This window comes from Giraffa tippelskirchi, chromosome 10, assembly GCF_054371585.1.
Source record: "Giraffa tippelskirchi isolate mGirTip1 chromosome 10, T2T-mGirTip1v1.2.pri, whole genome shotgun sequence".
In the NCBI taxonomy this organism is placed as follows: domain Eukaryota; kingdom Metazoa; phylum Chordata; class Mammalia; order Artiodactyla; family Giraffidae; genus Giraffa; species Giraffa tippelskirchi.
In genome coordinates this window covers 110989950-111090952 of record NC_137284.1, presented here as the reverse complement: position 1 = coordinate 111090952, position 101003 = coordinate 110989950, and the positions used below count along the sequence as shown (strand labels likewise).

Here is a 101003-nt window from a genome sequence, read left to right as displayed (position 1 = left end):
TCTTCCAAATGCCACCTTTTAATCTAGTGGACTTTAAGTTTTTGATTGTATCATTAAGACTTTTGAGCACATATACTATAATATATATACTATAATATAATTTAATATTATATATTATAATATATAATATAATTATTATAATATATTATATAATATTATATTAATTAAATATATTAAATAAATTAAATATATTTAATTATATTAATTAAATATATTAATATAATATAATTATATTATATTAATATATATAATTATTTAATATAATATAATATATATAATATAATGATATATATAAAGCTATATATATGATGGGCTTCCCTGGTGGCTCAGATGGTAAAGAATCTGCCTGCAATGTGGGAGAGCTGGGTTTGATCCCTGGGTCGGGAAGATCCCATAGAGGAGGGCATGGCAACCCACTCCAGTATTCTTGCCTGGAGAATCCCCATAGACAAAGGTGCCTGGTGGGTTACAGTCCGTGGGGTCGCAAAGAGTCAGACATGACTGAGCAACTAAGCATATATACATAATATCTACAAAATATAAAATTTAAAAATAACTATTTTAACTCTCATATCAATGTAAAACATACATGCAGGACAAAGTTAATTATAGATAGTGGATAAAAATCCATATTTGAAATAGGAAATATTTTTTCCTATTTCCTAAATTTTCCTCCTGAAAATTCCCATTTTCTAGCTAATTTTGTGAGATCTTATTAGATCATTATTTTTATACCATTAGGTCCAGAATGAAGAGCTTGTACCAGAAGTTAGAAATGTCAGCTCTGTGTCTTTCTTTATTCTTTTCTTGTGCTTGCAATTTTAGTTAGAGCTTCAGTCTAGTTCTAGGCAGAAATTTTCTTTGTGATAATTAATTAGCTCTCTGGAAATCCACTTAGCCAAGCAAATTACAGTAAATCACCAGACACAGAAAGTGAATGAAGGAGAGCTAGGGCCACTGTCAACCCCTCCTCAGGAAAGCACTCCCGCCCCTCCCCCAGGGCACCTCACATCTCATAAGACAGATGATGACTGTCTGACTGGCTGTGGGGTCTAGTGTTAAAGCAAAATTCTTGTATTTTGTAATATTTACTAAATACAATAAAGGTAAAGCATATTTTTAAAAATCTAATATTTTAGATTAAAAACAAAAATAGAATTGTTTTCCCACCTCACTGGCTCAAAAGTAAAAAAAAAATCTCCCCTATGACCACCAAATCATCTGAACTTTGAGCGCAAATCCAAGGCCCTCTCAACTGTAATAGTCTCCTTCCAGACTTGTCTCCCATTTCCTGCTATAAATCCATTGCTCTCTTAAAACTGAACTACTCACCACTCCCCAAACCCACTTCTATGCTGTCCTCATGTGATTCTCACCGTTACCCCATCCCCCCTCCCAGAAAAGCAGAGTCCGGGAAACCAGCCAGGAAGCTGTTCCAAGTGATTCAGGTGTGTGACGATGCAACAGGGCGAGGCTGGGGAGAGTGGGAATGCAGAGGAAGACAGAAACAAAGGCAGTAGTAACAGATCCTACTGACTGATTCGATATAGGTTTCGAGGGAGAGCCGAGATCAGTCAAAGGGAACTCATTGGGTTTTAGGCAGTGAATAGAATTCTTTCCCCATAACTGCTAATTCCACATCCTTGTAGTTGTTGGAGGTTCATGTTTATTTTATACTTCCGGTGTAACCTAGGACCACATATAATTAATAATAATTTCTTAAAGTTATTTAGTTTTCCTGGGCTTCTTCCTTGTATACATGTTATTAAACTTTTGTTTGATTTTCCTCTGTTTAAAAAAATAATGATTTCTCTATACTTCAGCTCAGTAATACATATTTATTTAAAATAATACCGGCAGAGCAAAATACTTTAAGGTCTCCAAGGAGATAGAAGTCTTCAAGATACACTCCAAAATATCATTGTGGAATTAAATATGCTGCTTTCCATATAAACTATATGCATTTAATAAGAATTGTTTACTTCATTACCAGACTGGTTTGGAGAACAAGGAAGATGAGATTACCTGAGACCCACTCAGGAATGTTACAATCTACAGCCTTGGCACCCACAGAGTAACCTAGCCATTTCAGACTCAAGTTCAAATCCTCAGGGTAGAAAACTGGAATTAGCAGGAAAACCAGATCCCTGGTTCCCAGATCAGTACTTCTTTCTCCAGAAAGAAAATCTACTAAAAAGACAAATTTCAACTGGAAAGCTGTTTGGTGGGCATGGAATCACACCTCTAATCCCTCAGCACTCTAGTCTTCTCTGCCATAAAAAAACAAAAAACAGAAAACACCCAAATCAGTCCTTTCTACCTTTACCACCACTACCCTAGTCCAAAGCCACCATCTGCTCTTGTCAAACTTCTGGAATATTGTCCTTACTTGTCCCTTAATGGTCATTTTTATCCTTTTGGAATTGATTCTTCACTCAGCATCCAGAATTATCCTATCAAAAAGTAAGTCATATCATACGCCTGCCTAAAACACCCCAGTGGCTTTTGACTTCTTAGAATAAAATCCAGACCCCTTATCATGGTCTTCAAGGTGCTACACGAGCTGACCCCTGCCTACCTCTCGATCTCATATTCTACCACTCCTCCTCTTGATCTTCCCACTCTAACCAGCTGACCCTCGTGATGTTCCTCAAACATGCTAAACTCACACTTGAAGCCTTCTCGTGTGGCTTTTATTTTCCTAGTGGAAGAAAATGCTTGATCAATGAACACAGATATCTCGTTTATCTGTTACTGTTCTCATTGTATGTCAACAAATTGGCTTTCTGATGTGTACATCCATCTCTCTTGAGTCTGGTGGTGAGAATCTTCTCCCTGAGCCAAGACAGAATTTCTCAGCCCACAGAGCTAAGAGACAACTTCATGAGACCCAGCCCCTCTTGTCTGTCCCACTGAAGTTCTACTGGCCTGAATGGTCTTGCCTGACACAACTTAGGGACTGAACTGAAGCATCCAGCTGCCCTTCCTCAGCAGACACTCTGCCTTTTTAATGCATACCTCTTCAAACTTGCCACAATGTGCAAATGTTTTGCCTTGAAGTGTTTTTTAAAAAATAATAACACTAAAACTGATTACCAGGATGGTATTCAGAGTGGATGAGCAAGTTGAGCCAGTGAGACTATTCTGCATCTTTGGAAACTCAATCTTGTAGCTATGTGTAGGATGAATTGGGAGGGAATAGGATGGGGAGATGGTTGAGTGCTGGATGTAAGTTCACTGCAATAGCCAAAGTCATGAAAACATGAATGGGGGCAGTAATTATGGAAGGGAAATGAAGGCACGCAAGGGACTGAAGACACAGTCTTTTAATTTTTTTAATTGTATCACTCTTTTGTGTAGACTTCAGAGGCTGCCTGCTGTTTATTCGTTTATCAAGTTCAAGTTCTTGTGCAAGCCTTTATTATCTGATTCCATTCTGTCTGTCTGGTCTGATTTCTCAGGTGATAGTAAACCCACTAGAGGCAGGGACCACACTTTATATTTCTGTATACCTACAGGGCTTACCACAGCAGAAATGAAGAGTGAATACTTGCTGGTTAATTGAACCAGAGTCAAAATCTCCTCTACGCTTTGCACAGGCTCCCCAATCTTTTTTTCTTTATGACTGTTTCCAGCTTTCCTTGATTTACTGAGAGGCACTTCAGCTCTGAGTTAAGATTTTAAAATGTATACTAATGCTTTAACATATAAGATCCTATGTAAATTTTATTAACTATGATGGTATTTATGTCTCCTAGCAGCTTATGAACTGGCACAAGACCAAGAAGTATGTCAGACTATGTTAACTCCAAAATGTTTTTGGAGTGGAAAGGACCATAAAACCCAAGCAGGCAGTAATTTCTCAATAATCTGATAATCTGTATTCTTATTTTGAGATTAATCCTGAAAAGTACTTATAATAAAGTTTATTATTTAGTGCTTGGGAAAATGGTCTCTTTTGATTTCTATGTCTATTTTTATCTATAAGTATATGCTTTGGAAAGGCATTCACCAAACTCTTAACAGTGGTTGCCTGTGGGAAGAAAAACGGCATTGGGAGGGGAGCAAGTTGAACAAAAAACTTTCATCTTTTCATTCTGTATTCTTTTATATTTTTTGCATGTTTGAGCATGTATTTCTTTTATTATTTAAAATTACATATATTATTAAATTCACTTCTTATGGAATTTTAGGTCAGTATCTCAAGGTCTCATGCCACACAGATAAAAAGAGGGCGAGGACTAAATAAATTGCCTAAAGAGAAAATTGATGCAGCAAATACATATCCAAGTAGGTTTGCCTCTCAACACATCAATCAGATAATCAGGTCAGATCAAATCAGCCTCACTCTGTGGAAGGATATGATCTCATTCTTCAGGCCTCAAAGCTGCAGAATCTCATGTGCCTATCTGGATATTCCCTCTTTGTTCTTTCAGATGTTGGTGGACACAAGAACCAGAATATTTCCAAAATCTGGGTCTGAAAAGGTCACATGTATGTTCTAGGACAATGATGTGTAAGATATTACTGCCAACTTTAAATCACTTTCAGAAGGTCATGGAAATACAGTAGTATCTGGAAATACTGGAAATATAGCAGTATCTCCATGTCATTTACCATAAGTGTATTAGATCCAGAGGAACCGTTCTCAAGATTGACTACTGTTAAAGTTTGACAAACTGCATCATGATATATTCATTTTCTTGGCTTACATGTTCCTGTTTTTGTAATACCTTAAATTAATCTGAAATTGAAATGTAAAAAAAAATTGCTGCATGTTTTTAGTGTTAATAATAGGAGTAATATAGTAATAACATTTTAGAATGTAGATTAATTTAAATGAAAATTCCAATATTTCCCTTGGTAATACACCTCATTCTTTTCTTCCTAAAAAGTAATTTAAACTCAGCAAATTCTTAATATCATGCATAGTAATTAGGTGAGAGCGAATATTTTTTTAACATCCCCATAAGAAGATTGACTTTGTAATGAGGCCTAGTTTATGCGTTTGGAAACATTTTTGGAAAATGACAACTATGCTTGGGTTCTCTGCTCAATTAATGTTCTTGGATTTCATGTTTTCGGTCTATTCAACAATATTTAATTGATAATTAACTTTTCTCCGAGACCTATATGCAAGTGAAGCTGGTTTACTTGACTATAATACAAGTCTGGATATTTCAAAATCTTTCCAGAAGAGCTGATCTAGTGCTGGTGTCAACCTTTTTTCTTCTTTATTATTTCTGCTCTCACATGAGTACAACACATCCCAATAATAGAGCTACCAAAAGGCATCTCTACTTATTGTCTTTGTTAAACGCTTATTGGCTGAGAAGACAACAGATGCTCTATACAGCTGAGTAACAGAAACTCGAATGGCTCACTGGAAACAAACGGTATTCATGGGAGAAATAGGTATGTTTTGTGTATAGAGAAGAAACTTGCTTCAGCAAGTCATTCTCTAAGCTTCCTGTGGGTAGTGCATTTTATATACATCTTTTCCCAATGCATTAAAAACTATGTCTCAAGCTAGCTAAATCATATGAACTGTTTGATTTGCCTTAGGGTGCCACAAAACTGGAGTGGCGAAATTTTGTTTCCATGACCCAACAATTCCACTCCAATGTACATACCCAAATGAATTGAAAACAGGCCCTCAAATACTTCTACATGAATGTTCATAGCAGTACTATTTACAATAATCAAAAGGTAGAAACAACCCCAAGTCCATCAAGGATAAGTACATGGTGGTATATCCCTACTATAGGAAATCCTTCAGATAGAAAAAGGAATGATGTAAATACTACATCTGCATGACATAATGTGAGTAAACTTTAAAAAAGATTATGTTAATTGAAAGAAGCCAGACATAAAATGTCACATATTATATGATCTCATTTATGTGAAATAGCCAGGTGAAAGTGAAAGTCGCTCAGCCGTGTCCAGTCCTTTGCAACCCCATGGACTATACAGTCCATGGAATTCTCTAGGCCAGAATACTGCGGTGGGTAGCCTTTCCCTTCTCCAGGGGATCTTCCCAACCCAGGGATCGTACCCAGGTCTCTCACACTTCAGGCAGATTCTTTACCAGCTGAGCCATAAGAGAAGCCCAAGAATACTGGAGTGGGTAGCCTATCCCTTCTCCAGCAGATCTTCCTGACCCAGGAATCGAACTGCATTGCAGGTGGATTCTTTATCAACTGAGCTATCAGGGAAGCCCTCAATCAGAAACAGAAAGCTGATTGGTGATTACTGAGTGAGGCTGGGGGGGCGGGGGGTGGGAATGGGGAATAACTTAATGGGTATGAGGTTTTATTTTAGAACCGTCTTGGAACTAGAAAGAGGTGATAGTTGCACAACATTATAGATGTATTACATGTCACTGAAATGTTCATTTTGAAATGGTTAATTTTATGTTATGTGAATTTCACATCAATAGAAAAAAGCAGAAAAACAAACAAACAAAAAACCCTTTATTTCCAAGGATTTCTGATTAGAGGTTGTGAGAGGTACTGCAGAATGTTGGTAGGTAATTTGGACATCAGGTTCCTTTGATTTAAAGTAGGGATAAGGAGTTTAAAGGATTTGATGTGTCTCCCTAACACGTCACTCCCATTCCCACAGGTACTGCACCCAAGGAATACGTGACACTTCCTCGTCTGAAAGGGCTGGTGCCAAAACCTTTGTCCCTAATTGGTAGTCAGTGGATGCTGTGGAAAGGGAAAGTTTGTCATTACTAATATGCTGCCCCTTCCCTGGAGTATCCTTCTTAGTATGTCCAGTGCTCTATTAATAATGTGGAGTGTTCAAGAATAAGAATCATACTTGAACAGGAACACTTCCCAAAGTATTGCTCTGTTAGACATTGACACCATAAGATGGTCTTCCATTCAAAAACAGCATCTGTGGTCAAATGAGCTGGAAACCACTATATTCTATATTTCTTCCTAGATGTCCATGATGTCTGCTACCACACAGAAAAATGTGAGGACACCTGTAGTAAAGAAACCTTGTGAGCTCCTGACTCTCCCAAACCATCTCGGTCACAGAACCCTTTTGAAATGGAAAGCATAGTACTGAGCGTGGGAAATGCAGTTCTGTGTTAGTAGTCTGACTTTGATTTGTTTAGGATGATTGTTCAATTCTTGAAAAGTCATATTAAATAAAATCATAGATTATCCAGAAGATTAAAGTAGTGATATTGAAACAGCAGGACGCTATGATCGTTGCAGTCCCCCATCCCCTCTACCTGCCTTTTGTCTGCGGAAAAACTTTAGCCAAAGAATAAGTTTAACCAGAAAAGTGAGAAAATGCAGATACAGACAGAAAATAGTCAAAGGAGACCAATTAATAATAATGTCATTAAGCATAGTCAAGGACCTTTAGTTCCCTCTCAAGGACTGTAGATAATAATCTGAGCCATTATCCCGTGCGTTGGTCTTATAGATACTGAAACCCCCACCAGGTCGAAGAAGTTAACATGATGACCAGACTAAAGCCATGTCATAAGCTGCCACAATTCTGAGAACTGGCCTCAAGGAAATGGGCACAAACTGACCCTGGAGCTGAAGATGAACTGTACCTGAAACAATCAAGATGATGCTGGTCAGACCACTGATGACCAGCTTCAAGATGACTATCAGAACTGACTCTGCTGATTTTGCATAGAGCCTTCTCCCTTGTCTATAAAAGTTCTTGCCCCCTGATTGTCAATGGGAGGGGGTGGGAGAGTCGGCCTTTGGACAAGCATCTGCCCTCCCACCCCCCCAACCTTGGTTGCCAGCTTCCAATATAAAGCAAACTTTCCTTTCCACAAACCTGGCCTCTTTAATGGCTTTTGAGTGGCAAGCTGCTGGACCTGGGTTTGGTAACAGTATGTTAGCTAGAAAGGGAAGACTCAAAATCTTCGTACTGGTCTGGTTTACTCCTGCCTGGCTCCGCAGGTGATAAACTTTTCTCATGGGACTGACTCATCAAAATGTTGCATGGCTTTGTTGATTAAACACCTAAGAATCAGCATGAAACTGAAGTTATGTATAAAAATACTTATCAAAAAAAATACTTATCAACCACCAACCTCTATTAAATGCAGTAATGGCTGCAAGCTGTTGAAAATAAGAATTTCATTGCAAGGCTGAGTGCAAGCGTGATAGAATCCAAAATTTTCAGTTAAAAGTAGAAAAAGATTGGGCTCTTTCTATTTCCCACCCAACTGACTTTGCTCCTTCTTCATCCCTTTAAGATTGTCAAAGCAGTTTATAGGCTTGATAGAACAGGTTAGACAACTTCATGGAAATTAATTAGCATTGGTAACAGTGGCAGGTGCTGTTAGGCCAGTAGCTTCTTGAAACAAAATGCTTGTGCTTAGTCATTAAAATGTTTTACTAAGTGTCAGTATTGATTCATGTTTTTGGCCGCAGATTAAGGGTTCTTTCTAAATTCCAATTTGGAAGGAATCTGTTGGCTTAGCAAGTTCTCCTCCCTGGTGTACTATGATTTTCCTTGCTGTCAGGTAAACAAAAATTTTCTCAATATACATAATCACTAATGAATGGATGATGACATTCGATTATTATATTTGGCGGTTCCAAGTCCTTCTGCTAATCTGGTGTACATTATCTGATGGACTCTTGAGGGGCTCCAAAGTGAGCAAATAGCAGTAACCACTGGTTTGGCACAGAACAAGGTGTGTTTTCTGGGTTCTCAGCCAGGTGTCAGAGAGAAAGGTTTAAAGGTAATAGTGAGACCATTTTTAGAAAGACTGTCTTCCATCTATCTTAGAAATTATAAGAAATTAAGATTTCTCCAAGGAAGAAACTTAAAATATATATATTTCCCATTAATTCATTTCATCCACTTTCTCAAAAATAATCTCCTTTGTACAATTATTTTGCATCTAATTTTGCCAACCTATCACTGCCTAGGGAACAAAATAAAAAATAAACTCAAAAGACTGAAACCCAGCAAAGTATTGGTTGATATTTATATTAGCAAATTAGGCTTAGATTAGAGTGAAAAGATTCCTACTAAAAATAAGACCTGTGAGTTTGTGGATGCCTGAAAAAGACTTTTCCTACTTTTCTTTCCTGGAAAACTCTTATTTGTTCTTCAAAATCAAACGAATATTACTTGCTTTATCAAACCATCCCTAACCTCCAGGTAGATACAGCCCTCTATAATTCTGGTTTTATTTCTTTACTGTTGCACTAAAACCATTTTAATTATTTGTTAACATACTTCCTCCCTTACTAGCCTAGGATGCCCACAGAGGGTAGGAACTATAATTCATTCAACACAAATTTATTGAGTGATACTCTGTGCCAGCAGGCTCAATTAAGTTTCCCAATTTACAGGCAGAATCAGTACAGAGAGAGGTTAACTTCCTAAGGAGAGCAGGAACTGTCATTCTGCTAGGAGACACAGTGGTTCTATTCCTGGTGGGCCTTTAGGGTTTAAAGAGACCAGAGCTATAAGGTGGTATAACTGGGAGATGGTAGTCCTAGCCTGGTCTCTTCTATGTACTGGAGCTCCACCCTCTTCTGAGATAAAGATAGCTAGCTAAATCAGGAGAGTTCCCAGGGCTCCCATGCTAATAACCAGAGAGGATAGGGTGAAGGGAAAATGGACCAGGGACTAAAAAACAATACAAATGAGATATTTAAAAGACTGTAGGGTTTTCCTGTTACTGTGATATGCTTTTCGCAGAATCCCTATGTCCTGTTGTTTTTTTCTCTTATAGTGTTTCCCTCTGATATTCTGTCTCTCTTCATAAATAATGTGCCAGATTCCATATAGTTGTTGCAAATCATTTTGGACAGTAGGGAGTATGTTTCCAAGGTAAACCTGAGCCATCCTCAGCCCTGAACTCATTCATCAGCAGTTTGCCCAGGCAGACAGTCTCCTGGGCTGGTTCAGACAGGCTGCGATGCCTTGGAATTTCACACTTGAGGTGAAGGCTTGGTGTATGGAGACTGATCTAGTCCTAAGAGCAAGTGTGATTTCTGTGGTCAGTTTTGGCATGAAGGAAGAGAGACAAGAAAGGTATTAATCTTGAGTTCCTGGTCATTTCCCTTGCCTATTTTCTGCCTGGTTCTTCCAATCCCTTACCAGTCTCCTGAGGCTAACTTATGGTCAGCAAATGACATACTTCGTATTTTAATCTTAAGAGAAAATAGAGACCATCAGACATCTACATTTTCTCCTTTCCATATTATGCAAGTCCTCACCTATCATTCTCCGCTTTCCTTCTGTCTCAGAGGAAGAGGGTGTGTTCATTTGCTGTAGAACAAATTATCCCCAGATTTAATAGTTTAAAAGAATGTTTATTATCTCACAGTTCCCATGAATCAGGAATTTTGAACTAGCTTAACTGGGAGAGCCCGGCTCAGGATCTTTCATGAGGTTGCAGGCAAGATGTCAGCTAGGGCTTTACTCATGTGAAAGCTTGACTGGGGCTAGAAGACCAATTTCCAAGATGGATCATTCACCTGGCTCTTGGCAGAAGGCCAGAATCCCTTACAACACGGGTCTCTATACTGAAATGCTTTCATGTTCTCATGAAATAGCAGCTGACATTCCCCAGATTGAGTAATCCAAAGAACAAGTATGGAAATCACATCACGTCTTACAATTTACTCTCAAAGTTTCACGTCATCACTCCCACTACATTCTATTAGAGGTGATACACCAAGTACCACCTACACTCAAGAGAAGGCTAATTAGGCTCCATTTTCTGAAGGAAGGGGAATCAAAGAATTTATGAGCATCTTTTAGAACCTCCACATAGAGATCCCTCTTCCTTTTCAGGACTAATTCCTCCACCCATGAACTTGATTCCATACTTTCCCACCTGCATTTTGCTAACTGATCGTGTTCTTTTCTTTTTTTGAAAAAAAATTTTTGTTTTATTTTGGCTATGCTGGGTCTTAGTTGCGGCATGCAGGATAGTTTCCCAACTAGGGACTTGAACCTGGGCCCTCTGCACTGAGAGCACAGAGTCTTAACCACTGAACCACCAGGGAAGTCCCTCGACTATGTTCTTTATTAACTTTTTAATAGTAGATCCTGTTTATTGAGCATTTAATATGTCTAGGCCACAGTGTCAAACACTTCGTTAAATGAATAATCTCATTATTCTCATTTAATAATCTCATTTAATAATCTTCATTAAATGAATATAATAGATACAACTCCATGAAGAAGGGGAATGATTACCCTGCTTTTACAAACAAGTAGACCAGGGTTCAGAAGGCTTAATTGAGATGTCCAGTGTCAGATCACTAGTAGGTAGGAAACTGACTACTTAAACCCAGCCCTGACTGACTGCATAGTTGTGCTGTTCTCCACTAATCTACTTTATACTGCGCTCCGTGTGGACTTTTGATCTCTGCGTCTCCATCAGCTGCTTCTTAGTTCTCAAAGAGGCTCAATTCTTCCTCATATAAAAATTACCTTCCTTTCTGTCCTGCCTCATTCAAACTTTATCACATATTCCCATTTGTAAAGTAGTGGTCAGCAAACACTTCCACACTCCCATTTTCTCCAACTCACAATTATCCAGGCCGACACAACTGAGCGACTTCACTTTCACTTTTCACTTTCATGCGTTGGAGAAGGAAATGGCAACCCACTCCAGTATTCTTGCCTGGAGAATCCCAGGGACGGCGGAGCCTGGTGGGCTGCCATCTGTGGGGTCGCACAGAGTCGGACACGACTGAAGTGAGTTAGCAGCAGCAGCAGCACACTTACTTAGTAAAATGGAGTCATCAATGCCTTCCTAATTTCCAAATCCAGTGCTTCCTCTTCAGCCCGCGTTTTGCTTTATTTCATCAATTCTAAGATGCACAATTTTTAATCTTTCTGAAATCAAGATGTCTTAAAGGCAATGGCATGTAATATGTGATAGAATAAATTTCCTTGCTCCTCTTTAATTTCATTGCCTTATCCTGGAAACTCCGCACTCTCAAGTCAGACATCCCTGTGAACAAGCTCTCCTCTTTCCCTTCCAATAGCTCTACTTTACTGTCATCAGCTCCTCTTCCTCAGACGCCCCTCAAATAGTGGTGTAGATAATTTGGTGGTATAGGACCCCAAAATATCTTTGGCATGTTTTCAACTGAAAACAGACAAGGTCCAAAAGATTCATGAAGAACCTTTGAGAAGATCCCTAACTTCCTGAAGAATGTAGACAGAGGACCTATTCCAGGAAAGGAACTGTCATCACAGATAACTATAGTATGAAGTAGGTGAACTATAGTATGAACTAGGTGTATAGAGAGGGAGGAACCTAGCAAAATCTGCTTGTTAAAGTCTCTCTGTGTCCCACTGTCTCTGTGTGGCCCAGCAAACATTTGTTTACCAAACACTTGCTTTTCTGTCTTCAGGTGGACTGCCTTCTTCTCCTTTCAGGGCAGAAACCACAACCCCAACATCCTCTTTTGCCTTTAGCTAAAGGTGGTATTTACTGTGAGGGTTTTGGTCATTTAAGGAAGTTATTCAGTTTTCCTGAGCTCTCCCATGTATACATGTTAAACTTTCATTTTATTTTCTCCTTAATCTGTCTCATGTCAATTTAATTCTTAAACCAACCAGAGGAACCTAGAAGAATAGAAGAAAATTTCCTCTCAGACAGTGGTGACTCATCATTTTTATGTTAGGCACTGTTGGGTAATCTATTACAAAATCTTCCATACCACACCTATGGTAATAACCCCAAATTTCAGCTTCATGGGCTTCCCAGGTGGCTCTGTGGTAAAGAATCTGCCTACCAATGCAAGAGACACAGGAGATGTGGGTTTGATCCCTGGATTGGATCCTCCTCTCTTGGAGTAGGAAATGGCAAACTGCTCCGGTATTCTTGCCTGGAAAATTTCATGGACAGAGGAGCCTGGTGGGTTGCAGTCCATGGGGTCACAAAGGGTCGGACATGACTGAGCAACTAAGCATGCATGTGCACACGCAATTTCTGCTTCCACCTCCATATTTCTTTTTAATCAATTACTTACACTTGTATGTCAGGCAAGAACACTGGAGTGGTTTGCCATTTCTTCTCCAGGGTATGTCCTTTATAACAAACTTGGCAAACATTAACCACTTTCCAGAGTAACTTTCCTGCTTTTATTCCCTATCTTGCTTGTTTTATATTCTCTTACTTTTGAGTTTTGCTCTGCCAAGAAATTGGGCATCCAAAGATTATTTATTCATCAACTCAACTAGTCCAAGTTCTCAAAGTCAGTTTAGGCTCTCAATATTATGATTTAGGTTGATGGTATAGAATAATTCAGTCACTGCTAATATCAAAAAGATTGTCAGATAGATGATATTATGAAATTGATATAGTCAGTGGAAGTGGAGTAACTAATTCTAAGTAGTCTTTAACATCTTCTGAAATTCTTTAACGCAAATATTTTTAAAAGATATAATTGTAACTCAGTGTAGTTGGACATACAAATTTCTTATACTTTTATATTATTAAATGATTACAGGACTTCCCTGGTGGCACAGTGGATAAGAATTCACCTGCTAATGCAGAGGACATGGATTCAATCCCTGGTCTGGGAAGATTCCACATGCCACACAGCAACTAATCCCATGTGCCACATTTATTGAGCTTGTACTCTAGAACCCGAGAGCTGCAACTACTGAGCTTGTGTGCTGCAGCTACTGAAGTCAGTGTACCCTAGAGCCTGTGCTCTGCAACAAGCGAAGCCACCAGAATAAGAAGCTGGTGCACTGCAACTAGAGAGTAGACCTCGCTCGCTGCAACTAGAGAAAGCCCCCACACACAGCAACGAAGACCTGGTTCAAATAAAAATAAATTATTTTAAAAATTATTACTAATGTAAACTTATCTAAGGAACAAGACTAGTAAAAGATATAGAGAGTCCAGATTAATAAGGATTTCTATAAATAAATCCAGGTCTTGCAAAAGCTAGAATATTCGCTAGCATTATTTTTTACCCTCTTAAAAACAGAGAAAACATTATTGCTTTCAAATCAAAATTGTCAAACTCATTGATTCAAAGTGTATGGAATTAAATGTTTTACTTTTCATGAATTCTCTTCTATTAATATTAAAGAGTATTAGCTTCTCTAAGTCAAAACAAAGCTCGTTTACTTTTAAAGTGCTTTATAATGCAATTTATAAATTCTCTCTGGAGGTGGGCAAAGATATACCAATCTATTTGTTTAGAAGCTACTTATGCCTTAGATTTGTCAGCATTCTCCAGAGAAACAGAACCAATAGGATGTGGACATATGCCGACATTTATTATAAGGAATTGGCTCTCACAGGTGTGGAGGTTGCAAGTACAAACTTCCGGCGTGGGACAGTGCCTGGAGACCCAGGAGAGTTGCTGGTACAGATGAAGTCCGAAGACAGTTTACTGGCAAACTCCCTTATGCATAGGGAGGCCAGTCTTTCGGTCTGTTAGGGTCTTCAACTGACTGAATGGGGCCCACCCATGCCATGGTGGGCAATCCAGACTTTATTTTTTTAATTGGAGTATAGTTGTCCTACAATGCTGTGCACAGCAAAGTGCACCAGCCACTTGTATACATATATCCACTCTTCCTTGGATTTCCTTCCCATTTAGGTCACGACAGAGTGTTGAGTAGAGGTCCCTGTGCTACACAGTTGATTCTCATTAGTTATCTGTTTTATACACAATAGTGTATATATGCCAATTCCAATCTCAGTCCATTCTACCCCCCTTTCACTCTTGGTAGCCGTACATTTGTTTTCTACAAATCCACCTAAATATTAATCTCATTCCAAAACACCCTCCAAGTCAACACAAAATTGACCTTGACATACTCATACAACGAAAAAAATCTTATCAAACTTTCAGGAAAGCTAGATACTTATAGTGGGATATAGAGCTGAATTTCTACTTTATGAGATGCTATTTTCCCATACTGTTCAGTCCATTTGTAAGTTGAGATAGGGGCTCAGCTTTCAAGTTTATTTGACACCTTGTTGTTGGGTCACAAAGCTTTCCCTCAAGTCTTGATGTTGCTCACTGTATTTGTATATTATTCTATGGAACTTCCCTATGTCTTTTACTAGAGAATGGAGGACGAGTCTTGTACTTAGAACTCTTTCAATTTCTTGGGATGTCATGAAGCTAAAAGATAAGCCAGAAGCAATCATTGTTATTCCATCTGCATTCCCTAAACACATGATTAGACACATTTACACAATTGCTATACAACTAGTTTGTTAAGTCATTTAAAAAGTTTCAATTTTTTCTTTGCCAACATTTCCCTCCCATTTGATAGCAGATGTGTCTTTTGAGTTAGATATAACCTATGGTGTTCACAAATAACAAATTCCTGCGGCTACTTAATCTCTAGTAATTAACAAATCCTAAAAAAGCTGCCTGATGGGACTTCTGGGATGCTGGTGTGAGGACCTAAAGTAAATTTGAAAGAGAACACAATCTTCTGATTTCAGAACTTACTACAAAGCAGCAAGACAGTGTGGTCCTGGCATAAAGAAAAACATACAGGTCAATAAACTGAGAGTAAAAACAAACCCTTGTATTTATAGTCAACTGATTTTCAGCAAAGGTAATTCAGTGGGGGAAAGAACAGGCTTTTCAACAAATGGTGCTGGGACAACTAGGTATCGACAGGCGAAACAGTGAAGTTGAACTCTTCTCATATCATATTAAAAGAATTACCTCGAAATAGTCATAGACCAAAGTGTAAGAGTTAACACAATGCAATTCTTAGAAACACAGCGGTGAGTTCATTACCTTGGGTTAGACAATACCTACAGACGTGTGACTTCAAAAGCATATGTGAAAAAGAAAAAAACAGATAAACTGAACTTAATCAAAATTTAAAACTTTTGTGCTTCAAAGGGCATCATCAAGAAAGTTCAAAGAAAACCCGCAGAGTAGGAGAAAGCAAAAATCACACAGTACAAGAAACAGTGAGCCTTGGATTCTGCCTTTGGGCAAGTTAATTGCCTAAAAAGTACCAAGGAGAACGCTTCCCAGGTAGTGCTAGCAGTAAAGAACCTGCCTGCCAATGCAGGAGACGTAAAAGACAAGGGTTCAATCCCTGAGCAGGGACAATCCTCTGGAGAAGAGAATGGCAACCCACTCGTTATTCTTGCCTAGAGAATCCCATGGACAGAGGAGGCTAGTGGGCTACAGTCCATAGGGTCACAAAGAGTCGGACACAACTGAAACAACTTAACACACACACCAAAGAGAACAGTTTGCCCAGAAGAGCAGAAGGGATTTTATTTATTTCTTATTTATTTCTTATTCTAGCTCAGGTCCTTATCATCTGCAGCCTCTTAACTGGGTGCCCCCATCCATCTGCTACTCGATGCCAAAATTATCATAATAAAACACAGATGTTTGCCATCTCTCTGTTTAACAACCTGGATGAACCCCATGTTATCAGTAGAATTAAATCCAAATGCCTTTAAAAATGGCATGCAAGGCCCGTCATGATCTGGCCCCTATGAAGCCACATCTCCACCAGTACTCCAGCCCCACCTGCCCTTCCCTGGATACCCTCACCTGAGTTCCTCCTCTTTCTATGACAGCTCCCTCTACTTGGATGCTCTCTTCTGCAAGGAAAACCTCCACTCAGCCTTCAGATGTCAGCTCTTCCTTGAAGCCTCCCCTGATTTGCTCATCAAAGCAAATCATTTCCTTGTGTTCCAAACCACTTCATATTTACTTTTCAGTTCCATTACTCAGCATTTACCACACTGTATGGTAATTATCTGGCTTTTTTGCTCCCACCCTGAGGCCAGTGGCAGTTTTTGCTTTGTCTTCCTTCGTACCCTCTGGTGTCTGTCTTCTGCTTTGGCTTCAGGAACCTTCTCAACAAGTATTTGGTGAATCAATATGTCATCCAGCACTAGGACACTGATTAGTGAGTATTCTTTCAGCGCCTATACTAACATGGCAGGTTATATAAAAACACAACAAAACAGTTTATAGTCTGGCAGGGGTTAAGAGAAGTAAACATGAATATCATAAACTGTAGGGCAAGCCAAAATCTGTAGGAGAATTATGAACCAAATATTATGGTGGTCAGGTGAGAGAAAATTAGTCCCAGAGACAACTCTAAAGATTTCCACAGTTAGCGATGGAGGCCAGGTTATAGTAGGAAAGGGGAAGTGGAGGAGCTGTTTACAAATTCAATGCAAGCAAATGTCGACAGATCTCAATACCTTTCAGTGGCAAACTCTGTTTCTAAAGTAAAAAGTCAGGGGTATGAGGGATTTTATAAATAGGGATTCACTCTCTGGGAACTCCCTCCACTTATACAGACAATGGAACTGGAGTGCTTTGTTCTGCTGTCAAGGTGACCTTCCACTTATGTATCTGGGGAAGGGCAGTTCTCACTATTCCCGAGTCTGTCCACACTGCAGCAGAAGCTTCCGCTTTGTCCCCAAAGCTTTCAGCTTTGGTAGTGGTCAATCCTGGGACCTCTGGACCGCTGTCCCTGCCTTGATCTGATATTGCTATAACTACATTGGCCTGAGGAGAGGGAGAAACAAAGAAAGCTTCACTTCTGCGCCCACCCCACCACGACTACTAGATTATCAGTCTGAGACACCCTAAAGTTTTGTTGACTGAAGAAGCCACGGCATTAAAGTTCCATGTGAAGTTTTATTTGGGAACCTTACTGAGCTCTGAGGAACCTCTCTGAAGAAGGAGGAACTAGGCTATATATGAATTTGGAGGGGCTGGGAAAAACATATGTATGTGTCCTCAGTTGTGTCCAACTCTTTGTGACCCCAAGGACTGCAGTCTGCCAGGCTAGTCTGTCCATGGAATTTTCCAGGCAAGAATACTGGGGTGTATTGTCATTTCCTCTTCCAGGGTATCTTCCCTACCCAGAGATCGAACCAGCCTTTCCTGTGTCTCCTACAAGGGGCCAGTATATCCAAAGCACAGAATGCTTCTTGTTTTCATCTATCCTGAATTCCCCTCAGGTGCACTGTCAGTGGGCAGCTGCAGTGGCAGATGGCTTGATTCTGTTAGGAATGAAATGGCAGGCAGTATTTTTTTTCTTTACAGTTTGGTAGTGAGAGATTGCGGAGAAGGCAATGGCACCCCACTCCAATACTCTTGCCTGGAAAATCCCATGGACGGAGGAGCCTGGTAGGCTACAGTCCATGGGGTCGCTAAGAGTCGGACACAACTGAGCGACTTCACTTTCACTTTTCCCTTTCATGCACTGGAGAAGGAAATGGCAACCCACTCCAGTATTCTTTCCTGGAGAATCCCAGGGATGGCGGAGCCTGGTGGGCTGCCGTCTATGGGGTCGCACAGAGTCGGACACGACTGAAGTGACTTAGCAGCAGCAGTAAGAGATTGAATATATAAATGGACCATAGCCAGACCAAATATAAAAACAGAATTCTGACCCACAGTCCTCAACAACCAGTTCAGGAAGCCAACCTATTACCTTCAAGTCAGACTTATTTGAAGGCAGACTTCTATCTCTAACAGCTAGTCCAAGAAATGCAACAATAGCTCCTATAATAATTGGACTCAAATGACCAGAACTTGACTCTCATCTGATAGCTTCTCTAATTTTTGCTACCACTTCCAACTTGGGGCCAACTGGAGAAAGCAAATATGCTCCCCTGACCGATGGAGTAGGAGGCTGTGCTTGTGGTTAGCCTGCCTGTGGCTTCCATGCCAACAGTCTCCAATTAGGGCGCACCTGGAGCCTTCCTCTGTGTCCACTACAGAGCTTTCCCACTCTTCTGCCTGACTGTAAGTGTCTGCTAAGCCCCAGAGATGTTGGCGGACTCCTTTGCTGTTGCAATCCCTAAATAAATAGCCTTTGCTTGATCTCAGTTGGTTGGACTCTATTTCCATAGTAGAAAAAGGTTTTCATAAGCCAGATGCTCAATATTGTTCTCAGAATCAAAGTGGAAAGTGAAAGTGGCTCAGTCGTATCGGCTCTTTGCGACTCCATGGACTGTAGCCTGCTAGGCTCCTCTGTCCAGGGAATTCTCTAGGCAAGAATACTGGAGTGGGTTGCCATTCCCTCCTCCAGGGGATCTTCCTGACCCAGGGATTGAACCCAGGTCTCCAGCATTGCAGGTAGATTCTTTACCATCTGAGACACAAGGAAAGCCCAAAGTGGGCTTTGTAAGTGTTCTCCCATGCTTAGCCTCACTTTGGGTTTCTCAAATGTAACCATCCTCATCAACTCCCTAAGCTGTATAGGCAAGCACACATAGACTGGTCTTGCCCTGGTATCTGTTCCATCACCCTGAACAGCGCAGTGGAGCATGATAATCCACAGGACTCCCTTTCCCCAGGTGTAAGTTTGGTTTAGAATTATATTACCAAGGAGTTCCAACAGAGGAGCCCGGGGTTGGCATTGGCCCCCCACCCAGATCAAGATGAGGTCACAGCTCCCCCCTCCCTTCTCTATGATCTCCCAGCCCCTGAGGGTGACTCTTGGGTGGGAAACCCACGGCTTTGCATGATAAACAATGCTCAGAGACAGTACACTGGGGACTCACGTCAAGGAAAAAGAACATTTTCCTAAAGCAGCAGGATTGGAAAAGAATGTCCTCTTCTATCTCACCTCGCAGAGAAGTTTTCTGTCCACTCGGCCCTCCCCCACAGTCCAGCCTGCCCCTGGTCTTATCCACAATGGTGTCCTGCTGGCTTCCTTCCCAGAAGCCAAGCCCCTTGCTCTGGGCATCCTGACTAAAGAAACGCAGAATCAGCAGGAGCTTGCGCAGTTGTTTTTCATTTCTAGTTTGTATCCTTAGGCTCAGCTGTGTCTTCCTATCAGTCTGGATTGTGAAGAAAGAGAGTTGATGAAATTTTCTCTCCCTGCGTCCAGAACAATCCACAGGGGTGGGCATGTGAGAAAGAGGAGGGGGAATTTTGCTTGTCAAACTTGTGTATGAACATGAACATACAGCTTAAATCAACTAAGTATTTCTGCTTTACATTTATTTTAAATGTGGTAAAATATACATAAAATTTCCATTTTCTCCATATTGAGTATACAGTTCAGTGGTGTTAAATACATCCACGTTGCTGGGCAACCAATGCCTAGAACTCTTTTTATCTTGCAAAACTGAAACCCTGTATCCCAGGGTTAAATAACCCCCCATCCCCCTTCCCCCAGCTCCTGGCAACCACCTTTCTTTTTTTTAAAATTTGTTTTATTGAAGTATAGTCAATACTCTTCTACTTTCTGTCCCTGTGATTTTGACTACCCTAAGTATTGCATATAAGTGGAGTCATACAGTATGTCTTTTTTGAGCCTGGCTTATTTCAGACAGCATAACTGAACCACTCCTCAAGGTTCATCCAGGTTGTAGCATGTGTCAGAATTCCTTAAGGAATTCTAAAAAAGGAACTCCTTCCTTTTTTAAGGCTGAAAAAATAGTTGATTCTAAGTATTTTGTTTCTCCATTCCTTTGTCAGTGGACACTTGGGTCGTTTCATCTTTTTGGCTGTTGTGAATAATGCTATTATGAATATGGATGCTATTTTCTTTATTCCCTTGTTCTTGACTCTGGCCAGGGATACCAATAGTACCTCAAGTAGTGTTATTAGGGTGAAAATAAGCAATCTTAAGTTTTTTAATTTATTAAATTGTTTTACTTATGAAATAACACCTTAATGGAAAACAGAGGAGAACAGATCTCCAAGTTTATACCAAACAATAGATTTTGAAAGAGAACAGAGCTTCTTGGCTCTGGCTGCATTGGGGAAATTTGATAAAGCACCTGTGCCCAGCTCCTACGCCCCTGAGAGTCTGAAATAATTGATCTGGGCCTGTTAGAGTCACCTGAGAGCTTTTAAATGGCACAATGCCCAGGCCCTACCCAAGACCCATTAAATTAGAACTTCTGAGGGCAGAGCCCAGGCATTGAAGTACTTGAAAGCTTCCCCAGGTGAGTTTATTGCTAGCTGGGACTGAGAACCACTGGCAGAGCTGACACCTCCACCCCCAGAAGGACTAAAGTTGGGCCACCTGGACTGGGATGGAGCAGGGAGAGGGCTGGGGCAAGAGCTTCGAGAAAAGGGGACACCTGGTTGGGATCCAGATGGAGGGGGAGCCATCCCTGAACCTGGTCACATCTGTATAAGTGGTCCTTCCATTAAACTCTCCTCCATTACCTTGTCTGAGTGAATCACCCTTCCTGCTAGATCCCAGCTGATACAGTTGTCCTCATTTAGACAAGGTTGCAAAAATCACTGAAGGCCAGGTTGCCATGAGTAGATGCTCTAAGACTACAACTGCTAGACGTGGATCAGGAAAACTGCCAAGAGCCAAGCATGTTGTGAGACACCGACTCCAGCCCACCCTCTCCCCTGACCTCTCTTCATCTCTGGGGCTTGTTCTCTCCTTGCTGCCCCCAAATCTGCAGTCCCAAGGTCAGTCAGCAGAGGGCACCTGGTCGGTCTCCATCTCGGCTCCTGGCCCCTGGCTGGCCTGCTGCAGTGGCCGCTACACCCGCCTCCACCCAGAGCAGCGCCTGGGGGTCCCCTGGGCAGAGGACCACAGGCAAGGCAGAGTACGGAGTCATCACTACTTGATGGCTCGATGGATTTCAGACGTGATTTTCTTTTTACTTTTTTGCGGATTAATAAACTACACAAAGTGCATAAAACTTTATGAAGGTGGATACACTTTTACATATGTATACACCTGTGTAGCCACTGCTCAGAAGATACCAAAATTTCCAGCACCTCAAGATGCTCTCTTGTACCCCGCCCAGTCAACTCTCCTCACCCCCACAAGGGCAACTACTATTTTTTTTTCTTTCACTAGGGATTAATTTTGCTTATTCTTGAACTCCATGTCAATGAAATCACACCCTATGTACTCTTTTGGGTCTGGCCTCTCATGCTGTATATTACATCTGTGAGTCAGCCATGTTAGTGAATGAAGAAGGAGTTTGTATTATTCACTGCTGTGTGGAATTTCATTTACAAATACATCACAATTTATCCATCCTTCTCTTAATAGACATTTGGGGTGTTAACCGACTGGGGGCTATTATGTATAAAGCTGCTATGAACATTTTCCAATGCAATTTTTGGTGAACATGACACTCATTTCTTTCAGGAAGATACACAGGAATGGAACTGCTGGGTCATAGGGTAGACATAAAAGATGCTGCCGATTTTCAAAAATGATTGTATCAACTTACACTCCCACCAGCAATATCTGCTTATTCTAGTTGCTCCACACTCTCATTAATACTTTATATTATCAGCTCTCCTAATTTTCACCATTCTGGGAAGTGTATAGTTATATATCACTGTGGTTTTAATTTGCATATTTAGTATATTATTAAAGAAATCAATGAACTTACAAGGCAGAGGAATCAAGGAGTTCTTTGTGCTGCTGTCCTTGTCAGGGAAGAAAAAACTGTCCTCTATTCTATTCTTCTAGGTTTTTCTGGATGGTCTAAGAATTAAATTGACATGTGACATTAGCAGGAGAAAATCAAGCAAAAGCTTAGTAGCATCTGTATGTTGGGGCCCAGAGAAGGTTAGCCCAACATGTGCAGCAATAGCATACTGATTATTTTGAATTAAAGTTTCTTAAGAGACAGCCATTGCAAGAGGGACACTGACACTCCTTTCTGTCTCCCTGAAAGCAGGAAATCAATATCCCTGTGAAAGGTGCCCTCCCTGCATCTGGAGGTAGTGTGTTCTCAGATGCTCAGTCGTGTCCGACTCTTTGCGACCTCAGGGACTGTAGCCCGCCAGGCTCCTTTGTCCATGGGATTCTCCAGGCAAGAATACTGGAGTGGGTTTCCATTTCCTCCTCCAAGGGATCTTCCTGACCCCGCATCTCCTGCATTGGCAGGCAGGTTCTTTACCACTTCACCACCAGGGAAGCCTCTGCAGGTAGAAGGATGCCCTTATCCCCAGAGATGGGGAATTCAGGGCCAAGAAGCCTCTGTAAACAAACCGTGTTCCTTCTTTCATTTACTCCCTCAAGCCCACATTCTCTTTCTTCACTAATCGGGCACCCAAAACCCGTTTCTTTTTCTGCTATTTCCTGACAAGCTTATGGTTCCTTTTTCTAAGAAGTATAAAAGCTGCCTGCTTTGGCTACTTCTTAGGTCCCATTTCCATGAACCTCTGTGTGAATGAATTTAACTTTGTTTCTCCTGTTAATCTGTCTTGGATCAATTTTATTCCAGCCACAAGAACTCAACAGGGGTAAGTAGGAAATTTCCCCCTCCCCAACATACACATGGGAGAGACTCAGGAAAACTAACTCTCCAAAACAGCTAAAATATTCACCTTAAATACCACCTTTGGTTAAAGACATAAGAAGACGCTGGGGGAATGGTTCAGCACTTCAGAAAGAAGGAAGGAACTTCATATGAAGATGCAAAAGAAAATGTTTGGTAAATAAATGTTTGTTGGGCCATGTAGGGACAATGGGACACAGAATGGACTCTCTTCTTTCAGTTCAGTTCAGTTCAGTTCAGTTGCTCAGTCGTGTCCGACTCTTTGCGACCCCATGAATCGCAGCACGTCAGGCCTCCCTGTCCATCACCAACTCCCGGAGTTTACCCAAGCCCATGCCCATCAAGTCAGTGATGCCATCCAGCCATCTCATCCTCTGTCGTCCCCTTTTCCTCCTGCCCCCAATCCTTCCCAGCATTAGGGTCTTTTCCAATGAGTCAACTCTTCGCATGAGGAGGCCAAAGTGTTGGAGTTTCAGCTTCAACATCAGACCTTCCAATGAACACCCAGGACTGATCTCCTTTAGGATGGACTGGTTGGATCTTCTTGCAGTCCAAGGGACTCTCAAGAGTCTTCTCCAACACCACAGTTCAAAAGCATCAATTCTTCGGCACTCAGCTTTCTTCACTGTCCAACTCTCACATCCATACATGACCACTGGAAAAACCACAGCCTTGACTAGACGGGCCTTTGTTGGCAAAGTAATGTCTCTGCTTTTAAATATGTTATCTAGGTTGGTCATAACTTTCCTTCCAAGGAGTCTTTTCCAATTCAAGTTAAAAAAAAAAAAGAGGGTCAGGGGAATTAAGCACCTAAAGACACCAAGCTTTTCTGAGCAGAGTCGGGCTCAGAATGTGGGGACTCCTTACTGATGCCCTGGGCCCTCTCACACAGCCTCAGATGACCTTCAGGTATGCCTGCAGGTCTCAAGGTGGAAAAGACTTAAAAGTCTGGCTGACACGTGTCTGGGCTGATCCTTCATCACTAGTGGGATTCCTCGGGCAAAGTCGTGTAAATCAAAACCTTTATTTAAAGGGACTTCTTTGGCGATTCAGTGGTTGAGACTCTGAGCTTCCAATGTAGGGGGCACGGGTTCAGTCCCTGGTTGTGGAACTAAGATCCCACGTGCCAGAGCTAAGAGTTCACATGCTGCAAGGAAGATCGAAGCTCCTGAGTGCTGCAACACTCCTGGCACAGCCAAATAAATAAATATAAATAAATATTTTTTAAAAAGACTTCCCACTTCATGCAAATTTGTCTCTAAATATTAAATATTTCTTCCCCATCCCAGGAAGTGTCTGTCTCTCAGGGCTGGTTTTGTTGAACGCAGTGTCCTACACCATCTTCTCCACCAGGAGGCAGCACTAGAGCCCCAGGCACAGCCGTCAATTCCCAGAGCCTTCCTCTGATTACCCCGAAGAATTCTTTTCTCCCCTTTGTATTACTTTTAAAGAACTCCTCCAAAGGACAAGCTTTTTGTTTTGTTTTTGTTTTTAGAGGATATAAGTTTCTCAGCCCCTGTCTTTCCATAGGAATCAGCCCTTTAGTCCCCCAAAGCCAAATCTGAGTCACAGCCACAGGGCTTGACCCTCTCATGATGAAGTCTTTGCTGCTGGGTCTTTCCAATCCCTGGACTGGCTGAAAGCTTGGGAATAAGACAGATCTCGAATGACTTCTACCTCTTCCCATCCCTAAGGATGAAATTTTGAGCAGGTTGATCTTGAAACCTCCATTCCCTCATCTGTAAGATGGGCACGATGATGATACTCACTTCATCGGGTTGATGTGCAGATTAAATGAGGGTCTAGCATAGTCCCTGGCACATGGAATGGACTGATCAATGTTAGCGCTTATAACCATAGTGAAGGAAAGTGAAACTGTCACTCAGTCAGTCACTCAGTCATGTCTGACTCTTGCGACCCCTGCCAGGCTTCTCTGCACATGGAAGTCTCCAAGCAACAATACTGGGTTGCCATTCCCTTCCCCGGGGGATCTTCCTGACCCAGGGATCAAACCCTGGTCTCCTGCATTGTAGGCAGATTACTCACTGTGTGAGCCACCAGCGAAGCCCTGTTATAACCATATATATCTACAAAAAAAGATACAAATTGTTAAGGATTATTTCTAGTGGCAAGATCAGAGCAATTTTCATCTGTTTTCTGAATACTTTTCACTAGGCATGCATTGCTTTTATGATCAGGAAGAAGACAATTAGAATATAATAGATTGTTGACACAAGTTGCTGGTGATTCCATTGAAATATTGAAGTATTTTCTCCACTGCTCAATCAGCTCTGGAGGGCTAGGCCTATATCTTATCTATTTTGATATCTTTAATATTAAATATATCATTTGAAACCCAGTAGGTAGTCAATATGGACTTCCCAGGTGGCTCAGTGGTAAAGAACCAGCCTGTCAATGCAGGAGATGAGGGTTTGATCCCTGCATTGGGAAGATCCTCTGGAGAATGAAATGGCACCCACTCCAGTATCCTTGCCTGAAGAAACTCTTGGACAGAGGAGCCTGGTGGGCTACAGACCATGGGGTCGCAAAAGAGTTGGACATGACTTAGCGACTAAACAAGAACAACAGCCGGTAGTTAACATTCATTTCTTGAACAAAATCTCAGTGATAATTGCTTCTGATTTTAGTTTCTCTGTGTGACTGAACATCTTTTCTTTTTCTATGATTTTTTTTCCTTGCTTGGGTCCAATTTAGAATCCGTTTACGAATTTAATTGAATCTTCTTCAAATCCTTCCCATGAGAATTCCTCTTAGACTGTTGAGCTGGTTTCAGGTGAGTTTTCAGAAAGCCTTTCACCTGAGCTCCTCACAACTCTGACCAGGAGGAGATATGAATGGGGTTTGAGTTGAGATCAATCTTTTTAGTAGCTAAACAAAGACACAAGTGCCGAGGTAACCTAGATTTCACAGAAAGATTTTAAAAGGAAATAGACTTTTCGAGAAATGTATCTTATTTTTAACTTGGAACCCATGGTGAAGAGGGTGGTTTGCTTTTATCTGGAGTAGAGGGTGTAGGGCTATGGAGGATAAAGCTTGGCTGTTGCTATCCTTTGCTTCCTTTGATCTTCTCTTTGCATGAATGGAACTGTGGGGCTCTCTCTAGAAAGGACAGGCTTGGGCACAATACTGCTCTGGCACTTCTTTTACAGAAGCAAAAGCAAAATAGATGACATCAGCCCTTGGCAGCTGATACATTTTAGTTCTTTCCTCACATTATCGATAAACCTTGGATTCTTTCTTTCCAGGGAATCTGAATCTGATGAGAAGCCCCAAAATAATTACTTCTAAGCCACCTGAGGCAGGGACCCTGTGAGACATGGAAAATCTACAGCATCCCCCATTTCTGCAGAGTCTCGATATTCAATCCCTCCTTTGACCCCTCCATCTACACTAGATGCTCCTTTGATTAAGATGTCCAAACATTGAGACTCCTAACTGGGTCTTAAAATATTCTAAGTCAGACTTGGGCCCAGGGCCCAGGTGGAGGTGGCGAGGGGTGGTGAGATGTGGCCAGATGTGGCAATGGTGGTCCTGTCATTGATGGCTGCATCAGGACTGCGTGGAAGATGGAGAAAGGAAATCTGGGTGCTCGCACCCATTGGTCAAGATGGTTACTGTCCCTTGCAACCTAAGATTTCAGTTGATGTGACGCCAAAGCCTGGCTGTGTTCTCTTTGGCCCCTGCACCTGAGCTCCTGATCCTGGCAGAAATGGGGAGAAGCTCTTGCCCTCTCTGCCTTCACACCTGGGCATCTGGCCCCTGAAGCAGAAGAGCCCTGTCTTCTGCTACCCGCAGCTCCTCTCTGCAGATGGCTCAGGCCTGGTACTTGTGAGGTTGAGCTGCAGACATTGTCTTTCCGTCCCTCTGTCTCTGCCCCCAGGCACTAGGACATAAACATCCTCTCTGGAAGAAAAGTTATGACCAACCTAGACAGCATATTAAAAAGCAGAGACATTACTTTGCCAACAAAAGTCCCTCTAGTCAAAGCTATGGTTTTTCCAGTGGCCATGTATGGATGTGAGTTGGACTATAAAGAAAGCTGAGCACCAAAGAATTGATGCTTTTGAACTGTGGTGTTAGAGAAGACTCTTGAGAGTCCCTTGGACTGCAAGGAGATCCAACTAATCCATCCTAAATGAAATCAGTCCTGAATATTCATTAGAAGGACTGATGCTGAAGCTGAAACTCCAATAATTTGGCCACCTGATGCGAAGAGCTGACTCATTTGAAAAGACACTGATGCTGGTAAAGATTGAGGGCAGAAGGAGAAGGGGATAACAGAGGATGAGATGGTTGGATGGCATCACCGACTCAATGGGCATGAGTTTGAGTAAACTCCGGGAGTTGGTGATGGACAGGGAGGCCTGCCGTGCTGCGATTCATGGGGTCGCAGAGTCAGACACGACTGAGCGACTGAACTAACTAAATTGGTATGAGGACAACTAAAGAATAAATAAGTGAAAGAAAGTCAAATCATGCATGTCTCCTTGGCAGAGGCCAAGCATCTCTGGATTGTCAAACTTGCCCTGACGTGTCTGAGCTGAGAAGTAAAGGCCGATCAAGCTCACATCTAAAACCCTGGGTCCTAAGGGTTTCCTGTTCTAGCTCACAGGAAACACTGCCCTGACCCTTCCCCTCCAATGATTTAGTAAAGAGCTGGGAAAAACTCCACTTGTTCAAAGATGAGTCATCAGAAAGGAAGCTGCAAAGAGTCTCTCCCGGCAGAGGAAAGGGAGAGGAAAAGCAAGTAACAAATGCAGGCTCCTCAACAGAAACACTGCCTTAGAGCAGACAAGGGCTGGAACCAAACAACTGCCAGGCATTTTAAACAACAATGAGATGGTTGCCTCTAAGAAGACAGAGTACGGGGGAAAGACGGTGAAGCATCTGGAGGTGAAACATGAGCTCAGAAAATAAGTGAAAATAGAAAACAGAAATTAGCCCAAGGAAGAAAAAGCACTGCTGAGAATATCGTTAAGGACACAGAGGGCAGGAATAACAAAAAAGTCAGCAAAATGAAATGGAAATAAATGAGTTTAAGAGAATTAGACAAAAACACCTGATGTTTGTTTATTAATTTATTAAGCGCCTATGATGTACTAGGCACTATTCTGGGCACCAGTGTAGGGCAGCAAACTTGTCTCTCCAAAATCTCTCTTGGGCACACTTATTATTTTGAGCTGAAAACAATCAAGGCCCAAAAGACTCAGGAAGAGACTTTGATCTTCTGCTTAACTGCCTGAAAGAATTTAGATAGAGGCTCTGTTCCTGGAATAGAGCCTTCATCAGGGACACCTGCAAAGAATGTGGGCCAGGTGTGCTGGGGGAACTCACCAGAGAGCCTAGTCCACTCTGCGAGTCCACTCTGCGTCCCATTGTCTCTCTGTCAGCCCAGCAAACATTCCTTTACCAAATAGTTGGTTTTTCATCTCCATGTGAATTGCCTTCCTCCCCTTTGAGGTCCCAAACCAATACCCCCAACATCATCTTTTGTCTTCAGCTAAAAATAGTATTTAAGGTGAGGGTTTTATTCACTTTGGACAGTTAGTTTTCCTGGGCCTCTCCCATGTATGCGTGCATGCGTGCTTATTCGCTTCAGTTGTTTGATTCTTTGCGACCCTCTGAACTGTAGCCTGCCAGGCTCCTCTGTCCGTGGGGATTCTCCAGGCAAGAATACTGAAGTGGGTTCCCATTCCCTCCTCCAGGGGATCTTCCCAACCCAGGGATTGAACCCTCGTCTCTTATGTCTCCTGCATTGGCAGGTGGGTTCTTTACCACTAGCACCACCTGGGAAGCCCTCTCCCATGTATACATGTTATTAAAATTTTGTTTGATTTTCTCCTGATAATCAGTCTCATGTCAGTTTGACTCCTACACCAGTCAGAAGAACCTAGGAAGGCAGAGGAACATTTCTTCCTCCCCAACTCTAGGAATACAGCAGCTGCATAGCTGACATTGGTTGGGCCCTTACGGTCCCCAAAACAAAGTCGTGTCTCATATTCAGCTTTCCAGACCATCTAAAGTCGAAAATGCAAAGACCACTGTTGAAGGACCAAGGGAATGAAAAGTGCCCATTGAACTGAGAAGCATCTTGAGACAAAACAATGCGACAGGCAGCTCTATATGGTCAATGGATCAGTTTATTACAGGGTCACTTACCCACAGGGTGGGATCCATATCAGGTGGTCAGCAATCCAGAAGCATTTGCAGCTGCATTCCACACCACTGAGGGGCCACAGGGACAGTTTTATAGCTAGCCTAAGATCTAAAGGTATGTGCCTGGAAGCAGGAAATGCATTCCTAAGTCAAGATTTCTGAATGCTAACTGGGCTCGTGGGTGCTGGGAAAACGTCAGTGAAGTTTTCATCATTGTTTGGGGACTAACAGTTTAGAGGCCACCTGATCCCAATGATTATTAAATAATATCTCTGAACTACAAAGCCCTTATGACAGAGAAGTGATTTACTGCACAGCACAGCCCTGGGTAGGGTCAGCAGAAGTACAGGAGAAATGGTAAGTTCCCTAGATGGGGTCTGATATTCTAACAGCCATACAATCACCCAACAAAGGCGCAGAGTCAAGGTATTCCATGGACTGCTCCTGCTCCCTCCCATTGACAGGCATCTGGTAGTACCCAGCATTGGAAAAGCCGCCTCAAAATGAATTTTCCCGAAATTCCCAACTTTACCCCTGTCTTCTCCATACCTTGGTCACTGTTATGGGCTGACCTAACCATAATCTCCCCAATGGGACAGTCTCTGGAAATATGCGGAGAAGGAAACGGCAACCCACTCCAGTACTCTTGCCTGGAAAATCCCATGGATGGAGGAGCATGGTAGGCTACAGTCCATGGGGTCACAAATAGTCGGACACGACTGAGAGACTTCACTTCACTCACTTCACTCACTTCATACTTTATCACTGGAGAAGGAAATGGCAACCCACTCCAGTATTCTTGCCTGGAGAATCCCATGGACAGAGGAGCCTGGCAGGCTGTGGTCCATGGGGTCGCAGAGAGTCGGAGACAACTGAAGTGACTGAGCACTGGAAATATGGCCCTTAGGGAGGGAATTAAATAAAGTCATAAGGGTGGGCCCCTGATCCAACAGGATTGGTGACTTTATAAGAAGAGGGGGATGCAGGAGTGAGTACGCACACAGAGGATGCCAGGTAAGGATGCAGTGAGGAGGAAGCTGGCTATAAGCCAGGAAGAGGGCTCTCATATGAGACCAAATTTGTGTTACCTTGATCATGAATCTCCAGCCTGCAGAACTGTGAGAAAGTAAATGTTTGCAGTTTAAGTCATCCAGCCTGTATCAGAATTTCCTCCCTTTCTTTGGCAGAATCATATTCCATTGTAAGTATATGCCACATTGTGTTTATCCATTTATCTCCTTCTATATGCTTTAGAGTTCTTTACCCTTTAGGGTAACTCTCTGTTATCAGTTAATAATTATATTAAACTTTCTTTGTTCATATTATGTAGTTCCTATCTCCTGACTGTGACCCTGACCAACACACCTGCCTTTGGGAACTGCCTTTCTCTCAGTATGAATTTGATGGGGCCAATCATGGCCCCTCATTTCTCCCATCATAAATCATATTGCCCTCATTGCGCTAGTAACAGTGATGAGCTCCGGGGCAATAACATGCCCCAACCACCGCCAGTCAGAATCCTCCTGCAGGATGGATGGGTGAATGTGGGAATCCCCATGGATTGCTTCTCTGGAGTTCTTGCCCACATTTCCAGACACTACAGGGGGCTTATCTTGTGGTAGGAGGAACTGAGACCAATATGCAAAGAGAACTAGAGATGGAAATGAGAAAGCAGAAGGTTTCTGATTCACCTAGAGGTGGGACAGCTGGATAAGGAAGTTAGAATTTAAGGAAATGAGGAAGTCAATAAGGATAGTGAGTTAGGGCAGCCAGACAGTGGAGGAAACCTCAGGAGCTGGTGGCATCCTGCTGTTGTGATCATCATGATATCAAGACAGGATCTTTTCCGGGAGGGGGGGCAGGGTGGGACTTCCTTGGCAGTCCAGTGGTTAGGACTCAGGGCTTTCACTGCCATGGGCCCGGGTTCAATCCTTGGTTGGGGAACTAAGATACTGCAAGCCAAGCGGCATGGCCAAAGAATAACTAAACACATTTTTTAAAAAAGAGAAAAGGGAGGGGCTCAAAACTAGGCTGGAAAAAGGCCCCTGGATGGGGCACGGGTTGGTGGTGGACCCCGGTGAGAACAGCGTGGGTACAGAGCTCTGGACTAATACTGTGGGTCTCTCCCTGTCCAAGACCCTCGAGGGCCCTGGGCTCAGGCCACGCTTGTGTGCTTAGTTGCTCAGTCATGTCCGACTCTTTGCAACCCCCCAGACTGCAGCCTGCCAGGCTCCTCTGTCCATGCGGATTCTCCAGGCAAGAATACTGGAGTGGGTTGCCATGCCCTCCGTCAGGGGATCTTCCCAACCCAGAGATCGAACCCAGGTCTCCCACATTGCAGGTGGATTCTTTATTGACTGAACTACCAGGGAAGTCTCTGGGCCATGCTTGCTGTTCCTCAAAGGTGCTGTGGCTCTCAAGTTTCACCAGCTCATCCTTTTGACCAAGTCTGACTAATTCTCTCCAACTCAGCCCAAGCAAGGCTCTTCAGAGAAGCACGGCAAGTCAGCTTCTTGATCACAAAGAGGAGGTACTTGGTGTGTTCTTTCCTCGGTCAACCACTTACCGTCACTCTGCTGACTCCTCAGGTTTGTCTCCTTCTCCAGCCTGTGGACTCCTTGAAAACAGGGACTCGGGTTTATCCATTTTTGTGTTCCAAGGCCAGGGCCTGGCCTTGAAAGGAGCTCAGGGCACACAAATGGATCAGGGTCTGCAGGGGTGCGCTCGTGATCCTCCTGTGACAGGAGAATGTGATCTGGTTGCCTTGGAGCTGAGAGAGCCATTTGTCCACCTGCTGTTTTCAAAGGGAACAAATCACGGTGAGCTGACTGCATTTGGGCATCCGGCCAGCAGGATCTGCAGACTCCAGGAGCATGGATGCCGTGCTAACCCTGAGATGGCCGAGACATACTTCCAGCTACGTAGAAACCTTTCTGCCCTTTTCTCCCAGGCAGGTAAACTGTGGAGGAATATTGAAGAATTGCCTTCTTTCTGTCCTTGGCAGATTTAAAGGGCTCACCTTTTTCCAGTGTTCCCTTAGTTCTCATGCCAGTTTTTTCTCTCCCCCTACAATGTCCTTTCTACCTCCTTGCCTGCTGCTACCCTAAGACAGGGGTTCCAGACTCTAGCCTGTGGGCTGGATCCTGGGAGGACCTCAGTCTTTTCCTAAGGGCCTTCTTCTGTTTGGATGAGGCCCACCCACATGATGGAGATTTACTTTACTCAAAGTCTACTGATTTAAATGTTAATCTCATCTAAAAATTCCCTCCAGGAACATTTGTGTTTGCCCAGATATCTGGTCGCTGTGGCTTAGCCAGGTGACACATAAAGTTAAACATCACACTGTATGTCCCAGTGCTGGTCAATGGGATGTTAGCAAAAGTGATTGAGTACCCAGGGCTTCCTAAAGAGGGAGACAGCTACGCTGGCCCATGTCATGTTACCTCTTCTTCATCCTTCCTGTCCAAGAGGTGAGCCTATTGATTGGCACTTCACTAGCCATCTTGAACCAGCCCCGGGAAAGCCAACAGAAACTCAAAGAACTCAGCTGCAACATCCTTAAGCCTTGCACCTGCCCTGGGCTTCTTACCTTTGGGCTTCTTTTCAGATGAGAGAAAAACAGCACTGTGTTGTTATGCCTGTTTTTCATGTCTCTGTTACTTGCAGCCAGAAGCAATTTCTAGCTAATATTCTCTGCTTCTTGGCCATTCAGACCTCTCTCAAGTCTGTACATTCTTGAACCTGGCTCCCAGGTTCCCACTGACTCCCTGTTGTACCTCAAGTAGATGTCCAGTCATTTGGGTTAGCCTGAATGGTATCTTCCCCATATCCAAGAACCCTCCTGGTATAAGGCATAAGCCATGTGGGAAGGACTAAGGAGATGAGGGGGCGTGATGGAGGAGATGGAAGAATCTGAAAAAAGAATATAACTGAATCACTTTGCTGTATACCTGAAACTAACATATTAATAGTATTGTAAATCAACTACACTTCAATTAAAAAAAGAATTCTGCTATCCAGATGGATACCACCTTTTTTCCTCCAGCAGGCAGTTTATCATCCTCACACCAAACTCTTGTACCTGCGGAAGTGTTCTCAGTGACCAAAGAACTCACCATCTCTCACCTCTCCCCTGGAGTTGCCATGGTCACAGCTATTCAGGTGGTCTCAGGTTGCATCATCAAAGACATTGAGTTCAGAACGAGGGAGGTGATTCTCCTGACCTCTTGACTCTGTTAGAACATACACCAGGTATATCGTGCCTTGTCTTGGCCCCTAACCACAAAGAGAACTGGAGCTAGTCCAGGTAAGGTGACTGTCAGGAAAACACAGCAATGAGGACATTCTGAGAGACTTGGGACCAGACAGCTCTTAAGGGGATAAGGCTCCTGTGCATAAATGTCTAAGGGCAGAGGGTTCTTGGTGGCCCTAATACAGAGCAAGGATAGGTGGGCAGAAGCTGTAGGTCGGCAGACTTTTGCAACGTAAAAACGTTATCTGGGTCAGAGTTGCCCTGTGTGGACAGGAAGCCTGAGGAGGGAAAGAACAGCCCCTGTTGAGAGGAGTTTGGGGGGCAGCTGAGGGGTTCCTCCTCCTATGCACCAGGGATGTGTGGAACAGGGACCAAAGCTCAAATGCCCACAGGTGCCAGGTGAGTCACCTCTAGGCGCAGTCCAGCCAATGGCACACAAAATCAAAGTTAAAACCAATGGCAGCAAAAACAAGCACTATGCATACAGAACAAAGTCTGCTGCAGAGGTGGAACTGAGTGGATGCAGAGTTTCTGCCCAGGAAGGTGGGGGTGGGACGGGTGCTAGAGGTATTAGTTTGCTGGGACTGCCATAATAAAGTACCCCAAACTAGGTGGCTTCACAGAAATTCATCATCTCACAGTTCTGGAGGTTGGAAGTCCAAGATCAAAGTACCAGCAGGGCCGTGCTCCCTCTGAAGCTTCCGAGAAAGGATCCTTCCAGCTTCTAGCAGCCTCAGGTGTTCCTCGGCTTCTGGCAGCACAACTCTAATCTCTGCCTCTGTCTCCTATGGCCACGTTTCCCCTGTATTACCCTCTACTTACAAGGACACCAGTCACATTGGATTAAGGGCTGCCATACCTCAGGACAAACTCAATTTATAAGTTATAATAATAACTTAGTTATATCTTCACTGATCCTATTTCCAAATGAGGTCACAGATAAGGTGACCTTATCTTTTTTGAGAGACACAACTCAAACCATAACTGGGAGTCTGATGTCCTGTCCATCTGGAGACGTGTCAACCTAGGGGTACAGCTAGCTTGGGTGAGCCTGGTGTTTATCTGTCTGATTTTGCTGTCCTGTCTTCTCAGCTTGCATAAGCTTCATCCTCCCCACCTAACTGGCAAAGCCAGAGTTCCACTGATATGTACTGACTGACCAACTCTCTACAGGACAGGTATGGAAGGTCAGACTGCCTTAGGGAAGACCTGAGAAGGGGCTTGAGAGCTTCCCTATGGTCACGTTCTGGGGGCATGGTCCCTGGTGCTCAGAACCCTGCTCAGAGGCTACTTCCTGCATTAATGCCCCAGAAGGCCCGGCCTCCACACGCCTGTCACAGCCCTCGCTCTGCGGAGCTGTTGGTTTGTGGGGAGATGCTCCCCTCTGCTGGACAGAGGGAAGTCTGCTCTCCTTCCATTTCTTGGCATGTGTTTCCCTAAGTCACAGGTTCACAGACCCACAGTCAAAACAGTCAGGGGCTAGAGGTTAGCAGGGCCAGTTCCCCCGTTATTCAATGGGGGAGACTGAGGCCAAAGAGGGGAAAGGCCTTGTCTCAGGTCACACAGAGATCAGACATGTACTGCCTTACTCTTACACTAAGGTCTGGGAAGCATCTCTTAGGATCCTGGGGGTGTGGGCTGGAAGAAAGCCAGGGTGGGGCTCCTGGGAAGTCTGCACATGGCTGAGCTTGGAGGACAAATGGCCAGAGAAGGAGAAGGTAAAGAAGTAGAGGCATCAGAAAGCTAGACAGACCCTGACCCAGGGAAGACAGCCAGGACCACCGGTCAGTCCACTGACTCGGGATGATTCCCCACCAGCCTGTGTGTAGTCTAACTAACTCCACACTCCTAAGAAGTCATGGACAGACAGAACTTTTGTAAATGAAATGCTCTTCTTAGCCTCCCTCTCCTTCTCCTGTGTCCCAGATAATCTGACCATCTTTCCCACTTGTGACCCAGTGGTAGTACAGTAGTTAGGGTGAGTTTGTTGTTGTTGTTCAGTCATCCAGTCATGTCCAACTCTTTTTGACCCCATGGACTGCAGCATGCCAGGCCTCCCTGTCCCTCACTATCTCCTGAAGTTTGCCCAAGTCTGCTCCTCTAGCAAATAACAGAATGTATCATAGCTCAAATGCAATGGAAACTCACTTTTTGCTGGTGTCAACAGATCACAGAGCTTATCAGAAAGGAGTCAGGGAGGGGCTCTGTTCCCCATAGTCACGAAGGGACCAGGCTCTGCCATCCTTAACATATGGACATTGAGACCCAACTGGCAGAAAAGGAAAAGGCATAGAGGATGGGAAGACATAGGCTGGGAAGTGATGTACAACAAATTTTAGTCATGTTCAATTAGCTAGAACTCAAAGGATCTGGAAAGGACGAGAAAAAAATAGTCCAGACCTGGATTAGATGGTGATCTGATGGGAGGCGTGGCGATACAAGAATACACCTGGCAGGCCTCCTACCACAGCTGCTGCTCTTTGAAATCCTTGAGTCTGTGCCAAAGCACGCCCCCTACAAGTTGTTCCCTGCCACTGACTGAGGGCAGCTGATGCACTAAGGTGGCTGGTTCCTTTGAATACAGGGGACTCCTGTACTATCAACTTTGTTCCTGAACTCCCAGTGGCTTTGCTGAACCTGCCTTAGACTACAGGGCAGGCTAGGATGCTTCACTCGGCTGTCTCTCCCTCTCTCCACCCCATGGGGTCAGACTTCCCTGTGGTCTGGTGGTTCTCCCGGCCTCCCTCGCTTCCTCCCTCTTACCTTTCACATAGGCGCTCCCCCCAATAAAATCCTTGCGCACTTCATCCTGTCTTGACGTCTACATCCTGGAGGAATGAGTCTAGCACGGTAGACTACTCCCTGGTATTCTGACGACCCCAGCTCTCTTTGGGGTCATTTAACCCAGGTGGTGAAGACAGACAAGACTTGTCTGAACAAAAGATGCTCTGGGTAATCCCAGAACCTTCAGATTTCATATAGAGGTACCAGGGATTAGTATTTCAACATATTTGGGGGTGCATGTGGTGTGTGCTTGCAAGCTAAGTCACTTTAGTCAAGTCTGACTCTTGTAGCCCGTCAGGCTCCTCTGTCCAAGGGATTTCCCAGGCAAGAATACTGGAGTGGGTTGCCGTGCCCTCCTCCAGGGGATCTTCCTGACCCAGAGATCGAACCTGTGCCTTCTGCGCCAGCTGCATTGCAGGCGGATTCTTTACCGCGGAGCCACTAGGGAAGCCCCTGCCTGCCCCAACAGGGTTACTCTACTGTTCTTCGCAAGGGCTTTTACAGACCTTCTCCACCCTCCTGGTTACAGCCCTGCAACCCTCCTCTTCACATTCAACAAATGACTTTACCTACTCCTTCACAGAAAAAACAACAGAAGGGGAGTCCCTTACCCCTAAGCTTTGTCTGCCTCTCACTTTCTCCACAGAGAAGGCAATGGCACCCCACTCCAGTACTCTTGCCTGGAAAATCCCATGGACGGAGGAGCCTGGTGGGCTGCAGTCCATGGGGTGGGGAAGAGTCGGAAACACTGAGCGACTTCACTTTCACTTTTCCCTTTCATACACTGGAGAAGGAAATGCGAACCCACTCCAGTGCCCTTGCTTGGAGAATCCCAGGGACGGTGGAGCCTGGTGGGCTGCCGTCTGTGGGGTTGCACAGAGTCGGACACGACTGAAGTGACTTAGCAACAGCAGCAGCACTTTCTCCACCTCCTTCTCCTGTCCTTAATCACCATATTCATCCTTAGGTCTAATCTATGGCCTCTGTTTTACATCCCTGTCCTCGGATGCAGGAACGCTGCACCTCTCCCATTTTTTTTTTCCACACCAGGAAATCTACCTACTGGCTTACAAGTCCATCTTTATTATTTGCTTTTCCTGATTCTCCTTTGTCCTCCAACATAACTGTCTATAGCATGTCTGATTTGCTCTACCTTTAGAATATTTCCTAAATCCAATCCCTTTCTCCAAAAAAGAGAGGCTATACGTTTATATATGACTGATTCACTTTGCTGTACACCTGAAACTAACACTGTAAATTAATTATACTCCAATAAAAACTTAAAAAGCCCCATCCTCTTTCAATATCACCACTATTACTATTCTGATCCAGGCAATCGAACAGGCAACTGCAGGTAACTACCTCTAACTGGTCTCTCCACCTCCACTCTTGTCTCATTCTAGCTCAATCTCCACACACAGCCAGACATATTAAAAGACACATCAGACCATTTACTCCTCTGCTTCAAATGTTTCAATGACTTCCCACTGCACTGAAAATAAATAATTTATTTTTACATGGCCAACAAGATCTATATGATCTGGTCTCTGTTTACCTCTCTGATATTATTTCCTACTTCTCTCTTCACTCACAACATTCCAGACACATGAGTTTTCTTACTGTTCTTTACACAGGCCAAGTAGGTTCCTACCTCAGGGCCTTTGCACATGCTATTACCCCAGGTCTTCTCATGGCTAATTCCTTGTCATCTTTATATCCTTCAAATGTCACCTCCTCAGAGAGGCCTGACCACCTATCTAAACACCACCCTTACCCCAAGTCATATTTCATATAATTTCTCCACTTTATTATTTTTAGAGTTTTTATCACTGTCTGAAACTATTTACTAGTCAGCTCATTTTTATCTTGCCAGTCTGCTCCCAAAGAACATAAGCTCCTTGTAAACAGGAAGTCTGTCTGTTCATTGCTGTCCATCCAGTGTCTAGAACAATGTCTGGCGCCTAGTAGGCACTTTGTAAATGTCACTGACTGACTATGTGACAGATGCCAGGGCTTTTAAGCAGCATGCAAGATTTGGGGAGGGGGGGTGACCTCTTTCTGCTGTGACATTCACTGAGCAAGTCTTCAGAAGTCCCTTGAAGGCCAGCAGTTTGGGTCAGTTGCATGCCAAGCTGGAACACAGGAATCGTTTCAAAGACTAGGAGTCCCAGAGCTTGCATCCAGCCTCCCTAGGGGTGCTGCATAAGCGTGTCTCATCAAGATCCTGACACTGTGACCAGGACGGTGTTTGGGAACAGTTGCTGGTCTCCATTTCTTGAGACTTACAGACCTTGGTTCTCTGTCTCAGAGAAAATTCTGCCACTCTAGCCACTTCTGCTCCTCATGTTCCAAGCCCCTGGGTAGGCATCTTCCCCCATCACCCCTAAGTTAACAGTGTTGGAAGATAAAATCTTCCCTTAACTATGCCAAGGACTCAAGGAGGGAAGGAAAGGGCAGCGGTTCTCTTTCCTCCTGATGCTTCCACACCAATAAACTCAAAACAGAAATTAATCTGGTGATAAATGACTCTGAAGCAGCCAAAGATATTATCACTCAGGACCTTGCCTCCTAGTTTTTGGAGGACAGAGGCTGAAACAAATCTCTGCTTGGGCAGGCTGGAGGTTGAGACAAAACTTGATTAATGACTCAGAAGCCAGAAAGGGCTTCCCAGGTGGTGCTAGTGGTAAAGAATTCACCTGCAATACAGGAGATGCAGAAGTGGGTTTGATCCCTGGGTCGGGAAGATCCTCTGGAGGAGGGCAAGGCAACCCAACCCACTCCAGTATTCTTGCCTGGAGAATCCCATGGACAGAGGAGCCTGGTAAGCTACAGTCCATGGGGTCACAAAGAGTTGTATACAACTGAGGAGACTTAGCACACACACATGCACATAGGAGCCAGAAAAGAGCCAGTGAGAGAGAATCAAGGGAGCCAGCCCAGCTGGATCATAGCCTGTGTTCACTCCTCCTACATTTAGAATCTTTTTCAGGGCACCTCCCTGCTTTAGTTCCCACTATTGCTGCTGGCACCTAAGTGCAGAAGAGCCATAAAAATCAAGCCTTGGAGTCCTCTGCTTCTCAGGGGTTAAATGTTTACTGAAGGACTATTTGATAAGTGCCTGGCTCTTCTATGAAATGGCAACCCACTCCAGTACTCTTGCCTAGAAAATTCCATGGATGGAGGAGCCTGGTGGGCTACAGTCCATGGGGTCGCAAAGAGTCAGACAGGAATGAGTGACTTCACTTTGGCTCTTCTATAGTAAGGAGATTCAGGGAGGACACTATAGTCACTGCTGTGACACTCTCACTGTCAAAGCTTCGCAAGGTTCTTTAAAAGTCAACCGATTGGCCACTCACTTCTCAAGACAACAGATTGTATGGTCAATTCAGGGAAGAACCCTGTATTAGTTATCTGTTTTTGTGTAACAAATGACCCTAAAATCTATCACCTTAAAAAACAACATTTATTACCTCACAGTTTCTGTAGGTGAGAAATTTGAGAGCTATTTAGCTGGGTGGTTCTGGATTAGGGTCTTCCATTAGGTTGGAGTCAAGACATTGGTTGGGGCTGCAGTCAGCTGAAGGCTGGAGTGGGGCTGGAGGACGTGCTTCGTAGGTGGCTCATTTACTTGGCTTATGGTAGTAGGACTCAGCTCTTCATTGGCCACTGGTACTAGTCATCAAAAAGCTGGAGAGGAGACTTCCCTGGTGGTCCAGAGGTTAAGATGCCTAAGGAAAACCACTTAGGAAATTCTGCTCAGGTCCTGGACCTATTGAAGTATCCTGAGCAGAGGTGCATGAAGCACAGATTTGCCTTTTAGAAATAATCACTGAGGCAGAAGTAGAGACGATGAACTGGAGGGAGGAAAGGACAGATTTGGAGAACAGTGATAAGACTATCCTCACAAGAACATGGATGTGACATTACTGATCTAAAGAATTTTAAAAATGTATAATTGTATTCAAAGTGTACAGAGTTTAAACATGGTTTAATAAAAATGTAAATAAGAGTATATTTAAAATTTTTAATTTCTTTTCATATTTAAAATTTCTAAGATAAATTCAAAATTACCTACTAAAATAAAGCCAAAAACTATGCTTAATAAATATCAAAACTTGAAATAAAAGTTTTAAAAATACATATAACTCTAAAATTTACATGGAAACACAAAAGACCCCAAATAACCCAAATGATTTTGAGAGAAATGAACAGAGCTGGAGGAATCACCCTCCCTTACTCTAGACTACACTATAAAGCTAATTAAAACAGCATGGTACTGGCACAAAAACAGACAGATAGCTCAATGCAACAGAATAGAGAGCACAGATATAAACCCACATGCTGTGGTCAATTAATCCATGACAATGGAAGCAAGAATATACAACAGAGAAAAGACAACCTCTTCAATAAGTGGTTTTGGGAAAAGTGGACAGCTACATGTATTAATAAAAGAATGAAATTAGAACATTCTCCCACACCCTATACAAAACTAAATTAAAATGTATTGAAGACCTAAATGTAAGACCAGAAACCACAAAACTCCTTGAGGAAAATACAGGCAGAACACTCTGACATAATTCATAGCAATATTTTTTTTGGATCTGTTTCCTAATAAAAGCAAAAATAAACAAATGGGACATAAGTAAACTTTTTGCATAACAAATGAAACCACTGACCAAAAAAAGGCAACCTACTGAATGGGAGAAAATATTTGCAAATGATATGACTGATAAAGTGTACATATACAAAATATGTAAACAACTCATACAAATCAACATCAAAAAAAAAACCTGATTAAAAAATGGGCAGAATAACTGAACAGAAATTTTTTCAAAGAGGAAATGCAGATGGTCAGCAGGCACATGAAAAGATGCTCAACACTGCTAATCATCAGAGAAATGCAATCAAAACCTATCAATGAGATATCATCTCACACCTGTCAAAACAGCTATCATCAAAAAGAATACAAATAACAAATGTTGGCTAGGATGTGAAGAAAACAGAACCCTCATACATTGTTGGTAGGAATGTAAATTGATGCAGCCACTGTGAAAAACAGTATGGAGTTTTCTCAGAAAAAACTAAGACCAGAACTACAATATGATTCCACTCCTGCATATATACCTGCTGCTGCTGCTAAGTCACTTCAGTCATGTCCGACTCTGTGTGACCCCATAGATGGCAGCCCACCAGGCTCCCCCGTCCCTGGGATTCTCCAGGCAAGAACACTGGAGTGGGTTGCCATTTCCTTCTTCAATGCATGAAAGTGAAAAGTGAAAGTGAAATCACTCAGTCGTGTCCGACTCTTAGCGACCCCATGGACTGCAGCCTACGAGGTTCCTCTGTCCAGGGAATTTTCGAGGCAAGAGTACTGAAGTGGGTTGCCATTGCCTTCTCCAGACATATATACCTGAAGAAAAACCAAAAAGACAAACTTGAAAAAAATACCTGCACCCCAATGTTCACGGAAGCATTATCTATAATTGCCAAAATACTGAAGCAACCCAAGTGTCCATCAACAGATGAATGGATAAAGAAGATGGGGTACATTGGGATACTACTCAGCCATAAAAAGGAATGAAACTTTGCATTTGCAGCAACATGGATGGACTTGGAGGATATTATGCTAAGTGAAATAAGTCAAAGAGAAATACTGTATTATACCACTTATATGTGGTATCTAAAAAATAAAACAAACTAGTGACTATAACAAAAAAGAAACAGGCTCATGTACAGATGTGAGAGTTGGACCATAAAGAAAGCTGAGTGTCAAAGAATTGATGCTTTTGAATTGTAGTGCTGGAGGACTCTTCAGAGTCCCTTAGGTTGCAACGAGATCAAACCAGTCAATCCTAAAGGAAATTGACATGAATATTCACTGGAAGGACTGATGGGCTAAAGCTGAAGCTCCAATACTTTGCCCACCTTATGCAAAAAGCTGACCCACTGGCAAAGACCGTGATGTTGGGAAAGATTGAAGGCAAAAGGAGAAGGAGGAGGCAGAGGATGAGATGGTTAGACAGCATCACTGACTCAATGAACATGAATTTGAGCAAAGTCTGGGAGACAATGAAGGACAGGGAAGCCACAATGAATTGGATGAGACTTAGTGAATGAACAACAACAAATAAAATACAAACTAGTGGTTACCTGTAGGGAGAGAGAAGGGTAAAGAGGCAATATAAGGGCAAGGGATTAAGAGTATGAAGTATTATGTATAAAATAAGCTACAAGGATATATTGTACAACACAGAGAATATAACCAATATTTTATAAAAGCTATAAGTGGAGTGCTGTTGCTGTTGTTCAGTTGCTCAGTCATGTCCGACTCTTTGCAACTCCATGGACTGCAGCATGCCAGGCTCCCCTGTCCTTCACTATTTCCTGGAATTTGCTCAAACTCACATCCATTGAGTTGATGATGCCATCCAACCAGCTCATCCTCTCTCACTACCTTAAAAATTGTGAATCACTATCTTGCACACCTGTAACTTATACACTATTGTATATCAACTATACTTCAATTAAAAATATAAAATTACCTATTAAAATAAAGCCAAATAAAAATTATGATTAATAAATACCAAAGCTTGTACTAAATGAAGTCTCATCAAGCAGGTGCCCAATATTTAAGTTTCATGTCAGGTTAACAAACTTAAATATATTCTCTGTGTATAAAACAGTTATACTACAAAGACCTACTGTGTAGCCCAGGCAACTATACTCAGTATCTTGTAATAACCAGTAACAGAAAAGAATCTGAAAAAAAAAAATAGATATATATATGTATGTATGTATAACTGAATCACTTTGCTATAAACTTGAAACTAACACAACATTGTAAATTAGTTATACTTCAATAAAAGTATATATTCTATCCAAAAAAGTTAAATCTTGAAATAAAAGTTTTAGGAATACAAATTGTTTACCATTCTGTACCTGCTCTGCTTATGCTAAGTTCTGTGTACTTCTCTAGAGCCACAAACTGAAAGAGGAGAAGTAATATGAAGTTTTCACAGTTCTGGGAAAGGTGACTTCAGTCTGTTGAGCCTGTGTACTCTTGTACACTCCTGGGCACGGGTCCTCTTTGCCCATGACCCCTTTCATTCTCTGGAAGACTTGATATCCAGGCATCTTCCTCGCCTCCTCCACTTTGGACTAAGGTGTGTACCGTTGGTTTCAGGAGATACTGTCAAAACCCTCCTCCACTTTGGACTAAGGTGTGTACCGTTGGTTTCAGGAGATACTGTCAAAACCCTCCTCCAAAGTCTGTACCAATCCACATTCCCCTCAGCTATGTGGGAGTGTCCCTGAGCATCTCCTAGCATTTTCCATCATTTCCATTTTAGGCATTCTGGTGGGTGTGTGTAATGCTATTTCTAAAATTAACACATTCCTTATTTTTCTATTCTCTCTGCAGAAACAGTATCCAGCTTTTTCAGCCAACCTGCCCTTGGGGCAGAAGGGAGAGAAGAAGCCACTTCCAGAGGATCCATCATCTGGGGCCTAACCATGAGTCAGGTCAGCTGAGGCAGGGCCAAGCAGAGGGAAGCCGGGGCAGCTGGATGCTCCTCTCCACTCCCTGGCACAGTATCGCTTTTCAGCCTTTCTCATGTCCTTGCCTCTTGCCTTTCCTCATCTTTGCTGATTCAAATCTTGTTCGCCCAGCAAAGGGAGGTCAGCACTGATCTCCAAATAAGTCCATCATTTCTCTTCTCCCTTTCTTCAGCTTTTGTCTTGACATTGGGAAGGCATGGATGGGTGAGGATGAACAGATCATTCACTTCTCTTGATCTGTTTCCTTATCTGAGAATCATCTGAGCTTGGGCAACACTAAGTCTAAGTCTCTATCTGTTTTGACGTCTACCCAGATAGTAGACGTGGTAAAGAATCCGCCTGTCAATGCAGGAGACTTGGGTTCCATGCCTGGGTGGGGAAGATCTCCTGGAGGAGGAAATGGCAACCCACTCAAGAATTCTTGCCTGAATAATCCCATGGGCAGAGAAGCCTGGCGGGCTACAGTCCATAGGGTCGCAGAGTGGGACACGACCCTTTAAGAACTAGGGGGCGAAAGAACAGAAACAGAAGTGTGTACTCCTGTGGGTCGGCCAGAGCGTCAGTGCCCCTGTACAAGCCTGTGCTCTGAAGGTCCTCGTGAGTTTCAGTCCGCGTGTCTCGGACGGGGCTGAGTCCTTGAATGTCCACTAACGCACTGTGCAAATCTGTTCGCCGGGGGTCTGCCTGGGACCCCACAGCCCTCTTGTGCGCCCAAGGCGGCTCAAGCCCTTTCGGGGCTCCGAATGATTCCGGGTCCTTCCGGGGTTTTGTGTCGAATCGGCCGGTGGCGACCCGGCGCCGCGTCGCGGGGTGGGGAGTGTGCGGCTGCGCGCGCCGCGGCGTTTACGCGGCGATTTCATCATGCTCCCGGCCCGGCCGCGCGCGCCGCTTCCGCCGCCGCCCCCTCCCGACCTCCCAGCGCCGCCGGCTCATGCCCTCTCTGCGTCAGGCGCTGCTTAGAGCTGCCCGCGCCGCTCTGCTGCTGTCGCCGCCACCCGGTCTCCCGGCCCGGCCTCCGCTTCTGCCCTGCCGGCCCATCAGCAAGCCCGCCCGCGCCCCGACCTCGTTCCCCGCCGCCGCCTCCCGGAGCAGCATGGACGGCGCCGGGGCTGAGGAGGTGCTGGCACCTCTCAGACTAGCCGTGCGCCAGCAGGTACCGGCATTCTGCGCTTTGCACTCAGCCCCGGCTCTCCTCCCCACTGGTCCCCTCCTTCTCATCTCTCTCTCTCTTTTTTCCGGGCACCGGTCCACCTCATCGATTACCCGTCTCTTTCATTCTCTGGAAGCCCTTGATTTCCAGGCATCTTCCTCGCCTCCCTCACTTTGGACTCAAGTCCCCGCGTGCGCCGGCCACCTTCCCTCCCGTGGACCCCTCTCCTCCCCTCTCCTTGGGTAACTCCCGCGGATCCCTCGACATCCTGCGTCCCTTCTCTCGCGATCTGTTCTCCTTTCCCAGTCCTTGTTACTGCCGTGCCTCTTCCCTCTCCGTTGACGCTGGGATCTGTAACCCTTAGCTTCTCCACCCTGTCCTAGCTCAATAACCTCAATTTTAGATTTCCTGTCCCTGCTGTGTTCTTTGTGCTTCCTGGGTGGCGAGATTCCTAATTCCTCCCTGGTCAGTTACGAGCCGAAGAAGCTGCGGGTTCTCTTTTCTTACCGCCTGACTCGCTTTTTTAATCTTTAAGATGCTTTAAATAGTGTTTCCTCCTTGACATCTTCATTCGGTGCTTAGTTAGCCGAGTGGTCCGCTGAGAAAGTAAAATAGTTGAAACCTGGATAAGGGGAGGTTTTGAACTTTCTGTCTTCTAATAATATGAGTTCATCATCCTTCGCTCCTGTCATTTTCTGGGTTTCTTAAAGACCACTTGAAACGAGTGAGCTTTCAGATCGTAAAAGTCTGAAGCTGTAAATGTTCCTGAGTTACTCGGTGAAGGCAGCCATCCTTCGTATGGAACATTTTGAAATTTGATTTTGCGGAAGGGAGGGAGGTTTCATGAGCTGGAGAGCTTGGTGGTTTAATCCAGGCCTCCTTTTCCTAGGGCACTGCATGGACATCAGAATTTAGAGAGGACAGGGTAGTCTCACATCCAGTCAGGTAGAGCCAGAAGCTCGCAATAGAACCCCAAGAGTAGAGACCTAGTAGGAAGCACCGAACGGGTTTCTCCGGCACCGGCGCCTGATGCAATAACTTGCCTTGGCTACGGAGGGTGGATCCCTCTCTCGGAAATAATTCATTGGGGGAGCGTTGCAGAAAATTCGGCAAATTCTGCCACTTTATCTACTTCTCTCTAGTTTGAGCCTGATTGATTCTATCCTGTTTAATTTTGAAGTTTTACTGTGGGCTTAATTAATTTATTCTTTTTTCTTGGTATCAGAGCTTTATGAATGCTTATTCTCCATCTTCCTCCACACAACTTCCCCAAATAAAATTAAGTGTGATTCCTTTGTCTTTTCTCTCTCAACTTTTTTTTTTCTCTTTCTTCATATCCTTCACTTTAGAAGGGAGAATACATCTGATTTGGAAAAACTCACACCCAGACCCCTCCCTCTGCCACGTTAGCCTGGAACTGCAGTGCACATTATCCATCTGTAGTAAGACTTTGAAACTAGTTAACTGAAGTAAACTTTGATGTGGGAATAGCCTTCTGCTATTATTACTGTCTTGTGTATTGTTTCTGTTGGCTTGATTGCTAGATATTTGGTACTTCAAGCTATTTTCCAAATATGTAAGTTAGTTTATGTATTTTCTTGTGTTTTCCTAATTTTTCAGGACCACACATAAATCAGTTAACTACTTGGGACTTTGAATTGCACTGATTTCAGGGTCAACTGGAAGGGAATTTAAATATCATCTGCTTAACCATGCTTTTTTTTTTTCGCTTTCGAAGAAATGAGATACAGTTTCCACTATGAAGTTTGTGCAATTGAAGGCATCCTTGAAGTGGGGTTTGTAAGGTGCTTAATAACTGGTTTCGTTAGTGGCATGCATTTCAAATAAATAGCTAGTTCGTATAACTTTGCCAATCTGCTATGCCATGTGAATGCTGCTGTTTTTTACAGATTTGGTTTGTTGATTGGCTGAAATGTGTTTCACCATGGCATATTCTTAGTTATTTCCTGAAGAATTTAGTTTTGGAGCTTGTAAAAGGGCCTCAGAGCATCTAGAAAACTGTTAATTGTTTGATGAAGGACACCCTAGGGCATTGAGCTAAAAAAAACTTGGGAATTAGCATAGAGTGGCCAGACTTTATTTTGCCAGATTTGTTGTTGTTTAGTTGCTAAGTCGTGTCATACTCTTTTGTGACCCCATGAACTGTAGCCCACCAGGCTCCTCCGTCCATAGGATTTCCCAGGCCAGAATACTGGAGTGGGTTGCCATTTCCTTCTCCAGGAGATCTTCCTGACCCAGGGATCAAACTCGGGTCTCCTGCATTGCAGACGGATGCTTTACCACTGAGCTACCAGGGAAGCCCCATTTTGCCAAATAAGGGCATCTAAAAAAAAACAAAGCAGTGCAATCAAGAAACTACTGTATGGTTTCCCCTTTTATTTCATAAAAGAAAATATATTTTAATACCTAAGAAAGGACAGGCCATAACTCAGAATAAAGAACAGTCTTTTATATTTGAAAAATGTTCTGATACATTGGCACCCCACCACCACAACCACCACCATGCTGTTGAACATATCCTGGAGGGTCTTGTTTGGGAAGTGGCTCTAGGGCAGCGGTTCTTAAAGTATGGTCTGCAAACCCTTGGAGGTCTCCAGGGTCAAAACCATTTTCATAATAAAACTAAGATGTTATTTGCATCTTTCACTCTGTGGACATTTGCACTGATAGTGGAAAGCATGGTGAGTAAAACTGCTGGCCTATAGCACTTACCAAGTGAGGGACACTAAGCCTTTATATTCTCTACCACATTCTCACACTTTGAAAACAAACAAAAAAATCCTCTCTCAGTTTTGCTTTAGAATGTCCTTGAAAAAGCAGTAAGAATTACTAATTTTGTTAAATTCAGACCTTTGTGTACACATCTTTTTAATATTCTGTGTGGCAAAATAGGAAGTATCCATAAAGCATACTCATGTATGTTGATTGAGGAAAAGCACTTATGATTGAGTTGCAAGAATGAAACATACTAAAATGCCTAACAAACAGTGTTATTCAGTCTTGGGTTTTGGGCATTTGTTCATTTTCTGTAAAATGAGTGCAGTAAGACTGTCACTTCAAAAAAGCAACTGATAGTATTTATGGCCAATAAAGTCAGTCTTGGGAAATGTTAGAGCCCTGGATTTTTCTCTGCTTTGATTTTCTGAGCTAAGAGTGGCCATTAAAGCCCTTGCTTAATCCACAAAGGACAAATGATACATTTATGAAGTTTTTGTCAATAGTTGTAAAACACTCGGGAATCTGAAATTAGTTTATTAATCTTAACAAGAACCCTCTAGGTCCATAGGTGGAAAGTTAAACATCGTTAAAAGATAATGTTTTTTTGTTTTTCTTGGCCGACTGAATATGCACCATGATATGTATGAAGGATGAATGAAAAAGGTCTGTTGGAATGATTTCTCACCTATAATTATTTCATTTTATAAACACAGACTTTTAGTTCTAATCTATGTCTTTATGGTAAGAATTTATGCAGAAATTAAGCTTCTAGTTGATGTTATCTTAAAGGTAATGTAGAAATATTGATGTTTCACATTGATTTCATTCAACGCACACACACAATAGTCAGTGGTGAAGAAAGAGGAGAGAAAATAATTAGAAATTAGGAATCCTTAAGTACTTTCTTTCCATGTTTAGATCAACTCCAACTTTTGTTTTCAGAATTAGATCATTATAAATCATGGTTTTAATTATTCCATTATTCAGAATGAGCTTGATTATTTTCTTTTTTAAAAAAATTTATTTATTTTTTAATTGAAGGATAATTGCTTTATAGAATTTTGTTGTTTTCTGTCAAACCTCAACATGAATCAGCCATAAGTATACATATATCCCCTCCCTTTTGAACCTCCCTCCCATCTCCCTCCTCATCCCAACCCTGTAGGTCAATTGTTTTCTTAATTGACTGATATTTTTAGAGATGATTAGCTCAGCGTAGGATTCCTGACTCTTCCACTGCTTCTGTTGATAGTGAGCCTCTCCTTGAATGTATGTGTGCCTCATTCTATGCCTGAACTTTAAAAAACAGAAAAAAATGATTCAGGAAAATTAATTTTAAGTTCTTCTTACTTTTACCAACTTGTGGCCTTGCTTGCCCAGAGTCCTTTGAAAAGCTCCAAAAGAAAACATGGGAGTGCCAATACTTGACACACAAAGGTAGGTATTCAAAAGAACTGCTTGCTGCTTTTAGACATTAAAAGAGAACTGCTTGCCACCCTCTTTTCAGAACATAGACTCTCATAGGTTCTTATCCCTCTCAAAAAGCACTGTTAGTGAACCTTTAAGAGACAAGTGTTCTGACAGGTAGAGTAAGGGAAAAGAACTACTGAATGTGTAAAGACTAAGCCAGTAGATATTTACGAAGCATTAAGTGCTTGGGATTGTGCTAGGTTTAGGATGTGATATTAGGCAAGAAATATTTGAGTGCCAGAACTGACATTCTAGGGTTCCTGTGTTAAAAGAGCCTGCTGTATGATGACAGGGACAGATAAAATGCATGTAAATAAATAAGCCAATGCATGATGGGGTGATTTCAGGTATTGTAGGCATAATAAAGAAGTTAAATTAGAAGGTGACTGAGGATGTTGCTTTAGCTAGAGAGGTCAAGATAATAAAAGCTGTTAGTATACTAACAGACCAGACCTATTTGTATGTAATAAGAGAATGAAAAGAAGAGCCAATTCAGTGACTCTCAACCATATCAGACTCATTGTCCCCTTTTCTACTACATATTTTGAAATTCATTACTAGCCTGTAATGAAATTCATGTCTCAGAAATATCGTATTTCATAAGAAAAATATATGTACACGTAGTGCTCTAAATGAAATACAAATAAAAAGTAATTTATAATAAATAATACGCATTTCAGTATGTAAGTTTGGGGGTATGACTCCACTGGAAATTATACTGAAGTAAGCAGATGCTTATACCCCTCTACAGATTTACTGTGAATGCAGTTGCTATTAATGCACATTGATAAAGATATATTGCATTGTTTACTCAGATAGGGCAGCAGCATAGCCAGTAGTCACATGTCTTCTTTGTTTTTTCTTTCAAACAATAGCAACTTTCTCAAATTCTGAACAAAGCAAGGTATAGTTTTCCTTTTTTATTTTCTTTTTAATTGAGGTGTGGTTTATTTGGGGGCTTCCTAGGTGGCGCAGTGGTAAAGAATCTGCCTGCCAGTGCAGAAGATGCAAGAGACACAGGTTTGATCCCTGGACTGGGAAGATCCCCAGCAGGAGGGCATGGCAACCCGCTCCAGTATTCTTGCCTGGAAAGTTCCATGGACACAGCATGGTGGGCTACGGCCCATGGAGTCGCAAAGAGTACCACACAACTGAGCGACTGAGCACTCTTGCGTAGTTGATTTTAGTCTTCCTTTAAATTACGTTTTCCTGGGTGCATTCCTGGAAAATTCAATGTATGTTAAAACTGGGGAAATACTTCTCGTTTGTAAGCAGAGTTAGGTTCTTAGTTCAGATAATTTTAAATAGCTTTTTCACCTCCTAACTGGGACATTCTGAAATAGCATGAGTTACAGGAGAGGGGGTTCTGTTCACTGAATGAGGGAAGTAGGCAGGAGCTTGGGAAAATATCCACAATGGGGAAAGGATGATGGTAGACCCCTCAAAGGAGCTGAGGTTTTAGAAAGAGAAAGGAGGAATCAGTTTGAAAGTACAGAGGGGAATAAGGAGAACATGTATCCCATTTCTGTTCTCTTTTCTGTGTTTCATTATCTGCATTTTCAACTTCGTCTTTCTGTTCCATTCTATGGAATGAAGATTATCCAGGGATAATTTCTTTTCTAACACTAAGTCACTAATTCTGTCTTCAGCTGTCTGATCTTGTTTAAACTGTCCAGTGAGTTTTTAATTTCAGTGATTTATTTCCTAATGTTCTATGTGGTTCTTTTTCAAGTCCCCCGATTGTTTTTGATAGTCTCTTATTCTTTGTTCATGTTTTTGATTCCTCTTTTTATTTTACGTTAAACATCTTGAACATTTAAAAAGTTTGTTTGGTCATTCTAATACTTTTAAAAGATCTAATTTTGTTATTTGTTGTTTCTGCCAAGTCTCACTCATGGTGGCTTTCTTCCTCATGGATTTTAAAATTTTGAGCTGAGTGCTTATTATTTTGGTAACCTTAAACTGTGAAAATCCTGATAGGCCTATGGAAGGTCTAATTTAGAGAACAGTTGCTTTTGTTGGGCCCCCCAGGGCTCTATTAATTTGATACCTTTTAATTTCTCATCTTAAAACACGTGGTAACGTTTTGTTTGTTCTCTCAGATTACTTATTCTACCACATTACTGTAAGAAAATCAATGTACGGGTGGTAGGTTGTTGGAAGTGAATAAAGTAATCTAACGAAATTTGCAAGGAAAAACATACAACAGTAAAGGGCAGAGGAAGGTAAGTGACTGAGAACAAATGGGCAGAGAAGTAAGCAGAAAACTAAAACAGTCTTTTTTTTTTTTTTGTATGCAAGAAAAAAGATTCAAGGAGCTGGTAGTCTATTTATTGGTTCTTCTGAGTTCTCAGTGCTTATCTTGCTCTTTACTTGTTTTTTGGGGGGGGTGCTGTGCTGGATCTCTGTTGCAGGGAGCAGGCTTTCTCTAGTTGCAGCGTGCATGGTGCCTAATTGTAGCACGTGGTCTTAGTTGCCCTGCGGCATGTGGGATCTTAGTTCCCCAACCAGGGATCAAACCCCCATCCCTCTGCATTGCAAGGCAGATTCTTACCCAGTAGACCACCAGGGTTTTTACTTTTTGATAGGGCTTTTCTTGCCTCTGTGCATCTCCTCCCTACAAAGACAACAAACCAGTAATAATCACACTGCAAGTGTAGTTATTTATGTACCTGTCTATATATTTAGATTATACATGCTGAGGACAGAGACCTACAGTATTCATAATGACCTTTCACATAATAAACCTTTGAATTTCCTCATTCTCACACAGATACTATTTAAAAGACATGCTGAAAAGCACATTTCTAACTTTACTTCTGAAACCAATCATGACTACAGATTCTCTTCGTTGGCTAGGGAGATCTTGTACGAAAACTCAAAGAAGATAAAGCACCCCAAGTAGATGTAGACAAGGCAGTAGCTGAGCTCAAAGCCCGGAAGAGGATTCTGGAAGCAAAGGTGAGTCTTGGATCCTTGGAAAGGAATGTAAGTAGGTATAGAATTGCTCATCTTTACTTAGTCTCTGTAGGTGGGAGAGACCTACAAAAAAATCTCAGAGTTGCTCTATCTTTGTTTATCCAGAATGCCTTCTCCTCCTTCTCTACTTGATAGACTCCTTCCTTTCAATGTGTGATTCAAAATGTCAGCTTTTCCACAAAACATTCCTCACCCTAACCTACTCCTTCTCCCACCAGACAAAAACGCTAGACTGGTTGTGTTCCATGAATTTCCCTGGAAGGCAGTTGCGTTCTTCTTGATGAATTCTTTTATATTTACAAATAATGATTATGCTGTTTTAAGATTTTTTCTTTTAAGGAAAAGTTTTATTCATCTGATACCTGCTCTCAAACCTTTCAGATTATCTCCCATCACTAAACTGAAATCGTTTGGAGTTTTTTCTTTTCTTGGCCGAGCTGTGCAGCTTGTGGTATCTTAGTTCCCCAGCCAGGGGTTGAACTCAGCGCTAGCAGTGAAAGCGTCCAGTCCTAACAACTGGGAAGCCAGAGAATTCCTCATTTGGAGTTTTAAGTCACTATTTCACTACAGTGATCCACTAAAAATGTAGATACTGCTTATCAGTGTCTACATCTAAGTAAGCTTAGTTTTATAATCTTCGAAATAGTCATACATTTTCCTGAATAGTTAAGTAAAGGTATCTTTTCTGTAACTCAAAGGGAAAAACTCCTAAGATTTCTGTTGTTTTAAGGGTATGAAAATCTTGTCTGATAAATTGTATATTGAATTCTGAGGAATAAACTAAATTCAGGTGTGTAAACTGAAATTCCCACTCACTCCTTCAATCACATATTTTCTCTTTAAAAATCTGTTACAGGAGCTAGCATTACAGCCCAAAGATGATGTTGTAGACAGAGCAAAAATGGAAGATACGCTGAAGAGGAGATTTTTCTATGATCAAGCTTTTGCTATTTATGGAGGTAGGGGATTAATGAAAGAAAAATTGTGTTGTTAGTGGCTGTAATATGGTTCTTAACTGAAAAGCACAACTTGCCAATTGATATCTCATTGTATCAGGTCATGCAAAGCAGAGGATTAGATGTCTTGCATATATTTATTTAGTCGTTCATTTGGTATGATACCAGTTCTTATTTCCTTCTATTCTCCTTATTCTTGAAGACAGCTTTTTTCCCATTAGGACTTAGGGAATTGGAGGGGTAGGCAGATATTAAGTGTTTGATGTATCCATGTACGTATCAGACTCTTCTTAAAATCCCAGTGGAGCCTTGGGAGTAGTAGAGGGCCATTTGTAGCACTGGGCAACTGTGCTGTGCCATTCCCCACAAGGGCAGTGATAAACCCTAGTTCCTACATTATTCATTATGGCAACTGCCAGGAGAAAACATTCTTCTTAGCTATGCAGATAAATTTCTACATCTCTCTGAACACTACATGAATTTATATAGACAAATATAATTCACTGATATTTTTCATAAGTAATGGGGATTATTTCAACAGTATTAAACTTTCAATACTTTGCCACCGAAACTTGATTTGATTTTTAGTCTGAGCAGATCTCTAAATGTTTTATTTCTTGAGTTTAAATAGTGGCCCAAATACCAAGAATAAATTGGAGAATGGGGTATTGGGCATCATCGTTATACCACTGATGCAGCAAGTTATTTTCTCATTTCTATGGCAGAAAACTATAATCTGCTTTTTCATTTTTTCTTGCATAAGGAGGAACTTCTTTTTGTTTTTAGGTTTTTCTAATCCTACTTGAAATTTCAGCCTTCACATACAGAAATAGTAAATGGAGTAAGACCTTTTCAGTTTAAATTTCTGTCAGCTAGTTGGAAATAAGACTCTTTAGTATTGAGGGATTTGAAGTGTTGGCTTGAATACATTTTTTGGGAATATGTGAGTCTTTCAAGTTTCTGATGTCTTCTTGCTTTGATTTGTTCAGAGTGATAAGGTAGAGTACGTTGTCCTCTCATTTTGCAGGTGTTAGTGGTCTTTATGATTTTGGCCCAGTTGGATGTGCTTTAAAAAACAATATTGTTCAGACCTGGAGGCAGCATTTTATCCAAGAGGAACAGATCCTGGAGATTGATTGTACCATGCTCACCCCTGAGCCAGTTTTAAAGTAAGACTTATACTTTGAAGGCTGAAATTCTTTAATTTATATACTTGAGTAACTTTTTGATTAAAAAAATTACCCATGTTCATTGTGAAAGTCTGAAAAATAAAAACAAAACATATACTCATTGCCAACAGGTAGCCAGTTTAAAATGATATATTTGTCCTTCCTTTTTAAGTTTAGGAGTAGCATAGTGTGGTGTCTAGTAGTATTTTTCACCTAATATAGGTGAACATTATGTCAATAAGCTTCAAGAGTATTTTTAATGACAGAATAGTATTCTCTGTTACAGATGTGGCATAATTTACTTAGCTGGTGCATTAGTGTAGGCGTTTAAGTTTTAGTTTCTGAGTTATGATTGCGCTGAACATCCTAATAGATGAATTTTTTGTATATCCTATTGATTTCTGTAGTATAAATTCATAGAAGTTCTGGGCAAAGCTATGTACATATTTTAAATTAAATACTACTATTTATATTGACGTTTCAATGCAGAAATTTAGATTGTTCCTACCAACATTGTTGAAAGCAGGTCAGGATTTCTCAGATATGAAACTGAAAGAGGAAATTTTACTATTTTTCATCATTTCATTTAATATTGCCTGTTAAAGAGTTAATTTTAGTTATTTGTATACTTTAAAGTGAAAGTGTTAGTCTCTCAGTCATGTCTGACTCTTTGTAACCCCATGGACTGTAGCCTGCCAGGCTCCTCTGTCCATGGAATTCTCCAGATAAGAATACTGGAGTAAGTAGCCATTCCCTTCTTCATGGGATCTTCCCAGCCCAGTGATCGAACCCAGGTCTCTGGCATTGCAGGCAGATTCTTTACCATCTGAGCCACCAGAGGAGCCTTTTGTATACTTTAGGCTCTCTCTCAATAATTTCAGGCAATTAGAATAAGTTGCGGAGAAGGCAATGGCACCCCACTCCAGTACTCTTGCCTGGAAAATCCCATGGACGGAGGAGCCTCGTAGGCTATAGTCCCTGGGGTCGCTAAGAGTCGGACACGACTGAGCGACTTCACTTTCACTTTTCCCTTTCATGCACTGGAGAAGGAAATGGCAACCCACTCCAGTATTCTTGCCTGGAGAATCCCAGGGACGGCGGAGTCTGGTGGGCTGCCGTCTATGGGGTCGCACAGAGTCAGACACGACTGAAGCGACTTAGCAGCAGCTTAGCAGAATAAGTTGAATTCTTGTGATAGATCTAAAAGATCAGGACAACCTATTCTTAGCTACTTGCTCCACTAATAGGAGCCACATAGAGATAATACCAGTGGCCCTACAGGTTTCAGTAGCAGAAAACTCTCTCCTTAAGATTCAGTGTCTCTACTGAGTTCTCACAAATTCTTGGCTAGTCAAATTCCCCATGGTTTTGGCTTTTGCTTGGATCACTAATAATAATGGGATAGGCATGGAATAACTGATCCTGAAAAGTAGCACAGACCTTGACAATTTGTGAAAAAGTATAATCTAGTTAATATTTTTTTTCCTAAGGGAAGGGAGAACTTGGGGAGCAGGTAGGAATAGATTTAAGGAAGAATTTTCTTTGGCATACATTTTTATCTACCATGGGATATTCCATAATGGGTATGGGAGCTTTCCTCTGTCAGATACCCAGATGTAAGCTATGGATAAATACGTAGATGGGAGATTGTCTTAAAAGGTAAATTTATGTGTTAAGCTGTATGAAAATGACTAATTGACTTGGTATTAACTTAGGACTTCTGGCCATGTAGACAAATTTGCTGACTTCATGGTGAAAGATTTAAAAAATGGAGAGTGTTTCCGTGCTGACCATCTATTGAGAGGTATGGTTTTTCATCTCAGGTAGGTACCTTTTCAAGTAGGATTGATCAAAGCAAAGGGTTTGGATTAAACTTTTCTCTCAAGTTTTTGCATTTTTTTTCTTGGGACATAATATACAAAGAATAAAGTGCACAGATCTCAGTATATAGAACAAGTCCTTTATTGAAAAAAAAGAAATATATATATATATATACACACACACACATATATACAGATAATTAGAAGTTCTAAGTCACGAAAAGAATCAAGAGAGTATCCTGACTATCTCTGTAAAACCAGCCATAAGATTCATATAAATTAAGAAATTATCCTTGGGTTCATTTTTTTACGTGCCCAATGTTGAAACTCAAAAGTACATTGTCCATTTTTCCCATTGATTGAAATTGACATGTACAACACTGTTCCTGCAGCTCATTTACAGAAATTGATGTCTGATAAGAAGTGTTCTGCAGAGAAGAAATCAGAGATGGAAAGTGTCTTGGCCCGGGTGAGTACTTGAGAGACGTTATCATGATAACCCAGGTAGGTGTGCTGTCTTTCTTTTCAGCATTTGATGACTTGAATTCCTTGTTGTGCTGACCTGGTCACAATAGTAAAGAAGGAGAGCTTACCTTCTGTCCTTCATATCATCTGTTTTTGCGTTTTTATTTTCTCTGTCAGCATTTTATGGTTAACCCTTTATTTCTGTCAAACTAGCAAGTCAGTGTAAATAGGCATGAAATTAGTTTTCTCTCCTTGGAAACCAGTTTTCTGGATTTAATAGCAAAAACCAGGACAGTGTCTAAGGATGGGTAGTGTTCAGTGTGGAGATTTGGGGCAGACATCTGTATGAGACTGTCTCATCAGCTGCTTGATCTACTTCTGATTGGACTGTCTCTGACTATGTGCTGTTCTTAGAACCTGATGGAGCAGGCCCCTGCTTTTCCTGTAGACCTTTAGTTTTGTATTTAAGTTGACAAGTTTTAGAGAAGGCATTGAGATCATCTATTCTGACTTTTAGCCAAATGCAGAAATACCTTCTATATCAGAAGTAGTTCTTACCCTTTTGGGGGGGGCCACAGACTGCTTTAAAAATTGATGAATACTGCACACCTTTGCCCCAGGAGGATCACATGCCTGTATGTGAATGTTGCTGACTTCTCACCTCATTTATCCTTTTAAGCAAAGTATTTCCCCAGCACCATGTTTGATCATGAAATCCACCACAGCTCATCTCTTAAATTTTATTTACTTCCTTGGATGAAAAAAAAAACAAACCAACCAATGTTTTGTTTTTTTTTCATCCAAGAAGTAAGATTTTCTCTACCTTGGTGTATGAATAAGTAAGGCTGAGTGTAGAACTAACACCCCAAGAAGATGTCCTTTTCATTATAGGAGACTGAAATGCAAAAGTAGGAAGTCAAGAGATACGTGGAGTAACAGGCAAATTTGGCCTTGGAGTACAGAATGAAGCAGGGCAAAGGCTAACAGAGTTTTGCCAAGAGAACGCACTGGTCATAGCAAACACCCTTTTCCAACAACATAAGAGAAGACTCTACACATGGACATCACCAGATGGCCAATACTGAAATCAGATTGATTATATTCTTTGCAGCCAAAGATAGAGAAGCTCTATACAGTCAGCAAAAACAAGATTGGGAGCTGACTATGGCTCAGATCATAAACTCCTTATTGCCAAATTCAAACTTAAATTGAAGAAAGTAGGGAAAACCACTAGACCATTCAGGTATGACCTAAATCAAATCCCTTATGATTATACAGTGGAAGTGACAAATAGATTCAAGGGATTAGATCTGATAGAGTGCCTGAAGCACTATGGATGGATGTTTGTGATTTTGTACAGGAGGCAGTGATCAAGACCATCCCCAAGAAAAAGAAGCAAAAAGGCAAAATGGTTGTCTGAGGAGGCCTCACAAATAGCTGAGAAAAGAAGAGAAGCAAAAAGCAAAGGAGAAAAGGAGAGATACACCATTTGAATCCAGAGTTCCAAAGAATAGCAAGGAGAGATAAGAAAGCCTTCCTCAGTGATCAGTGCAAAGAAATAGAGGAAAACAATAGAATGGGAAAGACTGGAGATCTCTTCTGGAGAAGGAAATGGCAACTCACTCCAGTATTCTTGCCTAGAGAATCCCATGGACAGAGGAGCCTGGTGGGCTGCTGTCCATAGGGTCGCACAGAGTCAGACACGACTGAAGCGACTTAGCAGCAGCAACAGAAATCTCTTCAAGAAAATTAGAGATACCAAGGGTACATTTCATGCACAGGTGGGCACAATAAAGGACAGAAATGGTATGGACCTAACAGAAGCAGAAGATATTAAGAAGAAATGGCAAGAATACACAGAAGAACTATACAAAGAAGATCTTCATGACCCAGATAACCACGATGGTATGACCACTCACCTAGAGCCAGACATCCTGGAATGAGAAGTCAAGTGGGCCTTAGGAAGCATCACTATGAACAAAGCTAGTGGAGGTGATGGAATTCCAGTTGAACTATTTCATATCCTAAAAGATGATGCTGTGAAAGTGCTACACTCAATATGCCATCAAATTTGGAAGACTCAGCAGTGGCCACAGGACTAGAAAAGATCAGATTTCATTCCAATCCCAAAGAAAGGCAATGCCAAAGAATGTTCAAACTACCATACAACTGCACTCATCTCACATGCTAGTAAAGTAGTGCTCAAAATTCTCTTAGCCAGTCTTCAGCAGTACGTGAACCAAGAACTTCCAGATATTCAAGCTGGTTTTATAAAAGGCAGAGGAACCAGAGATCAAATTGCCAACATCCGCTGGATTATCGAAAAAGCAAGAGAGTTCCAGAAAAACATCTACTTCTGCCTTATTGACTATGCCAAAGTCTTTGACTGTGTGGACCACAACAAACTCTGGAAAATTCTTCAAAAGGTGGGAATACCAGACCACCTGACCTGCCTCCTCAGTAATCTGTATGCAGGTCAAGAAGCACAGAACTGGACGTGGAACAACAGACTGGTTGCAAATCAGGAAAGGAGTACATGAAGGCTGTATATTGTCACCCTGCTTATTTAACTTATATGCAGAGTATATCATGCAAAATGCTGGGCTGGATGAAGCACAAACTGGAATCAGGATTGCCGAGAAGAAATATCAGTAACCTCAGACATGCAGATGACACGACCCTTACGGCAGAAAGCAAAGAAGAACTAAAGAGCCTCTTGATGAAAGTGAAAGAGGAGAGTGAAAAAGTTGGCTTAAAACTCAACATTCAGAAAACTAAGATCATGGCATCTGGTGTAATCACTTCATGGCAAATAGATGGGGAAACAATGGAAACAGTGATGCACTTTGTTTTCTTGGGCTCCAAAATCACTGAAGATGGTTGACTGCAACCTTGAAATTAAAAGACGCTTGTTCCTTGGAAGAAAAGCTATGATCAACCTAGACAACATATTAAAAAGCAGAGACATTACTTGGCCAACAAAGGTCCATCTAGTCAAATCTTTGGTTTTTTCCAGTAGACATGTATAGATGTGAGAGTTGGACTGTAAAGAAAGCTGAGCACCAAAGAATTGATGCTTTTGAACTGTGGTGTTGGATAAGACTCTTGAAAGTCCCTTGGACTGCAAGGAAATCCAACCAATCAATCGTAGTCATGAATATTCATTGGAATATTGGAATGTTGGAATCCAGTCATGAATATTCATTGGAAGGACTAATGGTGAAGCTGAAACTCCCAATACTTTGGCCACCTGATGCAAAGAACTGACTCACTAGAAAAGACCCTGATGCTGGGAAAGATTGAAGGCTGGAGGAGAAGGGGATGACAGAGGATGAGATGGCTGGATGGCATCATTGACTCGACGGACATGAGTTTGAGTAAGCTCTGGGAGTCGGTGATTTACAGGGAATCTGGCATGCTGCAGTCCATGGGGTTGCAAAGAGTCTGACACCACTGAGCGACTAAACTGAGGACTCCCTAACACTGCTTTCCTCTGATGGAAATTACGGGACACTTCTCCACTGTAGCCCTGATTTTTTTAAACCTGCTGATTTTCCTCTGCAATATCTGGCTTTCCCAACATTAGCTGAGAAATTTTCTCCTTTGTCATTTAAATTGAAAAACTTCTTAATCTGGCTATTGACTCATCTGCCAATTTATTTTGGGCCATATAAAGTATATTTTATTCCTTTTTTGAAACTCATTTCTTCCACGTTGTTGCTTTTGTTTTAGAAAATGAATTCATGTACTTTGATACTGTTATGGCCACACCCTCATTTCTCATTTCCTTCCTTTTCCAAAGACATGACCCTTACTACAAAGAAGACAGGAAAAGCACCTCAGATTACACCTAAATTATTCTGTTTTGCATTCAGAATTTTAGATTTATTAGGGATTTTGTGTGTATGTCTTTGATCTTAACAGCTTTGTTCATTTCCAAATAAATTGTCAGAAGCAGGAAATAGTTGTTATGGTAAGTCATAATTTATAGTTTGAGCACTGACTTTCTGTTTCATCAGGTACATGTTCCAGGAGAACAGTTTGGATTTTGATTTTGATTGCCATATCATATACATGTGTGACATCTCATACACGCATACACACACACAAACACAGTCAACCCTTGAACAGCATGGTTTGAACTGTGCGAGTCCACTTACACTCTGATGTGTTTCAGTAGTAAATTCTACAGTATTACACAGTTTTTAGGTGGTTGAATCTGCAGATACAGAATAACTGTGAGTGGAGAGGGCTGGCTGTAAGTTACATGCGTTGTTCAAGGGTCAGTTCTTTATTGTTGTCAATTTAATCTCCAGTGAAGTATTAGAAACCCATGGAAGTGGCCTGATACTGAAATGGCCCCAAAGGATTTCCTGGGCAGAGGCCCATCTGTTGCTTCAGCATATAATAGCATTTTCTGCATCTGTTAATGCTTGTGATTCCTTCTCAGCTTTATGAAGCTTGATATTAATAGTTTATCTAAAAGGCATTGATTCACCCTCTGTGAAGCGAGGTAGATTCTGTTCTCCCCATTTTACAGATAAGCAAACAGGCTCAGAGAGGTTAGATAGGAACTTGATCCTGAATCACACAACCCATTAGTGGTGGAGTTGGGCAATTTACCCAGGATTTTCTGATCCTGAATGGCCATAAATCATTAGTTGATTTATCTAATTATTTTTATTAGAAGTTTTTTAAGTTTTAACTATTCTTTACTATTAAATGGTTTGTCATAGTTATTTGAGGTTTTTGAATTGGAGATTGTATATCATTTTAGATGGGTTGGCATTGATCATCAATGTATAGGATGTGCAGTGCACTGGAAAATGCAGAAGTGAATAAGACACAGTTTCTGCCTTCAAGCTTCTCCCATAATGTCTAATGGGAGAGGAAAGTTACATGCACATTTAATTAATAGACAGAGAAGTGCACCTGACTCTTAAGTATACAGAGTAGTAAAATTCATTGTGTAAACTTATTTGCATGATTCTTGCTAACCAATAACTATTATAATTGAACAAGAGATATATTGCCTTATCTTTCATTGTGAAATGGTACACGTGTGAATTTTAGGTCGGTCCTACAAAGACACTCCATTTGTCTCTTGGTGAATGTAAGCTATGTAAATTGGATATGGCTTTAATATAGATATCTTGAAGATTAGGTTAATCTGATATTTTTATTTTGGGTGAATTTTAATGGTGGTTGGGTTTCATATATGTTATGCCTTGTTTTTTCTCACTCTCTAACACTAATCATTTTCTTGATGTATTCTTTAGCTCGATAACTATGGACAGCAAGAACTTGCAGATCTTTTTGTAAACTACAATGTAAAATCTCCCACTACTGGAAATGATCTTTCCCCTCCAGTGCCTTTTAACTTAATGTTTAAGACCTTCATTGGACCTGGAGGAAACATGCCTGGGTATGTATCACTTATTGTTTATGTAATATTATTATAACTTGTAATAAAAGGTAAATATTAATATCAACCATGAAGGAAAATGTTTGAAAAATGATTTGTAGGAAGTGCAGACAAATATATTAAGGAGAAATAATTATAGATATATTCTAAAATTTTATTTCTTCTTTCTGAGTATAATTTTTTTTTTTAGTATATATTGTCATTTTGGGGAGGGCATAAATACGGAAGTCTATAATCATCACTTCTTGTAGTTATTACTGCATAGGGCAGGAGAGAGTTGAAGAATGATTTTGAAGGATATTGAACTTATTGTTGAGGGAGACTTTAAAAACCATTTAGTGTAGATCACACTGCCCAATGGAACTTTCTGCAGTGGTGGAAATATTCTGTAAGCTGTTGCTGCCAGTATGGTAGCCACTAGCCACTACCATGTGGCCACTACCATGTGGCTGTTGAGCATTTGAAATGGGGCTAGTGCTTCTGGGGAACTGAATTTCTAAAGTTATTTATTTATTTTTTGGCCATGCCACATGGCATATGGGATCTTAGTTCCCCGACTAGTGATGGAACCTGTGGCCCCTGTGGTGGAAACAGAGTCTTAATCACTAGACATATGACTAGTGGCCTACCCTGTTGGACAGATTACGTTTAGCTTGTTGATTCATTAAAACGTGGTTTTTGCAGATAGAGTAGAAAACCTGTAATGGTTTGCAGTATGATCCAGAATTTATATGTCCAGATTCTTTGTTCATTGTTAGCAAACTTAGTCAAAGTATTCCATTTCATAGCCTCAGATATTTTTCTCATGGTCTCATTTTAGGGTAAGACAGGATAGGTTTTGCTAGATAAAGCTAGGTCATATTTCCTGGCATAGAGATAAAGAATAACAAAAATGAATTGTGACAATGTATTATTGGAATTATTTTAGTAAGACAGTGGGCTGATTTAGGATATTTTGTGGAAAGAGGCAAAGGATGAGCCCTTCATTTTGTTAATACAGAGAGTCATAAAATGGGCCATGACCTCACAGCCTTCCCACTGCTGTGAATTTATCTAAGGAAAGAATTCAAAAGGAAAGGAATGTATACTTACCAAGAGAGTATTAATTAATGATAGAAGATAGTGGAACAAAACAGCGAAAATGTTGTTCAGTAAAGTTCTTGGTGAAAAAATAAAAAACAGCTAGTTTTAATATGTCCTTAACTATTCCTACTTTAAAAGTGGATTTTAAAAGATACTTGAAGATAACCTGTGCTCTGAAAGTGGTTTGTAACATCTAATTCTTACTCTATATCTTTAAGCAATAACATAATGGGATTTTATTTTGGATGTGAAAATAAATGTGACTACTTTGCCAAAAAAAAAAAAAAGTATATAAATTGAAAGTAAAAATAACCTATTCATCCAGTAATTTGAGGACTGCTAAATCAATTATAGTAGTTTATTTTAGTAGAATATTCTGCAACTGTTAATAAGAAAATTTTACTGTTTTTTATAAAATGGAAAAGCATAAAGGAAAGAATTTATAATTTAGTACATTCTACTTAATAAATATGCATAGTAACTAACTATGCTTATATTTGGATAAAAACCAAAAAAATGAAAAGAATTGGTATGTTAGAGTGAGAAGAAGGTAAAATTTTATTTTTTGTTTTAAAATTTTTTTCTATAAAATGTTTCTTTTGAAGTAGGTTCTTGAGAGTGCTTTCTTATGTGATATTTTGCACAGAATATTTTCTGTGAAATTGAAAAGAAAACAATGGCTATAATGGTATACTTGAGTAACTGTGTCTTTAAAATGTGGAGAAAATCAGAAGCAGCCTTGGGCTGAAAATATAAAATACCACGAAAATTTGATCATTCTGGATTTCCCTATTTCTTTGTGTCTCTGGATACAAAGAAGAAAATGATATGAAAAGCCTTGAAATTTGCCTGCCGTGGTATAATGGTTTTGTTGAGTGAGTTCTGATGTTAATTGTCAGCCTGTACTGGCTTCTTTTTATTAACAGTTCCACGGTTATGCTTTGATGTGGGTTAACAGCAAAGGTATGCTTAACTTTATTTTTAAAAGGATCTAAAATTGTCATCTGCCTCCAAAGTAAGTGATTAATCAGGAGAATATCCAAGGTTTTAGAGACATCATAAGAGAAGTCATCTTTGACTTACTGGAGTGATGAAATAAAATGACATTTCTAACAGTGGTATTTCCATACCAATCACCTGATACCTTCTCTGTTACCTGTGTAAGAATGTTTGCTACTGAGGAAAATATCTATTTCTAAAACATTTTTAGGGCCCATATAGCTTTGTGTGAATAGTGTATTTAGGACTTTTAGGATTTGTATCTAGAATTTCAGATTTATTGGAAAACATGATTTCTTCCTTTGTAACAGACTGATTTGTTTAAATTTATAGATATTTGAGACCAGAAACTGCACAGGGGATTTTCCTGAATTTCAAACGGCTTTTGGAATTCAATCAAGGAAAGTTGCCTTTTGCTGCTGCCCAGATTGGAAATTCTTTCAGAAATGAGATCTCCCCTCGATCTGGACTGATCAGAGTCAGGTACCACCCATGGTGTTCTGCTGGTGAAATTAGTGAGTGACTTTTGCATTGAAGTGGAAACAAAGGCTTGCTGATTTGAAACAGCTTTCTTCTTTCTTACATCATTTTTTAATTTGTTTATTTTTGGTTGCACTGGGTCTTCGTTGCTGCTCACGGGCTTTCTCTAGTTGCGCAGACTTCTCACTGGGGTGGCTTCTCCTGTGGCAGAGCGCCGGCTCTAGGGTGCTTGCTCAGTAGTTGTAGCGCCCAGGCTTACTTGTTCCCCGGCACTTGGAATCTTCCCGGACCAGGGATCAAACCCGTGTCCCCTGCATTGGCAGGCAGATTCTTATCCACTGTACCACCAGGGAAGTCCTTTCTTACGTGATTATATCTTTATTTTTATCCTCCGAAAAAGTTTGTTTTATGTTTGTTACCTTCGGTTGTAATCTCTGGGATGGTGGGCTTTTTTGAGTGACTGTGTGGTTTGAAGGGAAAGGGTGAATAGCTGACGTTTCACATCTGCTCCAAAATGATCTTTTCCCCTTGTTCATGTTCTGTTTTGAGGATGGTAAGATCTCGATTGTCGACTTGATTTCTTGGAAGTGGTGGTGGACATGACAGTAGGGTGAGGCAGAAGGAGGTGAGGGTTATGGCAGGAGGGCCATCCTAGGTGTCCAGGGCCGACAGTGTTGCTGGTGTTGGGGTGAGGGTGTTTCAGTAGCCAGTTGGTATTCCTCCACATATTTGGGGCACCTTTATGACAGAAAGTCCAGCTAGCAAGCTTGCTGCTGTCTTCTGTAGTTCAGACAGTCTCTTGTCTCTATTCTAATAACCTCCCTTGTCAGGTGTATTCAGGAATGTGCAGGAAGGCATCTTGGCACTGCTGAGTTATGTTTTTCTCATTATGAGTTAGCTATTTATGACTTAGGTTTTTTGCAATTTCTATACATTTTCTCAGAGAAAAATGGCACCCCACTCCAGTACTCTTGCCTGGAAAATCCCATGGGTGGAGGAGCCTGGTAGGCTGCAGACCCATGGGGTCGCTAGGAGTCGGACACGACTGAGCGACTTCACTTTCCCTTTTCCCTTTCATGCACTGGAGAAGGAAATGGCACCCCACTCCAGTATTCTTGCCTGGAGAATCCCAGGGACGGCGGAGCCTGGTGGGCTGCCGTCTATGGGGTCGCACAGAGTCGGACACGACTGAAGCGACTTAGCAGCATACATTTTCTTACTGATATCTTAAGGTAATAAATTTCATATAAAAATGGGCTATGTCAGTAAACTTCACTTTCTTAGACTCCAAAGTATTTTCCACAGCCCCAGCAGCCCACCCATTTCCTTTGTTCTATTCTTGTCATGCTGTGCTTAGTCACTCAGTCGTGTCCGACTCTTTGTGACCCCATGAAGTGTAGCCCGCCAGGCTTCTCTGTCCATGGGGATTCTGCAGGCAAGAATACTGGAGTGGGTTGCCATGCCCTCCTCCAAGGGATCTTCCTAACCCAGGGATCGAACTGGGATCTCCTGCATTGCAGGTGGATTCTTCACCAACTGAACTACGATTCTTACTTGCTGTAATTACAAGCATCAGGCATAGCATATCCCGCCTATAACTCTATCAGAGCATGCAAAGCCCTTGCCTAATCTTGTGAGTCCTGGTGACACCCTCTGAGGAGACGCTTCTATGTTCTCACTGGACTTTATCTTCAGGCCTGTAGTCCCTTCAGCTGAATGGTCTAGAAAAGGGAGAGTTCATGAGGAAGGAGCTTGGACAACTTAAGAGAAGTGGAACAGGGAGGACCCCCTGAGCCTTGCTGCAAAACGAAAAGTAGTCCTAAACTTTAACTGGATATTGTAACATTGAAAAACTTGTCAGACTTGAATTTGTCTTATTTCTCAGTCTCTGGGTTTCTTCATGTCTTTTTTCCTTTGCTTTTGGAAAAGGAAGTGTCTGCAAACATGCTTTCAGAATACTGAGTAAGCTGTGTGAGACTGAGCTTGTCTAAAGCCACTGTTTTGGAGAGGATTTACATCAAATAGAGTAACCGTTGGATGATTATAAAGGACCATGAAGTAAGGCAAAAGTTGGGGCCTGTGGAATAAAAAGTGATAAACAGGAAAAGCAGTTTAGAACAGAGGAATGGTACCAGGAGTTAATGGGGGAAAGTCCATTGGGGCTTCCTGCCATTTTATTCCCTGGTCTTCTGGATTTTGATTGATTTTGTTATGTGCCTCTGCAGGATCCTGGCTGGAAATCCATTCATCCTTCACAAGTCAGTATCTCCATGGTTTTTATTCCATGGTAGGGCTAGGACTTGTTTAATGTTACAGCTTCTTCTTGACCTAGAGTTGGCAGGTGGTAAGTCTTTGTATAGATGTGATCCCTTTGTGATCCCTTTTAGGTGGGGAGTATCAGTTGTTCATATGAAATTTTTTAAAATTAAATTTCATTTTGATTGGCTGGCTCTGTCTTCTAGTCTGGTGACTATTTTGTCTCCACAGATCCAGGTAGAGTCTCTGAACTCAAAGACAAGAGACAGCTGATACAGTCGGTGCTAGTGTTGATTTCCATCTCCTGTCTGTGAGCTTGGATTAATTGACAGAACAGATGGAAAGACTTTGGCAGCTGATTATTTTGGGATTCTGGGCAGGGTCCTTATTTTGATCTGCCCTTCATTTTAGGTGTTCTGTTGCTGTCGTCCCGGTTGGAAGCTTTGTGAGGACAGACATCAAGCTTCTCTGTCTCTCATTTCTGTGCTCGCAGAAGATGTTTGATAGCTTTTGAAAGGCAATTAAGATATAGGTGCTGCTGGACTAAATAAGAGATGACATTAAAAAGTAAAAATAAAAAAAAAAAAACCAAAGCTCTTTTCCAATGCATTTCATGTATTTTTAGGACCCATTTAAGCAATTTTTCATTACTTCTAAAACATCTGAGATAATCATGGACATGCCCTAGTAAATTGTGTGTGTGTGTGTTTTAAAGAAGAGAGATTTGATTTTGACTCATAAAATTAACTTAAAACATTCCCCCCCAATAGCTACTAAATTGCCATTCAGGGAAATCTTTTTGGCAAACCATTACTATGTGCATATTTATTTCATCATTATGCAGTTAGCTTGATGTTAGCTTGTTCAATTCATGCCTTATGTCCTCTGCCTTGAATAACACATCATTTAAGAAGCTGTTACTCTAAAGACACCAGCTGTATGGTGCCATTATCAGTCATTTACTTGTTCAGAGCAATAAAAAGGAAGAAATCAGACTATTATAAAAGCTAAATTCACTTTTAATTTCCCACTCTTTGAAAAGTAAATATCAGGCACTTCATTTAGTGTGTATTAGTAAAGACTTGCCAATGCTTTAAGGAGAATCATTTTATTTGGAAGCCACTATTCAGTATCTCATTTTTTGTGTGTGTCTGACATTTGCTCAGATTTTCTTAATTTTATTTTTTAAAAATTGTTTTTTGATGTGAACCATTTTACAGCCTTTATTGAATTTGTTATGTTATTGTTTCTGTTTTATGTTCTGGTTTTTTGGCCAGGAGGCACATAGGATCTTGGCTCCCAACCAGGGAGTGAACCCACATCCCTGCATTAAAAAGCAAAATCTTAACCACTGGATCACCAGGGAAGTTCCTGGGTTTTCCTAATTTTAAAAAAACTGTATCAATCTATTCTTTAACAACTATTTTCCATATCATTCTGTGTTTTTGTAAAATGAAGTTTAAAATAAGGGCTTTATTTTTTTTTAAGCGTGCCACTTTTATCCCTTATATTTTTGCTTTCAGAGAATTCACAATGGCAGAAATTGAGCACTTTGTAGATCCCAGTGAGAAAGACCATCCCAAGTTCCAGAATGTGGCAGACCTCTACCTTTATTTGTATTCAGCGAAAGCCCAGGTCAGCGGACAATCCGCTCGGAAAATGCGTCTGGGAGATGCTGTTGAACAGGTAAGATTCCATAGATAACTTAATTTAGAGCATACCTCTTCCTGGAGTTCAGCACTCAGCAGATTCTGTGTACTGGATCATAAAATATTTTGACAGTCACTCTATTTTGATACAGTATGTGTTTTTGTTTTTGTTTTTTTTTACAGTATTTATTATACACTATTATTATAGTGGGAGGAAATTACCTGAATGTGCCAATGTGTGGGCCATTGGGACTAACATGAAAAAACATTTAGCAGGGCACTTGGAAAAAATTTGTTGGTTTGAATTGTACTGCATCAATTTTTTTTTTTTTTATTTATTTTTGGCCACACTCGGTCTTCATTGCTGCAGGCAGGCTTTCTCTAGTTGCGGTGTGGGCTTCTCATTGTGGTGACTTCTCTAGTTGTGGAGCACGAGCTCTAGGGTCTTAGGCTTCCGTAGTTGTGGTGTGTGGACTCAGTAGTTGCAGCTTGCAGGCTGTAGAGCTCGGACTCAGTAGTTGTGGCGCACCAGATTAGTTGCCCCACGACAGCTGGAATCTTCCCGGCCTAGGGATCAAACGCGTGTCCCCTGCATTGGCAGGCAGATTCTTAACCCCTGGACCACCATGGAAGTCACCCATCAATCTGACTTTTAACAATATGGACTGCTTTTGGGGAGACATTTTGACTCACAGGAAGCAAGCCCTTTCGATTTTAAACTCTTCTGTATTACCCATAACAATTGGGATAAGATCTTGCATATAATAGAATTTCTCTAATTATTTGCCTAGAGAAATGAGTGAGTAAAAACTTTGTAACAGTAGTTGCTGCCTAATAATGGAATGAATTGCCCTGGGAACAATGAGCTTCCTGTCTGAAAATATTCAGGTAGAGGCTGAGTGATAATTTGTCAGACAGGAAGCTCATTGTTCCCAGGGCAATTCAGAGAAGAGCCCTGCAGGTGGTAGGAGATGGGGCTAGATGATTTCTAAAACCCTTCTGTACTAAAATTGTAAGGGGACTTATACTATATGGGGTTCACAAATTTCAGTGGATTAGAATACATTAAAGTCCCCTCAGCGTGTCTTATGAGTTTTGTTAATTCAGAAGGAATATATGCCGTTCCTTAGGGTCATTATTATGAATGTCGTTTTTAGTACTGTAGATTTAGAAGGTATGAGGTATTAGGCTGAATTTTTGCTGACCCAATGAGTATGGTGGAAAGATTTTGAATGACATCATTCATTATTATCTACTTGTTAGCTTGACAGTTAAACTTTTGAAAAGAGCCTTAATCACATTTTTGGGTATTTCAGATCATTCTGAAAGCTGTATAAATTAGCTTGCTTTGTGTTTCAAAGATTTTTCAGTAGATGATAACTCAATGGAAAATGGTACCTTGGCCTTCAAAAGCCTTAACATTTATGAGTTTTTTTCATTCCTCTGTGCTTGTTTGCATGTTGCTTGCCTACTTATCTACGAGTTTGTTTATTCATTTATTTTAGGGTGTGATTAACAACTCAGTGTTGGGCTATTTCATTGGCCGCATCTACCTCTACCTCGTGAAGGTTGGAGTCTCTCCAGAGAAGCTCCGCTTCCGACAGCACATGGAGAATGAGATGGCCCATTATGCCTGTGACTGTTGGGATGCTGAATCTAAAACATCCTATGTAAGTAGAATGCAGTGGCTCTAACCATGTGATTTTCACATTGTTAACTTAGAAGCATGGATATCAAAGTTGCCTTTTGTGTGCTTCTTGTCAGAGTGGAACAAAAAGGAAAGAAATCTCTTCCTGAGCAAAATGGAAAAAGTAGTTGCCCCACTGTGCTCTCATAAGAAGAGGCTACCCTTATGTCCCAGGATCTCTTTGTAGATATGGATGCCTTTAACAGATAGAGAGAGAAAGAGAGAAGGCTGGTGACAGTGTGTTCCTGGTGTGTCCTTTCCTGGTGTGGGCAGTGTGATTGGTAACATGTCTGAACGCAGCTAAGATGGGGTGGCCACCTTCCTGACAGGGACCCCAGCAGATACTGGAAGTGGTGGCTGGGCTGAGTAAAGAAGCCCATAGTGTTCTTCGTGTGGAGAGCTGTTTGGTAGATTTGGGGGATAGACTAGGAGATTCTGACTCTCTTGTTTAGGAACTACCTTTTCTCAAATTCTGTGTAATAATAATTCAGAGAAGACCTCCAGGTTACCTCTTCACTGTTCCTTCCCACCCCCACCCTTCAGACGTGAACATTAGTACTGAAGTTTAGGATTGAAAGGCATTTGGATATAGGAGATGCTTCGGCATTGGTAGCAGTGGGAACAGGGCAGCAGCCAAGAGAAGTGGGCCCCAGAGCCTTCTGCATTTCCCTTATTTGATATTGGAGAGACTTCTCACTCATACAGAGACTTAACTCAGGGTCCTTGATTCTCACATGCCCTTGGTTTCTCTTAAAAAGTAAAACTTTTTAAAGTGCCTTTCTTTTAAAAAATAGATTCTTTTTTTTAATTAAAAAAAATTTTTTTAATGGCACTGATGCACGTATTTGCAGGGCAGGAATAGAGCTGCAGATGTAGAGGACAGACATGTGGACACAGGGTAGGAAGGAGCAGGTGGAATAAACAGAGACAGAGTAGCATTAACGTATCTACACTACCATGTGTGAAATAGACAGCTAGTAGGAAGCTGCTGTATAGCACAAGGAGCTCAGCTGGGTGCTCTGTGATGTCCTAGAGGGGTGGGGGAAGGCAGTGGGAGGGAGGCTCAAGAGGGAAGGGATATATATATACACTTACATCTGATTCGCATTGTTGTACAGCAGAAACTAACACAACATTGTAAAGTAGTTATCCTCCAGTTTAAAAAAAAAAAGAAAAAGTCATTTAAAAAATGATGACCCTTTTTTGTAAAATGGAAAATGAAAAATAATTCTTTAAGTGTGTTGTATAAAAAGTGAAACTTCCAATTGTGTGCTCCCCAGGAGTGTTTCATGTCTGTTTTCTAAATCAGGGCTCAACAAACATTTTCTATAGTAAACATAGTAAGTGTTTTAGGCTTTGTGGATCTCTGTGGCTCTCTTTTGTTTTTTGTTTTTTTTCTTTTTTTAACAACCCTTTAAAAACGTCAAATCTATTCTTAATTCCATGAACCTTGATTTGTCAATCCCTATTCAAAATAGTTTTATATGCTTCAAAAACATAAACACATGAAAAGATGCTCAACATCACTCATTATTAGAGAAATGCAAATCAAAACTATGAGGTGCGGTAGAAACCAACACAAAATTATAAAGCAATTTCTCACCAATTAAAAAATAAGTAAAATGTTTAAAAAATACACGTGTGTATATGCATAATGATATATGCATATATCTGTAGTGACTATTATTGATATTGTTTTTAACATATGCTCTTTCCTTTATTGAATTAGGAAAGAATCTATTAGGTTTTTCTTGTTATGTTACTTTCTTCACAAACTTACTTGACATATGTTTGCTTAAATAATAGTGGTAATTAGTTTCGGATTATAGGTGATCATTAGTTTCTTTATATGTACTAGATATTCTGGAATTTCTGTTTATTTTCAAGTTAAACCAATAAAGTGTTTTGTGTGAGAAGATTTCAAGCTAAACCAGACCCATATTCTTGCTGTTTTCAATTTAGATTCTGAATCCTGCCTGAATGGCATTTCATTTGTTTGTTCATTCAGTATTTGTAATTGTTAAGGGCTATATACCATTCTAAGTGTATTAGCCTATGTAATCCTCACAATAATTCCATTCGTTGGTTCTATTCCTTAGGAGACTGAAGTGCTGAGAAGTTTGTTGATTTGCCCAAGTCTCAGCAAGGGAGTGGGGGAGCGGGGCTGTGAACCAGGGCTGTCTGACTCCAGGCCCCTGCCCTTAACCATGGTGCTACACTGCTTTCATAAACCCTCCTGCACTCCTGCTCATCCTTTTCTGAGTGTCACTGTGGGCTGTGGCCAAACCCTCAAGGATCAGTTCAGTTCAGTTCAGTCGCTCAGTCGTGTCCGACTTTGCGACCCCATGAATTGCAGCACACCAGGCCTCTCTGTCCATCACCAACTCCCAGGGTCTACCCAAACCCACGTCCATCGAGTCGGTGATGCCATCCAACCATCTCATCCTCTGTAGTCCCCTTCTCCTCCCGCCCCCAATCCTACCCAGCATTAGGGTCTTTTCCAATGAGTCAACCCTTCGCATGAGGTGCCCAAAGTATTGGAGTTTCAGCTTCAACATCAGACCTTCCAATGAACACCCAGGATTGATCTCTTTTAGGATGGATTGATTGGATCTCCTTGCAGTCCAAGGGACTCTCAAGAGTCTTCTCCAACACCACAGTTCAAAAGCATCAATTCTTCGGTGCTCAGCTTTCTTCACCGTCCAACTCTCACATCCATACATGACCACTGGAAAAACCATAGCCTTGACTAGACGTACTTTTGTTGGCAAAGTAATGTCTCTGCTTTTAAGTATGCTATCTAGGTTGGCCATAACCTTCCTTCCAAGGAGTAAGCGTGTTTTAATTTCATGGCTGCAATCACCATCAGCAGTGATTTTGGAGCCCAAAAAAATAAAGTCTGACACTGTTTCCACTGTTTCCCCATCTATTTCCCATGAAGTGATGGGACCAGATGCCATGATCTTAGTTTTCTGAACGTTGAGCTTTAAGCCAACTTTTTCACTCTCCTCTTTCACCTTCATCAAGAGGCTCTTTAGTTCTTCTTCACTTTCTGCCATAAGGGTGTTGTCATCCGCATATCTGAGGTTATTGCTATTTCTCCCGGCAATCTTGATTCCAGCTTGTGTTTCTTCCAGCCCAGCGTTTCTCGTGATGTACTCTGCATATAAGTTAAATAAGCAGGGTGACAATATACAGCCTTGACGTACTCCTTTTCCTATTTGGAACCAGTCTGTTGTTTCCCACCCTCAAGGATGGGAAATCGGAAAATGTGGGTCTGAGAAGTCCTGAGGATGGGATGTACAGCATGGTGACTATAGTTAATAGTACTGTATTGTGTATTTGAAAATTGCTTAGAGAGTAGATTGCAAAAGATCTCATCACACACACACGATTATAACTGTGTGTGGTGACGGATGTTACCTAGACTTATTGTGGTGATCATTTAGCAATATATACAAATATCAAGTTGTTACATTGTACACCCGAAACTAATATCATTATGTATGCCAATTATACCTAAATTTAAAAGAATTAAAGAAAAAATTCAAAGGAAAATGTGGGCCTAGCTTTGAGATTAGGCCTCACATTTTGTGTAAGATCATAAGAAGACTGGCCTAAACAAAACCAAAAGCTCTGAAGTAATAAACTTTTAAGGAGAGGGGGAAACTCCTTTAGAGACTTGAATATTTTCTTTTTCTGAGCTTCATATTGTATTTTTTTAAATAAAAAAGTTACTGATACAGTTAATGCTCTAACCTTTTCTTCTCCCTCCTAAGGGGTCAGTCACCATGATCTCAAAATTGTTGTCTACCATTCTCAGGCATATTTTTGTAGTTTCACCATTTAGTACATAAATATCTTCATCAATATCTTTAGTAAATGATAATGAGTAAGTATATTTTTAAGAACATAGATACACTAGTTGGCATCTTTAGTGACTCAGATGGTCAAGTTACACTTTTTTAGCTTTTTTTCCCCCTCTTAATTCCTGTTGTGTTGTTTTTATGTGCTGGGGTTTCTGAGCTTATGTGAGTTTTATTTTTGCCTCTTTGTTTGAAACACCCCATGCAGTAACATGTGCTTGGGAAGCTTATTAGGTGTGATGGTTGAATTTTCCCAAACTCTTTGGATCAAAGACAAAAATACGTATTTATGAGGACTAACTAGACGTCTGCTGAACTAATAAGCCTTTTACCTCTTTGGTTCTTACTCAAATAACAGGTTCTTAAGAGTCTTTGAAAACACTTTAGATTGTGTTTTTGAAAAGTGACTTGGGCATTAACAAGAAATGGAACCTGCCACTGCTGTGATAGTAATGCTGTTATTAAGTTTAATTCTGTGATCTAAATAGTACCTGTCAGAAGTTTTCTTTTGTTGGGTAGGAAACTGGATTGAGCACAAATGCCCACATTTGTGGCCAGCTGAGATGTGTGTTTAGTACAGTCATCTGATGCCAAGTTTTGAGAGCAGTAGATACTTCGTACAAAGAAAATGCAGTCATCCCTCAGTGTCTGCTGTGACTTTGTTCCAGGACCCCCACCGACACCAAAATCCTGGGATGCTCAAGTCTCTTACATAAAAAGGCTTAGTATCTATGTAGACCCTATGCACATCCTCCCATATACTTTAAATTAGCTAGGTTACTTATGATACCAAACATAATGTAAATGCTTTGCAGATAGTTGCCAGGTTTGCAGCAAATTTAAGTTTTTGGAACTTTCTGAAGATTTTTTCCTAAATACTTCTGATTCACAGTTGAATCTGCAGATCTAGAAACCACAGATACAGAGGACTGGCTGTATTGTTGGGTGTCAACACTTAAATACACCCTTCAGAATCTACTTACAGTTTTTCAAAAACTTTTTAGAGGGAAAAGGCCAATAAAACAATGAAGTAGCAACATCGATAAAGTTCCTTTTTCCTCTTTGTCCATCTCTCCTCTCTGAGCTAAGTTTACATTTGTATGATTTCTTCTTTGACCTTTCCATATGGTAAGTACTTACATAGAGTTTACCCACATAAATTAACAAATTAAAAAGAAGAGGAAACAGATGACATTTAATATATTTGTGTTCCAGTTTAATAATGCCTTTCTAATATACAAAAATCGAGTGTGACTTTGGCATCCCCATCATTGTTAGGCCGGCATGCTGACATTCCTCTTAGTTCTTAGGTTTTCCCTTGATCTCTGAGTCTTCCCTTGATTGGTGAATCCTTGCCTTCCCGCCTGCAGCTATTATTGACCTTATTTTTTGTCACCTGTGTTGGTCTCTGAAACCATAAGAGATTTTTCAAGGGGCTAATTGGGTCACTCACCCTTGACTATTGTTATCCGTGGTAAAGACTGGTAAAACTCTTCCTCCTCTTGGCTGTCTTCCATGCTTTTAAAAGATTATGAAAGTTGTTTTCCTTCTCCACAAACTTTTTTTGAAGTGAGCACCATGTTTAGATTTGTGGGTGCATATGTTCTGTGCTAACTCACAAAAGGGAGCTTGGTTGACCCTGGGTCCTCCATGTGAGCCGCGATAGGAAGCATCTGGGGGTGTGCTGTTGTGTGTGTCCTGTGGAATTCGGGAGGTCGACTTCTGGCCAGGACTGTGATTTACTTGCTAGTGCAGAGCTCTTCTGAACTAGCCATGCCCTTCTCTTTGGCAGTTCTTAAAAGTGCACAGAGAGTAATGACTTTGTAGGTGTAAATTCTTTGATTTGAGCCAAAGTTTTAACAATACAATTGTATGGGCAGGAGGGAACCGTTACAGTTGTCCTTTGGAATCCATGGGGCATTGGTTCTAAGACCCCTTGTTGCTCTTGTTGTTTCGTCTCCCGGTCGTGTCCAACTCTGCGATCCCGTGGACTGCAGCACGCCAGGCCTCCCTGTCCCTCACCATCTCCCAAAGTTTGCCCAAGTTCATGTCCATTGCATCAGTGACACCTTGTGGATGCCAAAATCCATCAATGCTAAAGCGCTTTATGAAACAGAGTGTTGTACTAGTGGTTTCTATCAGATTCATTTTGACTCCTGGTCAAAAATTTGATAGAGATATACAAGTTTTGTCTAGGTTCACATTTTATTTCCATAGCTAAATCCCAGCAAATACTAGTTTACCCCACATTCACAATATGGCAAAATAATTCTGTCCAGAAAATAAAAAGACTATTTTGTGTACATGTGTGGATTATATTTTATAAGATTGCTACTGCTTGATGTATAAAACTGTACCCATTTCAAACATTTGTAAAAGTTGAGTGGAAATTCTGTAATTGAATTATTCATGAGTATGTATAATCTGCATGCATTTGTGAATGAACCTTGTGTGAGTTACAGATGTTTATTATGTCTTCTTAGGGCTGGATCGAGATTGTCGGATGTGCTGACCGTTCCTGTTATGACCTGTCTTGTCATGCGAGGGCCACCAAAGTCCCACTTGTAGCTGAGAAACCTCTGAAAGAGCCCATATCCTTTCTGGTCACTTCTGCAACTCAGGAGTAAACATCTTGAAAATGGACAAGTTCAAGACTGTACCTTGTTCTGTGGATGAACTGAGATGTTTTTGCACTTTATTTAAACCTATCATTTTATGCATCTTACCGTTCCTTTCTTGTTCTCTTTACCTGTAGTCTAACATGTGCCCACTCAGTGTTTGGTCCTTGAGAGAAAAATGCTCTGTATCTTTCAGGATGTTGACCAGTTTTTCTCAGCTGTTTCCAACACCTGCATCTGCATACATGCTTTTTAAATAAAGGGTGCTTGGTGAATGTCTTCTCTATCAAAACATGAGTGCCCTTTTATGATGAAATAATTTATCTCACTTGATCTGTAGATCAGCAAAGGAGAAATTTCCTTCCTTTATCAGGCAGTGACATTGTGAGTTCATCTAAGGGCTAGAGTGGTGACAGGAAGTAGATCCTATTGTGTTGAGACATAAAGAAATGAGTGAATTGTTATCAGAGTTCATTATGCTATGTATGGGTTGTATTGCTGATTAGATAATGTCCCTTTATCTCATTGTAACTTTGAAAAAGTCTCTTTTGATGATGTTTACTTATTTTGAGTGCGGTTTATCGGAATGATTTTGTGAGTAGTTATTTCGTCTTGCACTTGAAATCAGCATAAAGAGGATCTTGGATACCAGTAGGGAACTGGTAGTTGTTCTGTAGCTTTGTATTCCTTGACCCCTTTGTACAAAACAGTCAATGTTGTTCAGTTTGAACCCAATAAGGGAGCAATTGGTAAGGCGTATAAGAAGGATGCAAAGCTGGTGATGGAGTACCTTGCCATTTGTGATGAGTGTTACATTACAGAAATGGAGAAACTACTGAATGAAAAAGGGTAAGTTTTAACATGGGCTCCAGTCAGCTATGTTCTCTTTGCCATGTTTTGAAAGTTAGGGGGACATTAGTTTCTTTAGAAATTTTTGCAAGTGAGTACCATCTCTTGGCTACTTTTAAGGAACTGTTTGTTGAGATTTTGGCATTGTGACCTGGAAATAGACTTGAAATGGACTACAAAGATCTTTTTTCCTCCCAATAACTTTCTTAAAGGAGGAGACTTATCCATGGTAATTAGAAACTACATCTGTCTCTCAAGTCAATACCCATTTTTTGAGTTTTGGAGTCCTGAACGTAATTGTTGTAAGTATAAATGAAAAACCGTAGAGAAGAATCTTTAAAGGAATTCAACAAAATTCAGCACTAAACAATGTAAAGTTTAGTATGTCTGGCATGCAATAAAAAATCTCTAGCCATATGAAAAAGCATGAAAAGACCCAAAACAAGGAGAAAAGTCAATCAAAAGAAATTCCCAGAAGTGACAAGCATCATGGAAATAATACAGAAGGATGTTAAAACAGTATTCATGTGCTCAAGGTTATAAGAGAAAACATGAACATATGAGGTGGGAAATGGGAATGTACATATTTTAAAAAACCAAGTAGAACATCTAGATAGAGGTGATATTACAAATGTAATTGTGTGTACATAGCCACAATACAGAGGAATGAAATCTTCTCAGTTTCTTATAGACAAAAGCCTATACCCACTGAAAAAATGTCTTTTCAAAAAAACGTACTTGAGGAAAAAGAAGAGAAAATATTTTCAGACAGAAAACTTAGAGGATGCATTGTCAGCCAGAGTTACACTACAAGAAATGTTAAAGGAGTTCTTCAGGCAGAAGTGTGGAAATTTAGATCTACCCAAAGAAATTAAGAGCTCTAGAAATGATGGCTATGTGGGTGATAAGAGTGACATTTTCTTTCATTTCTTTAAAATGATATCTCTGAATTTCTTTAAAAGATAATGAGTTGAGTAGAGAAAAATATTAAGTGTATTATGAAATTTGTAATGTGTAGAAGTAGCATTTGTGTCATCAGTAGCCCAAAGGATGGGAGCCAAGAATTGGGAATATGTAAGAATAATGTATACTGTTGTAGGTTGCACATATTACATATACTAAGTTTAATAAAAAAGGACATATAGTCAACTTTAGAGCAATTGCCTGGATAAGACACACAGAAACCAAAGGGATATAACTAATAAACCAATAAGGGCACTAAAATAAAATAATAAAAAATGCTCTAGAAAAAGATAGGAGAAGAAAAATGAACAAAGAACAGATGAGACAAATAGAAAACAACTCAGGAAATGGTAGATTTCAACTCAACAGTATTGCTAGGTATTTTAAATATAATGATCGAAACACTCAAATTAATAGCCATGTCAGACTGCTTAAAAAATTCGAGACCCAGTTAAATATTGTTTACAGGAAACCGACTGTAATTTTAATACAGACATACTTTGGAGATATTGTGGGTTTGGTTCCAAACCACTGCAATAAAGTGTATGTCACAATAAAGTGAGAGACACAAATTTTTTTGGTTTCGCAGTACATGTAAAAAGTTATGTTTACACTATAATATACTCTATTAAGTGTGCAATAGCATTATATTTTTAACAACAGTGTATGTACCGTAGTTTAAGAATACTTCATTGCTGAAAAATGCTAACCACCATCTGAGCCTTCAGCAAGTAGAAATCTTTAGTAACATCAAAGTCTTTTACTGATTATAGATCACTATTCCCTTGTGGCTCAGCTGGTAAAGAATCTGCCTGCAATGCAGGAGACCTGGATTCAATCCCTGGGTTGGGAAAATCCCCTGGAGAAGGGAAAGGCTACTCCAGTATTCTGGCCTGGAGAATCCCATGGACTGTAAAGTCCATGGGGTCGCAAAGATTCAGACACGACTGAGTGACTTCCGAAGAAGAAGCAGAAGACAACAAGTCTACTAATAATGAAAAAGTTTGAAATATGCGGAGCAGTTATCAAAATGTGACTCAGAGACATGAAGTGAGCAAATGCTGTTGGAGAAGTAGCGCTGATAGACGTGCAAACACTGGGTGGCCACAAACCTTCAATTTGCCAAAAATGCAAAGCTTGTGCTTCTTGTGAAGCACAAGAAAGCAAAGTATGCCTCTACCCAAATAGGTTTAAAGGGAAAAGAATTTTAAAAATATTTCCCATCAAACATTAATCAAGAAGGTGGCGTGGCTTATTAACAACAAAGGAAACTTAAGAACAAGCAAAATTATCAACTTGCATTTCATAATGATAAGGGATCAATTCATCAAGAACATAACATCACTTCTAGCCATGTATGCCTCTAAAAACCACCTCAAGATATGTAAAGCAAACTTGACAGAACTGAAAGGAAAATTAGATAAATTCACAGTTCCAGTTAGAGATTTTTATACCCCTCTCAGTGATTGGTAGACAAAAAAGAATTGGTAGGAGTTTGAAGGTATAAACACTATTAATCAACCTACTTGTTGTTTGTAGAATACCTAATAACTGAAGAGTATATACTTTTAAGTACATTTGGAACATCTTTCATATTTTTTGTATCACTCCAGCAAAGAATGACTTGGCATTATCAAAGGGTTGTTTTTAAAAAAATGCAGTATGGGAGTCTCCTTATGGTCTGCAAACCCTGAATATTTTATAACTGAATATTTCATAATTAGCCCTATACAGAAAGTTTGCCAAACCTTGTCATAGACATTAGGCTACATGAAACAAACTTTACAGAAAAGATTATATGCCGTACTCTAGGAAAGACAAACCTAGTTTAGAGTAGTAGAAAGCACATCAGTGGTTGAGTGAGAATGGAGGGGATCGAAAGAGAAGGGACCCAGGGGAACTTTTGGGGCCATAGTGGGTGTATGTGTATGTGTATTTGTCAGCTATCTCAAGATGAACACTTGTAAGTTGAAAATAACATTATCTATTTCAATAGGAAAATTTTAAAACATTTATGGTCTCCTAGAATTAATCTGTTTATGATAGAATAACATCATATCCCATTAAAGTTAACATAGGTTACTAACAGATTTATGTACAAACAAGATAGCTTTTTAAAAATTATTCTCAAATAATAACTATCTTCTTGCTAATTTCAGCTTTTTTATAACTGTTACATACCCTACACTTAGATTGTGCTCACAGAGAAAATGTATATGATACTGTCTATGTGGAATCTTTAATGCATGCATGCACAAACTCCAGACAGAATAGTAAAAATGGAAGAAATCAATGAAAATCATTCATATGATGTGTGAGATTATCACTGCTAAAAACTAGCAGAATGCAGTGTACCACGTATCAGCCATACAGCTCCAAGGACAACCACTTGAGGGCTCTCTTTTCCCAGCACCAAGCTGCTCGTGAGCCCAGACACATCCAAATTGATCATAATGTGATGAAATACCTCATAAGCTAAAATACAGGTATTACGTGAAGTGCTTTATAAAGGTGAATTCTTATAACCTGAGATGGAATGGGCATATCTCAGGATATAAACATGCAGCAGTCGGTGATTTAGGGGGGATAGTATTTTATACTGACATATCACCAGAATCTTTAAACTTCTTTTAAGCTGATCTTCATCAGCATAAGTATAAAAATTTAGTTTGGAAAAAGTGTGGGAGTTTTAAAAATTCTTTCTGTAAGATGACAAGTTGATCATTTTTACATTTGTTGGGACAGTAATGAGAACAGTGGTCTTTTTGCCAGCAGACCTGTTTCTGACAAATTTATTGTAATTATTCTATAACTGAGTTTTTAAAAAAATTTTCGTTGGTTTTACCTTGATCTCAAAATCAAGGAGTTGGTCACTAAGTCACTTGTGGAATTTTATAAGACTAGCCACATATTTGGATGCTTCCCAAAATACTGTTTGGTGCTGTTGTTAGAATAATACTTAATTTGGTACTCCATATGAAAAATTTAAATTTGACTTCAGTTGTTATATCTGGATTGTTGACCCAGTTGTATTACACTTAAAATGAAAAGAGGTTTAGCAGTCTGTAAAACTCCTTTAAATTAAGGCATGGGCATCTGTGTTTTCACTAATATGTGCTTTGTTTCATTGTAGGGAATTTACTGTTGAAACTGAAGGGAAAACATTTCAATTGACAAAAGATATGGTCAATGTGAAGAGATTCCAGAAAACGCTACATGGTAAATTTGTAAAAATAATTAAGGAACAAGCAGACAAAAATCATTACTCCTTAACGGCATTTTTTTTTAAGTTTCATAGCATAACTATTTTATGGAAAATTTGAAGAAAAAGATGAATCCTTAATGTTACAGCCCTAAATTTGATGAATATGTTCAAGGCGTTATCTTGTTTTTTTAAAAAAAAACATAATTGTACTCATACTGAAAAATAAGTTATAATGCCGTCTTTATGTTTTCTGTGACTGAGGCACATATGAAGAATATCTCTTTGATTAAAAGCATCTTTTTTTTTCTCACTTTAAGGAAAAATTCTTTTATTTTTTAAGCAAAAGAGAGAACTTATCCACACTGTCTTTTCTGGCAGAGTAACTTATTAAAAGTCATTTAGGTTAGTGGTCGTTGATGCTTTTTGAAATCCAAGGAGATGATTATTTTTTTGTAGGACAAATTCTATGAGTTGATCAATGAGTATTTTGAAGAAGGTATGAAGGATTCTTGGTTGAATTGACGTTCCTGGAAACTGAGAGTAGTGGGTATTTGAGACACTACTGCCCGTGGAGCGAGCTGGCCTCCTTTTCCATTTGTTTTTGGCCTGTCTCATTGTTGCTAGGGTGCAAGGAGCTGTAAAAGCCGTTGGAGCAGTGATAGGAGGGAGCAGGGGAACCCTTCTTCATGCTCTGAGGCCTTTTAGCCACATCCTAGCAGCTGGCTTAGAGCTATCCTTCACCATTGCTCAGATGCCACCAAAGGATGGGCAGGAAATGCCTTGGTCATTTCTCAAATGTTACTCTGGTGTGTGAGTTTTTGGTTCCAGTTATCTCATTTCTCTTGAATCAAGCTCTCAAGGCTAGGTCAGTTTAGTTAGATGTGGATAGTGCTTAGCCATGGTTCCTTTCTGAACAATAAGTAATAATGAAGACAATTCTTATGTATACCACAAGTATAGCTTCACCCATGGGAAGAGCTGTGGGGTCCCTGGTCTTTGATTGACTGCTGGTACCTGAGCAAACTCTTCTCTAAGGGACTTCTGACCCCAGAACCTTGGAAATACAATACCCGTAACCTGACTCTCTTAAGGAGTTCTCATCCAGGTAGTAAGATGAAAAGTAAAGCACAAATCAAATGATACTTGTATGTAGGAGTTGTTTTCATTAAAGTTGCCAGCTGTGGTGGTGGATTTTTAATTCTAGCAAAGTCTTACAGAAGCTCTAGAGTTTCAATGCTTTCTGCATAAGTGAGGCAGAAGGCATTGCTCATAGCTTACCAACTTGGTGAAGGAATACACTGGTATCTTGTTTTATTTTTTATGCTATATAAACAATTAAATTTGGTAAAAAAAAAAAAAAAAAGTTTTCCCCTCCAGTTTTCTCTTTAAAGGCATCATGTTTTCTACCAGGAAGTAGTTTTTAGGAATGTTCTGATTTTTTTGTCCTGCTGTACAGGATCAATCACAATCCATCTAGAACAGAGATATTTTTAGGGCCAGTTAGAATTGTTTAGAGAGGACCCGAAGTGTATCATGTGGGGTTTAAGAAAGTCTTACTGAATTTCTGTTTCCCTTGCAGTGGAAGAAGTTATTCCGAGTGTAATCGAACCCTCTTTCGGCCTGGGCAGGATCATGTATACGGTATTTGAACATACATTCCAAGTTCGCGAGGGAGATGAACAGAGAACGGTGAGTTGTCATGTACAGTGTACTGTTTGTTGTCTTACAGTGTCAGAGAATGACATTTACTGAGTGATGTTAAGACAACTCTGAAACAATCAGTTATTGTTTACTGGAATGTTAACACCTTTGCTTAACAGTTTACAAAGCTTTACAGCTTTACAGCTTCCTTGTCTCATTTGTGCTTTAGAATGTGTAGGTTATTCCAGATGCCATTGTTTTAGTTGCATCTGAGTTCTGAGACAACATATTACTTTGGGAGAGCTGCCTGTATTGCATCAATGGAAGGAGTGCTCCTTTCTGGATATACTTGTGTTTTTAGAAACTTGGGAAGGAGGAGATGATTTATAGAATTTGTACGAACTTAAAAACTGAATTTATACTTTGGTAAAGCATTAAAAGGAACCTTCTCAAACTGCATGAAATTGTCTGAGGTATTTTGAGGGTAAAGATGTAAATTCCTAGGTTTTAGTCCAGAGAAGGCAATGGCACCCCACTCCAGTACTTTTGCCTGGAAAATCCCATGGATGGAGGAGCCTGGTAGGCTGCAGTCCATGGGGTCGCGAAGAGTCGGACATGACTGAGCAACTTCACTTTCACTTTTCACTTTCATGCATTGGAGAAGGAAATGGCAACCCACTCCAGCGTTCTTGCCTGGAGAATCCCAGGGACGGGGGAGCCTGATGGGCTGCCATCTATGGGGTCGCACAGAGTTGGACACAACTGAAGCAACTTAGCAGCAGCAGCAGTCCAGAGATACAGATTCACTAGGTCTGAGATTCTAGGATCTAGGTTTGTGTGTGTGTGTTTATAAGAAACCCAAATGATTCCATTGTGGGAGATTGATAGATCATAAATTGAGCAGAAGTATGTGACGTGTAGGCTTTCCCAGCATTCACACCTAGCTAACACTGCATGTTTTTAAGAAGTCTTCATCTCTCAAGTTTTTTTTGGCTCCAGTGCTTTTGAATTACTGCTCCATGTCTTCCACATAGCTCTTCATTATGGCTTATTTCACCTTTCTCACCTCACCTCTGGTTGTGGAAATTATACTCCTTTGATGTATAACTACAGGTTTCCAGGAAGATCACTCAGAAGAAGAATACTAGAGAGGAAAGGTTGTACAGCTCAAATTAACTGAAAGAAGCATTCTTACCTGTGTGACCAGCTAAAGCTGAGTGTGTACACAATGCTGGACATCAGCTCTGTAGTTTTTCCTAGGGCGTTTAGCCTTAAAGATGAACTGATTAGTTCTCAGTTGGATGGCATCACTGACTTGATGGACATGACTTTGAGCAAGCTCTGGGTGTTGGTGATGGACAAGGAAGCCTGGCGTGCTGCAGTCCATGGGGTTGCAAAGAGTTGGACACGACTGAGCAACTGAACTGAACTGATGAGTTCTTGGCACCAGTATTTTTAAAAGTTTGATGTAACTGTTGATAATGTACAGCTAGTAAAGCTACTCTTTTATTCTCTGCCCTAAAGTCACATCTTCATTTCCTGACATTTAAGGAGTGGCTTTTCATTCATTAACAGGTAGCAGGAATCTGAGCCTGGACCCCAGAGATGCAGACATAAGGGATGGTTCTTCCTGAGGAATGACATTATACTTTACTGAATGTGTCCTTTTTTAGAGGCCAAGTTTGCTTCAAACTTTTCCTGCTTATTTTTCTAATGAAAAGGTTTTTTTAAAAAAAGCTTTCAGCTATTCCTTTGATTCTATAGTGATAAAACTAAAGTTGTAATAGAAATTTCTTAAAGACTAGGCAAGAATAAGTTACAGTGTTTTATGAATTACATAGAGATTTCATCATGAAGAGGAATTTGATTAGGCTGTAAGAAGCCAAAAATGTTTCTAAATCATTAGCACATTGTCCCTCAATCCATTTTTCTATAAATTTGGTATAAAAGCATTGCTGGTTAGATAACCAAAAAAAAACATTTTTCTATAAAGCCAGTTCCCGACTTCTCTCTCACATTAAATGGAATTATCACAAGACTAGGAGAAGAGTGGAATTATGAGTGTTCCACAATTCATGCGCCATATTGGTGCAGTCTAGGGTTTACTTACAGTGGAATATTCACCATTGCTTGACATTTTAAGATTAATTAGGCTTTTGGGGGGCCAAACTGGACCCTGTGTCATTCATTATTTTTATGGGACCTATTCAGAGTCCCATATTCTTGCCTTCAAGTGAAACTTTTGTACAGATCCTATTTAAGAACTATCTTCAGCTCTCATTTCCAACCCAAAATGGTAGAATTGTTTGCCTTCTGCCAAATATTGTTGGTTTCTTTTATTTGTGTAACTCTTAAATCTGTTTCAGGAGCAGTTTAGGAGGGCTGTACTTTTCTCTGGGTATACAGAACCTCATTTGGGGTTTTTTTTGTTTGTTTTCTTCCTACAATTTATTTGGGACATGCATGTAAGCTAATTAAACTGTTCTGTTTTACTTAGTCACTAAGACTCAGACATCCTTCAACTATGCTGAATCTCTTAAGGGACAGAATGGAATTTTGTCTGTTGACACTACTCTTTTGATGATTTGGGGGGAGGTTCTTAGGGATCTCCACAGAAAGAAGTAAGGCTTTTAAGTAGTACCAAATAATTACCATCTTAGATGGCAGTTTTCAAAATGCTTTACATCATTTAATATTTTTATGACTGACCTGCAAAATAGGCAGAGCAGATAGCAGAGACCTGCGTTTTAGGTGGAGAAGCTAAGATCCAGAGAGGTAGAGTTCACTGAGTTGGTCCAGATTCTGAGCTGAAAACCAGATCTTTCTGATTCTAGTTCTGGTTATCCTGCTGTCTGTTTTATTGCACTGCTTTTCCACATCCTGTTTTCCGGTATTGTGATAGTGAAATTTGGACGTTAATGTTTAGATCTTTATACACTAACGCATTTGGATGTCTTTTTAAATCATCCAGTTCTTCAGCTTCCCTGCCGTAGTAGCTCCATTCAAATGTTCCGTCCTTCCATTGAGCCAGAACCAGGAGTTCATGCCATTCGTCAAGGAACTATGTAAGTAAATCCAGTTGGCTAATCTCCATGGGAATACTGTCAGGCAGACTGAATTTTAGGAACTGTCTCTTGAAAAAAAAAGTATTGAATAAAGAGTATGCTTGCTCGGATGTTTTCTCCTAGCATTTGAATGAGTTGGGACAGGACCCAAGAGTCGGATTGCATATTGCTTCTGCTGACCCTGCCGGTCACTTCGTCAGGGGATACCCAGTGGAGGGTGACAACCCTGTGGATCTGCAGCTGCTGGACTCAAAGCACTGAAAGGGATCTTTGTGGCCGTCTGGTGTGGCCCACACATTCCAGAGTTGGGAGATAGGAGGCATCCACTGAGCTGGTTGGGGCCATACCAGTCTCCACCTTGGCTGTTCGTGCCTCTATAGCCAAATGAGATGCAGGGATGAGTGAGGGTTTGGGCTCCAGCAAGGGCTTAAACTTTGGGAATTTTTCTGTCTCTTGCAGCTGCAACTTCTTGCTCTTTTGTGTTAGCTCCTGTTATAAGTTTCCTGAGCTCATATGACATTTTTAATTTACTGGATTTATTTTGGATAGCGGAGGCCTTGACCAGGCACGGCATCTCTCACAAAGTAGATGATTCCTCGGGATCCATCGGAAGACGCTACGCCAGGACTGATGAGATTGGTGTGGCTTTCGGCATAACCATTGACTTCGATACAGTGAACAAGACCCCTCACACGGCCACTTTGCGGGACCGAGACTCCATGCGGCAGATCAGAGCAGAGGTAGCTGCCTTCATTTTGGCATTTGTAGTCTTAAAGATGCGTACTGGTTCCTTCCTAGCTGAGATGGATTTTGTTGTGTTTATGCTTCCCTTCTTGTTTTTGTCTTTTTCATTTTAATCGTAAGTTTGTATCAGACAGAGCACAGATTTCCCAAATCCCCTAGGCTTAATTATGAAAATATTCATTAACACTTCTCTAATATTTAACAGCCATTTGTATCACTCTGGGCTCATTCTGTGACAGTTTGCATTTATGATTATTTGAGCAAGAGAAATATGATCGCAAGTGGTTGTTGCCATAGTTTTATTGGTAGGCTTTGGGGGGCTTAGACAGTTTTATCTTTATATTTCCATATAAGTGTACACACGAGTATGTATAAACTTCTTCATGCTAATCAATTCAAAACAGTGAATAATATTTCAGTAATTTTACTTGATGGGAAGGAAACCACGGAGATGGGAAAAATACAGGAGGGAAAGAAAAGAGTGACCACTTTGACAGCTGCCTGACCAGTTTATGTTGAGCAAGTTTGTATTTAGAGTGCCTTTCATTTGCTCTGCTTGTTACTGAGAGTTTGTAATATGGAAAACAGAAGTGAAAGGCTGCTTTTTTCCCAAGAGAATTTTCAGTCTACTATAGAGGTCACACATTTCTGGCTCATCTTTTTACAATACCAGATCTGGCTACTCTGAACCTTTATTCCTGTCAGGCAGGGGTTCTCAGAGTATGGTCCCTGGACCAGCAGCATCTGCATCACCTGGGAACTTGTTAGAGAAGAGAAATCTCTACCCCAGAACTGCTAAGTCAGAAACTGGGATGGAGCTGGGGTTTGGAGAGGGAGAGAGGGCGGGCAGAACTGTTCTAACAAGCCCCCCAGGGACTTGCCTGGCAGCCCAGTGGTGAAGACCCTGCACTTCCAATGCAGGGGTGCAGGTTTGATCCCTGGTGAGAAAGCTAAGGTCCCACATGCCTCATGGCCAAAACGCCAAAAACAGAAAACAGAAATGACATTAAAACAAATTCAATAAAAACATTAAAAATGGTCCACATCAAAAAAAACCCAAAAACCTTAAAAGAAACAAGCCTCCCAGATGATTCCTATGGTTGGTCGCTCAGGTTTGAGAACCCCTGCTGTGGTGGCCACCGTTGGTTCTGGCTGATGAACAGCTGGCCCCTTCCTTGGTAGGGGCTCTCCAGTTTCCTGACTTCCTTCACTCCTATTACTTGCCTGACTGTGGTTCTAAGAGTTGAATTTAATACGTATGAAGTAACTTCAGGTAGCTTGGAGGTTTGGAATGACTAGGAAAGGCTTTGTGGGGAATTGGGGTGCCCAAGGGAGCTGGCAGGGCTTCTGGGCTGGAGGAAGAGCAGGACCCCAGCCTGGGAGGGAGGTAAGCATAACTAGGTAAAGAGGCTTTGGTGGGAGTCACTTAGAAACACACCGTAGGGACCAGTTTTTGGAGGGATCCTGTCACTGTGTAGACACGGACTCGACTTTGTCATTTCCTGAGTTCAGGGTGAATCCTCTGTTCTTGACAGCCTAATCCAGTTGGTTGATTCTGGGACTTCTCTTTTCTTTTACCCCAGGTCTCTGAACTGCCCAGTGTTGTCCGCGATCTGGCCAATGGTAGCATCATGTGGGCGGATGTGGAGGCCAGATATCCTGTCTTTGAAGGTCAAGAAACTGGGAAAAAAGAGGCAATTGAAGAATGAGAACAGTTTTGGCAACTTTTGACCATTTGCTCTAATAAAAGAATAACTCTTATCATGTCCACTTTACAGAAAAAAAAACAGCATCTCAGTTCCTCCCCAGGACTACATTTTATCCTCAGTGGCTGCCTGATCTTACTCCCACAATTAAAGTTGAAGGAATTCTGAACACTTGTAACCTACATGCTCATGTTTCTGCTATTTTTCCTACCTTGGGTAGACACTCATGACTTAGTGTGAAACAGTGAATACACCTTAAACTTAACTTTATCCATAAGACCGTAAAATTCACTTGAACAAACTGACAACGTTTAGTGTATTTACAGAGTTGTGCAACTGCCACCACCATCCAATTTTAGAACATTTCCATCGCTCCTAAAAGAAATCTCATGTGCATTCCAGCCCCAAGCAACCACTTATCTGTTTTCTGTCTCTATGGATTTGCCTTTTCTATTCTCTTTTTCTGAGGTGATGCATTGTGCTGAAGAGGCAGCAGTCAGTCGGGGGACTGGCTTCTGGGAGGAGCTGAGGTGTGGAGGAAGCTGCAGAAGCAGTGAAGGAGAAGGAAGAGACTTGCTGGGGTGGGGGTCGAGGCTGCTAACCCCAATATCCTGATGACACTGCTCTTCAGAGTGTCCAGGTGTGGTGCATCAACAGAAACCGTCTATTTTAATTCTAAGGTGTGCTTGTACTTGGCTTCCCAGATAGCCCTGGAAACTGCTGAACTCCTGATGCAAGAGGAACCCCATCTGCCATGTCTTGACTTAGCACTTCTCAACCATCACAGTGTCTTGATTTTAGCCTAGTAGTTTTTGGCTCAGCGTTTGAGGGACTTCACTTCTATGATGTTTTTGTATAGAGTCAGAGCACATGTGTTTATTTGTTAGGAAAGAATTGAAGGATGTGTGAGTTTGACCAGCTCTTAATTTGCTGTGTTAAGATTGTCTAGCATCCCATCGTCCTCTCAGATGGTAGAGAGGAGGGGAGGTGCCATATCCAGAATGTTTTCCTTGTCTTGAGAATGAAGAGCAATTGAAGAATCCCACTGGGATTCTCTCATCTTCGTCTCTTCTCCAGTGGTGCCTACCACAGTGCTGTACACAGTAGGTAGTCAGTAAATAGACTACATGAGTCTTGATTTTGAACAAACCTCTGGGGAAGAAATCATTTCACTGATGCTGTCTCTTCTGACCTATGCTTTTTAAAGTATTCATTATTAGAAGAAACAGGCTTTTAAATAAACTGAGTTTTTATTTTCTAAGGATTTTTTTCACCCCTTATAATATAGCTCTTAACTTGGTGTATATTCTAGCATTCTAACATTGGGGCTGGGACAGAGGTGTAGGGGGGCAATTGTCTTTACTACTTAACATTTATTTAACTTTTCACAGTGAGCACCTCCCTAGTCAATCACCACAACCTCAGGCGTTGTTAAGAGCTCCTTAATAGGAAAATATATATTAAACACGTAGATTTATCTACTTTGGATCATAGAAGGATTGGAACCAAAGCTCTCTTCACTTTTCATTGGCAAACACATTTGTCATGAGTTAGATGGTGGATATGAATTCTACAAGCCCTGCTTTCTCTGGTCTTTCCTCTAGGTGCAATGCACGATTTCTCCCCAAAGAGCCCCTACTGCCTGTAAAGTGATTGATACCTGCGTGGGGAAGCTGGGTCAATAGCCGATGGTTATGTCTGTCATATACTTGCTTCTAAGCAAGCAGGGGAGAGCTGTTTTCTAAAGAGGCTCTACACACCAAAGAGTGTGTGCACAACTCCTCTCTTCTGTTCAAGTCCAATGTGTAAGCCAGAGACTTTCTGGCTTTATGTACTATGCAGCCCATTATTTATGCATTTGTATCAAACTGTGGGCTATCTCGGGAGCTGGCTAAGTAGCACTGTCCCAGAAGTCACACCTGTTCTCCATTCTTCTCAAAAATAGGAAGAAAGGTGATAGTCTGATTTCCATGGAATGTACATTAAGAAAACAGTAGTTTCTTGAAAACTTAGGTTGAATGCAGGACATTCAGAAAAATAGGAGTTGTGTCTAGAGAGGTGGTGGGTGCCTGAGTTCTGCAGGAGTCCAGAAAATACTGCTGAATGGCTCATAATAGTAAAATACTGAGTATAGAGTGGTCCAGAACTCACTGTGAAGTCATATAAATAAATGATCCTACTAGTCAGGTGATATGGTACTAGAGATGTTGGATGTTCAAAGGTCTTTGTGATAACAATTTGAAAAATTATTTTGTCAAATCCCTTGATAGATTAATTCTAGACCCTTATTTATTAGTCCCTTAACCGATAGAGATGGAGAAGGAAATGGCAACCCACTCCAGTATTCTTGCCTGGAGAATCCCAGGGATGGCAGAGCCTGGTGGGCTGCTGTCTATGGGGTCGCACAGAGTTGGACACGACTGAAGCGACTTAGCAGTAACCAATAGAAATTTGGGCTAATGATAGTGACACTCTTGCCCAGTGGAGTCTATTCACAAGAGAACCAAATAAACCAGAAATAAATCCAATATCTCTGGATGCAGCTGCACCTAAATTAACCTTTTATCACTAGGTATAACTATTAATCTGCATCTCTTGGGTGGGGCTAGGATGAAGAGGTTCACATAGCATCAATCACATTAAAGAGCCTTGCACCAGCATCTTTGCTGATAGTCTGACAATGTGTAAGGCAGGTTTTGTTTGCTTGGCATTTGTCCACCCCAAAGAAGTTTAGTTGAAGATTCAGCATATGAATGGATGAATAATTTTATTGTGCCTCAAAATTCCCCTGTCTCTTCAATAAATCTTGGCTATTGGGCTGCGTCTAAGCAGTAATTCTGTTAGGATCATGTGGAAGGGATTAATGGCTCTTCTGGAAATTGGGTTATTATTTGGGAGCATCACCAGGAAATGCCTGAGAGCCGTAGGCTGTGGCCCTGCCCTCTTGCCAGAAGCTTTTCTGGTGCTGGTGACTTCTGTTCTCCCAGTTGCGATGGTATACCTTTATGGATGATTAAGGATACATCTTTTTAAACCTTTTGCAGCAGTGAAAAAATTAGGACAGTAGTTCTCAACCCTGCCTGCACACTGGAATCACTGGAACTTTGAAAAATGCTCATGTATGTGCACCCTTCCATGGAGAAGGCAGTGGCAGCCCACTCCAGTACTCTTGCCTGGAGAATCCCATGGACGAGGAGCCTGGTAGGCTGCAGTCCGTGGGGTCGCTAGGAGTCAGACACGACTGAGCGACTTCCCTTTCACTTTTCTCTTTCATGCATTGGGGAAGGAAATGGCAACCCACTCCAGTGTTCTTGCCTGGAGAACCCCAGGGACAGAGGAGCCTGGCGGGCTGCCATCTATGGGGTTGCACAGAGTCGGACACGACTGAAGCAACTTAGCAGCAGCAGCATGTGCACCCTTCAAACCAATTTACTGAGTTTTGATGTTCAGACAACAAAATTTTGAAAGCCCCTTAGGAAAACCTCTGCTAAAACAGATACTTCAGCTCAAGCCATAAAAAGGCTGAGCCCTGCCCCCTCCTGCCCCACTCTAGAGTGGGGAAGCATCTTCTGAACAAAATTTTTACTGACAACAGGTTAAAAGTTGTCATTAAAAATACCAAAGTTTCCAGAAAAGATGAATTTAGCAGGCATTGTTTTATGTTGCTCCGGTGAGGTGTCAGTAAACGTGCTCTCAGGAACCCTCCACGGCTCATATCCTGCTTCCCTTGTCCAGTGTTGGGGGTTCAGGCCTCTCTGCCCGATTCCCCTTCAGGACTTCAGTGGTTGGAGCTCAGTGTTTCCAGGGAGAATGACACATTTGCTGGGTGCCTATCACGTGCCAGGCTCTATTCTAAGAGAGGTCCTTTGTGTTCTCTCTTTTCACCCTTACAGTAATTTAAATATTTCTGTCCTTTAAAAAAGAAGAAAAAGTGAAAGGGTTAGTCGCTCAGTCGTATCCGACCCTTTGGAACCCCACGTACGTACGGTAGCCCGCCAGGGTCCTTAGTCCATGGGATTCTCCAGGCAAAAATACTGGAGTGGGTTCCCATTTCCTTCTCCAGGGGATCTGCCCGACCCAGGGATCGAACCCAGGTCTCCTGCATTGCAGGCAGATTCCTTACCGTCTGAGCACTCAGTTACTTATTAACACAGTTTCAAGCAGTCTGTTACAATGCTTACTTGTGCATAACCCACGCCCTACAGCTCAGGACCTTTCCTTCTTGTCCCACACTTAGTTTGTGAATGCAGATTCTCAGCCAGGTTAGGAAGTCTAGCCTTCTCAGCCACGACTTAACTTCACGAGAAGCTGTGCCCATAGACCTGTCTTTGAGGAGGGTGTTGCCAGCACTAGAGATGACAATGAGGGAAGGAAGAGGCACGAAAACTGCTCACAGGCTCAGTGGTAGACTACAGCACTGATACTTTCTGTCTCCACAAACCCATTTCTGTCCTCAACCACCAATTTTGCTTAATATCCTATTAAGCTCAAATTTTCCTCTACGCCCCCCTCCCCCCATCTCTTTCTCTCTCCCTTGCTCATCTTTCTACTTTAATCTCTTGTCCACTGGTCAACATTTGCCCATTTGGGGTATTTACCACAAAACACAATTCTTACTTAGCATCAGGAGATTCACAGCATTCCTGTGTAACTCAATATGTAGATTTACCAAAACCATTTGGACATCATCTGTGTAGCCATTTAAGACTCTTTGCCCAGGTTAGGACATGTATCAGAACTGGGCCATCTGTCCAGCAGCTAGAGCACAAAGTACACGTAGCTGTCTGCTGTCTGGGGCTGTGAGGAGGGCTAAGAGAGTTATTACGCAGGAAACATAAGAGGCTGTAGCTTCGGGGAGAGCTGTCACCTGAATCACTCAGTCCTTTTTCTGCTCTCCTTGAGAGTTCATTTCCTCTTCTGAAACCTGGTTGAACAGAATGATTTCAGATTTTAGTAGGTCAGTCCATAAACGACTAAGTAAAAGCTTTCTCCTTTACTCCTTGGAGTCACCAGCAAAGGTGGTTGAGTGGGAGGTGTCTGTCCTTGGCCTGACTTCTCTGTGCTGGTTGATACTTGGGTTCAGAATCTGACCATTCTCATTTTCCTGCTCAATACCATTTCCTCCTGGTGAGATATTGTCACAGTAAAGCATTGACGCTGGAGGAAGACATGTCCACAGGTAAATGGACTCAGACACACAGGCAGTGTTGTGGTGGGCAATGTGTCTAACCCAGAGCTGACAGTCCTTTACTACTAAAGAAGCTATGTCCTAATTTGAAAAATAATAAGAAAAAAATCCTCCATCAGCAGAACTTTAGGGAGATGAACCTGTGTTGCGCCTGGGGGGTTGGGGGTAAGATATGGTGTGGCTCTTGTGTTAAATGAAAAAAGCTTGATTTTTTATTTTCAAAATCTAAATCCACTCCAACTTGGCTAGAAAGAAGATTGCAGAACTACTGTTGTGAATGCTGGATGGAGAAATCTAGTCCTGGGTCCCGTGCTGTTGGATTTTCAGAGAAGGGGGCCTGTTTGCATGAGCAAATGTGCACTGGCTGTCTGCCCCGTGGGAGCCCAGACTCTGTGGATTGTGTGTGTTAGGGGGCAGGGATAATGTAGTCAAGGTGAGCCCTGGGGGATCCCTCAAAGGGGCTGTCATTGCTTTTGTTCCTTGTAGTGTTTTCCCTAATTTTGCACCACTGTGCATTTTCTTGGCCATATGAAATGCTGGACTGCTTGCTCTCCTGAAAAGGGCTTCCCTTTGAGAGTGTGTATTTATAAGAAACTTGTATCCAGTGAGACAATTAGACAAGCAGGTGTAGGGGTGGGGAAGTGAGCAATGGACTGCAGTTTTCCCAGGTGGCCTTAATTCAGGAGCCGTGATCTTGCTAAATGAGGGTGGGTGCAGCTGTGAGTTTTGTGCTGGAAGCCAAGTAAAGTGGACTCTGGTCCTGACTCTGAGAATCTAGCAATGACAGCCTTGCTCTAACCATCATACCTCCAGCCCAGGCCACAGCCTGAAGCTGAACCTCATGGAAGTTTCTGGAGCTTGGGGCTGGGACGAGAGAGCCCTTCCTCTTTGGGAGCCAAAGCTTTCTGCCCTCCTCTTTCAACTTTGAGGACTTGGCGCAGACATGAGCCCCAGGAGCATTTTTCCAGGCAGTGTCTACATTTGCTGGGTCTTAAAACTCAATCACCAACAATTGTAGTGCAGAAGCAGTTATGCTAACTGAAACAATTTAGACTAATTGAAACCTTTTTGGCTCATCAAAAATCACTGTTCTGCATCTGAGAGTGAGTTAATTGATAGTGAGATTAAGCACGATGAGATTATGGGAAAGAAAAAAAAGCACTGACAAGCTTTTAAAAATCTTTATGAACATTCATTTTAAAATTGAGGCCAGATTTTTCTTCTTGCTAAAAAGAATTCTGAAGCAGGTCCACTCTATTAACCTGTCCTCTGGGTTAGTAACAATGGATGCCAGTCTTGACTTCTCTTTCTTGTCCATGCCACATTGAGACCATCAAATCCACCTTCACTAGATATTCAGAATTGGGCCACCACCCTGGTCCAAGGCACCTGGCCATCTCCCACCTGCTCTATTGGACTCTTACATGAACTCTCTGCTGTACCTGTATCCCTTCACAATCTGGTAAAGAACACCCAGTAGTCAAAGTGGTCCCATTCATTCTAAAAACTCAGTGGCTTTTCTTCTCACTAAAGAATAACACCTGCGTGAAGCTCCTCTCCCCTCTCCCCACCAAGCACACATACACACACACCCCACTGTCCTGTTGCCCCAGCACACCTAGAAGCAGTCCCTTGGCACTCGCTGTTCATCTGCCTGCAGTGCTTTTCATCTCAATCCTCACATCTTCTCCCTCACCTCCTTCGAGACCTTGTTCAGTCGTCACCCCCAGGAACCCTCCCCCAGCCATTTCACCTACAGTTTCAACACTGAGCAACACCCTGCCTCCCTACTCAGAACATTCAGATCCATACACATTTCATACTCTCTTCCTTGTTCTCTTTAGTGGTTAACACTTGATAATATATTTTGCTTCTTTGTCTGTTTAATTTCCAGTGTCCCCATTGAAATATAAACTTTATCAACTACAAATTGGCACTTGCTTCTACAAGGATTAGATCATGTGCTGCTGCAGCTGCTGTTTTTCAACACCCCCTGAAGGAATTCAGGGGAGAGAGCAGAAATGAGGCACACAGTGCTCTGGGGAGAACTGGCAGAACAGGTCTTCAGATAGTTAGATGTTTTCAGGAGCCAGTTTTATGAGCCCAATTCTTGTATCTCCTCATATCTAGAAAACCACTAAAATCCCTCATGGTGATGTCTGTTCCTTGTGATTAGCAGCAACCTTCACGTGACTAGCAGAAACTTCTGCAAAAAATATGTGCCTGATTGCATGTATTCCCCCTTCACCAAAATCACATATATAGTGACCTTCCTCTTTGAAGCAGTTTCTCAGAGCTATCTACTGGGCTATAGTCCATTTTGCCCCAAATAAAACTTGACTCACAACTGTCACATTGTACATTTTTTTAAGTCAACAATTCCATGAGGACAAGACTTTGAGTCTGCCTATATCCTCTGTTGTGCCCAGAGAAGTGCCTAGCACTCAGTAGGTGCTCAAGAAATATTTGAATGACTTCTGAAAGCATCTTCTCCAGGGCAGCTGCCACATTCAGTATTTTGGTGTAAAAACTGGCTTACTTCGAAATGACTAGCCCAAAGATACATATATAACTTAAGTCTCGACTTAAATTACGTTACTACCATAACGTTACTTTGCTGACAAAAGTCCGTCTAGTCAAAGCTATGGTTTTTCCAGTAGTCATGTATGGATGTGAGAGTTGGACTCTAAAGAAAGCTGAGCACCGCAGAATTGATGCTTTTGAACTGTGGTGTTGGAGAAGACTCTTGAGAGTCCCTTGGACTGCAAGGAGATCAAACCAGTCAATCCTAAAGGAAACCAGTCCTGAATATTCATTGGAAGGACTGATGCGGAAGCTGAAGCTCCAATCCTTTGGCTACCTGATGTGAAGAACTGACTCATTGGAAAAGACCCTGATGCTGGGCAAGATTGAAGGCAGAAGGAGAAGGGGACGACAGAGGATGAGATGGTTGGATGGCATCACTAACTCGATGGACGTGAGTTTGAGTAAGCTCCGGGAGTTGGTGACGGACAGGAAAGCCTGACCTGCTGCAGTCTGCGGGGTTGCAGAGTTGGACACGAGTGAATGACTGAACTGACTGACTGACTCAGCTTAAAACACCTATCTTCCCCACACTGCAAAAACCCTGAAGCCTCTGAGTAGTTCTTACCAAGGGTGGTGATGGTTTAGTTGCTAAGTCGTGTCCGACTCTTCTGACCCCATGAGCTATAGCCTGCCAGGCTCCTCTGTCCATGGGATATTCCAGGCAAGAATACTGGAGTGGGTTGCTATTTCCCTCTCCAGGGGATCTTCCTGACCCAGGAATCGAACTTGGGTCTCCTGCATTGCAGGCAGATTCTTTACCGACTGAGCTATGAGGGAAGCCCCTTACCAAGGGACTAAAATTGTGTAAATTCAGTGGTTTTCAGATTCATCCTTTTGGAATCCTTAGTTAAAATGAAACCTCTCTTGAAACCCTGACATTTCCCTGGGTAATGACAATTCAGGGCTGAGGCAGACAAGGCCCTGCCCTCACATTCCTCGTGACTCAAACTGACACCAAGGAGGGACCTGTGAGTGAGGAGTTGCCCACTGCCCGAAGAGGCTGGCACAGTGGGAGATACAGCCAAGAATGGCCTTGTATGCTGGTGGCCCCCAGGGACCTCCTATGTGAGGATGGTTGTTAAAAGTGCGAATTTCCACTCTCCATATTTTGGGAGGCCTGGAGTGGGCTCATAAACCTGTGTGACTTTAAATGCCCTTGTGCTTCCAACCCACACCATCAATGCAGAGAATTCATTTTTAGCTAAATTGTGCATGCTGCTGTATGTGCATGCTCAGTCGTGTCCAACTTTGCAGCCCTATGGACTGTAGCCCACTAGGCTTCTTTGTCCATGGGATTCTCCAGGCAAGAATCCTGGAATGGGTTGCCATTTCCCCCTCCAGGGGAATCTTCCCCACTCAGGGATTGAACTCACGTCTCCTGAGTCTCTTATATTGGCAGGTGGATTATTTACCACTGAGCCACTTGGGAAGCCCACTAGCTAAATTAGAGCATTGTAATTTTATCCTGAGGTTAGGGGCTTTTAAGCTTGGATCCATGGTTCCTGTGAGCATTTGTATAGACATGCACTATTGAATACACTATATGTTTTTGTGTTATACCTTTGTATTTTTCTAGGGAAAAGAATCCGTCACATTTCCAAGGAAGGACTTTCTCCTCATTCCTTCAGATGCAGACTTCAACATTCAAGTCTGCATGTTGATGGTGCAAGGAGAGTCCAGAATCTATCAGGTGGAGGAATGAGATGGGTCTGGAGACCCAGGGTTGGGGAAGTTCATTTGCTCAGGAACTAGAGACACAGACCCCATAGTGTACCCTTTGGAAAACTCTGAAAGGACAAGGTATTTGGGCTGAGCTGAAAGAATAAGAAAACGAGGAGGCAGCTGCAGGGTCACTTGCAGGCCTGCCACCAGTCCACCCCAGAGAACAGGAAGCCGGAACTGGAGGAGGCAGGGAGAAGTGACAGGTCTTTGAATTTCTCTGCCTGCGTGGGCAAAGGAGCCTCCATGGGGATCCATGATCCAGACTGTTAATCACTGTCAGGCCTCCAGGAACCAGAGGGGGCCTTACTCAGTGCCCTACAGAGCTAATTAAGAATCACAATTAATTACTTTGTTTTAGTCACAGCAGAGGCTGAACGCTGATTACCTTCCGGAGTTAGATCAGCGCCTCCCTCCTCGCCCCGCTCATGGGTCTGTCCAACAAGCAGATATCCAAACTGGACTTGGACGCAGCCCCAGAAGATTCTTTCTCCTCAGGCTCTCTTTTCAAAGTGCAGTGGTTAACATTTGGAAGTTTCTGTACATCTGGCTCTTATTCATTTATCCAAGCAGCATTGTGGCTCCTACCACGTACTCAGACAAATGTGACGCAGAGCACCAGTCCTTTTTCCTGATTTTACTCTTTGTACTGTTTGGAGACTGTTTCTTCTCCACTAGATTTTGAGTTTCTTGAAATAGGAACCTTGTCTAATCTATTGTGTTACTTCCATACTGGGTCCACAGTGGTGCTCAGTAAATGGGGAATGACTGACTGATGGACACGTGTGTGTCTAGTGTCTGGGTCCTCCTCTGCACATCCCTAGGTGTTTCTCTGTCCATCCAGGCCTCCCTTTGTGGCCTCAGTGGTGTCTGTGAGCTTCTGTGTGTGTCTCCACTCTATGTAAATCCACCTGCTGGCACTCAGTTTCTGCATCTCATCTCCACCTTAAGTCCCTTTTCTTTTCTGCTAGTTACTGTCCTCCACTGGAAACCAGGGGTCTGGAGGCTTCTGAACAGATCCTCCCAGCAGGGAAATGTCAGACCTGCCTTTCACTTGCCACCATCACCTGCCACGATTGCTGACATATGTGTCATTACTGGCTCATACCCCAGCAGGCACTTTGTGACTTCACTGTGATGATGAGCCAGGAGGTGGCAGTCGAGCTGGGGACAGGGCTCTGTCTGTGGTCTCTGACAGGCAGGGGAGCCAGAAGCCTGGTGTGAGGACTACCATTGTGGTCTCAAGTCTTTCCTAGCTTTATAAATCACAGGAGGTGAAAGGGTTAAACAGGAGAGCCTATGGGCGCAGGGGTCTGGGAACTTGCCTGCTCAAAACGTGAGTCTGCTAATGAGGCCGCTTTCCAGGAAGGCCAGCAGACAAGGGACTGTCTACACTGAAGTAGATGCTAACAAGGATGGGCTTGGCTGCAAGGAACAGGGGCTGAACGAGGTTAATGACTGGAGGACCCAGAGACAGGGCCTAATGACTCTGGTGGCATTTCAAGCCAGAGCTCACTGGAGCTGTGACCACGAGCCCCGGTAATGAGGGGCTGCAGGGTCAGCGTAGGACTGAGGAGGGGCCTCTCTGAACTGCAGAGGGAACTGAGTCAAACGGTCCCTCTGGCTAACCTTGCTGCACAAGTGTTAGCGACATCTGGGGGCACTCCAGGGTAGGGCCTCCAGGGAGAAGCCTGGAGGGGTAATGAGTGGCTGGGACATGGCACTGAGCCTCTGCAGCTGCCTGCCCGAGTTCTCTGCGCTGCTCTGACAAACACTCAGCTCCTCCAGCAGCAGGGCTCTCCAAGTGGCCTCTTGGGCCTGAGTCATTTGCTGCTCCTTGCTCTGCAAGGGCCCACAATGATGCTAATGGAAACAGCCTTTGTGTCATCTCTGAGGGCGAAGGGAGACTTTCCAAGACCTGCAAGGGCTCTGCACATGGGAGTCAGGGCCCCCCACCTCTCTCTGCTGCACATGTGTGAAGCAGAGCGTCCCCCTCCTGCATCTCATGGGAGCACCTCCCAGGGCTTAACCCCACCCTTCCCAGCCCCAGCTCCGGAGGAAGTCCAGGTGCTCTGGGTGAACCACCCAAAAAGCATATTCTCCACACAGCAAAGCCCTTGACAAGTCTGAGGTTGTTCGTTTCATTTTTCGCAGCCTCATTTACAGAGGACTTAATCACGTGGCCAGTTGACAGATCACCTCTGATGATAAATCACTGTGCAATTTTTGGCACACATGTCAAAAAGAGTTCGGAGAATTGGATGACATCTATTGTACTTATTTGTGTGAAAGGCTTCTCAGCATGTAGAGCTACAAAAATGAAAGAAAATAAAGAGACTGGGTCCTGATGCATCCACAGATTCACAAATAATTTCTTATTTGTTTCACTAAGATATTTTTTCAATATTTTCCTTTCTAGGTTCAGCAGTTACTTATAAAAAATTTTAGACATCTATATTGTCTTAATCACTTGTACATTATATTTTATGTCAAAAATCAGTTGTAATAACTCAATCCAGA

The 101003-nt window shown here is 41.6% G+C and overlaps 1 protein-coding gene and 1 long non-coding RNA gene across 5 annotated transcripts; one reads left to right on the top strand and one right to left on the bottom strand.

Moving 5' to 3' along the window:
* Positions 1–41023: 41023 nt before the first annotated feature.
* On the bottom strand, positions 41024–44780 carry LOC145523813 (uncharacterized). Its single transcript, XR_014066897.1, has 2 exons — positions 43389–44780; positions 41024–41859 (listed from the first exon to the last, which is right to left on the bottom strand). It is a non-coding gene; the product is annotated as an uncharacterized LOC145523813 (long non-coding RNA).
* On the top strand, positions 43750–89168 carry GARS1 (glycyl-tRNA synthetase 1). 4 transcript variants are annotated; one of them, XM_081534801.1, is made up of 19 exons: positions 44924–45159; positions 46895–46961; positions 49276–49332; positions 52225–52326; positions 53201–53303; positions 54328–54469; positions 56185–56273; positions 56682–56758; positions 62034–62179; positions 64595–64744; positions 68521–68683; positions 70152–70316; positions 76683–76790; positions 77521–77666; positions 81763–81848; positions 83414–83523; positions 86447–86540; positions 87090–87280; positions 88868–89168. In XM_081534801.1, exons 5-19 carry the CDS (start codon positions 53246–53248, stop codon positions 88991–88993), a joined length of 1851 nt encoding a protein of 616 aa, XP_081390927.1. In that variant the 5' UTR covers positions 44924–45159; positions 46895–46961; positions 49276–49332; positions 52225–52326; positions 53201–53245; the 3' UTR covers positions 88994–89168. The 4 variants fall into 4 exon arrangements, with proteins under 4 accessions (XP_081390926.1, XP_081390925.1, XP_081390927.1 ...); XM_081534802.1 differs by lacking the exon at positions 49276–49332; XM_081534800.1 differs by lacking the exons at positions 44924–45159; positions 46895–46961; positions 49276–49332 and adding an exon at positions 43750–43970.
* The last annotated feature ends 11835 nt before the right edge of the window (positions 89169–101003 follow it).

Coding starts and splice junctions, on each gene's coding strand:
- GARS1 (XM_081534799.1), top strand. CDS start 44,938: ATGCCCTCTCTGCGTCAGGCGCTGCTTAGAGCTGCCCGCGCCGCTCTG. Junction 86,541..87,089: donor GCCATTCGTCAAGGAACTAT/GTAAGTAAATCC, acceptor TATTTTGGATAG/CGGAGGCCTTGACCAGGCAC. Junction 87,281..88,867: donor TGCGGCAGATCAGAGCAGAG/GTAGCTGCCTTC, acceptor CTTTTACCCCAG/GTCTCTGAACTGCCCAGTGT.